General features: G+C 45.2%; 4 protein-coding genes across 7 annotated transcripts; 3 read left to right on the top strand and 1 right to left on the bottom strand.

The window, feature by feature from the left end:
- The first annotated feature begins 53,689 nt into the window (after positions 1 to 53,689).
- Positions 53,690 to 65,430, top strand: stx3a (syntaxin 3a). The gene is made up of 10 exons (XM_075464627.1): positions 53,690 to 53,719; positions 54,468 to 54,542; positions 54,630 to 54,729; positions 54,818 to 54,892; positions 55,158 to 55,228; positions 56,086 to 56,194; positions 56,691 to 56,764; positions 57,722 to 57,856; positions 59,404 to 59,514; positions 65,353 to 65,430. The coding sequence occupies exons 1-10, from the start codon at positions 53,690 to 53,692 to the stop codon at positions 65,428 to 65,430; spliced, it is 858 nt and encodes a 285-aa protein (XP_075320742.1).
- A 2,169-nt stretch (positions 65,431 to 67,599) lies between these two features.
- Positions 67,600 to 93,218, top strand: kdm2aa (lysine (K)-specific demethylase 2Aa). 4 transcript variants are annotated; one of them, XM_075464243.1, is made up of 25 exons: positions 67,600 to 67,735; positions 69,883 to 70,021; positions 71,403 to 71,481; positions 71,591 to 71,637; positions 71,931 to 72,109; positions 72,209 to 72,315; positions 72,400 to 72,493; positions 72,601 to 72,754; positions 72,849 to 72,964; positions 73,046 to 73,172; positions 75,463 to 75,695; positions 75,805 to 75,882; positions 77,709 to 77,836; positions 79,408 to 79,531; positions 80,140 to 80,268; positions 80,435 to 80,518; positions 82,539 to 82,793; positions 84,729 to 84,834; positions 84,973 to 85,620; positions 86,331 to 86,490; positions 87,579 to 87,824; positions 87,895 to 88,058; positions 91,796 to 91,942; positions 92,016 to 92,234; positions 92,954 to 93,218. In XM_075464243.1, exons 1-25 carry the CDS (start codon positions 67,730 to 67,732, stop codon positions 93,133 to 93,135), a joined length of 3,951 nt encoding a protein of 1,316 aa, XP_075320358.1. In that variant the 5' UTR covers positions 67,600 to 67,729; the 3' UTR covers positions 93,136 to 93,218. The 4 variants fall into 4 exon arrangements, with proteins under 4 accessions (XP_075320358.1, XP_075320360.1, XP_075320357.1 ...); XM_075464242.1 differs by lacking the exon at positions 67,600 to 67,735 and adding an exon at positions 68,106 to 68,707; XM_075464244.1 differs by lacking the exons at positions 67,600 to 67,735; positions 82,539 to 82,793 and adding an exon at positions 68,109 to 68,707.
- A 2,204-nt stretch (positions 93,219 to 95,422) lies between these two features.
- spcs3 (signal peptidase complex subunit 3) lies at positions 95,423 to 106,610 on the bottom strand. Its single transcript, XM_075464246.1, has 5 exons — positions 106,400 to 106,610; positions 102,075 to 102,148; positions 101,329 to 101,405; positions 99,777 to 99,892; positions 95,423 to 95,628 (listed from the first exon to the last, which is right to left on the bottom strand). The coding sequence occupies exons 1-5, from the start codon at positions 106,540 to 106,542 to the stop codon at positions 95,496 to 95,498; spliced, it is 543 nt and encodes a 180-aa protein (XP_075320361.1). The 5' UTR covers positions 106,543 to 106,610; the 3' UTR covers positions 95,423 to 95,495.
- Positions 106,611 to 110,342: 3,732 nt separating this feature from the next.
- asb5b (ankyrin repeat and SOCS box containing 5b) lies at positions 110,343 to 140,745 on the top strand. Its single transcript, XM_075464241.1, has 7 exons — positions 110,343 to 110,841; positions 118,658 to 118,737; positions 123,160 to 123,267; positions 127,823 to 127,976; positions 135,235 to 135,369; positions 139,747 to 139,938; positions 140,013 to 140,745. The coding sequence occupies exons 1-7, from the start codon at positions 110,727 to 110,729 to the stop codon at positions 140,138 to 140,140; spliced, it is 912 nt and encodes a 303-aa protein (XP_075320356.1). The 5' UTR covers positions 110,343 to 110,726; the 3' UTR covers positions 140,141 to 140,745.
- Positions 140,746 to 144,179: the final 3,434 nt, after the last annotated feature.

The following is a 144,179-nucleotide window of genomic DNA, read 5'->3' as shown; positions in this document are numbered from 1 at the left end:
TCTGGGACCTGTTACATAATACAGCGGAGGAGAACAGCATCTTCTATTTCTCAGTAGTGGATGAGCTCCCCGTGCATGCTACAGAGATAGCCCAGAGCACTCTCAAGGATCCAGTCCTATGCAAGGTACTGGAGCTGACTCGGTCCGGATGGCCAAGTCATATCCAGGATGAGAGACTGAAACCTTACTTCACCCGAAAGAATGAACTGTCTGTGGAACAAGGATGTGTTATGTGGGGAATTTGAGTCATCATTCCACCAGCACACAGAGAGCGACTACTGCGTGATCTACACCAAGGGCACCCTGGAGGGTGCAAGATGAAGGCCTTGGCCAGGAGCTACTTGTGGTGGCCCCAGCTAGACAGTGAAATAGAACATGCAGTACAGCAATGTGATGCGTGTCAGAGTGTGAGGAAATTACCAGCAGCAGCACCACTACACTGCTGGCAGTGGCCGACTAGGGTTTGGCAGAGGATACATATCGACTTTGCAGAGAAGGATCAACACCACTTCTTAGTATTAGTGGACAGTCATTCGAAATGGCTTGAGGTAATCGCTATGGCAACAACCACAGCCGCCAAAACAATTGAGGTGCTGCGGAACATCTTTTCATCTTACGGTCTCCCCGAGGAGATTGTTTCTGACAACGGCCCTCAATTTACCTCGCAGGAGTACAAGACATTCCTGCAAAGCAATGGCATAAAGCAGACTTTGGTACCCGCCTACCATCCAGCTTCTAATGGAGCTGCAGAGTGAGCAGTTCAGACAGTGAAAGCATCCCTGCTGAAACAAGTGGTGGATGAAAAGAAACAAAACGTTACTATAACAATGCAGCACAGGCTAGCCAACTTCCTGATGTCATACAGAAGTACACCACACAGCGTTACAGGATGTGCACCGGCTGAACTGTTCCTCAAACGTCAGATCAGGACCAGGTTCAGCTTACTGAAACCAGATCTTGCTCGAGTGGTGGAAGCCAAACAACAAAAACAAAAAGACTACCATGATCAAACCACCTCCAAGCTGAGACATCTGTTGGAGGGTGACTCAGTCCTGATCCGAAACTTCCGCGGAGGAAAGGAGAGGTGGACGAAAGGAACAGTGGAAAAGAGACTCGGACCAGTCACCTACCTGGTGTGGAATGGAGTGAGCCGACGCTCAGTCCACATCGACCATCTGCTGTACAACCAACCGTCCAGTCCAGAGACATTGGAGTTAACGGATGAGCAGTTGGATGTCACCAGAAATGACCCTGCAGTGGTTCATGTGGACTTGGGGGGGAAAGGCACACCTGGAGCAGTAGGTGGTAGCCCGTACCCACCTGAAGCGACACCACTGATACGTATGCAGGCTAATGAGACGCTTGCAACACCGTCAACAGACTCAGTGGCCTGTGATAAGGCAGTGACACCTGCCAACCGAGCAGCCAGTTCCCCAGAGGTGCTTGGACGCAGGTACCCTGTGAGAGAAAGAGCGCCTCCTAAACGACTGACTTTGTGATCAGTCAGTTCCTGAGGAACATTGTTCCTAGAGTAAAAGAGTTCCTGTTAATACACAAATGTGAAAAAGAGTTCCTGTTCATACACAATTGTGAAAAAGAGTTCCTGAGACTGTATTGTAAAACACTGAAATTCTGGGTCAAATGGGTTGTGTTAGCAGTAATAAGTTGCAATTCTTTAAGTAAGAAAATTACTGTAGCAATTGTATGTTAAGTTATGAGTCTATTCTTAATGGTAACTCCATAGTTTAGGGGGAAGGAGTGTAGTATATTGATACTATAACTGCTTAGCTTAGTTTATGTTTAACCACCGCCATCTAGTGGTCATTTGGTAATACCGTAATACCCTGAGGTTAACTGGTTGTGTGTTGTCTGAGAACGGCAATAAAGAAGGGCAGACGTGTGAAAGTTGGTCTCCATGTTCCGTATCTGTTATGGATATATTAACAGCAATATAATAGTCCAAAGCTATTACAATCACAACATGGGATATGTTAGGAAAGTTCAGTCCCATTCCCAGAGCTGTGGAGGCTACAACCACTCTGCATGCACCATTGCCACGTAATGAAGCCAGTACTGTGTTCTTGTGATGGGGAAGTGTTTGGCTATGAAACATGCCGATGAGTCGGTTTTCTGCCCTGTGTTCTGGATCCCGATAAACCCAGCAGTCCTCACCAAGTTCATACTGTAGGTGACAGAACACCTTTCCGCAAATCGTCAATGTACGGCAGTAGATGATTACTGGTGGCATTGTTGGCCCATTCTCTTTAAGTTTCCTCACAATCCAGTTCAGGCAGTCCATACTATCTGAAGACACTGTAGACAGTCCAAGTCGTATGTTTGTTCTGTTTGGGCTTATGATAACTACAGTGGCATTCTCCAAATGCAACTGCCTTTTGACGACTGCTCGCGAATCCAGGTTTGCTGTTGCTGTCAAGGCCAGAATAGGTGTACCTGAAGGATAAATGTAAGTGCATTAACATCTACAGTACAATACATTGTCATTATAGTGAGCCATTAAAAACATCCCAACCAAATATGTGAGGCGAGGTGAACTCACATAGGCTACATAGGACAAAGGGTTGTGGTGGGTCTGGCTGGCCAGGCTTAGATTAACAGCATTGAGAACAGTGTAAAACAACTATACATAGATAAGGCCTAGTGCTCTTTTCTTCAAGGTTTCTTGAACAGACTTTCAATGTTGCTTTTCATTAAATGCCGGTTGAAGGAGAAATTTTACAAATCTATTCTTTCTTAAAGCTCTTAATGTTTTTACTCTGGCATTGTGGATTCAAAGACATGGAAAATAATTAAAGTAACCTAAGGTTTTCTCATTTTTATGAATCAGAGCATAAGATACATGGCACAAAAAGACCAAACCTATACGTAGTTTAATAATGGGCATACAGTATTTAATTGTAATATAATGAAAGCAACAGGGTGATATGTGTGCACACATATCACCCTGTTGATCTGTTTCTTAAAATAAACTCTATAGAGAGTAAGGGAATTTTTTTCTACCTTATTTGTTGCAGCAGAAATTAATCTTGGCAAGTGCAATTATCTATACTGTAACCGGGGCCAATCTTGGCGCTTTAAGGTTGCTGTCATCATCATTTGCATTTGGTCAATCAGACATGTCTTAATTTTTATTCATTCCTCTTGATAACCTTGACATCTACCAGAGATCTTCAGACTAAACTCTCTCACAACTTCCATACTCGCCCTGTTTTACAATGGACCGCAGTTCGGCTAGCCTGGCAAAACTCTCTCTGAAGGCCTTATCTCCTCTAGCAGCCTTTCCCCTGGTACAAATAAAATTAAAACAAACATAACCAATGTGACAACAGCAATAGCACACTTAGCACAACAGCCTGTACATGTGTACATTAACTCGGGTAGGCTACATATAAAATGCACATCCCCAATCAAGACTCTCAGTCTACACTAATTGTAATATAATTCCGAAATGATTAGCTGCTTTTGTGGACGAGGATCAATCAATCAATCAATCTTTATTTATATAGCGCATTTCATACCACAGGCAACTCAATGTGCTAACGTTAAGATAACGTTAGAATAACGGATAACGTTAAGAGGTACTTAACATGTACAGCATTTTTTAAAGTTTACAGTTACAAAATGAATTGAAATGTCCACACAGCACAAATGTGGGCTAGTTTTAACATAACTTAATGTAACTTAACTTAAAGCATATTTACCATTTGTATGTGAGGTGAACTTCATCCACCACTAGTCCCAAAAGGTTGTCTTGGTAGACTTTGCTGGCTAGCAAGTCTCGCCATTCCCTGTTAAGCCAGGACTCCGGACTCCCGTACACCAACTGGCAACGGCCGCTTCGGATCTCCTCCGGGTCGCCTTTGCCAAGTTGTACTGCTCTAAGTCCAAGTTTTTCGGCCTCCTGTAGCTGGTCATCCATTAGTGCCAAAAGGGGTGACACCACAACCACCAGCGGGTTGTGGAGACCCATGCGTCATCCCACCAACGGAGCAAGCTGGTAAATTAAGCTTTTACTGTACCCAGTGGGCAAAACTCCGAAAACGTCCTTTTTTTAAAAAAAAAACTTAAGTGCAGTTATCTGTTCGTCTCGCAAAGAAAACTGTATATCTAAATTTTCTAGAGTCGCTGCCAAAGCCAACTCGAAAGACTGTTCGCTGGGCGTAGCCATTGTTTACCTCTCTCTAGAACTACACACTGAAACGTCGCACCTCTGTCACTCTGTAGCCCGGCCTCCGACCCCGCTCCTCACGATTTGATTGGCTCAATTAAGTTTTGATTTGGAACCTCACAAAACGACCACAAGTGACTAGACTAGCCCCGGAGCAAATTCCATTTGCGGCCGCTAGGGGCGTCTAGATTTCTAGGCTACCATATTTCACTTATTTGTGCTATTGTTTGCGTCATTGTAATTGCTCTCTTTTGTGATGTTCGTGAGGAAAGGAAAGGAAAGGAAAGTGAGGAAAGGTTGGAGAATAAAAAAGACCTTCGAAAGAGCAGCAGTGTGGTCTCCATCTATTAACCATTAAAAACACAACGCAGAGGTTTCATATCGGTTACACTGGTGCCGTGTCCCTTTGGATCCCCGATCAGCGTCATCTGGTCCCCCGGGGAACGACTACGCAGCTCTCTTTACCCTCTTCACGGTGTCGAAGAGGGTCCGCCAGCTAGTCCAAGCTCCGCCAGCTAGTCCAAGCTCCGCCAGCTAGCCCAAGCTCCGCCAGCATTGGCTGTAGGTGTGTATTTGCATTGACTTGATGCCGCCCGGTGAAATAAAGAAATAATAAGAAAAAAAATTAATCTGAAGACTCAATTTAGGAATAAGGCCAGTAAACTGAAGTTTTTATTATTATTATTATTATTTTTGCTGGTCACATGCATGTAAAAAGACAAGAAAAGGGGTAGAAAATTTTCAGTTGGTACATTGTGATGTGTGCACATTTTGATAAATTGCCAATGTACTTTTAACCACTGTTAGTTGTATTTCTTTTGTGTATATGTTTACATGGCAGTGACTATTTAGGTTTTCTTTTTGTCATTTCTCCATTAAGCTGGAATTTAAGGGGTTTAAAGAGACCGTAGTGGTGGTGTTAGGTTTGTATTGATTGCAGTCACCACTGTCTAACCTATACTGTTTCACTTTAGTCTTTGTTTTTATTTATTTATATATATATTTTTTCCCATTTATTATTTTTTTTTCTCTCTGTCACCTTGAGAATTGACTAGATTGAAATGGCAGACAGTGACACTTTTAGAGTTCATACTGGTGTTGGGCGTGGTCGTGGTGTCTCATTTGAAATGGGAAGGGGCCAACAGTTAACGTCACCGTGTTTTGGAAGGGGTAGATCGATGTCCCCCCATTCACTCAGCTACGCAGCTGATCAGTCACTTTTTGTCCCTCCATCAGCCCCCACTGCTAGCTCCACGCCGCTTACCCAGTCTGCTCCTCAGCCCACACAAGTAGTTCCTGTTGAGGCTCTTGGGTACATGTTCTCCGATTTCGCTAAAAAAATTGGAGACACCATTTCTGCTAACCTTAGCACTATGCACCAGCCGTGTGCAGTCCAGACTCAGTCCCCTATGTGCCAGTCGTCCAGTGATGCGGGCCTGTCACAAGTCAAGGTCGTTGTACAGTCTGACGCAAGGCGCCGCCTTATTTTAAAGGTGACAGTTCTTACTTGTTCTCTATTCATGAGTGGGAGGACATGATGCATTGTTACCTGAAAAGATTGAAATGTGTTGCACCTGCTGAAATGTACGATTTGATAATGTCGAGACTGACTGGCAGAGCTAGAGATATGGTGAAAGTGTCTTTGCGCAGTCGCAGTGGACTGAGTGAATCTGATCTTCCGCTGGCTGTGTTTGACATATTGAAGCGTAACTTCAGTGAGTTCTCATGTTCAAATTTACCAATGAGGGATTTCTACAGCACGGTCCCCCATGCTAATGAGAGTGCTATGGACTACTGGATTCGTCTCAATAAATCCATTGATGTTGCTGATGAGTGCCTCCATAGGAGAGGTAGGTCTGTTGAGGATTCCAGTGCTGAGGTGGTGATGATGTTTCTTAGCCATTGCCCCGACCCCAGTCTTGCCATGTCTTTTCAGCTGAAGGCTCCAGAGCAGTGGACCGCAGCCGAGATCCAGGAGCGTTTGGATAGCCACACTAGGCATGTAAGACGGCCTGTGGCCCAGACCCATCATGCATTCGGTCTATCAGCTTACAGTCAGAGTCCTGTGGCTGATTCTCTTCACCCGCTAGGTTCAGGGGTGTCTCCATGTGACTCATCAACATGTCAGCCATCAAACAAACTGTCTTCTCTGCCCCTTTCTCCTTTGGCCTCCGGTCACTCTGGGTCTGGTGAGTTTGCGTCCTCACACAAGCCTGCTTCCTTGAACCCGCTTCCCGTGGCTACCTCTGATTCACCTCCTGCTGCCGTTGCTCAGCCAGTCACAGAGTCTGGTGTGCAACAGGTGGTTGCCATGTTTGACAAGGTTTTGTCCTTGTGTAATGTTTCCCTGGCTAACAGCCAGTGGGTTAACAACTATCAGCCAGGTGGTCGTCAGCCAGCCCAGAGACAGTCCTACCGTCCCCACAATCAGCAGCACTCTGAACCTTCTTTGTGCAAAGTTTGCAGTTCTAGGGACCACTCGACCCATGCTCACTGCAGACTGTACAGGCTGTGCCTCCACTGCTTTAACCCTGGCCATATTAGACAAACATGTCCACAGCTCCCCAGTCCTTCGGCTGCAATGCGGCCTCATTCCCTTGCTGATTTAAACTAAAGCGCCCGTGTGATGAGAGGGGTAACATGGGCAGTGCGAGTGAAGCCCTCGTTAAGGATGATGATGTGCAGTCCGTGTATGTAAACTGCTGTAGCAATATTCCTAGTGATAGTACTGTGGTTGTTGTAGGTTCTCACAGAGTGGAAGTAGCTAGTGATTTGTTTTATGCTCCGGTTTGCATCGGTGATCGGACCACTTTGAGAGGTATGATTGATTCTGGGAGTATGTCGTGCACGCTCAGCATGGAAGCGGAGTCCAGACTTAAAGCTGCTGGTGTTCTCCCGTGCCCACAGCCGGTGCCTGAGAAGGTGGTCCTTGTTGGTTGTGATGGTCTCACTACACAACCCAGTTGCATCTATGACTTGACCATTGAGGTCTATGGATAGAAGTTTGTCGTCTCAACTTTTCTTGTTCCAGGGCAGAGGGATGAACTTATCATTGGGAGTAATGTAATCAGACCAATGATACAGAGGCTGAGATCTGATGAGAAGTACTGGGAGCTTGTTCGCTCCAACACCTCTGATCCTGAGTTTGAACGGTTCCTCCAGTTGCTCAGCTGTATTACCCGCTGGTCCGGTCCTGAACTGCCTGACATGGTTGGTACTGTTAGGCTGCAGCATGCTGTAACCTTCGCTCCCCAGCAGGAGTACTTAGTGTGGGGAAAATTACCTGCTGGTGCCCCTGTTTCACCTGGGAGTACCATCATGGTGGAGCCCACCTCTTCCCGTTCTGCCCCCAAAGGGATCATTGTTGGTCGGGTTGTGGCTCCCATGTGGGGTGACCGTTGGGTGCCAATGAAAATTCTCAACCCGACTCTAAGTCCTGTTACACTGCGCAGAAATGCAAAGGTGGCGGATGTTTTCCCATGTGTTGCTGTGGAGGATCTCCCTTTCTCCCAGGGTGTGAGTAGGCCCCAGTCCGGTCAGGCTTCTGAGTGCGCCTCCACCTCGACCGTGAATCCAACCTCCTCTCAGCGACTCGAAGCTTGTGGCTTGACTGACATTGACACTGACAGCTGTGATGTGTCGAATGAATGGAAAGAACGTCTGGCCGATCTTGTTATTTCATACCAGGATGTGTTCTCCAAAGACGAGTTTGTGCATCGTATTCACTTGACCGATGAACGCCCCTTCCGGCTACCATATCGCCGTATCCCTCCAGCACATTATCACAAACTGAGGGTGGTGCTGTCTGAGATGGAGTTAAAGGGTATCATTAGTAAGTCTATCAGTGAATATGCCTCTCCACTAGTCCTTGTTTGGAAAAAGTCTGGGGACTTGAGAATCTGCACCGACTTCCGCTGGCTCAATGCTAAGACTGTTAAAGACGCCCATCCGCTACCCCACCAGGCTGACTGTCTTGCCGCCCTTGGGGGAAATGCATTTTTCAGCACCATGGATCTCACATCAGGGTTTTACAACATCCCTCTCCATGAGTCTGATAGGCGGTACACAGCCTTCACTACACCCTTGGGCCTTTATGAGTATAACCGGCTCCCCTAAGGCCTGTGCAACAGTCCAGCAACCTTTATGCGGATGATGATCAGTGTCTTTGGCGATTTAAACTTCTCAAGTCTCCTCTGTTACTTGGATGATCTCCTTGTCTTTGCTCCTTCTGAGGAGGAAGCCTTGAAGCGGCTGGATGTGGTCTTCTCACGTCTCAGGGCTAATAACCTGAAGCTGGCTCAGAAGAAATGCCACTTTCTTTGTAGGTCGGTGAGGTTTCTTGGCCACGTGGTCAACAGCAGTGGTGTCTCAGTCGATCAGGAGAAAGTGAAGGTGATCTCTGCTTTTAAGAAGGAGGACCTCATGAATGAGGATGGATGCACTCCATCTCAGCGGAAGGTCAAATAATTTCTTGGCATGGTGCTTTATTACCAACACTTCATTCCTGGCTGCTCTTCCATTGCCAAGCCGCTCCACGCTTTAACGGCAGGTCAAAGGAGGAAGGCTAAGGGCTCTTTTGGCCGACGGAGAGCTGGCACCTTCCGTGAACTTTCTCCACAGGATTGGACCCCTGTTTGTGAGAAAGCTTTTGAGGCTCTGAAAGACGCACTCCTCAGCAGCGTAGTCCTTGCACACCCAGATTTCGACAGACCTTTCGTCCTTTCTACGACGCCTCTCTTGATGGTCTGGGTGCTGTGCTTTCGCAGGTGCAGGCTGGTGAAGAGAGGGCAAGACCTGTTGCTTTCGCAAGCAAATCCCTCACTCGGAACCAAGCTAACTATCCAGCACACAGGCTAGAATTCTTGGCTCTCAAATGGGCCGTTTGTGAAAAGTTCAGCCATTGGCTCAAGGGTCACAAGTTCACTGTCTGGTCGGATAACAACCCACTCACGTATATACTGACCAAACCAAAGCTTGATGCTTGTGAGCAGCGTTGGGTCTCCAAACTGGGCCCATACTCTTTTGACATTAAGCACATTCCTGGTCGGTTGAACATGGTGGCAGATGCCCTCAGCAGGGACCCTTTTGTGAAGCCCTTGAGGGAGCGGCTGCTATGTGAGCCCTACCCTGGGCTTGTGGAACAGGCCCAGGATGTGAACTGTGGGTGTGTGCAGGACACTTTTCGTCTTACTTGTCAACCTCAGTCCTTAGGAACTGCCCCTTCTTCAGCAGCTCTCCATGGCTCTTTGTCAGAGGATGATGTTGCGTTGCTTCTGTCCTCTTTGGATGACTGGGAATCTGGTCCCAGGCAGCGTGCAGCCTCCCTCGCTGACCACCTCACCACCTTGGCACTCTCTGGTCACGATGTGTTGCCCTCATTGTCTCTCAGTGACCTCCAGTCTCATCAGCAGCGAGATTCAGTCATCTCGAGGGTTGTTCACTATGTTGAGAGGAAACGCAGACCTTCCAGGCGTGAACGCTACAATGAGAGTCCATTAGTCCTGAGAGTTCTGAAGCAGTGGGATAAGTTGACGTTCCTGAATGGCATTCTTTATGGGGTCACAAAGGACCTCTTAAGCAGACACAAGAGGTTTCAGTTTGTCGTACCTGATTCACTGGAGGCAGATGCCTTATCTGGAGTTCATGACCATGCTGGTCACCAGGGTCAGCCCTGTACACTTTCCCTTGCTTGCTAGCGCTTTTTCTGGCATGACATGGAGAGAGACGTGCGCAATCACGTGAGGTGCTGTCAGAGGTGTGTCCTCAGTAAAACCCCTGAGCCATCTGCCAGAGCCCCATTAGAGAGCATTAAGACCTCTGCTCCCCTGGAACTGGTCTGTGTAGATTTTTGGTCAGCTGAGGGTTGTGACAACAGGTCAATTGATGTATTGATAATAACAGATCATTTTACCAAGCTTGCACACGCTTTCCCCTGTCAAGATCAGACTGCTAAGAAGGTAGCCAAGAAACTGTGGGACAATTTCTTTTGTGTCTATGGTTTCCCTCAGCGCTTACACTCTGACCAGGGTGCAAATTTTGAAAGTGAGCTGATTGCTGAACTCTTGCAGCTGTCGGGGGTAAGCAAATCCCACACATCTCCATATCACCCTATGGGAAACGGTGGAACAGAAAGGTTTAACCGCACCCTGGGTAACATGTTGAGGTCTCTGCCCCCTCGATCCAAACAGAAATGGCCACAGATGGTCCAGTCAATGACATATGTGTACAACTGCACTGTTCATGAGACCACGGGGTTTGCATTTGCTTTTTATTTGATGTTTGGAAGGGTCCCTAGGCTGCCAGTTGACCTCATGTTCAAAAAAGTATTTCGAGATGTGACTGTGTGTGACTATGACGCTTATGTGAAGTCGCTTTTGGAAGACCTGCTCTGTGCCATGGCTTTAGCTCAGACAAACTGCACAGCTGAGCAGAAACATCAGCGGGACCAATATAACAAGCGAGTCAAAGGTCAGCCTCTATCGGTTGGAGATCGGGTGCTTCTGGCGAACAAAGGCGTCATAGGGAAGCGTAAGCTCTCTGATAAATGGAAGCCCACTGTCTACACTGTGGTAGCTACAAAACCGGCTTTACATATTTGCCGGATTAGAGATCAGGAAGGACGTGAACGAGTTGTTCACAGAAATTTGTTGCTTCAGGTCAACTTCCTGCCCCTTAGTGACACCTCGGATGATGTGCCCCTGTCTGCAGTCGCCCCTAGTGTGACTAGAGCCCCCTCTCTGTCTGAATGGCATGGTACTGAAGTGACTGTTTTGGACACTGCAGCAGCTGATCCGTCCCTCGCAGGGTCCCTTTCGAGTGAGTGGGATGATGGTCGCATGGCCTCATGGGTGCATGAACAGTCCTCTGAGTCTTTTGGTCAGGACAGTCCTCTTCCTTCCCCTCCAGTCTCCTCTGTTCCTGCCGCCAGTGCCGGTGTCATAGACCCCCCACCTGCTACTGTCCTAGACCAATCACTGGTGCATCCTGCCCCTGTGCTATGCTCACAGCCTACCTACCCAGATTCTCTCAGACACCGGATGCAGAGGTTGGTCTCACCTCACGGTTCGGCAGTGTACTCAAGCCTGTGTGGCGTCTTATCGAGTCCATGACACAACTTGAAGCCTTGTTAGGGCTGGAACAAACCTCCCGTAATATTATTCATGTGTAATGTTGATCTTAATATGTATTGAGTGTTTTATGAAAATATACATACGTATTATTTCTTATTCCACATTGTCATGTGAACACATGTTTGGCCTGTTTGTGTGGTGTATAAGGCACTTCACTTTGGTTATGGAGTATTTTGAGTTTTGCTAGGTGCTGAGTAGATCTCTGAATCTCCTATCCCTTTTTTATGGGAAGCTTATGTTGCTTGTTGTGTACAATTTGTAATGTTGTATTTAGGCCAGTGATGCGAAATGTGTTTTGCTATACTGTCAAGAATTTTGTGTAATTCTAGGGGGGTGAGTGTAACAAGGGTTAATTTGACTTGTGTATAATTCCACAAAATTAGTGTTTTAATTATTTTTATGACATTTATAAGATTAGTCAGGTGGAACTTTCGTTTTCGTTTACTGTTTCTGTACGTTCTTTTATGAGGGAGCAACTTTTGTGACAAAAGATACGGTCCCGCCAAAACTCTTCCTCTCTTTTGTGATGTTCGTGAGGAAAGGTGAGCTCCTATTTTGTCACTTATATTTGTCATTTCATTTTGTCTATGTTGTTCCATATTTCACTTATTTGTGCTATTGTTTGCGTCATTGTAATTGCTCTCTTTTGTGATGTTCGAAAGGAAAGGAAAGGAAAGTGAGGAAAGGTTGGAGAATAAAAAAGACCTTCGAAAGAGCAGCAGTGTGGTCTCCATCTATTAACCATTAAAAACACAACGCAGAGGTTTCATACCGGTTACACTTAGACGAGATGGGAAAAGAAGTTTGGTTTTTAAGGAAATCTCAGTGCGCAAGGAGACACAAAATTATTGAATGCAATTGAAGAATGCCTTTCTGAAGTACGGTTTACCACAGATAAGTAGCTTTGTGACCAAGTACAGGGTAGATCACTGTACGGCCCAGTTATATAATTAAATCAAATCAAATCAAATTTATTTATATAGCACATTTCATGTACAAACAATTCAAGGTGCTTTACACAGAATAAAAGCATTGCAGCAGGGAGTGGAAGAAGCATTACAATACATAAAAGAATATAAAGAGAAACAAATAAAATCATTTAAATGAATTTAAAAACAAGCAACAGTCTAGATAAGTTAAAAGATATTTCATGCATAGACACATGAGAAAAGAAATGTCTTTAACCTGGATTTAAAAATGTCTCCATTGGGTGAAAGTTTAATCTCCACTGGCAGTTTGTTCCACTTGTTTGCAGCATAACAGCTAAATGCTGCTTCTCCATGTTTAGTCTGGACTCTGGACTGGACCAGCTGACCTGAGTCCTTGAATCTGAGAACTCTGATAGGTTATATTCTCTGAACATATCACAGATGTATTTTGACCCTAAACCGTTCTGGGATTTGTAAACCATCAGCAGGCTTTAAATGGATCCTGCTATCAGATAGGCAGTGAGTTGGTAGCCGGCTACGCGAGAGTAAAGCACATGGAACGGATTTTGTCGTTGAAGGGGCTAGACCAAGCTGACAAAATCACACTTAAAGATGTGAATTTAATGCAGGAAGCAGCTTGTGCGATGGACAAGCAGCGTTGGGCTGAGAGGGGTGCCAGTCAAGACCCTACGGGCCTTTGGAGAAACCATGAGGGTTTGATGGTGGCGCCCCCAGACTTGTTAGGTCTGCTCATTCAGGAAGCACACGGGCAAGCCCATGTTGCAAGGGGGGAAGTCAGGAGAAAGATCACACAAGAGTACAGTTTTTGGGCACCATACTTGCTCGAACAGGCGGATCACGTCATTGGAAGATGTGCCATTTGTTTGAAAATAATGTTAGGAGAGGTATGACGGTTCCTCCAGGGCACATTCCGACTCCAAAAGGCCCTATGCGGGAGTTAGTAATGGATTTTGTTGACATGATAAAACCAGTGGAAGGTAAAAGTGAGAGAAATGTCATGACATGGCCTAATTACATCGTGTGCTTTGTTGACTGGTTCATATGAATATTGTTGAAGGTTAGAATGAGCTTGTTTATGATTATGGCGGGAGCTAGGCGCCTCCAAAGAAGATTGGGGCCTGGTTACGTACGCTTGTTATGATCCAGGACCAGTATAAAGCCAGGTCGCACAATGAGGTCGGTGGAGATTTGTGAACATTCTGTGCGCACATTTGCTGTGACGGCTTGTTCAAATAAACTTCCCCAATGAAAGGCTGACCGACGCGTATTCGACTCCTTTTCTCCACAACATAATGGTGACCCCGAATTTGTGAGATTTTGCATCTGGAGCCCGGCGGAGCGTGTCCTCTGTGCCCCGACAACCGACATCAGCTGTGAAAGCCGGCAGGTGGGATTTTTTCCTAACCATTAAACAGCGGATTTCTGTTGGTGGTGCACAGCTGACGGCTCTTTCCGGTTTCCCCAAATTAAAAGAACACAGGAGAGAATATGGATACTGCATTCGGTAAGCATTTCATTGTTTTCCTCTGTGCAGGGGGGCTGTTGATATTGTTTGAGAAATTTTGGGCCAAGAGGAGCCGAATGTTTGAATTGAGATAAAAAATTGGGCGAACAGCAGCTTATGTGAGATGTGTTTAGCAGACGGCTGTGAACAGCTGGTCGGGCTATTGTGTTGATATATTTTTTTGTGGTGATTAAAGAAGGGCTAGTCGCTAATGCTCTGGCAGGTAATGAATCGGATGAGTTCGAACTGGATTGATGAATACGCTTTAAAGAAGCGAACAGGTTGTTGAGCAACCGTTCATGGTGTCTCTTGCAACCAACAGCCATCCTTCAATCCATTGGGGGGCAATACTGGCGGAGGTACGGGGCACATTAGTCATTAAATATATGTGGAAATTATTTTCACTAGTCAAGGAGTAGACGAATACTGATAATTGATTGACTTGCGAACAGAAAAAGTTTGAAGGTGGAATCAATAAGACTTTCAAGAAAACTCTGAAAAGTAAAATCCAGTTCTATAGGGGCACATTTTAAATATATGTTTATATCATTTTATATCTGCTTAGAACTCTTTGGAGTTATCCGAGACCTCAGTATAAAGACATTTTGAGAAGAAAATTCAAATTCGTTCATGAATTGGCCACAGGAGTTATTATAAAGAGGTCACAGGGAGGCTGATAAAGTAGCTACACGTCAGCGTCTGTTGCTTTGGTCCTTAGAGACCATATCACAAGGCTTGTAGAGAAAACACATTTTGTATTTCATATATTGCCTACACCAATGTCTCCTGAAAAATTAAAAGTCTAAATGAAAGAAATTGAGAATTTAAAACTGAAGATTTGAACGGTGACTGACACAAAACGCTGATCGACTGACTTGGGGTGTGTATGTGACCGGTCTTTGTCTGTCAATGTGTGTGAAATCCTGCTGTTTTATGTGAATCTAAGGGAAAAAGGAAAAGAAAAAAGTTATTTTGTGTGAGAAATCAAGGTTCCAACTCATCTCATCCCTTGACTTTTGAGTATTTTAGTCATTTTGAGTTAACACATAGAGTTAACACAACGTCTTACATATAATCTTAAGCTAAATAAAAGATTAAGTGAGTGCAGAGACACTCAGATTTGCTTCATTGCTATAATTGCCGCATTGATAGTTTGTTGAAATAAGGTGTTGTTACAGTGATGAGCTGTGATTTTTAAACGCTGTGTGCTGATTTCTTTAACATTGTGAATTTTGGTTGCGTGCATCTTATTATTATTGAATACCGCTGTGATTTGTTTTGGGTTTCTAAGTTCTGTGTTCAACAGGCTAGTTGGATGTGTTTGGATTTCAGGGAGGAGAGCGAGGTGCTGCGCGTGCACGCTGCTTGTGCGGATGCACGCCGTTTGTCCTTGACATTCTTGTGCTGTTTCTACACTCACAAATGTTCGTGTGTAATCACATTTTCTTTCCTTTTTGTTTTCCAGGGCACTTTATGGTTGAACTGTAATAATTATTAGTTTCTTTAGGTAATGTGCTAATTGCAGAGTTGTTATCAGTCGAGTAAATGAGGGTTTCGCAAACTTAGAGGAGAGGTTCTGCTTCTAAGCCATTTGTTTGTCACGCCATTTGACGTGATTTTTGACATTCCTGATAAAGAAAGTTCTTCGCTTATGCATCGTTTCTGTATCCTTTGGTTTGTATTTCTCCCTGTCCACAGCGTGTTAAAGTGTATTTCTTTCTCTTTCTTAAATTGTTACAGAAGTGTGACAAACGCCATTTTGAGTTGAAGAATAGTGCAATTGTTATTTCTGTATTGTTTGGTTTGTATTTTTCCCTGTCCACGGCAGGACAAATTGAATTCTTTCTCTTTCTTAAGTTGTTACAAAAGTGTGACAAACGCCATTTTGAGTTGGAGAATAGGGTGTGTTTCAATTGTTATGTCTTGTTCATAAGATTACAGATTGGGAGGAGTTAATAAGAGCCTGGGAGGCAGGCTTAGAGGTGTGTTCATATTTGATTGGTTAGAAGTCACGTGGTTCATTGGAGGCGGGCTTAGAGGTGTGTTCATATTTTATTGGTCAGCTGGATTGGTGGAGAGACATTGTGTATGGATCCGATCGGAAGCATCCGGATGTGAGCAAAGGTTGGGGCAACGCCTTTAGCCTGAGTCACTTCAAACAGAGTAAGCATTAACTGAGCTTTCGATTAGCAATAAATTAACATTGTTTAGCATTAGTAATACAGCCAGTATTGATTAGCAATAACTAGCATTGATTAGCATTGATTAGCGATAATTAATATTGAGTAGCATAATTAGCATTGATTAGCATTGGTTAACAAGGAAGCTAGTATTGATTATCAATAAGTAGCAATGATTAGCAATAGTTAGCATTGGTTAGCATTTTGTTAGCATTTCGTTAGCAATAATTAGCGTTGATCAGAAATACAATTGGCATTGGTTAGCAATAGCAATAAGGCAAATATTGGTTTAATTCTTAATTAGCAATAAGTTAGCATTTATTAGCAACAGCTAGGAAGCTAACATCAATTGGCATTGGTTAGCAAACGTTAGCATTAGCAAAAAGCTAATAATAACCTAACTCCAAACTAGAAATCAAAATAGCAACAAGCTAAATTAGCCTAACATTGAATTAACATTGGGTTAATTTTGAAACCAACCTTTTTGAAACCAAAGCATAAGCTTTCAAAGCGAACATAGGCTAACATTAACATTAGCATTGACAATATCCAAACCAAAAAGTAGCATAATTAGCAGCATCTAAGTTAAATTTAACCAAGCATTAAATTAGCATTGATAGAGTTTAATTTAAACTGACTTTCAAGAGTTGTTAAATAAAAAAAATAAAAAAGGAAAAATAATAATAATAATAATAAAATAAATAAGTAAATAAAAAAGTCAAAAGAAGGGAACTAATTAGGTGAAACAATGGACGTAACACCAACAATAACCATCAGCGCCAAGCATCCTGAACATTCCAAAGATATTAAAAAGATATCTCAAAAATGGGAAAAATGAACAAAAAATAACGTCTCACCCTGGCCAAAAGGTGGCACTTTCAATGTAGCTGCCTGTAAGATTATGGAACAAAGGATTAAAGCTTACAAACCAAAGGACAAAAGCAAAAAGAGACAGGAAAAGAGAGAGCTTGAATTAAAAGTTTTAGATTTCTTTGAAAATGCAGAGCTATATCCAACACTGCCAGGAGCAGTAAACATACAAGGAGATTCTGAAATAAAAGATCATAAAATATCTCATGAACTTCCAGAACCACAAATAGCTACATCAAGCAGTCATGGAACTCCTGAGCCAGACGCCGTCTGTAATTCAGATCAGGCAAGGGGGCAGCTCCCACAATACCAAAAATCACCAGAACTGGGACCTCCAGTTCAAAAGGCATCTTCTGAAGAACATAAGAGTCCAACAGCGTCAGCACTGAGTTTGATAGAAATGACGCAGGGACAGTATGTGCCGTGGCAGATGCTCGACCTAGGGGGGCTGGTTGCTCGATTGCCGGATGTTCACACAGGTGCAAGCAAATGGATAAGAGCTTTTGAACAAGAGACTGTGCATAAACTGTTGTCTGTGGGACACATTAAGGCAGTGTGGGCACTGTGTTTTGGAACTTCTACCATGGAGGGCATTTTGAGACACAGTGAGAATGACTGGATGTTAAGCCACCGAGCTGATGGAACTGACTTTAATGCATATCGAGCTGCACTCTGGAGAGCGTTACGAGCTGAGTTTTCTGTGGGAGTGGACCTCGAAGCATTAAAGGGGGAGCCACTGTCAGAAACAGAGAGTCCAGCTGTGTACATTGCACAACAATTGAAGAAATGGAGACAAGAGTCTGAGGAAGAAATTGAAAAGAGCCCAGCTTGGGTGACATTGTTCAGAGTTTCCATCAAAGAGGCTCTGCCTGCCCCAGTTCAGGGGAGGCTGGAGGATGTGGTGGGTTTGAATTCAATGTCATATGGGCAATTCCGAGACCACGTGGTGCATGCAGTAAACAAATACAGAAAAGAACTAAAACGGAAGGAGCAGGAGAAGGATATTCAAAGGGAACTTGCACGGTTGCAGTTAGAAGAACTGCAAGTGAAGCAAGAAGTACGAAATGAGGCCATGACAGCGTGGGCCGCTGAACAGCCATCACAGGGGCAAGTCCATCGTCGACCCTGTCAAGGGTCAAGAAGAGGTGCACCTGGAGGACGAAGGTCCTCGGGAGCATGTTGGGCCTGTGGCGAGAGGGGACACTTTGTTTACAGCTGTCCGAGAGCACCGAGAAACCCGAGTGTTCGGCAGGACCGTGGCCAGTCCCTGTGGGGCGGAGCAAGTGGCCCGGCAGGCCCATGGCGTTCCTCTGGCAGAGGAATCCCAGTATTTGTTTGCATTGACATATAGAGGTAAGAAGTACACTCACACCAGACGTACTCAAGGGTTTAAAAACCGCCCTCAGGTGTGTCATTATTACAAAACAAAACAAAGTTTCTAAATGTAAAATTAAATGTGCCACTATTACAATATTTCTAAAATTTAAACAAAACAAAGTTTCTAATTTAAATTTTAGCATTGATAGCCTAAATTAGAGTATCTATTTATCCCATAGGGAACTACTGATATCTCTCCATCCCACTTGGAGGGAGTAAGGAAAGCGCCATGTCCAAAATAAATAAATAAATAACTAAATGAATAAATAAATAAAATTAAAAATAAAACAATTATGATCTTTTTGGGGAAGATTTTGCAATAAAATTTGCTTCCTCTGAAAGGAATCATGGAAAATCCAAAGATCAAAGGTTGAAAGCACAACTGGAGAGGACAAACGAGGCTAAGTTAGCCTTTGAAATTTTGAAACAAAATTAGCAAAAGTAATCCAAAACGGGCAACACCAGACTATGAGAAGCCATTTTTCTTATATGTCTCCAATAGACACCATAAGATTTCAGAACTAATAAATCAGAGTAGGTATGTTGTGACTCAGGCAGGATGTTTGCAGGTTGTGCATCTTTTGACACGTCCAGATGTGAGAATACAGAAGTGTACTACATCGGGATCTGCGGATGTCATTCCACGGGAGTTTGAAGGAGAACCACATGAGCGTGTAGCAGAAGCAGTGAGATACATTAAACTGAGACCTGACTTAGGAGCAACTCCACTTGTGCAGGCTGACGTCACTTATGTTGTGCATGGTTCATGTTGTGAGATCATTTGGGTGATCATGAGGTTTTGCAGTTGTGAAACAGGAAGGTGGAAAACTTTGTAACGGTGAAAGCTGAGAAGTGTGAACAGCCATGTTCGGCACAGTTAGCTGAACTGAAGGCATTAACGGAAGCATGTCTACTGGTGAAAGGTAAGGTTACGAATGTGTACACAGATTCTGCATATGCTCATGATATTTGCTATTTGTTTGAAGCAGTTTTGAAGCAGAGAGGGTTCAGGAGGTCAGACGGAAGCCCAGTGCGACATGAGGTCCAAATGAAGGAGCTGATCCCCGCGAAACTGGCAGTGATACAGTGTCAAATAATCGTAAAGGTAACGAAATGGTCAGTAAAGGTAATATCGCGGCTGATGAAGCAGCGAAAGTAGCATCAAAGTGCCAGCTTGCTGTTGTGGCACCAATGGTGTTACTGGAGCCAGTGGTCGCGCCATAACAAGGGTATTGGTCATACATATTGGATAGACAGTCGTAAAGTTTTTGGTAAGAGAAGTGATTCCTCGGTTTGTCATTCCATCAGAGATTAGCTCAAATAATGGTTAAGTGTTTGTTTAGAGAGTTGCAAAAGGCATTCTGCAGCAGCTGCGAATCAAGCAGCGCTGTGGGGCCGTTTATCATCCACAGAGTCAAGGGATGGGTGAGAGGATCAATGGAACCTGGAAAGTGAAATTGAATTGAATCTATGCTTCAACTAAACTAACTAGATGCTTTGCCGCTTGCACTAATGAGCTATCGTATGCAGACTCATAGAGTCACGCACTAACACCGCATAAAATGCTAACGGGTCGACCCATGCCGGCACCTCAGTTGAGAGGTCCCTTTAAAGGGCCCCCACTTGAGCAGTTGCGAACAGAGTGGAAAGCTTACATGAAGCAATTAACTGCAATCCACAGAACAATCTATCTACAGGAGGAGTCCAGAGACTCAGGTCTCGAACAGCCGGTTGAGAGACCAGTGGTGCCAGGCGACCGGGTGCACATCAAAGTGTTCCGGAGGAAGTGGCACGAGCCAAGACGAGAAGGACCGCACACAATGGTGCGAGCAACGCCGACGGCAGTTCAAATGGAAGGTAGCAACACATGGTACCATTTGAATCACTGCACTAAGGTTCGGACTAAAGACACAGACGGAGTTAAGTCCGAGGGAAAGGATGAACAAAAGGAAGATGTTAAGATTTCTGACACTGATGAGCATCCAGGTGTGGGTGTTGGCCGACAGCATGGGCTCAGGAGAACGAAGCCTGGAGATGTTGGACGGGATCCCGCAAACAGGAGAGGCGGGAAGGGGTCCCGTGATGGAGCCACCCCGCAGGGGAAGTAGCCAGCCTGGGTCAGATGAGTATGATGCAACAATACACACCCACTCAGACCATGCCACGCCACGAACTTTGCCAGCAATGCACACGAGAGCTAGTCGTGAAAAGGCAGATGTTAAGCTTGAATTTAAGTACGTAGGAATAAAGGATGGTGAGGAAGTGTGGATCATGGGTCCGGAGGAGGAGACGACCAAATCACCGCCTCTGGACGCCACGACAAAGGGGTAATCTGGTAAGATCATGTTGTCCTCGGGTCAAAAGAAGTTGTTCACAATGGTTGTAACAATAGAAAGATTTCTCGTGAAAGTCTAGGGGGACTTGATACCATTAGCACTACAGGACAGAATAATCATGTTAATCCAAGAACAGACGGTGTGTACATGCACAGGTAGAGACAGGAAAACAGTGTAACTGTGGAAGATGGTTTAAGGCAGCACAGGATATGTGTATTGTTCCAGAACCACACACCTTACGGTGCGGTGGTCCAGCAGCGGGAATGCTGAGAAGGTAGGTTCACATCGGAAGAGGATAAATGGTTATTGTTTAAGCTTCCTATGTGTGGTATTGAGTGCAGATTGATGTTTGGGCCAAATAAATTACATAATTGTTTTCAAAATAGGGAAGGGCCACAAATTGGAGTCTTCTTGTGCTGAATTTAATCTGAGTACAACACAGGATGGGCCTCCCACTGATTATAGAGTAGACCACGATAGTGAGTTTGAATACTTTACAAGTGATGGATTTAATAATGTCAGTGGAACTCACATAGGTAACACTACTGTTAAATGCAATGTCACATGGGTTTTATCTTGGTTTCCACATGCAAATATGAAACCAATATTTATTAGGACACCTGTGTGGTTTGAAAATCCGGTTCCTTTGTATCAATAATGTGAAAATATAGAAATGACAATTCTAACTCTATATCTTTTTGGGGATCAGACACACCCAACAGCTGAGAGTTACTGGATGTGTGGAGATGATGTTTTGTTAAATGTGTTACCCAATAGGTGGATAGGTCTTTGTGCACTTGTGAGGATGAAAACATCAGTTGTGTTAATGTATGACAAGGTAAACGAGATGCTGGGGTTTGGATGTGGAAAAAGGGAGAGTTAAAACATATAGTGGTAACTACATCATGGATAAGCACATTTACTTGGATGCAATAGGGCAGCCGAGAGGGATTCCTTTTGAGTTCAAAGCACGCAGTGAGATTGCAGCTGGATTTGAGTCTATTTTGCCGTGGATCACAATTAACAAAATGTGGAGTGGATTAATTACATATACTACAACCAACAGAGAATTCTTAACTATACGAGTGAAGGGTTTGCAGGCTTTGGAGAACAACTACATGAGACAAGTAGGATGGCTTGGCAGAACAGACAAGTTTTAGAATGGATATTTGAAGGGAAAAGTGGTGTTTGCCAGTTGTAGTTGGTTGGGGAAAATGTTGTACATTTATACCCGGGAACACTGCAGCTGATGGGACGTTTACAACGGCCATGAAGAAGATCAGAGAACAGAAAGAGGAGCTGAAGGGTGATGCTGGGGGAGGTGAACGGTGGTGGACTGGTCTGTTTGGGATTCTGGGAGAAGGGGGAGCGAGGACAGTTAAAGCGGGAATAGCTATATTGTTGATGGTGATAATGGTCTCCCTATTGGTGTGTTGCATTATACCCATTCTGAGAAGGTGGTTGCTACAAGTGATGTTCAAACAAACAGTGGAAGGAATCAGTAGGCAGATGACCATGTGAGTCCGGGTCTGAGGACCAACGCATGGAAGAGCTGGTCAACGAATGAAGGTTACCAACGGACGGTTCACAAGATTCTTTCCTCGGGTGTGGAACCAAGTATAGTCTGACAGGGAGAAAAGATGCTGAAGATCTCTTTGATTGGGAGTGACGTACTGGGGACCTCTCCTCCCAGAGTTAGCTTAGCAGTTCCAGACCCAGCCGGACGGATGTTCGGCCAAAAGCAGACGACACCAGAGTACGGGAGATGGGACGGGACTGGAAGAGCTGCATTACATTGCATTTTATTACTATTGTTGTGTGATAATCCAGAATTTTATGTATTGTACTTGGTACAAAACTGTGATTAATTCATTTGATGGTGGTGTATTCATTCTATGTGTATTATCAATCAGAACTGATCACTAATGTCCATTGCCAGTTGTGTTAGTCAACTGTTCGGAGTGCGACCTTTGGTAAAGTGGTCGGTCGCCAAGTGGGGTGGGGCCGTAGGAGAGTTTTCCCAAAATAAGAACATGAGTTACGAAAGTAGCAGCCGGTGGGTTTTTCACTCCTATGCACTGCGAACAGTGGACAAGTGTGATGGCAATGTTAAAATTTGTATTGTTGTTGAATTCAGTATCGTTTAATTTAATAATTTAATGTGATTCGGGTACATATATATATTCCTTTTCATTTATTCAATATGTTCCCTTTGACTTAGAATGTAGAATTATTAGAATAATTTAGTGTTGATTATGGTAATTAATTCTTAATTAATTATGTGGGATGATTTTCTTTCATTTTAGATTATTTCTTTAGTAAATCACTGATAAGTGATTTCAGGGGAGACTATGTGGGAGAGAAATGTCATGACATGGCCTAATTACATCGTGTGCTTTGTTGTTCGGTTCATATGAATATTGTTGAAGGTTAGAATGAGCTTGTTTATGATGATGGCGGGAGCTAGGCGCCTCCAAAGAAGATTGGGGCCTGGTTACGTACGCTTGTTATGATCCAAGACAGTATAAAGCCAGGTCGCAAAATGAGGTCGGTGGAGATTTGTGAACATTCTGTGCGCACATTTGCTGTGACGGCTGTTCAAACTAACTTCCCCAATGAAAGGCTGACCGACGCATATTCGACTCCTTTTCTCCACAACAGTATATGTTGGTGGTAGTGGAAAGGTTCTCACGATGCCCAGAGGCCTGCCCAACTAGGCGAAAAGACGCTCAATCTGTCGCTAAGTTCCTGTGTCGTGAAGTCATACCCAGATGGGGGCTTCCAGATAGAATATCATCAGATAACGGGCGAGAATTTGTTGATAGAACTGTAAAACTGATCCTACAGAAACTAGGAATCAAGCAACGTCTTGGAGCGGTTTATCATCCACAGAGCCAAGGCATGTGTGAGAAAATGAACGGCGTGTTGAAAAACCGTCTTGTAAGAATCTGTCAACATACGGGACTGAATTGGGTGGCAGCGCTTCCACTTGCTCTAATGGCATGCCGTTCAGGCGCACTCCGCGATTTACAAATGACACCACATGAGTTGGTGAAGGGCAGACGAATGCCCACGTCCTTTTTGCGAACAAACGGGAAAGGTCCAAGTTTGTCTCTGTTGGAAGATGAAATGAAGACATACGTTAAGTATATGGTTACTTTACATAGGAACATATCCACGTATGTCATTGACAGGCAAAAACAGGACCACGAGCAGGAGAAGCTTGTGGAGCAAAAGAGAGACATTTTGCAGCCAGGGGACAAAGTGTTCGTGAAGGTCTTTAGGAGAAACTGGTTTAAAACACGCCGGGAAGGACCATTTGAAGTTGTGCGCAGCACAGGGACAGCGGTCCAAGTGAAAGGGTCTCCCAAGTGGTACTACCTGTCACACTGTGTCAAGGCAGCAAAAGAAGAAGAGACTCAAACTAAAGGTTCGCAAGACAAAGGACCGCAAGACAAAGGGTCCAACGGAGGGAGCACGGACAGATTCGAAACACCCGAGAATGCTCAACATTAAGGTCCGAGAGAGGAGACTGATAATGTTGCAAACAGCTATGATCCTGCTGTACCTGTTCCTGATGACACCGACCGGGGCCCACCAGTACAAAGATTTGGGGTCATTGATTTGCAACACATGCCAGAGACAACGGGGGCCTCCTCTCCAGAAAGCAATCCAACAAAGATCAAAGAGAGCAACAATGACTCTTCGAGAAGTAGCACAGAGTCATCCGTACCAAGGAGGCCAAAGTCCGGCCGCAGAAAGACCAAACCCGAGAGATACGGCGATTAAGGTGATAGTGGCCGAGGGTCAGTCGGCCCAGCTTCCATGCGAGTGCAAAGTGGTGGACGTAGGAGGACCCCATCGACCACAGTGGAAAGACAATTACGGAAAACTGATAACCTACTCAAACGCCACCATCACAGCACCACCAAAGTATGTACTGGTTAATGAGGCAAGGAGGGTGGAAAAAAGAAGGAGACTGTAGTCTTTTTGTGCGTCATGTTCAAAAAAGGGATCAAGGAATGTATACGTGCATATATTTTGTGCCCCCAACCCAGGGGAAAGAAGGGGGTAATAGAGCTGAACCTGAAGTCAAATATGTGAGGTTAATGTTAAGAAATGGAGGGGCGGACACAAAGACGATAATTCCTGAAGCAACACCCGTCTCAAACATCACAACACAACTCCCTCCACTAGTACACACATCCAAAGGGGAAACAATTGAAAAGATTAAGGCAACACCAACAGCTATTCTTTTCTAAATAAGTAGCTAATCTCTGTGCAACTAAACTAAAGAAAATCTTCCCCTCTACATTTAGGAGAGAGATCATCCGGAACTGACTCAGGTCCGAGGACTCTTTCTCCTTTGGAATAAGAACGCCTCCTGCCCTACGCCATGCTCTAGCAATAACCTGTTTCTCCCAAACTATTCTTAATTGCCTCCACAAAAACTTTAGGATATCAGGTGCACTTTTATAAACCCGGTAGGGGACTCCATTTGGCCCTGGGGCCGACGAAGCCTTTGCACGCCTGACTACCTCCTCAACCTCCTTCCACCTAGGTGGTCTAACATCCATCTTATGAGCTATCTCTCCTAATGGTGGCATGTCAGGTGGAAGGCCTACTACTCTACTCTGCTCAAGATCTGAATATGTATTTCTTAGATACTCTTCCACCTCTGACTTTGTTGCCTTAAGCTGCCCTCCCTTTTTCTGGTTAAACAATCCTTTAACAAACTTGAACGGGTCCCTATAAAATGCCGTCCTTACATATTCTTTCTTCTTTCTCTTTTTCCTAAGACATTCAGCCCTTCTAAGTATTGCTAGCCTGCCTCTCAATTCTTCCTGCAAAACATTAATTCCCTCTCTCTCTTCTTCTGTAGCTCTTTTCCACTGCTTTCTTAAATTTCTTCTTTCCTTAAAGGGGATAGAGAATCAAAATCGTCTTTTTCACGTTTTTGGTGTTAGTTCTGAGTCTCCCCGCTGTGGGGAGTACACACGAAGTGCCAGCAAGTGTCAGAACCTCTGTTTCAAGTACTCCCCTTTTTTGAATATCCCCCAGAAAAAGTGCCAATCCGTTTTTGTGAAAAAGTGATGTCACTTTTTCAGCAATCACCACCACCCCCCCCCCCCACCCCCCCCCCCCCCCCCCACCCCCCCCCCCCATAATCCACAGCCACCCCGTTTCAGACACCACGCCCCTTCGTCGAGAAACAGGAACTGGTGTGCCTTCCAAGGCTGTGAAAGCGGACTACGATCGTTACATATTCTTCCCCCGGAAAGCAATGTTCGCGATCAATGGCTTTTATTTATTTTTAACAGCATCCCCAGTAGCCTACATACAACCGCCGACTTTTCCTTTGCTCTGCGCATTTCACGGAGTACAGTTTCACAAACCTTGCACGATTCCGAGCAGGCTTCATGGTCAGTTCCGACAGGGACAGACAGACTGCAGCGAGTTGTGCGCTCCGCTGAGAAGGTGATCGGCTGCAGCCTCCCATCTATCCATGACCTGCATGTCTCCAGGACTACGGGGCGAGCAGGTCGGATCACAGCTGACCCTTCTCTATTTGCACCACTCCTCTCGGGCAGGAGGCTTCGGTCCATTCGGACCAGAACCTCCCATCACAAAAACAGTTTTTTCCCCTTGCAGTGGGACTTATGAACACTTCATAATCACCTCATAACCTGCCCCAGTCACTTTACCATCATCAAAATTGCACTAATGAAGCTGCACTGTTGTTGCTCTGTATATTGGATACTGTGTATTGTTGTACACACCTTGTACATTTTATATTCATATATTTTTATTCTTTATTTTTTATTATTATATCCTATGTTACATGTTTGCACTAGTTAGTGAACACTGTTCACTAACAATGGCAATAAAACGAATTCTGATTCTGATGAGCTTTCTTTTCAGTCAGTGTATTACTCTATAGCTCTGTTTTCAGTGAGAGCAAGGGCAGCCAATCAAGCAACGGCAACCGAATAGCGCCAACACCTACCTGCATTTCATAATGAGGTTGCCAGATAAGCTCTGAAACGACGCCAATAAGGGCAAACCACGCATTCTAAACCCAGCATAGTAACAGCTGTTTCAGAGAGCCTTTTAGGGAGGTTCTGAGCCATTACAGACCCAACCAATTTTTTTTGGGCTACATATCACATCACAGAACAAGGATTAATGCCCCATTCAACCATTCTCTATCACCTTTAACCAATTTCTCCATCTCTTTTTGCCGTCTAGACTTACCTAAATGTACTCTTTCAACCCTCTTTCTATCTTGCACCCCAAATCTCTCTACACCATAGGAATAAATTATATCTCCCATCTTCTCTAGCCTATCGCTTGCATTTCCTCCTAACCTACCCAATATTATTGACAAATCTTTATTGACTGCCTCCCATTCTTTGTAACTATTTGCCCTAGGCCACTTAACTCTAGCTGTCTGCTCCATATTTCTCTCTCTAACCGGCCTGTTCACCTCAGTATCAGCTGCATCCCTTCTTAGAACCTCCTCCTCCACCTCCGTAGCTGTGTTATTGATAACCTTCAGACTGTGGTTTTCTACCTGCCGCTGGACTTCATCCGACTTACTCGATTGACTTCTTAAAAAGTACTGATCGATGCGGCCACACTGCCCTTCCTTTACCACACATCTCTTTCTTCCCTGATGCATTTTAAGGTCTCTAACTGATGTTACTTTCTGCCAGCCACAAGGACAAACCTGGAGGTTACTTCCCTCCAGCCTACCACGTTTATTATGTCCAACTACGCTCTCTTTCCTCTGAGAACTATTCTGGTCAGTTCTAGCCCTAGAGAATAGGTCCGTGCCCCTATCCTTCACTGAGTCGCGTATCCACCTCTTAGTCATGTTCGTTCCAGTGTCAGTTGCCAAGTAGTCTGCCTGTGAGTCATCTTCCGCCCCCGCTCTCGCTGACTCTAGGGGTATTCTCCTTAATCTGTCTGTAGCTTATGCTGGTTGTAACAAAGCGGCTAGGCCTCGCTACCGCTACCATGGATTGCTAGCCCATGGCAGCACCTTTGGGGTCTTTGCCTCCTGTCAGCTGTCTTTCCAATCTGTCACATGGTCTTTCCCTTGTTGTCAGCTGCCCTATTCACAACAGTCACTAGCTAGGCTAGATTTGGATTCAAGGTAAACACAAGAAACTTGTGCTAAAGAAAATAAATAAATAAATAAAATAAAGGACCAGACTCAGTGAATAATTCCCTACACTCCCTATTATAAATATCAGTGAGCAGTGCTGACCAACATGTCATTGGGGTCATCAGGTGGGAACCTCCTTTCATCAGTGTTTCGTCTAGTTGGGCCCACGACACCTCCAGGAGGCTAGACAATGACCACTGGCGTCCCAGAGTCACCCCCCTAATGCCAGCCAACACTGCCCCTCACACCACAACCACCATAATCTACCTCAGCCTCTCACCAACTGCACACCAGTCACAGCGGGGTGGGGATGCAAACCCTGGTTCGGGTAGGGGGTAATGAAAATATAGAGGGTGCCAGAAGTGGAGGCAGGACAAGACACACTAGCAGATTCAGCAGACAAACTCACCTAAACAATCCTATAATCACTAAAAATGCCAGCAAAAACAAAGCCATACACCTCACTCCAAGCCAACTCACCCAAAATGGCCGCCTGGTTTCAAAAGGATCACATGTGCCAAACCCTCCACTTAAATAGCTTGAACTTCTTCTTTGCTTTTTCAAAAGTCTGTTTACCCTAAGTGCTGCCCCTGCTGGGCCCCCAGCTGCTATTGCATCTTCTAATCCAAATCCACTGGCTGGATTTTACTGCTTTATCTGACATTTCCTGCAATATTTTCCTCACACTCTGTCCACTTACACCCAGCTCCCTCAACAATGAGACAACAGACTTTGCAACAAATCCTCTACATCCTACTTCCACTGGACAGATTCTAACCTTCCATCCTCGCTGCTCTGCTTCTGCCCCCAACTCCACATATCTAAGCTTTTTCCTTTCATATGCTTCTGCTACAAATTCCTCCCAAGGAACAGTCAGCTCTATGAAATAGACTCTCATTCTACTCCTAGACCACAAGACTATATCAGGCCTTGTTCCTGGGGAACAACAAGCTTATTTCCTAAATCTACCTGCATCTCCCAATCACAAGCATCCTCCAAGCTGCCGTGCCTCCTTATCGTCTTTTTAACTTTTCCCCCCTCTTGAACAAACTGAATTGCAACTCTCTGTACCTTGGACCCTCCTAAGTTTACCTGCCTTCGTTTATCTTCAAGACCTGCAGCTAAGCTTCTTAATACTTGGTCATGTCGCCATGTATACCGGCCTTGTGACAGACTAACCTTACAACCTGACAAAATATGCCTTAGAGTTGCAGTACCTGAACATAACGAGCATAACGGGTCTCCATTTACCCAGAGTTTTAGGTTCTGGGGAGTTGGCAATACATCATATGTTGCCCCTATCAAAAATCTAATACTCCTTTCCTCCATACTCCACAGTTCTTTCCAACTAAGCTTTTTCTTCTCTACACCTTCCCAATTCAACCACCGTCCCTGCTTAGCCTGAGCCACTGCCTTTGCACCCCTTAACATTTCCTCCTGTCTACGAACCTGCTCAACAACTAGTTTTCTCTTCTCCTTGGGACCTGCTCTACTCCACACTGGTTTGCCTGACCCAAGCCCTGAGCCTCCCCGGCCTATTTGCACATTACCTACAATCTCTGTATGTCTAAGAGTTGCTTCTGCCTCCTGAGCTGCCATTCTTGGTTTCCACTTCCTCCCCTTGGTTGGGTTTGGAACCACCTTACTAACTACCACATCTTTACTCCTAGCTAACAGGAGCTCTGTCCTAACTTTAGTACATTTAAAATCCTCTACTAGACTAGATACTGGGAGTTGGAGTATGCCCTTCCCATACAGTGCCACAGTACTTAAGCATCTAGCCACTTCCTAATATAAAAGCTAACTAATCTTTCCATTTTTTCTACAACAGATAATGGAATCTCATACACAGACAGTGGCCACATCAACCTAGGAAACAATCCTAACTGCAGACACCACAGCTTCAACTTTCCTGGAAGCTCCGATTTATCTATTCTATCCAGTCCCTCAGCAACATCTTTCCTAAACTGCACTGCCCGCTCTCCATCATTCATGTCTGCCTGGTACCACCTGCCTAAACTCTTTACTGCCTTTTCCCTAATTGTTGGAATGCTTTCTTCATCTATTACAAACTTTCTATCACTTAATTTCCCTCTACTTATTGAGATACTTCTAGACTTAGTAGGTTTGATTATAGAAATTAGGGGAATTAGTAAATAACATATACAGGTATAGTAAGTTGGACTCTGGAAGCGGAGTTTGGACACATCGTGCGACAATTATGTAATCAGACAACATACTGTAGCATAAGTTAATTTTCCGGCAAGATACTGGTGGGTGTTTTCTTTTCTTTCTTCTCAGGATGACATTCTGGGAAATGGGAAACAAACTGAGAGACACTGGCTGTCCAGGGACCCCCACGGAATGGACTCAGAGACTCAGGACGGGGTGATGCAAATGGACTGTGGGACCCTGGACAGGAGAATACGATAAAGGAAAATGGACGTTGGATAACAAAAGATGGAAACTAAGCTGCACGGCTACTCCACTGCAAATGCATTGATATTTTTCAGTAGTATTAGTTTGCTAAAACTCTAGAATTGTTTGGATTGAGTTATAATCATGAAAATTGTAATCGTTGATGTTATAATCTTGGTTGCTGTTATGAACCATTTCAATCTGCATTGTATGCCATAATGGAGTGTGAACTTATATGTTACTTGTGATATTGTTGTCATTATGCTTTTGATATAGCCTATTCTCTGTAATACAGTAGGAGCCACGCTTTGTGGACATAATAGGATGAAATTGGACCAAATTGACCATAAAGGTCCTAAAATTAGACGTTAATGGTAAAGGCAATTGTTAATATGAAACAGGGATTGCTTGCTTAGATTGGCACAAGAGTGAGATTCCCTTAGGTCATCCAGTCTTTTTCCCCACCTTTTAGGAAGGGTGGTTTTTTATCGACTGGATGACAACTGACCTGCAGGTTCCCCACAGGGACACACAGATTGCATGGGAGAGCAGGACATGAATGTTTAGTCATGTCAGGAGACTGATGAGCTGTGTGACTGGAGGGAGACCGGTAGGCTGGTTTACTGTAGCCGAATTTGGACTAATTATATGATAGATTTAGCTTACCTAGTCTAAAATAGTTCAAATAATGTGCGCATAGACACGTAAATAGGAGTTTAACTAATCAGTTGACTCAGAAATTGAGGACTTATGATATATTAAGAGATTTAGCAACCAAAAATGTCGAACAGTGAAGTCTTTGTTGATGCAGGTTCATGGGGTTGACCATCTATCATGACCATTTTGTGTTTCGGGACTCTAAGTAGTCCCGAAGGGGGGAATGAAGTGTATGGACGCAGCAGACAAAATGGAGCACAAGGCGCATGAAGAAGGCCGAATCAGGTTCATTTGGGTTCACAGCTGCATAGGTTCACCAAGTGCATAATTGTTGCGCGCACCTCCGCGCACCTCCGTGTAAGGCACGGAGATAGACTGAGAAATAGACACTTAACACAACCAAATAAGGAAAGAGTTGAAGCAAAAGACTTCATCGGCTACTGGTACGAATGGCCTTGAGTATGCATACACCAACTCTTGGCTAGATGCCCAGACATGACAGAGGCTGGGGAGTGTAGCCTTTAAAAAGTTTGCTCTTCACTAAAAAGAGGAGAGAGGGTTTTTCATCTGGCTAATTGACACATACTCTCCCAGAGAGATGCATCTTTTCTGTAAATTTGAGACTGACCTGACGACAGACATAAAGATTTCTTTGTTCGACTAAAGCCCTATTTGGACGGGACTAGTTCAATGGGGGGACGTATGGTAATGTTGGTTAACCAGACGATGCCAGGGAGAAGAAATGACCAATTCGGACGGGACAAGAAATCCCTGTACTATTCATCTAACATGGGAGGAGTTTTCTTGAATATAAAGCATTCTGCTCCAAAATTATTGTATACAAACGCAGAAGACTTTTTTGTTTGTTTACCTGAATGATAATTATTACTAAAACGTATTGTACAGTATCACAGAACAGAAGATTTATTCATTTTTGACCTTAATGTAAAGTACTGTTCACCAAAAGTTTTGCTCAGGATACTTATTTTACCTGAATGTAAAGTATAGTTTAAGAAAAGGATTGCACAACGAAACTTAAGTGTCATTTTCTATTTTACACCTAATTGTTTCTCTCTTTAAAAGGATGTGACGACATATTCCGTACTTATTACCGAAGGTCGCATTCGCACGGGATTAGTATTACCTATGGTAGATACTCCGGACCGTTTCACAGGAGGTAGAATTCTCGGCAAAGTTTACCGACATACTCCGCTATCTTTACTGACATGGCGCGTTCGGACGGGACTAGATTTCTCGGATATTATTACTTTACCCCAGGTCCCCCCATTAAACTAGTCCCGTCCGAATAGGGCTTAAGTCCGTGTCAGCAGACTTCTTCACCACTCATTTCTACATCGGCTCGGCGACCTTCCCTCATATTTACTACACTATTTGCACACATCAATGTCGCAGGACAGACTGTGCGGGCTTGCTCTTCTGTCGATTGAAAATGAGGTTGCCTGCAAGTTGGATTATAAGGATTTAATCGCGGAGTTTGCGGCAAAGAAATCAAGAAGGATTGCTTTTTTTCTAAGCGAGGTAATTAACTCCGTAAATCCTTATATTGTAATTAAATGTGTACAGTTTTGTCAGTTTTATGTTAAATGTTCAGTTTGACAAGTAGGCCTATGCCCAAGTTATTGTCTTTATGAAATACTGAAATTAAACGGCATATGGCCAAAGATGTATATTGTGTCTGTCTGCTAATTGTCGTATATTATTTCCAATCTTAAAGGCTTATTCTTATTGTTATTATTATTAATGCTCCCTGGCTACGAAAGTACGTGAAAAATAGGTTATCCTGAAAAGGGCCTCGCATCTGTCAAGTTTGCCCAGGGCCCCGCTCCCCCCTTGGGACGGGGCTGTACGCATCCCCCTCTTTACATTAACAATCTGGCAAAGTGAGGCTACCCTTCAATAAAGTGGAGATGCATTTAGCTGCCTTTGAATACTCTGACCTGGGGGTGGTAGCCTGGATCCTTGTGTCTGCCCACACTGACTTGCCTGGTTGGGGGCTGCCAGAGCTGCTGGTTTCATGGCTGGGGTCTGACTGGGCCTGATCTGGGTATGACTTGTGCTTCTTTACAAAGAAGTCTGCAATATTTCCCGTTCTTTTCATTGTTATCTGTCCCTACACAAAATAAGGCAGCCTGGTTAAACCTCAATAGTGTGTTAATCTTAAACTATTTGTCTCCATTCTTGTGCTTTAACTTACTTTAAAACCAACTACCAACCGAGCTACTATAAAATTAAACCAGATCATGTAGGTTAGTCAGGTGAAGTAGCTTGGCTAAAGTTATACTTTTAGACCTTTATGATAACAAACAAGCTTCATGGACATTGATATAATCTTTGGGCATTTGTTACAGTTTCATCTAATGTTACAGTATGAAATCCTTACGAACTGTGTTGATTATACACTTACTGAAAACCAACAATGATATGGTTTCCCCCCACATTATCCCAACACAGTGGTACGTTGAGTTACGGGTTTAATTGGTTCCGTGACAGAGCTCATAAGTCAAATAGCTCGTACGTCAAATCAATATTCACCATTGAAATGAATGGAAATGCCATTAATCCGTTCCATGCCCCCCAAAAATTTGCAATGCCCCCGTGTATATATAAGTGTATATACTGTGTAGCAACCCTTGGATTCCAAAAGAGAGTCTCGACAGATGCTCAAGGTGTCTTTTATTTTTGTTGCAGCAGAATCATCAGGTTCACCTTAGCACTGTGAAAACTGTGTGTCGGGTATATAAACAATGCAAACAAAACACCAAATCATCATACAGTCTTCACAGTACAATTGTCATATTTTGTTCATCAATATTAAAAACATCAAAAACATTCATTTACTCAAAAGTAATTTAGGCCTAGTCAAATACATACACACTGATAAAAAGTTACATACAGATACAATGTTTCAATGAAAGCAAACAACAAACATACCTCACTGCGCTCACCAAGGATGCTTAATAATCTTTTCTTCTGTTGTTTAAAACAGGCGTCAAAAGTCCCTTTTTGTGTGTGCAAATGAAGCAAGTTAAGCTGGAGCCTGGGGATCAAACTTTGTGGCTCAGGCTCAAACAAAGCAAAGCAGCTCCCTCATTACCTACACCTGTTTGGCTACCTTTACAGATCTCCCTCTTGTGGAGCTACGGTGTCAGGCGAAGGACAAAATTCAATCTCCAAAATCCATTCAAGATTCACACACATACAAGATCACTCACAACTTCACACACCAGTCATTTTAAAGCACATACAAAAATAGAAATATTTTGATTAAGTGTTATATTTGTAGAAAAATATGGAATGTAAACAAACACATTTAGGTAGTTTTACTCAGACAAACAAACACATACAAGGACTAGTGTGGTCCTTTACATACTGTATATGTTCATCAATGAGTGGCATTAGAGACACCAGCGGCCATAGTCAAATGCATTCCAGGGGCCAGAGCGGGCGACGTAGAATCCTATTTAAAACTGCTGGCTAAGGATAAACGTAAATATGGTAAAATAGTTATTCCGCCAATCGGAGGTCACTAAAATTAATGTTGCATCCATGTGTAATTTTGCCAAAACAATGTGGGACTCCGTAGTTTTCTTTGGACCCCTGCCAAATCTGACAAGTGATGACATGTATAGCCGCATGTCGTCCTTCAATCGCTGGTTGTCTAGATCAGCGGTCCCCAACCCCCAGTACCGGTCTGTGGGTCGTTTGGTACTGGCCCGCACAGAAAGAATAAATAACTTACATTATACATTACATACGTACATACATACGTTTTATTTATTATCCGAGTCTGAACAATGTTTTATTTTGAAAAATAACCGAATTCTCAACGTTACATCTGTCACGTCCATGGGGTTTTCCCCATGTTTTTAGTTTTATGTTTTGTCATGTGTTAGGTTGTTTCATATCTTGGTTTTTGAGTTCATGTTTAGTTTTAGTTTTGCCATTGTTTTTCCCTCACTTCCCATGTTCAGTTCATTAGTTTCACTCACGTCACCTGCATTCATTGTCCCCAGCTGGACTCATTTGTCAATCACTCCCAGTTTAGTATTTAGTTCCCAGGCTCCCCTTTCAGTTTGTGATTTCCTTTCCCTGAATTCACCATCTCCCTTGTCTTGTCAAACCAACTTAAGTGGTTTTCCATGCCGTGCCGTGCCGCGTCACTGAGAAATCCTGTTGTGCTCTCGCCTTCAAGCAACACTTATCTCCAACTTTGTGTATTCACCCGCACTACCTCCTCGACCTAATCCCCAAGGATATCTGGCAACATTAAAAGACACTTATTACCAAATTTCTTTGTGTGTGTCCAGCCATTGAGTCCACTGATCTATCATCAAGTACAGCAGCTCTAGAAATATCCTTAGAATCTGATTTGTATTTAAATTGTTTTTGTTCAGTTGAGCTCTCTGAGCTAACAACAGCGATAGTCTCTTCTAAACCATCAACCAATGATCTCCTCTTAGCCTCTGAAAGCGGACTTGTGTCTGTGCTTGTCCTGTTGGATCTCAGTGCTGCATTTGATACGGTCGATCACAGTATCTTATTACACAGACTTGGGATTAAAGGAACTGCATTAGGCTGGTTTAAGTCATATTTATCTGATAGATTTCAGGACCGATTCTTTTCACTTTATACATGCTTCCATTAGGTAACATTATTAGACAGCATGGCATAAATTTCCATTGCTATGCTGATGATACTCAGCTGTACTTATCTATGAAACCAGATGAACCCAATAGGTTGGTCAGACTACAAGCATGTCTTAAAGACATAAAGACCTGGATGACTCAGAACTTTCTGCTTCTAAATTCAGACAAAACTGTATGAAAACCGCCAGATGGAAAAACCTTCTGGTGCTGTAGGAGACAGCTACCTCTAAAGTCTTTTAAGCCTCTTTCTCGTACCTTTTTCACTTTTTGTTCATTTATGAAGACGTATTGTGTTTTATAGCCAGGCAGCCACTGCCTTTAAGAAGATTCAGTCTGTCACCGCAGGTTGCACCACCAATTCCCACATCCCACCATTCCGACATCCCACCATTCCGAAATGCAAACATCCCAACATTCCGACATGCAAATGTCCCAACATTCCGACATGCAAAAGTCCCGACATCCCAACATTCCCACATCCCGCCATTCTGAAATGCAAACGTCCCAACATTCCGAAATGCAAACGTCCCGCCATTCCGACATCCCACCATTCCGACATCCCGCCATTCCGAAATGCAAACGTCCCAACATTCCGAAATGCAAACGTGCCGTCATTTCGACATGCAAATATCCCGCCATTCCGACATGCAAAAGTCCCGCCATTCCGACAAGAAAACGTCCCGCCATTCCGACATCCCACCATTCCCACATCCCACCATTCCAACATCCCGCCATTCCGAAATGCAAACATGCCGACATTTCTACATGCAAAAGTCCCCCCATTCCGACATGCAAAAGTCCCGCCATTCCGACAAGAAAACGTCCCACCATTTCGACATGCAAACATCCCGCCATTCCGACATGCAAAAGTCCCGCCATACCGACAAGAAAATGTCCTGCCATTCCGACATCCCAACATTCCCACATCCCACCATTCCGAAATGCAAACGTCCCAACATTCCGAAATCCAAACGTGCTGACATTTCTACATGCAAACATCCCGCCATTCCGACAAGAAAATGTCCCGCCATTCCGACATCCCAACATTCCCACATCCCACCATTCCGACATCCCGCCATTCCGAAATGCAAACGTCCCAACATTCCGAAATGCAAATGTGCCGACATTTCTACATGCAAACATCCCGCCATTCCGACATGCAAAAGTCCCGCCATTCCGACATGCAAAAGTCCCGCCATTCCGACAAGAAAATGTCCCGCCATTCCGACAAGAAAACGTCCCGCCATTCCGACATGCAAACATTCCAACATTCGGACATCCCGCCATTCCGACAAGAAAATGTCCCAACATTCGGACATCCCGCCATTCCGACCTGCAAACGTCCCGCCATTCCGACATGCAAACATTCCCACATCCCACCATTCCGAAATGCAAACGTCCCAACATTCCGAAATGCAAACGTGCTGACATTTCTACATGGAAACATCCCGCCATTCCGACAAGAAAATGTCCCGCCATTCCCACATCCCACCATTCCAACATCCCGCCATTCCGAAATGCAAACATGCCGACATTTCTACATGCAAAAGTCCCCCCATTCCGACATGCAAAAGTCCCGCCATTCCGACAAGAAAACGTCCCACCATTTCGACATGCAAACATCCCGCCATTCCGACATCCCGCCATTTCGACATGCAAACATCCCGCCATTCCGACATGCAAAAGTCCCGCCATTCCGACAAGAAAATGTCCCGCCATTCCGACATCCCAACATTCCCACATCCCACCATTCCGACAATCCGAAATGCAAACGTCCCAACATTCCGAAATGCAAACGTGCTGACATTTCGACATGCAAAAGTCCCGCCATTCCGACAAGAAAATGTCCCGCCATTCCGACATCCCAACATTCCGAAATGCAAACGTCCCAACATTCCGAAATGCAAATGTGCCGACATTTCTACATGCAAACATCCCGCCATTCCGACATGCAAAAGTCCCGCCATTCCGACAAGAAAATGTCCCGCCATTCCGACATGCAAACATCCCAACATTCGGACATCCCGCCATTCCGACAAGAAAATGTCCCAACATTCGGACATCCCGCCATTCCGACATGCAAACATTCCGACATGCAAACGTCCCGCCATTCCGACATGCAAACATCCCACCATTCAGACATCCCACCATTCCGACATGCAAACATCCCAACATTCCGACATGCAAAAGTCCCGCCATTCCGACATGCAAACGTACCGCCATTCCGACATGCAAACATCCCAACATTCGGACATCCCGCCATTCCGACATGCAAACATCCCAACATTCCGACATGCAAAAGTCCCGCCATTCCGACAAAATGTCCCGCCATTCCGACATGCAAACATCCCAACATTCCCACATCCCACCATTCCGACATCCCGCCATTCCGAAATGCAAACGTCTCGCCATTCCGAAATGCAAACGTCCCAACATTCCGACATGCAAACATTCCGACATGCAAACATCCCAATATTCCCAGATCCCACCATTCCGACATCCCGGCATTCCGACATGCAAACGTCCCAACATTCCGAAATGCAAACGTGCCGACATTTCTACATGCAAACATCCCGCCATTCCGACATGCAAAAGTCCCGCCATTCCGACAAGAAAACGTCCCGCCATTCCGACATGCAAACATCCCAACATTCGGACATCCCGCCATTCCGACAAGAAAATGTCCCGCCATTTCGACATGCAAACATCCCAACATTCGGACATCCCGCCATTCCGACATGCAAACATCCCAACATTCCGACATGCAAACGTCCCGCCATTCCGACATGCAAACATCCCAACATTCGGACATCCCGTCATTCCGACAAGCAAACATCCCAACATTCCGACATGCAAACGTCCCGCCTTTTCTACATGCAAACATCCCAACATTCGGACATCCCACCATTCCGACATGCAAACGTCCCGCCTTTTCTACATGCAAACATCCCAACATTCCCACATCCCACCATTCCCACATCCCACCATTCCGACATCCCGCCATTCCGAAATGCAAACGTCTCGCCATTCCGAAATGCAAACGTCCCAACATTCCGACATGCAAACATCCCACCATTCCGACATGCAAACATCCCAACATTCCCACATCCCACCATTCCAACATCCCGCCATTCCGAAATGCAAACGTCCCAACATTCCGAAATGCAAACGTGCCGACATTTCTACATGCAAACATCCCGCCATTCCGACATGCAAAAATCCCGCCATTCTGACAAGAAAACGTCCCACCATTTCGACATGCAAAAGTCCCGCCATTCCGACAAGAAAATGTCCCGCCATTCCGACATGCAAACATCCCAACATTCGGACATCCCGCCATTCCGACAAGAAAACGTCCCGCCATTCCGACATGCAAACATCCCAACATTCGGACATCCCGCCATTCCGACATGCAAACATCCCAACATTCCGACATGCAAACATCCCCACATTCGGACATCCCGCCATTCCGACATACAAACATCACACCATTCCGACATCCCACCATTCCGAAATGCAAACGTCCCGCCATTCCGACATGCAAACATCCCAACATTTGGACATCCCGCCATTCCGACAAGAAAATGTCCCGCCATTTCGACATGCAAACATCCCGCCATTCCGACATGCAAAAGTCCCGCCATACCGACAAGAAAATGTCCTGCCATTCCGACATCCCAACATTCCCACATCCCACCATTCCGAAATGCAAACGTCCCAACATTCCGAAATCCAAACGTGCTGACATTTCTACATGCAAACATCCCGCCATTCCGACAAGAAAATGTCCCGCCATTCCGACATCCCAACATTCCCACATCCCACCATTCCGACATTCCGAAATGCAAACGTCCCAACATTCCGAAATGCAAACGTGCTGACATTTCGACATGCAAAAGTCCCGCCATTCCGACAAGAAAATGTCCCGCCATTCCGACATCCCAACATTCCCACATCCCACCATTCCGACATCCCGCCATTCCGAAATGCAAACGTCCCAACATTCCGAAATGCAAATGTGCCGACATTTCTACATGCAAACATCCCGCCATTCCGACATGCAAAAGTCCCGCCATTCCGACATGCAAAAGTCCCGCCATTCCGACAAGAAAATGTCCCGCCAATCCGACAAGAAAATGTCCCGCCATTCCGACATGCAAACATCCCAACATTCGGACATCCCGCCATTCCGACAAGAAAATGTCCCAACATTCGGACATCCCGCCATTCCGACATGCAAACATTCCGACATGCAAACGTCCCGCCATTCCGACATGCAAACATCCCAACATTCGGACATCCCGCCATTCCGACAAGAAAATGTCCCGCCATTTCGACATGCAAACATCCCAACATTCCGACTTGCAAACGTCCCGCCATTCCGACATGCAAACATCCCACCATTCGGACATCCCGCCATTCCGACAAGAAAATGTCCCGCCATTTCGACATGCAAACATCCCAACATTCGGATATCCCGCCATTCCGACATGCAAACATCCCAACATTCCGACATGCAAAAGTCCCGCCATTCCGACAAGAAAATGTCCCGCCATTCCGACATGCAAACATCCCAACATTCCCACATCCCACCATTCCGACATCCCGCCATTCCGAAATGCAAACATCCCAACATTCCGACATGCAAACATTCCGACATGCAAACATCCCAATATTCCCAGATCCCACCATTCCGACATCCCGGCATTCCGAAATGCAAACGTCCCAACATTCCGAAATGCAAACGTGCCGACATTTCTACATGCAAACATCCCGCCATTCCGACATGCAAAAGTCCCGCCATTCCGACAAGAAAACGTCCTGCCATTCCGACATGCAAACATCCCAACATTCGGACATCCCGCCATTCCGACAAGAAAATGTCCCGCCATTTCGACATGCAAACATCCCAACATTCGGACATCCCGCCATTCCGACATGCAAACATCCCAACATTCCGACATGCAAACGTCCCGCCATTCCGACATGCAAACATCCCATCATTCGGACATCCCGCCATTCCGACAAGCAAACATCCCAACATTCCGACATGCAAACGTCCCGCCTTTTCTACATGCAAACATCACAACATTCGGACATCCCACCATTCCGACATGCAAACGTCCCAACATTCCGACTTGCAAACGTCCCGCCATTCCGACATGCAAACATCCCACCATTCGGACATCCCGCCATTCCGACAAGAAAATGTCCCGCCATTTCGACATGCAAACATCCCAACATTCGGACATCCCACCATTCCGACATGCAAACATCCCAACATTCCGACATGCAAACATCCCAACATTCCGACATGCAAAAGTCCCGCCATTTCGACAAGAAAATGTCCCGCCATTCCGACATGCAAACACCCCAACATTCCCACATCCCACGATTCCGACATCCCGCCATTCCGAAATGCAAACGTCTCGCCATTCCGAAATGCAAACGTCCCAACATTCCGACATGCAAACATTCCGACATGCAAACATCCCAATATTCCCAGATCCCACCATTCCGACATCCCGGCATTCCGAAATGCAAACGTGCCGACATTTCTACATGCAAACATCCCGCCATTCCGACATGCAAAAGTCCCGCCATTCCGACAAGAAAACGTCCCGCCATTCCGACATGCAAACACCCCAACATTCCCACATCCCACCATTCCGACATCCCGCCATTCCGAAATGCAAACGTCTCGCCATTCCGAAATGCAAACGTCCCAACATTCCGACATGCAAACATCCCACCATTCCGACATGCAAACATCCCAACATTCCCACATCCCACCATTCCGACATCCCGCCATTCCGAAATGCAAACGTCCCAACATTCCGAAATGCAAACGTGCCGACATTTCTACATGCAAACATCCCGCCAATCCGACAAGAAAACGTCCCACCATTTCGACATGCAAAAGTCCTGCCATTCCGACAAGAAAACGTCCCGCCATTCCGCCATGCAAACATCCCAACATTCGGACATCCCGCCATTCCGACAAGAAAACGTCCCGCCATTCCGACATGCAAACATCCCAACATTCGGACATCCCGCCATTCCGACATGCAAACATCCCAACATTCCGACATGCAAACATCCCAACATTCCGACATCCCGCCATTCCGACATACAAACATCACACCATTCCGACATCCCACCATTCCGAAATGCAAACGTCCCGCCATTCCGACATGCAAACATCCCACCATTTCGACATGCAAATGTCCCGCCATTCCGACAAGGCTTTCCATATAAGGAAATGTGTGTTACTCACCAGGTGAGTCCCTTCTTTCTGTTGCATTCTACATGTTTTAAGACATGTGTACAGGTGTGATTCAGTCTTTAAAAGCGTAATTAAAGCCTCTCCTCTCTCTGCCTCTTATTCTTCAAAACTTGTGATGTTTGAATGATATTAAATTGATACTGAATGATGAATTAAGGGTGAAATCTACAGTCAGAGGGGAGGATCAGGTGGATGTGGGCTTATTTCAGATTGTAAAAATAAAAATGAAAGATGATGGCCCTCAGGATCCATCCATAAGGGCTGTGTTGTTACTATTCCCTATAAATCTGGTGTGTGCGTGTAACAGCTGCCATGGAGCTTAACTAGCTTTCGCAGGGAAGCTCCTCTCTGGCTGTGACGCTTTGCTTTGCGGTAAGACGTATTGCATCACTTCCTGTTACCTTGCTTGTGCACTGTGGAATTTCTTGCTCCGCTTGGACTACTAATAATCACTTTATTTCTATCTATAACTTACACAATTTTGCATAGTTAAACTCTATAGCTTATCAACCGATAGCGAGCCAGGTCCCTTTAGCCAGTGTGGAGCCACCTAGCGTAGCTAGCTCAATTAGCCTCCCCCTAGCAGAACCTGAGCAGCCAGGATTACAAGGTGGCTGGGTGACTGTCAGGAAGAGGCATAGCTCTAAAGTCAAGCCCGTTGTTCACCATCGACCTGTCCACGCTTCAAACAGATTTTCCCCACTCAGCGACACACCCTCTGAGGACAAAACCCTGGTAATTGGCAGCTCTATAGTCAGAAACGTGGCATTAGAGACACCAGCGGCCATAGTCAAATGCATTCCAGGGGCCAGAGCGGGCGACATAGAATCCTATTTAAAACTGCTGGCTAAGGATAAACGTAAATATGGTAAAATAGTTATTCACGTCGGCGTTAATGACACCCGGTTACGCCAATCGGAGGTCACTAAAATTAATGTTGCATCGGTGTGTAATTTTGCCAAAACAATGTCGGACTCCGTAGTTTTCTCTGGACCCCTGCCAAATCTGACCAGCGATGACATGTTTAGCCGCATGTCGTCCTACAATCGCTGGTTGTCTAGATGCTGTCCAGCAAACAACGTGGGCTACAGAGATAATTGGCAATCTTTCTGGAGAAAACCTGGTCTGATGAGGAGAGACGGCATCCATCCCACTTTGGAAGGAGCAGCTCTCATTTCTAGAAATATGGATGAATTTATTTGCCACCCTAAAACATGACAACCCAGGGCTCAGAGCAGGATGCAGAGTTGTAGTCTTACACACTTCTCTGCAGCTTCCCACCTGCTGCTACCCACCCAATCAATTAACACAAAAGGAGCAAATCCTCTTGTGCAAAAAGAAATTATTAAAACAAAAACTTTAACTGAACAAAAACATCAAACTATTAAATGTGGTTTGCTGAATATCAGATCTCTCCTTTCGAAGTCTCTGTTAGTGAATGAGTTGATTTGTGATCATCATATTGATATATTTTGTCTTACAGAAACCTGGCTGCAGCAGGAGGATCATGTTAGCATCATGTTAGCATCATGTTAGCATTAATGAAGCAACTCCCTCTGACTGTTTAAATGTTCACGTTCCTGGAACCACAGGCAGAGGAGGAGGAGTGGCAGCTATCTTCAGATCAGGGTTACTCATCAGTCCCAGACCCAAGATTAGTTTGAGCTCTTTTGAATCTCTGATTCTCAGTTTTTCCCACGCAAAGTGGAAATCCCAGAAACCTCTTGTGTTTGTTGTTGTGTATCGTCCACCTGGCCCTTATTCTGAGTTTCTGTCTGAATTCTCAGAGTTTTTATCCCAGTTAGTGCTGAGTACAGATAAAGTCATTGTAGTGGGTGACTTTAATATTCATGTAGATGTTGAAAATGACAGCCTGAATATGAACTTTAATTCTATATTAGACTCTATTGGATTTTCTCAGGGTGTTCACAGACCGACTCACTGCCTTAATCACTCCCTTGATCTTGTGCTGACTTATGGCATTGAGAGTGAACAGTTAACAGTGTTTCCTCATAACCCTGTCTTATCTGACCATTTTTTGATAACCTTTGAGTTTACATTACTTGACTATACAGTTTCTGAGAAGAAATGTACGTATAGAAGGTGTCTATCAGAGGATGCTGTAACCAGATTTAAAGAATTAATTCTATCATCCTTTTCTTCACTGCCATGTGCAGATATGACAGAGGACGACTTCCTAAACTTTACTCCAGCAACACTTGACTCTCTTGTTGACAGCACTATAGTTTCAATGCGTACAGCACTGGACAATGTTGCCCCTCTGAAAAGGAAGGTAATCAGTCAGAAGAGGCTGGCTCCTTGGTATAATTCACAGCTGCGTGCTTTAAAGCAGAGTGCAAGAAAGCTGGAGAGACAGTGGCGTTCCTCTAATTTAGAAGAGTCTCAATTAGTCTGGAAAGATAGTTTAATAACGTATAAGAAAGCCCTTCGTAAAGCTAGAACTGCTTATTATTCATCATTGATAGAAGAGAATAAGAACAATCCCAGGTTTCTCTTCAGCACTGTAGCCAGTCTGAGTAAGAGTCCGAGCTCTGTTCAATTCAATTCATTTTATTTATATAGCGCCAAATACAACAAATGTCATCTCAAGGCACTTAGTAAGTCCAATTCAAGCCAATTGGAATTCAATTAATTAATAATAATCATAATTCATAAAATAATCCAATTCGTTCATATAGAGCCAATTCAAAAACAATTTCCTAGCTAAGAAAACCAACAGATTGCACTGAAAACTTTTTGTTTTTCGGTCCAATCTCCCGGCCTGAGCGTGCCTGAGGCGACTGTGGAGAGAAACGACTCCCTTTTAACAGGAAGAAACCTCTGGCAGAACCAGACTCAGGAAGGGTGGCCATCCGCCTCGACCAGCTGGGGTTTGAGAAGACAGAAAGGGGGGGAGGGCCGCAGCGGCGGCGGCGGCACTGTAACACCATTCAAAGGATATCTGTTGGAACAGGGAAACACGAGTTAATGACCACAATAATATCACATATACATAAAGAGAGTAAAGTGAGGAAAGGTGTGACAGATGAGGCCCCCCAGCAGTCTAGGCCTATAGCAGCTTAACTATGGGATGTTTCAGGATTACCTGAGCCATCCCTATTCAAGGTAAACACAAGAAACTTGTGCTAATGAAAAAATAAATAATAAAATAAAGGACCAGACTCAGTGAGTAATTCCCTATACTCCCTATATAGATCTGCTCCTCACACCACAACAACCATCTTTTTACAGCCACAAGCTACCTCAGCCTCTCACCAACTGCACACCAGTCACAGCGGGGTGGGGATGCAAACCCTGGTTCGGGTAGGGGGTAATGAAAGTATAGAGGGTGCCAGAGGTGGAGGCAGAACAAGACACACTAGCAGATACACTATCAGATTCAACAGACCTAACTATAAGCTTTATAAAAAAGGAAAGTTTTAAGCCTGGTCTTAAAAGTGGAAAGGGTGTCTGCTTCCTGGACATTTACTGGCAGCTTATTCCACAAGAGAGGGGCCTGATAACTGAAGGCTCTGCCTCCCATTCTACTTTTAGAAACTCTGGGAACCTCAAGTAAACCTGCAGTTTGGGAACGAAGTGCTCTGTTAGGAAAATATCTTACAATGAGATCTTTAAGATATGATGGAGCTCGGTCATTAAGAGGTTTATATGTAAGGAGAAGAATCTTAAATTCTATTCTGAATTTAACAGGGAGCCAATGAAGAGAAGCTAAAACTGGAGAAATATGATCTCTGCTGTTAGTTCTCATCAGAACTCTGGCTGCAGCATTTTGGATCAACTGAAGGCTTTTCAGAGAATATGTGGGACAGCCCAATAATAAAGAATTACAGTAGTCCAATCTTGAAGTAACAAATGCATGAATTAGTTTTTCTGCATCACTCTGAGACAAGATGTTCCTGATTTTAACAATATTACGAAGGTAATATTACTGTTGAGCCAGTTATTCCTTTAACTCTCAGCAGTGATGATTTCATGAGCTTCTTTATTAATAAAATTGTTTCTATCAGAGAGAAGATTGATGGAGTCCTTCCCACTATTATCAGTGATGTATCATCAAGTACAGCAGCTTTAGAAGTATCTTTAGAACCTGATTTGTATTCAGACGGCTTCTGCCCAGTTGATCTCTCTGATCTAACAACAGCAATAGTCTCTTCTAAACCATCAACTTGTGTTTTAGACCCAATCCCAACCAGACTGTTCAAGGAGGTTTTCCCATTAATTGACACTTCCATATTGGGTTTGATCAATCTGTCTTTGTTGACAGGATATGTACCTCAGACTTTTAAGGTTGCTGTAATTAAACCTTTACTTAAAAAACCTACTCTTGATCCAGAAGTGTTGGCTCATTATAGACCTATATCCAATCTCCCTTTTATGTCTAAAGTTCTTGAAAAAATAGTTGCAGCTCAGCTTTGTGATCACTTACACAGAAATAATCTGTTTGAAGAGTTTCAGTCAGGATTCAGAGTGCATCATAGCACAGAAACTGCACTGCTGAAAGTTACCAATGATCTCATCTTAGCCTCTGATAGCGGACTTGTGTCTGTGCTTGTCCTGTTGGATCTCAGTGCTGCATTTGATACGGTCGATCACAGTATCTTATTACACAGACTTGAACATGTTATTGGGATTAAAGCTGCTGTCTGCAACTCTTTTTCAAGCATAATGCCTGGAACTGTCCGGGAATTCTGAAAGTAGTACATTAAATACCCCAATACAAAAAAAAAATGAGTTCTCTAGGTTCCCTATATGTCCCGCTAGGTCCCTCCAAAGCCAGCAGGTTTGTTTACAAAATTGCAGACCGGACCGGTAAAAGGTAACCAATCAGGTTTACGAGCTGGGCTCTGTTGCCTGTCAATCACCGATTGTGCACGCGCGATACAAGGTAGGCTCGTCCCCACGCTTATTTATCTGGACTATTGAACTTCATTACGGGCTAGTCTACTTACTGTGTCTTCCATGATCGCAAATGACAGGTGAGTTGATGAATGAGGAGTCGTGTAAGCGCATCTGGCGTGCACGTCTACGTGCACGAGTTCTCATGTGTTTTGAAGGGGCGGGACAGGAAGTTGAATAACTTTTTATTTTTCGGTTAAAAAATAAGCATTTCTTGCATTTTGCGACTACGGAGGTCACCGTTTCCAACTTCAAGCGTTCTGATAGATCATGTAAACTCTTAAAATGCCAAAAATTAGGACTTTACGTATGACAACAACAAATCCTGCAGACTGCAGCTTTAAAGGAACTGCATTAGGCTGGTTTAAGTCATATTTATCTGATAGATTTCAGTTTGTTCTTGTAAATGAAGAATCTTCCTCACACACCAGAGTAAGTCATGGAGTTCCTCAGGGTTCTGTGCTTGGACCGATTCTTTTCACTTTATACATGCTTCCATTAGGTAACATTATTAGACAGCATGGCATAAATTTCCATTGCTATGCTGATGATCCTCAGCTGTACTTATCTATAAAACCAGATGAACCCAATAGGTTGGTCAGACTACAAGCATGTCTTAAAGACATAAAGACCTGGATGACTCAGAACTGTCTGCTTCTAAATTCAGACAAAACTGAAGTCGTTATCTTTGGACCTGAGCGCTTCAGGGAGAAATTGTCTAGCTATATAGTTACTCTAGATGGTATTTCCTTGGCTTCTAGTTCTACAATGAGGAACCTTGGAGTTACTTTTGACCAGAATTTATCATTTGACTCGCATATAAAACAGGTTTCTAGGACTGCCTTCTTTCACCTTCGTAATATTGTTAAAATCAGGAACATCTTGTCTCAGAGTGATGCAGAAAAACTGCTCCATGCATTTGTTACTTCAGGATTGGACTGCTGTAATTCTTTATTATTGGGCTGTCCCACATATTCTCTGAAAAGCCTTCAGTTGATCCAAAATGCTGCAGCCAGAGTTTTGACGAGAACTAACAGCAGAGATCATATTTCTCCAGTTTTAGCTTCTCTTCATTGGCTCCCTGTTAAATTCAGAATAGAATTTAAGATTCTTCTCCTTACATATAAACCTCTTAATGACCGAGCTCCATCATATCTTAAAGATCTCATTGTAAGATATTTTCCTAACAGAGCACTTCGTTCCCAAACTGCAGGTTTACTTGAGGTTCCCAGAGTTTCTAAAAGTAGAATGGGAGGCAGAGCCTTCAGTTATCAGGCCCCTCTCTGTGGAACCAGCTGCCAGTTTGGGAGGCAGAGCCTTCAGTTATCAGGCCCCTCTCTTGTGGAATAAGCTGCCAGTAAATGTCCGGGAAGCAGACACCCTTTCCACTTTTAAGACCAGGCTTAAAACTTTCCTTTCTGATAAAGCTTATAGTTAGGGATGTCTCAGGTGATCCTGAAACATCCCATAGTTAAGCTGCTATAGGCCCAGCCTGCTGGGGGGCCTCATCGGTCACACCTTTCCTCACTTTACTCTCTTTATGTATATGTGATATTATTGTGGTCATTAACTCGTGTTTCCCTGTTCCAACAGATATCCTTTGAATGGTGTTACAGTGCCCCCCTCCCCCCCTTTCTGTCTTCTCAAACCCCAGCTGGTCGAGGCGGATGGCCACCCTTCCTGAGGCCCCACCCACACGTAGCCGGGTATCTGCTAAAACGAATATATTTTTCTACGTTTGGACCTGTCATCCACATGAAAACGCATAAAAACGTATCGTAAACGAATGTTTTTAAAAACTCCGGGCAAAGTGAAGATTTTTGAAAACTCCGTTTATGCAGCTGCGTGTAGACAGAGATAACCGGAGTTTTGCGTTTTCGAACGTCACAATATGCGCCAAAACAACAACAAATCTGCTTTAAAGTCTAAAGTGCGACCTTTGCTAACTGAAGAAGCATGGATGCCTTGAGAACTGTGGTGGTTATTATTGTGCAGGCGCTGTTTACTGCCTTGATTTTACACGCCCAAGTCGTACTCCCAGAGGAATGGCGTGACAATTTCGCATGTCCCGGTCCTCAGTCCTCTCGCTGTCGGAATTATTACGTCCTCATATCGAGGGGCAGTCCACTGTCATGCGATCACCTGTCAGTGTGCTCAAAAAAGTTGCGTGCACACTTTATTATTTAGCTGACAAGGGCAGATTGCGCAAAACAGCATTTGGGTTGTCAAGACAGGTGAAAACGCAGATGTTCGGTTATGTGTGTAAGGTGTTTTTTTCGAAAACGAGGTAATGTGGATACAGATTATTTTATAAACGGAGGGGGGGAAACATTCGGTTTTAAAAATACCCGGCTACGTGTGTACATAGCCTGAGTGTGGTTCTGCCAGAGGTTTCTTCCTGTTCAAAGGGAGTCGTTTCTCTCCACAGTCGCCTCAGGCACGCTCAGGACGGGAGATTGGACTGAAGACAAGTTTCAGTGCAATCTGTTGGTTTCCTTAGCTAGGAAATAGTTTTTGAATTGGCTCTATATGAACGAATTGGATTATTTTATGAATAATTATGATTACAATGAATTGAATTCCAATTGGCTTGAATTGGACTTTATTATCTAAGTGCCTTGAGATGACATTTGTTGTATTTGGCGCTATATAAATAAAACTGAATTGAATTGAATTGAATGTATGTGTGTTGGATACCGTCAGATCCTGATAATGTCATGAGTCCGTGGTCATTTTCAAAACGCACTCCAAAAGCAAATTAATGATATTCAAATAGTTTATTACACAAAAAGGAGCCACAAACACTGTTCACTTATTGATTTAAAACTAATAATAATAACAATAGGTTTTGGGTAGCCTAATATATGAAATTGGTTTTATTTGCAGCACCGGGGCGGCCGACACAGGTGAGCTGTCATTGCTGTCTGTAACTGTAATTATTAATGTTGCATATGATGCCAGCGTGCAAAAGACGCTCTGTGGAGAGCTGCTCCAGCTGGCTGCTGTGACAGGTCACTGACGCTGTGTTTCTGCTTCATCCAACAGGTTTCACACTCGCACCATTTACATTCATACATGTATTTTCATATGTGAAATTTCAGGGGATTTTGATTATTTATTAAAGTGTGTAGGCTTTAATAGGCTATTAAAGGAATTGTCGGAAAGGTGAGATGTTTATAAAAAATAAAACTTACCGCCATTCCGACAATGGGAGGAAAAAAGTGTCGGAATGACGGGATATTTGATGGAAAATTAAGTGTCGCCATTCCGCCAATTGGAGGTCCATGTCGGACTGGCGGCAAGGCTACAGACACAGCACCCTGAGGCATTTATGATCATTTCTGGGGACTTGTTAACAGTGATGCCGGTAATGCGTTACTAAGTAAGTTACTAAGTCGGACTACTTTTTTCAGTAACGAGTAGTCTAACGCAACTACTATTTCAAAACTAGTACTCATATTGAAGTTAATTATCTAAAACATTGTGCGTTACTATTTCTGCATTTCGGGGGAACGTATACCTCATAGCAGCTGTCGACGGCCGTCCTTTATTCTCCTGTAACGGCCGCCGGCGGCCGGCATGTTATAGTGACCACACAAAAGCTAACATGTTTTTTCTGAATGTTACTTACAAGCCCAATACATATATTTGACTTGTCAACATATATTCATGATTATAACCATACATTTGTATTGAAATAATTTGGAATAATTTCGTTTTCTTATGAGTTATATCAGTGACCGCAACGGGAGCGGGGTTCGCCTGAAGTCACTCGTTATTTTACATCTACCTACCCAGTAAAAGTGATCTGTCCCACTAAAATGTTAAACACCAGCGATATCATTTGTTACATTTAACTCACTTTCCCTAATCATTTTAAATAAATACACCAATCTAAACTACAGTTTTCATCAGTGCCTGTCACAGACGATAGTTGATGGGTTTAGCTATTCGTGCTAACTTTATAACATATAGCCTACGTTTCAGGCATTGCTATGGAGAGGGCTAGCTGGCTGTTTATCTTACCTGGTCGCAATTGATGACTCAAAGATGACTTTTTAACGTCTTTGTACTGTATTACATCTTCTGGTACCTATATACGATATCTGAATGAGTGTACGGGTGTTTATCTATACTTCGTCAGTTGTAGCTTTGGGTAATCCAGTAACAGCTGCAGTTGTAGGCGACTAGCATACAAACATTTCTGCAAAGCGACGGGTCTGACGATCAATCAGGTTTGTTTAAACTTTTATTGGTCAACGGGTGGATGCAGCAAGATAAAAGTGACATTTTTCGGTCAAAAACTTGACTGTCATACTGGCTTGGGCCCATAATTATCAGCAGGTTACGTGATATGACTGTGATATGACCGTCCGTTTGTCTGCATCGCTGCGAGTGAATGACTGATGGCGCAAGTCAAAGTGTCTAACCTCTGTAGGCCTATCATATGCCGTGCTATGCTAACTGAACAAATTCTTTGAAATGTTTCTCAAATTGCCCATTTCTTTCGTAAAGTGCCGTTAGATTCCGAGTATGTTATTCTATTGTTACATAAGTATTTATGTTAAATGAAGTGAATTTTATTTCTGTTTTTTTGTTTGTTTGTTTTTTTTTGGGGGGGGGGGGTTGTTATGTATTACTTTTTTACGTAAGAGGGTTTTTTTTATATTTTAAGTAAAGTCAAGAAAGACTGTCTTATTTATTTTTTATTTTTTATTTAAAAAACATGTAAGCCTATTTCAAGAAAAAGTTTGCAAATGTCAGTGTCATTTTTGATGTTCCGGTTAAAATAATCAATAAAGTGAGTATTGGCAGAACTGGTAGTCATTTTCATGTTATAGGGGCGGGGGATCAGCCTCTGCTGAAAGTAACTAAAAGTAATCTAACTTAGTTACTTTTAAAAGCAAGTAGTCAGTAACTTAACTAAGTTACTTTTTAAAGAAGTAATCAGTAGTCAGTAGTCGGATTACTGTTTCAAAGTAACTATGGCAACACTGCTTGTTAATTTGTTAATGTGCAGGAGGCATACAGAGTGAAAAGTGATGAAAGCAGCACAGCAGGAGGAGGAACGCTGTGAGTGGAAAGCTAAGGACAGCTATAGGAGGAAGGTGGAGCAGAAGCTGAGGGAGAACAACATGAAGAAGGTCTGGGATGGTGTGAAAACCATCACAGGCCACAACACAGACCAGAGTCGTGGGGGGGCAGTGGAGAAGGCCAACGATTATAAATACAATAAATTGGACTCTAATTGGCTTGAATTGGACGGTATCATTGAAGTGCCTTGAGATGACATTTGTTGTGATTTGGTGCAATATAAATAAAACTGAATTGAATTAAACAAGATAATGATCCCAAACATCCTGCTGGGGCAGCATTAGTGTTTCTCAAAGTATAAAATATGGCCGAACCAGTCACCTGATTTAACCCTCTGGAGTCTAAGGCTTTTCAGAGACTTTGAGGCAGTTGTCACCACCTTGACATTTTCAAGTATTTCAACTAACTGTAAACATCTATGCAAAAGTGACATATATGGTTATATTCGGAAAAGCCTAACAAAAAACAATATGAGAGTAAAGTGAATGTAATACAAACAAGTTTTAATTAAATTGAGGGGAAACACAACTGTACAAAAAAATAAGTTTTAGAGGTCTTCAAACAGTGCAAGAAAACACACTATAAATATATCTAGCCAAGACTTTTGAAGGTTGAACCTTGTAAACAAAAGTGTTGGCTGCATAAAAGTAAAAAGTGCAGTCAGAAATGTTTTTTTGTTTTCACACAAACTGTAAAAAAGTTTTTGTAACTCCAGTCAGTGTCTCTGAGAGTTGAATACTAATTAGATGGGTGTGTAACACCCCTGATTCCCCCCACCCCCCTGTCACTCTCCATGTGATAATTGTCTGTCACTGGCAGGACATTGCTGCCTTCCCCCACATGCTGGCTGAATGGGGCGTGTTCTCACCTGTGAATAGCCACTCAATCACCTGGTACTTTACATGTGAATAGCGATAGGTGTGGCCGAGGAAGCTGCTGCAGTCTGAGAGTACAGAAAATCCAAAGATTTCTGTTCACTCTCTTTAAAAAGGGCCAGCTATATAATTTATTTTAATATATATATATTTGAAAACTAGAAGTTTCAAGGTTTTTAATGGTGTCACTTATATGTTTCAATGACAAAAACTCACAGAGTTACAGATGTGTCTTTGGAGATGTGTCAAAAATCCCGCCGGCGGGATTTAGACTCCAGAGTGTTAAATCCAGCTGAGCATGCCTTCTATATGCTGAAGAAGAAACTTAGCGGGCAAGCCCCCGGAACAAGCAGGAGCTGAAGGTGCCTGCAGTAGAGGCTTGGAGAGCATCACCTGAGGAGATACTCAGCACCTGGTGATGTCATTGTGTGTAAGGGATATGCAACAAAGTACTAAACATGGCTGCTTTAATGTACCCAACATCACTTTGTCCCAAACATTATGGAGCCCTGAAATGAGGGGGGGTATGGATCAAAAGTGTGGAGCTGAAATGCATGAAAACGACTTTAAATTCAAATTTGGAATGTACACTTTAATAACAATAGTTTGATTTAGGATTTTACAGTGAGGGGGGGGTAAGGGGGTTGGGGGGGGTAAAACCTGCTGTGTACAGGCAGTGTTTACTGGTGGAGGTGGGAGGGAGGACGGGGGAGAGGTTTATCTTCCTGAACACTGCTGTCCTAATCCGTTCTTAGAGGATAGAGGCTTAGTTGGTAGTCAGGGTAGGTTGACCACAGTTTGTTCTCAGAGGAGGCCATCTAAACGACCTGTTCTGTTCAGAGGGTTGAATTATTCCACATGAACTGTATGTATTTCCAGCTCTTTGTCTGGCTTTAACGACTATCCTATGCTCCACTCTCCAGGATTATTAGAAGAAGCTAATCATCTCTACAGAGCGAATTTGGAGGCCATTTTGAAAGCTGTGGAAAAGTATCGTTTACTGAGACCTGTACTGCTGTCTATTACTGTAACTCTCTGTTTTTTGTTCATACTTTTTTGAAAACTTTGAAAATGAAAGACCGATTGGCGCAGCTGAAGGAGGTAGGTAAATGGTGTTAGCCTCAGCGAGTTCTTTGTCAGATTTAGGCTGTGGTCCTGTGGTGCACCTGTTTGCTGCATGGGCCCTGACCAGCCTCAGATTCTAATCTAAAGCTAGTTCCATGCTATAGCTACTGTACTTTGCTGTAAACTTTCTAATCACTTTAAGTCTACATGCTTGCTTGTACATTGCAGTAAATATGAAAACTGCAATAAACTAATGTTAATTAATAGTTTGATGTAAATTTAGATCACACATAATATTTGAAGATAATGTAAAGCTGTTTATCTGAATATTTTTAAGATAAACGGCTTTAAAGTGTTACTGTCATCATGTAAGTCTTAAGTTGTCCAATGCAGTACATTGTTTGCCTTGAGGTTTTCAGATGGTGATGGTGTTTGCATTCATTTAACTTGCAGAGGGTCTCACAGTGCTCAACACACACACCTTCAAAGATAGCTGTAGAAATTAGCATCTTTCTGACAAGGATTTGTTGTGGAGTGGTGACCGTTCCCTGATTCATCACAAATATCCCAGACATTTTTACTTTGGAATATGAGCTCTGGGGGACACTTTTAGGGCCTATTTTTCAGTAAAATGGTAACTTTTCCTCTGTTATGATAGTATAGTACTTGAGTGTACTAAATGTCCTTTATTTATTCTGGATGATTTGTTGCATCTGATTGGGAGGTTTACTTATTTCATGTTCGCTTTCACTCTTGTCCTCCTTTTCAAACGTGTTTTTAACAGAAGAGTGATTCTGGTGGAGATGACATTGAGGTTCCTGTGGAGAATGAGGCTTTCATGGACGACTTCTTTGCTCAGGTCTCCTTCTGTCTGTGTCCCTGCACATTTCAGAGGGAGAATATATTTGTTTCTGACTGTTTCTGGGTATGCGTGCGTGTGTTTCAGATTGAAGATATACGTACCAGCATTGACAAGATCGATGAGAGTGTCACAGAAATCAAGAAACTCTACTCCACCATCTTGTCAGCCCCCACATCCGACCAGAGTAATGCCTCAGACACTCACAAACACACAGATCCATCGTTCCTTTCAGTGAGCGCCTCCTGTTTGCATGTCTCTACTTTCTGTTTCAGAAACACAGGATGACGTTGAAGCACTCACCAATGAAATAAAAAAGTCAGCCAACAATGCCAGAAACAAACTCAAGAGTCAGTATTAGTTCTTTATGGTTGTTACTTTTGGTTTGACTGTTGAAGGCAGGTACTGGATACCCAGTGGATAGAAATGTTTCGCACACATGTCAGCTGAAACAAGTGTAAACGTGTCATGTATACATGTAAATTTGACCAGAAAAAGATGATCATAATGTGATGTTCTGGCATGATTCGTGCTGTGTTTCCAGGTGCGCTGTTGTGATGCACCTGATGGTCGACTTGTACTTTATCTTGCTCTGCGTGTGTGTGTGATCATCAGGTATTGAGCGGCAGCTGGAGTCAAACACAGATGAACGGTCCTCGGCTGACCTCAGGATACGCAAGTCACAGGTCAGACGGTACAACCTCAGATTCAAACTGTTGCTCAAACTTTTACAGCACAGACACATGGAGCGCTTACAGTCCGCCAAGTCATTGATTTATTTACTCTCACACAGTCACATGAGAAGCTCAGAGTGTGGTCCAGCACTGCCTACAGTCAACAGTGGAATACGTCCCTCCCTGCTGGGGAAGCAGAGGGTCTGACCCGGTTCTCTGTTTGGATGCATGTTAAAGGGGAAGTTGGTTTTTAAACCTGGACCTTATTTCTGCCATAAATACCTTCATCTACTCCCCGATAACAGTTTGGTGAAAGTCGGCGTCCTTCAGAAGATATTTAGATCCCTGGAGATCGGCATATCTCCATGTAACAGGAGAGAACAGGGCAGAGACAATACAGCCTCTGAATAAGTCTTTATTTCACCAACACTTTAAGACCAATGAATGAATGAACGCGTACTATTGCACTGTTAGCTCAGAGCTGCTGTGCTGTTGTTATCGGGGGCTATCGGGAGGCTTATGGGGGGCTTTCTACACACGCTTCTACTGGGATGACGTCATCGCCGCACACCGCTGCAGCACAGCTCATTCACTCCGGTAAGGACGTCCATCGTACTCAAAGTGGTCGTCCACGTCAGCAGAATCTGATAAATCTCCTGCCATGTTGCACAGAACCAGCAGCAGCAAACTGTGTGAAGTTAGCGACCGTCACAGAGCACGGAGTGAAACTATGCGGTGTTTTAACATCAGCAACTTCCCAAACCAAAACAGAAGCCCTGTCTCAATGGAATCTGAAAGTGATGAATGACATTTATTAAATGCTGTTAAAACACCCTGTAAGTGAGCATCTGTATTTTCGTCTCCCACAGCATGCAATTCTGGCTAAGAAGTTTGTGGAGGTTATGACAAAATACAACGAGGCGCAAGTTGACTTCAGAGATAAGAGCAAAGGACGAATCGCCCGCCAGCTGGAGATCAGTGAGTGCTGCTGAGTACATGAAGCGCCAGGCAGATGAAGGATCACGTGATCACAGTCAAACTGCTCAAACTCGTTTTCAGATCATTTTTAAGCATCTGTGGCGCTCCTCCATCACCTGGTAGATTAGTTCATTTTATCTCTATCATTTTATCATCACCATTCTATCGATGTTTGAAGTGGAACAGTAGCACGATCAGTAGAAAAGAACCTTACATATGGTTTCACTTTTTTAATAATCATTTAGAGAACCATTCTGACCTCTTTTACTAGCTTAAATAAAAATCTCCAGAGGGCCAAGTGGATCTACCATCCCAATGCTGAATAAACCATCCCATCTCACATCAGAGTAAATGTTAGGAAACAGAAAAGAATCAGACGTTTGTTCAGACTGACTGTCGGGAGCTTAGCACATGTACCCTGTAACCTGTCACTGCAGCACGTCAGGACGGCTGATGGTAAAACACTTTGTGTGTGTGTTGTGTGCATCCTCTACAGCGGGAAAAACAACAACTGATGAGGAGCTGGACGAGATGCTGGAAGGGGGAAATTCTGCTGTGTTCAGTGCTGGGGTAAGACTGACTGTGTTCCTCTCCTCTCATAAAGAGTGATGACCAAACACAAGCAGACATGCACAGATTAATGCTCTCACGTATGGAAAATGTATGAGTGGCTGTTTTTAGGATTGTTATTCAACTTAAATTCCATCCCTTGGTGATATGAGGGAGGATAAGATCATCTCTGAGAGCAAGAACACCAAACTGGATCACCCTTGCCAACCTGTTGGTGTTGTGAGAAACTTTCAAAAATGATGATAAACACCAACTTTTGAAAAAGAGTTGATCAGCAGTTTCTGCAGGAAACATCAAATGTCAGTGTTCATGTTTCATGTTCCTGAAAGCAACCCAGCAGGTCAGAGTGCAGAATTCAGATCAGGTGACTCAACATGGCCAATAACTAATGTAGCTCGTTGTGTTCTTCGCTAACACACTGAGTAAGTTTCATTGTTTTTTGGATTTATTTTGTGAATCTCTGCTCCAACACTAAAGTTCCATGGTGCTGACCCAATCAAGACGAAGACATTGGCAGCAGCTCATGCCCAGTAGTGATTATTGTGCTGTGAGAAAACTCATTTCAGTCCGGCTTTGGCTCAAAGTCCTCTTTGAGGAAGAGGTTGTGACAAACTGTGGATTTTATTCACCATGGTTATGTTTAACTTTGGCCAAAGGTTTCACTGAAAAAGTGTTAAATAAAAAAAAAAAACAATGACATTCAATATAAAAAATGAACAAAGGAAACATTGTAGTATCTATACTGAGGGAAGTGATGGCAGGAAAACAAACTCAGGCAAATACACGAGGACACAGGCTGTAGTGTTCAGCAGGTAATATACATGATATGTTTGATTGATTTGGACTTTTAGCTTTTTCCAGAAGTCGTAAGACTTGTCAGTTTTTTTTCCACTCAATGGATGGGTTCTGTTCTGCCCTGTTCTCTTCATTTGTGTCTGTCTCCTTTCCCTTCATTAGATCGTGGAGTCGAAGATCAACCAGCAGGCCCTCAATGAGATTGAGGCTCGTCATAAGGACATCATGAGGCTGGAAAGCAGCATCAAAGAGCTCCATGACATGTTTGTGGATATTGCCATGCTGGTTGAGAACCAGGTAAACAGAACGATGACACATGATCAACATGTAGAACCGAGAGTCAAAACACTTCCTGTAAAGAGAGTATCCAGCTGTCATATGGAACATTTCCACCTGTTTTGTAGTCTGATGGGTTTCCAGATTCGAGAAAGAGATGAATTATGGGATGTCCAAAGTCGGTCCTGCAGGTTTTAGATGTTGCCCTGCTTCAATACACCTGATTCAGATTAAATGGATTTCTTCAACAGATTGTTAAGTTCTGCACTTGCCTGTCTTGATCTGAATCAGGTGTGTTGAAGCAGGGCAGCATCTAAAACCTGCAGGACCGACTTTGGACATCCCTGAATTATGGTGTCTTTGTTGCATGTTTTCTTGTTCCAAAACAAATCCTATCATTCCCTTGTCATTGTCATTCTACCTACTTTCTTTAATAGATGAATGCATTTGTAAAGGCAGAGCTCGTGAAAATGAACAATGTGAGAAATATTGTCCTCTGCTGCATACAATTTGTGGTCACTGATGATTTTCATGGATGGTCTGTAGCTGCTACCTCCCACCTGCTGCCAGTCGTGCAGACCATTGGTGGCATTATGAAATGAGCTTAAAGGAGTTAAAGGGATAGTTCGCCTCTTTTGACATGAAGCTGTATGACATCCCATATTAGCAACATCATTTATGAACATTGACTTACCCCCTGCTGCGTCCTGTGAGCAGAGTTCCAGCTGAGTTTTGGAGTCCACGAAGGTAGTCCGGCTAGTTGGCTGGGGCTTGAAAAATAAAGCATCTTGCTTCTCAAAACAATATGCGTTCAAAAGAGTAATACATTTGCATCACAAAAATCGTTCTGATAAAAAAGTCATACCTCACATCGCTTGGCACTATTTTTGCCTCCCTTGATATCAATGCGTCCAATGTAAACTGTGCAGACCGAAGAGCAGACCAAGCGGTCCCTAGCCACCTAGCGATAGCTGCACCTGTTACGGTGTTTGCTGCTCGGAAGCAGGGGAGTGCTCGGTACAGCTTCATGTCAAAAGAGGCGAACTATCCCTTTAAAGCACCTCTGTGCGTATATGTCCTGGGTTCCAGCAGCAGCCACTGGAACTACAGCTCCCATGGTCTCGATTAGCTCCCACGGCCTGGGATGGGCTACTTTTTAAACAGGTCAGGTGACCTGATGCCAGCACGCACACTGCTGATATCAGATTAAAAACCAGACAAACAAACAAAGCATTATCTAGCTTACAACTAGCTCAACTAGTGGGATGTGTTGCAGTTTCATCTCGGTGAGCACAGTCAACTCATGTTATAGCATCATCATTATGTGTCATTATGTGCCATAAACAGATAAAAATATATATATATCGGCACTTTTTGAGCAGTCAGCAGCTGCAGCAGAAAGCTTTGTCCCTTTCAGTGACAGCAGAGAAACACACTCTCTGTTCCACCTCCCCTCTGAGCACCAACAGGAAGCTGCAGACCAGATAACAGCCAGTCATAAACATGTGTCCCTCCTGTGATCCAGCTGTCTGTCTCCCTGTCTTCTCTTCTCCTCTCCATCCTCTTAGGGTGGCATGATTGACAGAATTGAGAGCAACATGGACCAGTCGGTGGGTTTTGTGGAGAGAGCAGTGGCCGACACCAAGAAGGCCGCCAAATACCAGCAGGAGGCTCGAAGGGTGAGTAGGACTGTGGGGAGCTCAGAGGGGGTGAGGAGGACTGTGGGGAGGTCAGAGGGGGTGAGGAGGACTGTGGGGAGGTCAGAGGGGGTGAGGAGGACTGTGGGGAGGTCAGAGGGGGTGAGTAGGACTGTGGGGAGCTCAGAGGGGGTGAGGAGGACTGTGGGGAGCTCAGAGGGGGTGAGGAGGACTGTGGGGAGGTCAGAGGGGGTGAGGAGGACTGTGGGGAGGTCAGAGGGGGTGAGGATGGTGGGAGAGTAGGAGCAGGAAGGTGAGGAGGACTGTGGGGAGGTCAGAGGGGGTGAGGAGGACTGTGGGGAGCTCAGAGGGGGTGAGGAGGACTGTGGGGAGGTCAGAGGGGGTGAGGATGGTGGGAGAGTAGGAGCAGGAAGGTGAGGAGGACTGACTGAAGGCCAGAGGAGGGAGACACGCTCTTTGGATTCTTACATGTGATCTCCTTGCTGAGGTTTTTTAACAAAGGCATCACCTCTGTGGTCCAAACAGGATTTTTCAGTTTTGACTGTGACCCTGGTTCAGGGTTATCTCCTTCTCTCAGAGACTGTGACAAAAGCCGCATTCGCACTGTAGGAACCTTTGGCAGTTCCTATAACCTTTTAATCCACGGGGCCGTTTTCTCCCGTGTTCGCACATGTAGAAGTACGGCCTGCGCTCCATCCTTCGTCTCCTGACTCTCTGTGAGCTCTTCCAGCCTCCATGTTAGACGCCTGATGTGATCGTCCATGATTAATATCACCATCATGCAGACCATGAACACGGGGGCCTCCCCGCTCTCCATGTTAGCTTCTTGGTGGTGTTTTTTCTTCTCTCCTTACTTTTACCGGCTTTTGTTCTGTTTTGTTGTTGAATGTGGCGCTAAAGTAACACGTCGCTGTCGCAGATGGTTGCGCCGCATCAGTCCCGACCTGGTCCGACTCATGTGGGAATGAGTGGAACGGCTCTGTCTGAAAGCGGCTATAGTAATTGTGCTCCTCTGATGGGAAGAAGAAAGCATCTTCATGTAACACCAGTAGCGACCTCCCTAAACCAGCTTCCTGTGTGTTTCAGGGTGGTTTGTAAGTTCTGTCTAACTGTGCTCCATCACACTCCACTGAACTAGGATGGCTGAGGATGGCTCGTTTTGATGAAAGTTAGGTTGTAGCTCCTTGTCTGTCTTACTACGGTTGAAAATATTCTTGTTTTGTGTTTTAACAACGTCTCACTTCTGAGTTATTGATCCCGGAAGTCCGAATCTGCCAATATCTTTCCAACTTTACCGAACTGGCGCTAAATTTGTCGCTGTTCAAATTCTGCACTCTTTACTTCCGCCTTCCGGTGAAAGTGAGATACCTTCCGTATGCTAGTGAGATTTCATTCATACATACTACTGAAACGCTCTTACATACACTATTGAAACACTCTCACGGTCACTACTGAAATTACTTGTATGAATACATGTGAAACGCTTGCACATCCTCATGTAAGAGCGTACACACTTATAATTGAAAAACGTATACATACACATTTGAAACATTTTACAAATATATGTGAAACACTTGCACATGTATCTAAACTTTTTATGTCTTTGTAATCATATGCAAGAGATTCACTTATGAAGGTATAAGTGTTCAACAATATATGTATATATAACATTTTCATATGTGAATGCATGAGTGTTTCAGATAGATACGTATAAATGTTTCACTTGTATGCATGCAAGCATTTCATATGTATGTGTATATGACACGGAAGTATTTATGTATGCGTGTGTGTTTCTCATATGTATGTGTAAGTGTTTCAGACGAGTGTGTATAATGTTTTATATATGAGCGTGCATAGGTTTACAGAGTATGTATGTATGTGAGAGTGTCTCAGTAGTTAAGTCCTAAACGGCCCCTCATAGACCTTCCTGCTTCTTTAAGGTCAGCATTTTATCCAACATTGGTCACAGTATGAAGATGGCAAAGCATAATGTCAACTCCTAAGTCCTTAGAACCCAAAATCCAACAACCTTTATTCAGAACTGAGTGTTTGGTCTGGAGCATACACCAAAAGGGTCAAGTTACACAGTAACCAAAAGTTACATTAAAAAAAACATTCCTAACATGTTACTTCAAAAGAAATCAAACACTCAGATTACAAAAAAAATATTCTCCACTTGGTTTTACCCAGTGATGACATCATGAGTTGCTGGGCTGGCCCCTCCCACACACTAAACCTGCATGGTGGGTCTGAACAAAGGAACAAACTATGTAAAGTATGAACATTACAACATAATGTTTAAACCTGAAACTCATGAAGGTAACTGAATGAAGTCATGACTGTATTTGTATCCCACTTAAAGGTGGGGTAGGGGATCTTTTTCTGGAGCATTTTTTTACATATTGCTTGAAATACTCTTCACACCCCCATTGCAACCAATTAATTAAAAGTTTTGACACAAATATGAAAAGTTTTAGTGGCCTCTAGAATCAATCTAGGAAAAACACTATCCAATCATACTGAACGGACCGTTAACAATGATTGGATTCTGATGCCGTCTATCAAAGTGCAATCTGCTCCTCCCTCCCCCTCCTTCTCCCTGTGCGCGTACCCTGCTCCGTGAACGAAGCTTGGCAGGAAGCTAAACTAGAGCCAGCTTGGCTAGCACCTAGCATTATTAAACGTATAGTTAGCATAAACTAAATACTAAATACTAAATACGGCAACGATCGATGCTTGCTGTCAGAACAGCGCTCGTGCACCTTCGTGCTCGTGCACGTTCATGTACTCTAGAGGCGTGCCTTCGGGGGGAAAGTGAAGAAAAGGGTTGGGACTTTTTACCTGTGTATTTTCAAAATGCAGCTTCGCTGGACTCAAAATCCATAATCTCCTACCCTACCTTTAAATGCATTGATGATAACTGTAACGTTATGACAACACAAACAAAGGCAGGATAGTAAGTGTGTTAACGAAGATTGATGGATAAGAGAAATATGTGAGGGACAGGTGGTGAGTAGATGATATCGCATCTACTTTGTCACAATCTATTATTGTCATTCTTTTTTGTTTGACCATGCTTGTATGGAATTATATCTTTTAATTGATAACCTGACTTTGTCACAGTTTTCAGTTTTCTATTCTGAATTTAACAGGGAGCCAATGAAGAGAAGCTAAAACTGGAGAAATATGATCTCTGCTGTTAGTTCTCATCAGAACTCTGGCTGCAGCATTTTGGATCAACTGAAGGCTTTTCAGAGAATATGTGGGACAGCCCAATAATAAAGAATTACAGCAGTCCAATCCTGAAGTAACAAATGCATGGACTAGTTTTTCTGCATCACTCTGAGACAAGATGTTCCTGATTTTAACAATATTACGAAGATGAAAGAAGGCAGTCCTAGAAACCTGTTTTATATGCGAGTCAAATAATAAATTCTGGTCAAAAGTAACTCTTTTGAAGGTTCCACACTGTAGGACCAGAAGCCAAAGTAATTTTTTTTAGGGGGGCTTTTATGCCTTTAATGGACAGGAGAGAAGGGGAATGCAGCAAAGGGCGGCATGTCTGATGTGGGACTCGAACCGACTGCCTGCTCGCCTGCTTAACCCACTACGCCACCAACCACCCCAGAAGCAGACAGTTCTGAGTCATCCAGGTCTTTATGTCTTTAAGACATGCTTCTAGCAAAACCAAAAACTCTCAGAAAGAGAAACCAACAGAGCACACAGGTTGCTTTGATCGAGGCTGTGACAAGACTTGGACTGGCTAGAGTGAACGCACGTTTGACCAACAAATACGACACACTGGCACAAGCTAAGGGGAGACGCAGACTCTTATACACAGGGTTAACAGGGAACAGGTGCAGTCAGTCATTCGACAATCAGACCGAGACACAAGAGGAAGGGCAAGTGACCTGAAAATGGAGGAGAGTTAATCTTTCAAAATAAAACAGGAAATGACGAGACACAACACGGAGACAGGACAAAAAAAACCTTGACCTCACCGCGGTGTGACAGATCAAGGGTGTGATTAAGGCAGTGAGTCGGTCTGTGTACACTCTGAGAAAATCCAATAGAGTCTAATATAGAATTAAAGTTCATATTCAGGCTGTCATTTTCAACATCTACATGAATATTAAAGTCACCCACTACAATGACTTTATCTGTACTCAGCACTAACTGGGATAAAAACTCTGAGAATTCAGACAGAAACTCAGAATAAGGGCCAGGTGGACGATACACAACAACAAACACAAGAGGTTTCTGGGATTTCCACTTTGCGTGGGAAAAACTGAGAATCACAGATTCAAAAGAGCTCAAACTAATCTTGGGTCTGGGACTGATTATTAACCCTAATCTGAAAATAGCTGCCACTAGAGTGAGTCAATTTCCATCCATCCATTTTCTATACCCGCTTAATCCAATTTAGGGTTGTGGGGGGGCTGGAGCCTATCCCAGCGGTCATTGAGCGAGAGGCGGGGTACACCCTGGACAGGTTGCCAGTCCATCACAGGGACACACAGAGACAAACCACTATACACCCTCAAACTCACTCCTAGAGACAATCTAGAGTCACCAATTAACCTGACACGCATGTTCACAACCACATGTGAACATGATCCAAAAACACTGCCGTCTTCACTGGACCAAAGCTCATTTAGAATGGACTGAGACAAAGTAGAAACCTGTTCTGTGCTCAGATGGCTCAAAATCTTTAATTCTTCCTGGAAATCATGGACACTGTGTCCTTCAAACTGAGACTTCAGACTTAGATAAATATCAATCTTTCTGGAGAAAACCTGGTCTGATGAGGAGAGACGGCATCCATCCCACTTTGGAAGGAGCAGCTCTCATTTCTAGAAATATGGACGAATTCATTAGCCACCCTAAAACATGACAACCCAGGGCTCAGACCAGGATGCAGAGTTGTAGTCTGACACACTTCTCTGCAGCTTCCCACCTGGCTGAGGGCCTGAAGATCACAGACATCTTGTACTGGTTTCCAGCTGTGTCCCTGCTCAGAGAGATGTTCCCAGATTCTCTGATTCTTCTGATGATATTATTTTCTGTAGATGGTGGAATCTAGTTTTACATCGAGGAACATTTTTCTGAAAATGCTCCACAATTTGTAGACAGTTTTTAACAGATTGCTGAACCTCTGCCCGCCTTTACTTCTGAGAGACTCTACCTCTCTAAGGTGCTCTTTTTTACACCCAGTCATGTTACTGACCTGTTGTTGATTAACCTGGTTAGATGCAACATGTTCCTCCGGCTGTTTTAATCACCACATAACAAATAGGAAATTTCTCACTTTCGACATTTCATGTTTTTTTTTCTATATTCTGTTGTAATAAAATATTAATAGTTAGTGGACTGGATGGTGGAGTGGTAAGATTGCCACCTTTCATGTGGGTGACCTGGATTCAAATCCCCTGCATGAAAGGTACTACCTCCAGTAGGGGTCCTTGGGCAAGACCCCCGTTACCCTACCTGCCTACCTGTTCTTAAGTCGCTTTGGATAAAAGCGTCTGTCAAATGCATAAACATAAAGATAATAGATGAGATTTAAAAATCCTTGCTTTCAGTTTTTATTTGCATTAAACAGCGTCCAAATATTTCTGGAATTGTGTTTGTAAAATGATGGAAGATCTGGATAATAAACGGTGATGAAAGTCCCCAGAAAACAGCCGCGACTCTGAAAGAAACACCTGTTGCAGTTTAAGGTTACGATTGATGCTCACCTGCTGTGGGTCAGCCTGCATTTGACTAAAATGATATTGTACTCAGTTTTCGATAGAATTGGGAAAGTAACAGCTGTTGTCTTCCTGTCTCTGTTTCTCCACCCCTCCTCCTGTTCTCCAGAAACAAATGATGATCTTCTGCTGTTTAGCGATTTTGGCCCTCATCTTTGGATCATTTATCTACAGCTTCTTCAAATAGAGAAGGTGGATGAGCTCCCCATCAGCTGGCTCTACAGATGGGACAGAACAGAACTGCTCTCACCTGCTCGAGGAATCAGTTTCACGTCATTTCAGTTCATAGAAATAAAGACTACACATATCTGCATTCATCCTCCGCTTGTTTGGATTAGGTTATGACAATTTTCTAAACCTTGCCATCATTTCCAGATTTCAGGTCAGTTTCAGTGATTATTTTCAATTGATCCAAATTAACTGTACTCTGAAGAATATTTACCCTTTCATTTGATTTGTTTTGGTTGAAGTCAGCATCCATGACCAGCAGCAGAGTTCAGGGGTGCTTAGGGTTATTTATGGCATTAGGTCCAGAGTATATTGATGTGATGTTGGTGTATTTATGTAGGAATGATACTTTAGAGAGCTGAATCTGCAGCACAGTGAATAGTCACCAAAATACTCACAATTCACTGTCCAGTTTCTGTGAACAACCAGAGTAAATCTGACCACTAACCTGCCCACAGTCACTCTTACATTTGTCTTCAGTTACAACCTTGTTCGTGTTTCCATTTGAACAAAACCTTTATTTCTGTTGGGGTTCATTAGCTGGTGTCCCAGATTATTCAGACAGTGATAAACACAGACTGTTAAGTTAGGGTCTTCTTTCACACAGAAGCCAGGAAAAGAACAGCTGAAAAGGGAAACAGCTGACTGATTTATTCAGTGGAGGGATGTGATAATGGTGGCAGTTACAGTGAAGTGAAAGCATGGCTGTATGACTACTAAACTGCACATCCTGGAGTTTGTATCCTAAGTATTGAGTCAGCAGTTGTTATTTTGTACATTTGTCCACTATTTGTGCTATGATGTGGAAACATACTGTGCCAATACTTCTGCTATTAACTGCATCTAATGAGACCCTTCAAACATTGGTGAAACGGCATCTGCTATGAGTCCAGAATGGGCCTTTATTCAAACAAGTTTTCAATTCTGTGAGGAAGAAAAGTCTGTTTAAATTCATAATGTCTTTAAAGGACAATGATGTTCTTCTACTTTAATCTTAAAATCATTTAGTTTTATTGGTGAAGCTGTGAAAAGAAATACTGGTAACAAACAGGTTATTTCCCAAGAATAGATTTGAAGTTTGAATGTGAGACATGAAAATAAACCCAGCCTGACTTATTTGATTTCAGTGACTCTGCCTTGAAGCTCTTTTACTGCTTGCTTTAGGTGTTGAGTTTTATTTTTATTACAAAGATTACTCGATTTTTTAAGAATATTTTTCTTTGTGTGTTTCAAACCTTTTTTTACAGGACAGCTGTATTTCCAAAGAGGGGGATCTTGTTGTGTACCCTGGTTTAATTCTGGCTAGTCCCTCACATTCACTTGTTTTCTTTCTAGTTTACATCCACTAATGGAGTCTGCTGCACAGCAAGCTTGAGTTACCTTTATGTTGTGACAGCTAACTAATCCTTTTTCAGATGTGCTACTTTGAGCCAGGTTGACACTAAACTTTGTAAATGGATGCTGTGTGAAAGAGAGAATAAGAAAAACTGAAATTTATGGGAAGCAGATCATGCTCGACTTTCTGCTGTATACAAGGTTTGAAATAAGACTTGATACAGTATTAAACAAAGTTTCCTGTAGAAGACAAACAGCAAACAACTGTAGCAGCTACTCACTGCTGAACCACACAGTAGAGGGCCGTTCCTTATAGAGGGCAACAAAACACATGGCTCAACATTTAATGGTTCAATCTTAAAATCATTTCAAATGAAATATTTGATGTTAAGTGTGGACTCAAACGAAGCAGGCTGGAAATGAGGAAGACTCAGAGACCTTAGCTCATGGATGTCATTAGGTAGTATGACCAAGACATTGTGTGACTGTATGTCTGCTCATGAACCTGTTTAAGATTAGGAGGGAGCAGGTTGGTCTTTGTACGTATCTTGTAGCTTTGTCCAGTTGTTGACAAAATAAAATGAATCTCTTATGTATTTTGCTTTAGCGTGTTTATTCATTTCAGTTGTAAAGCAAGAGTATAGCTCAATGGTGATTTTTGGTCCTCCCACTCGCCGTAGTCTAGCTGTACGTGTTTGACTGACAAGCCCTTTTGACCAATCCGAAGACTCACAGAAGATTTTCCAGCCAATCGACGTCAGCTGGGCCAAGGTGCGCTTGTGGAGCTGCGGACACTTCCTTGTTGAGGTGAATGGTACAAAGCGTGCATGTGCGATGTGAGCGTTTGGAGCGGTGACATCGCACACACATTGTTATCTGTCGGGTTACTTCAAGTGAACTGAAGCGGTTGGATCTCTGAAGCTATGGGGGTAAGAACCACCAAAGGCTGAAATATGTGATTATAATTTGTGTTATTTTTCTGAAAAACACGACTTATATTTAGTAACGGGGTGGTGGCTATGGCGTCAAATCGTAATGCGATTGGCTACTATTCGTGACCGAGTGTGTGTTCGTCCACTTATTAATCTGGTGTAACAGATCAACCAATATGGTGTGAGCGCTTTCTGTAACTGTGCTGTTATTGGTTGCTTTTCAGCTCTTTTACGTGTCTATTGGATGTTCTTGTCCAATCCCAGGCTACACTTGTTTCGCGTTGAGCGACAACGCTGTAGTTCAATGAGCGGCCTGCAGCGCTGTCTGTGATTGGCCTAGACTACGTTTGTGGGCGGGATGTAGAGTAATTTTTGGTGAGACAGAAAATGGCGGCTGTTCGGAGTTGTTATGCTGTCCCGTAACAAAGCAGTCCTTTTCTTGTAGTTGGACTTCTCTGGGTGCAGCTAAGTGTTGTAGTCTGACCTGACTTTATGTTGAGGTTACTGTTGGCATAAACAGGAAGTCCTCCAGTGTGTCAACATTAGCAAGGCTCGACTTTAATAAGTGATGGTGTTGAACAAAGCTGGAGCGTTCCGTCGGTCTTGCTTTGATGAGAATGATGATCTGATGTAAAAGTTAATCCACGGTTACTGTAGTTGTGTTGTGGACTTATTAAACTAATAACGTAGCTGTGAGTCCGAGCTGGATCGGATAACGCGTCTGCAGAGCTCTGTTAGCTTAGCAGAGGATCGGTCGGTGACTTTTTAAAAAGTTTAGTATGGCAGCTCAGCTCAGCCCCCGATGCTGAGCCCCGGACCCACGCCACCTCCCAGTTTCGTGTTGACCAACAAACAGCCATGTGCCGCCACGGGGCGGGTTAATGTGGTTCTATTTAAATGTTCCGTTTCTGCGTCTCGTTTCTTCCTCTGAAAATGGATGTTTCAAAGCCACGACAGAGCAAAAGACTGGTAAGTTTGGATTGGGACCAAAACAAGAAGCTAATTCCGACTAAGATAGATAGATACTTTATTGATCCCGAAGGAAATTCAAGCATCCAGTAGCAGACATAATAAAGCAATAAAAATGTTTATATAATAATAAACACTTTAAAAAGAATCTAAGAATTTAAAAAACTGTTTAAAAATATAAAGTGAGCAGTGAAGTGACACGAAAGTGAAATATAAAGTGATCAGTGAAATTCAGAAGTGTCATCACTGAGAGCTGTTGTACAGCCTGATGGCCAGAGGAACCAAAGAGGTACGTCCCACTGAGTGCTTTCCTGGTCGCTACCCTCGTGTGTAGAGTGAGTGAGACTGGAGATGTGTTGGTACAGACCTGAGAGGAAGCTTTGAATCAAACACACCTGCAGGGGCCTCCATACAGGCGATGAAGCACCCGGTCAAGCTTACAAACACGCAGCATTGTCTCAAGCTAGTTTTTAATGATCTATAATATATCCATACACAGTATAATGTCTATTAGCGCATGCCACCATTCTTCCTAATAAAGGGACAGCCCCTTTAACACCAGAGCCATGGCCAGCCTGTCTCTCAGGTAGGACCCCCTCAGGACTCTGCTTATGTTGGGGAACCCCTGCTGGGTGGATCTGATTGGACGGTAGCTGAAGCAGCCGCTGACATGATGTGTACAATGCAGGGGACTTTCTCTCTCCGTTTCTTCTTCCAACATTCATCACAGCAGAACAAACTGAAACGGTGGAAATCCGGCTGGTCCATTGTGTGGTTCTGAATATTTATGCACCTATAAATGTCTTTGCTGCTTATCTGCATCCAGGAAGTAATGATGTGCCTGACCCACATAATGACTCTTTAATACCTCTGTCAGCTGCTTTAAACTGGTGCTGCAGCTGAAATGCTGGCTGATAAATTGTGTGTAACATCTGTGTTGGGTATCGTTTGATGTGGTTGGTTTTAAAAAGTATAAAGTTCAGAGGTGGTGCTCAACAGAACTGAAATGGTCCCTCGGCTGGGGGACGGGTGGCAGAGGAAGATGTGACCCTGTGAAATGAGTTTGATCATGTCCTTGTGTCTCTTGTATTCAGTTCTCCTCTTTTATGAGCACTTCTTTGTTTTGTAGTTTTAATTGTCTTCTTCATGTCTCTTATTCTGCCCCCACACCACAGAGGGCTGGTACTAGACGGCGTTACCATGACGATGGCATCTCGGATGAGGAGATTGAGGGAAGGAGGACGTTTGACCTGGAGGAGAAAGTCAGTAGTGCGAGGTTCAGTTCTGACCGAGTTGTCCGCATGGAGGGAAGAGGTAATAAAGAAGCTGCTTCTCATGTTGGAAATGCTTCAGGGATGTCAAATACACCGAGGGCCAAAAAAACAAATTTGTTACAAGCCAAGGGCCGGACAAAAAACAAAATATGTTTCTTAATATCAAGATGAATGCATAAATAAAAGTGCATGCATTATAAACTGAAAATGCATTATTGTGCCGCTCTATGATCCTACCGATCACTGCTTTCAAATAGTAAAATAAATCAAATCAGTTGTATTCTTTCTCATGGCTCTTATCTGCAATTTTCCCTGAGTCCATTCAATTGAAAAATAAATAAAATAAAATACAAAAATCTATGGCACAGGGACAAAACAATCCTTCCTTCAAAGAAAAATCACGTAGAAACAAATGTAAGAATTTAACTGAATTAAAAACTGAAAATACGTTACTGCTCTGTGATGCTCACTTGTCTGAGGCTGAGCCTGATTACCTCCATGAACATGTACTCTGCCTCCCACCCGGCTTGAAACCCCCTGTTCTCAGCGTCCACCTTGCGTTTAGCCATTTTTGAGGAGGGGGGTAGCTGAGAGTTGATCTCTGCTCTGACTGCTGATGAATAATGAAGCCGCTTGTGCGCGCTGCAGCGACTTCGCAGGCTACCGTTGCATTGTGGGGAATGTAGTGTTGGTGCGTGCAAAACACCAGCGGGCGGCTGTGGCCTGCGGGCCGGTTCTAATAGTAATTAAATATTATCCAGGGGGCCATAGATAAATAATTCGCGGGCCTTGACTTTAACATATGTGCTTTAAGCAAACTTTAATACCAAAATATAAATCAAGTATCAACATTCTCAGTTCAGTGTGTCAAACCCAGTGGGGCAGAAGTGTGACCAGCTGTTTTCACACATGCACTGCATTCATCCAGTTTGGGTGAGACTGGCAGAGCAGTAAGTGAGTGCTGCTTCCACTCCTCTCTGCTCCGCTGGGTGTTGCTTTAACAGTACTGTGGGTACACTCGGACACACTCGGGTACACACGGGTACTTTATCAATATAAACCAGTCATTGCAGAGCCCCCTCTGCCAGGATTGTTCTGCACAAAGCAGTGATGTCACAGCGTATGTTTTGCATGGTATCCTGTGACATCATCAGCTGCCGAAACCGTTTGGACTGAACGGTTTGTAGCGTTCTTCTGAACATCTCAAGTGGTTTTTCAGGCACATATGCAGCATTTAACGTCAGTTTTTCCCAAATGTTCTCTGCTGTCGGGGTGTCAAACATCCGTCTTTCTTTGAATGGGCGGCTGGATGTTTGAAATGTTCTGCCACATCTGGATGTTGCAGTGTCACTCAGGAGACGCTGATGAAAAATAATGTTTGATGTGAGATGACACGGTGTTCAAACTTTTGAATTTCTCAGCTTTCTCCTATGAGTACATCCAGAAAAGTGGCCTGAGGGACCCAGTCGTCTTTGAGAAGCCTGAGGGACTTGGAATGAAGTAGGAGCACTCTTTATTTCCCTCACTTACTGGTTCAAACATCTGTGTAGAGACCTCCACTGCCATGAAATGATGCATAAAGCTCTAACACCAGCCTGTGCTCCTGTAGGATGCCTGATCCTGACTTCAGTGTCAACGATGTGAAGATGTTCGTGGGTAAGCTTCAGATTCTTGTCATCATGAGGTGGATGCTACAGTACAGTGTATCTGTTAGCAGCTGAGTACATTTATTTCAAATTCAAGACTGTAAACAAAATCAAATTTCACTTGTGGGATCTGGAGCTGGCTCTTTGTATGAAGGTCCAAGAAGCAGTTAAAGTACAGAAGTCTTGGGAAAGTCCCATTAAATGTAAAAATAGTTTGTGCCGTCGGCAGGAGTTGGTGCCGTCAGAGCAGGACCTTCTGCTGTCCTGTGACTAACAGCCCCCCCCCCCCCCCCCTCCCGACAGGAAGCAGACGTATGATCGATGTGATGGATGTGAGCACTCAGAAGGGGACAGAGATGTCCATGGCCCAGTGGACACGTTACTTTGAGACCCCTCCATCTCAGAGAGATAAGCTCTATAACGTCATCAGCCTGGAGTTCAGCCACACCAAGCTGGAGAACTTGGTCAGGAGGCCTGCCACAGTATGTGCACTCCAGATCTCACTGAGCATGTCTGTCACTCTGACACCCACCCAGCCATGAGTGTGATTTAGCTTTCTCCCCTCATATCTCTGAGTGCAGGTGGATCTCATAGACTGGGTGGACAACATGTGGCCTCGTCATCTGAAAGAGAGACAGAGAGACTCGACCAACTGTATCAATGACATGCAGTACCCCAAAGTCCAGAAGTATGGCCTCGCATGTTGTGTCTGCACATGGCTGGTTCAGGCTGAGGAGACAGAGTTGGACTGAATGCTGCTGTTTCCCCACAGATACTGTCTGATGAGTGTCCAGGGCTGCTACACAGACTTTCACATCGACTTCGGAGGCACCTCGGTGTGGTATCACATACTCAGAGGGAGCAAGGTGAGCCTGCCTCATAGATCAGATCACCACGCAAACCCTCTCTGTGCTTTCTATGGACAGCTGGATGTTGGCTGGAGCTTGTGGTGATGGTGATGGTGTGTTTTCAGGTGTTCTGGCTGATCCCTCCAACCCACCCGAACCTGGAGCTGTATGAGAACTGGGTGCTGTCGGGGAAACAAGGAGATGTATTCCTGGGAGATCGAGCATCTGACTGCCAGAGGATTGAGCTGAAGCAGGGCTGCACCTTCTTCATACCATCAGGTACTGGTTGGACTGGACACACATACACACACACACACACACACACGTTGTGATGTGATGTGACAGAGTGCTGATGTGTGTGGTGAACACTCAGGGTGGATTCATGCCGTCTACACCCCCGTGGACTCCATGGTGTTTGGAGGAAACTTCCTGCACAGCTTCAACATCCCTATGCAGCTGAACATCTGTAACATCGAGGACCGAACGCGGGTAGGTGCACACACGCTGCCCTGTGGGGAGGAAGTCCCACCCATGATGGATCTCAGAGTTGTCCTCTCACCCCCACCTCAGGTTCCAGTCAAGTTCCGTTACCCCTTCTTTTATGAGATGTGCTGGTACGTGTTGGAGCGCTACATCTTCAGCCTAACTCGGACGTCCTACCTCACTCCTGAGTTTCAGAAACACACCCTGGGGATAGGTACGTATGCGTCTCCTGTGAAGGCAGAAGCTGCTCTGATTGGCTGGCTCCCCAGGCTAAGACCTGGGGGACGAACGGTAAATCTGGTTCTGTTTTTGTCATTGTTGGACCACATGTTGGTGTCGGTGCTGTAATACTACTCACCCCACAGGCCGCATGCTAAGATGACTGTAGAAAACATGTAGGAATAATGTGGTTTGGGATTGAATCTCTCCTTCATGTGAAAACTCAGCTGCACTCAGATGGTCGTGGCTATCTGTCCGTGCTCCAGAGTTCTGTCTGTGCTCCAGAGTTCTGTCTGTGCTCCAGAGTTCTGTCTGTGCTCCAGAGTTCTGTCTATGCTCCAGAGTTCTGTCCGTGCTCCAGAGTTCTGTCTGTGCTCCAGAGTTCTGTCTATGCTCCAGAGTTCTGTCTGTGCTCCAGAGTTCTGTCTATGCTCCAGAGTTCTGTCTGTGCTCCAGAGTTCTGTCTATGCTCCAGAGTTCTGTCTATGCTCCAGAGTTCTGTCTGTGCTCCAGAGTTCTGTCTGTGCTCCAGAGTTCTGTCTGTGCTCCAGAGTTCTGTCTATGCTCCAGAGTTCTGTCCGTGCTCCAGAGTTCTGTCTATGCTCCAGAGTTCTGTCTATGCTCCAGAGTTCTGTCTGTGCTCCAGAGTTCTGTCTGTGCTCCAGAGTTCTGTCTGTGCTCCAGAGTTCTGTCTGTGCTCCAGAGTTCTGTCCGTGCTCCAGAGTTCTGTCTATGCTCCAGAGTTCTGTCTGTGCTCCAGAGTTCTGTCTATGCTCCAGAGTTCTGTCTGTGCTCCAGAGTTCTGTCTGTGCTCCAGAGTTCTGTCTGTGCTCCAGAGTTCTGTCTGTGCTCCAGAGTTCTGTCTGTGCTCCAGAGTTCTGTCTGTGCTCCAGAGTTCTGTCTGTGCTCCAGAGTTCTGTCTATGCTCCAGAGTTCTGTCTGTGCTCCAGAGTTCTGTCTGTGCTCCAGAGTTCTGTCTGTGCTCCAGAGTTCTGTCTGTGCTCCAGAGTTCTGTCTGTGCTCCAGAGTTCTGTCTGTGCTCCAGAGTTCTGTCCGTGCTCCAGAGTTCTGTCTATGCTCCAGAGTTCTGTCTGTGCTCCAGAGTTCTGTCTATGCTCCAGAGTTCTGTCTGTGCTCCAGAGTTCTGTCTGTGCTCCAGAGTTCTGTCTGTGCTCCAGAGTTCTGTCCGTGCTCCAGAGTTCTGTCCGTGCTCCAGAGTTCTGTCTGTGCTCCAGAGTTCTGTCTGTGCTCCAGAGTTCTGTCTGTGCTCCAGAGTTCTGTCTATGCTCCAGAGTTCTGTCTGTGCTCCAGAGTTCTGTCTGTGCTCCAGAGTTCTGTCTGTGCTCCAGAGTTCTGTCTGTGCTCCAGAGTTCTGTCTGTGCTCCAGAGTTCTGTCTGTGCTCCAGAGTTCTGTCTGTGCTCCAGAGTTCTGTCCGTGCTCCAGAGTTCTGTCCGTTTTCTCTTCCCCTTGCATTCATTTACTTCCATGTGGCTGAGTGTGGGGACAGAAGGACTCGTAAGAAGGACACGGTGGCTGTGAGAGCTGCTGCTGGCATCATGTTTGACTTTCCACACACAGCATGTTCAGGGGGAGGAGATGTGGCGTGTGTGAGGAGATGTGGCGTGTGTGTGATCATCATCTCGAGCATGAACACTCCTCCTGGGACAAAGGACCATCTGGAGACATCCTGAATAAGTATACATTGAAGTTGTGTGTCTGAGAGTCGGGGGATTTGTAAGATATATATATATATATATATATATATATATATGGAACATGTTTTTAATGCTCCACAGACCTCGACACTTCCATCATTGGCACGGCTATACAACTATTTCTTCCTCTCAGTTCCACGTGCCTCTGATGGTTCACTCCGGATGTGTTGGCTTTAGTTCCTGACTGAACCTGAATCCCCCGACTCTCTGACCCATTTGGAAATGTATGGGATGTCCTCGGGTGTTTCTTAGTCTGATGAAAAGCCATCGCATTTGAAACATCACTGAACTTAGAATTGAATACAGCATTGTAGTGTACAGAATGAGTTTTTTATTAACACCTGGAGTTGCCTCCACAGATGTGTTTTTCCCATTATTCTGCTTATGCATCATGTTTTACAGACTGCCTGTCCACTGTGGGAGACTGAGCATGTTGATGGAAATTTCTGTTAATGCTTGGACCTCAGTGTTGCTCTAACTGTTGCATTTCAAACGATGAAGCATGAATATGTGTTGAGGTACAGAATGACAGTGAGTTGTAGATGAATGGATCTCTGTCCTTGTGGCAGGTCTGAAGTGCCCCTCTGGCTCAGATGCAGTCAGTGAGCAGGGGATGGAGCAGCATGAGGAGGGGGGGGGTAGGAATGAAGAGTCTGACAAACCTGCCCTTCAAGTCCACCTGACTCCTCTGGAACTGGATGGACTCTGGAACCTGCTGGGTAAACTTGAGGCGCTGCCATCCAACAAGAAGTGTGTCCCAGCAGGGATCCAGAACGGCTCTGTGCTCATTACACACGTCAAGGTATTTTTCTACGACACGTGACTGTGCTGGTGATGTTGCTTTTTGATGCGTCATGACGTCCTTCCCTGCATTTCCCCCTTCACCCTCCTTGGTTTTTGTTGTCCCGCAGGCACTCCTGAAAGAACATGCTAATGACAATCCCAAACTGTCCTACACAGGAAGACCCATTGTCAAGTGGCCAAAGAGGGTAAGCAGTCTTTGCTTTTAAGCTCTGTGTCCAACACAGGAACTTTGCTACAGACAGGAAACCTACGAAAGATTACAGGGAACCTGTGATCAGGCCCGGCGCCTCCCTCCCAGACGCCTGGTGCAGTCCCATTTTACTCAATATGCAACCATCTTTGTAGAGGTAATGGCTGCCATCTCCTCTGGTCCCGACATTGAATCAAATTCAATTAAGTTTATTTATATAGCACCAAATCACAACAAATATCATCTTAAGGCACTTCAATGATAGTCCAATTCATTGTAATCAAATCCAATTAATTAAATTCAAACTAATCCAATTCATTCATATAGAGCCAATTCAAAAAATATTTCTCCAGTTACCGTAGTAACAGACTCTATGAACCTAACCTGGTCGGGACCAGGTTTTACTTGAGAAACCTGGAGTTTCTCTCTGTCTCCGCCCTCTTTCAGCCATCTGATTTCCTCATTTATTCAGTCAGCAGAGCGAGTTCTTCTACTTCTAGAAGTCCATCAGGCACAGCAGGAGGCGACTGTTTCCACCAACATGTCCTTTAGACAACGATCCCGTGGATGAAGGAGCAGCATTACTGCGCAGAGAATTAAATATTCATCAGGAGATGGTTATCAGACTGCGCATAGTTGTTTTAGCATTTACAGATAATTATCTTTTTGAGCGGCACCATCAGAAAAAAAGACATAAAAGACAAATAAATATTTGTATGAATAGGCTTGAAAAAGATATATATAGGCCTATTATATTTTATAAAGGCACTTGTGTGTTGGGGGTGGACTCCCTCCAGGGACTCCCTCAGCCACTGCCCTCCAATATTCTGCTTAGGGCCAGCTCCTCCGCCTCCGTCAGAGGTGGCGGTGCTGGGCACCACCTGTTTTACGGGCATCTGCCTTCTTTCTGTTGGCTCAGTAGAAGTCTGTGTTAGTGTAAATAAGCTTAATTATTTAACAGAACATGATATAGATGAGAAGACATTTATGTGTGTGAAAACAGCATTATGTTGGGGATAAAATAACTGCACAGTGAAATAGCCACTTAATATTTACTTTACAGTGTAAAACATGATCAGAATGAGGTACCTCCATGCCGAGGTCTCACCTGTTTGAACAATGTTTTTATATTTCATCTTAAGCTGCTGCCAAGAGCGCTCCTCCCCTGCGGGATTGCACCTAAATGAAATAAATGAATAGGTTACCATTCAAGCAGTTTCCCTGTAATATTATTGTGATTGCAAAGGACTACATTTAAACTTACACTTTTGCTGCTGCAACGGTGTTGCACTTATTTCTAAAAACGTGTTGAAACTTCCCGTATGAGCGCATTAAGATTTCCAATTCGAAGTTGGTGAAAAACGTAGCCCCTCCTCTTCCCCGTTGCCATGGTGACCCGTCGAATCGGGGCTACATTGATGCTGGCTTTTTAAAGTTGTGGCGCACACGCAAAACTCAAGGTGAAAACGGACCCAGAGCTCACAAAGATTTGTTGTTCTCACGGTGCTGTTGCATCCCTAAACTGTAGGGGGGAGCCAAGCAGCAAAAAAGTCCAAATTCTCTCTTTTTTTTTTTTTTTTTTTTTTTTTGAGATGTGGGAAGATTATGGACAAGATGACTGAGACATAAAGTGAAAATAAAACTGTGGGAATACTGCCCCAATCTGTAACGTTAGCCCCGCCCCTAAGCTTCAGAGTTATCCCTGAAGTACCAGCTCCTTCCCAGTTTTCAGGCTTAAAATATTTCCTCCACAACTTCATCTAGCCCCTGGATCCAGCTAGAGATCCCATGTATTGATTCATTTCTGCTCCCCTCCACCAGCCCTCTTGGTATCAGCCTCCTCCTCCTCCGCCACCACCTGCTCGTCCTAAGTTGGCCTCTACGCCCATCATCCCACGACCTCAGAAACCAGCTTCCTCCATGTCTGTGCTGAGGCGGCGCAGGGTCAGGTAATGGAGATATATATATATATATATATATATGTATGTATATATATATATATATATATATATGTATGTATGTGTATATATATATATATATATATGTGTGTGTGTTTTCTAATCACCAATACTGTGAATTTGAATGTTTTTACCAATGTGAGACCAGGCTCAGTGAGGAGGTGCGTTTGTACAGACAGCTGTACGAAACTGCAGTGAAACCGCACAGGGAGCACGTAAACTCCCCAAACTGGTGGGCAGGGATGGGCAGAACTTTGGGGAAAGAGGGAGAGTTCTGTAACAATGTGTGGAAGAAGCTACGGGACAGATACGTGAAGGCCAAGAAGAGGGCAGAGACTCCAAGTGGTGATGCTGGGGGCTTCAGACCTTCACCTCTATTAAAGGATAAGACCGGTTTTTTGACATTGGGCCCTTGATTTCACATTATAACATGATGTTCTACTCACCCCTGCTTGTTGTTGAACATTTGGAGCTGTTCCGAAGATATTCGCGAGGCGTCTGGCTGCTCTCTTGCGATATTCGGCCATGAAATGGTTTCCTATGGGCAAGCTTATACAGGCACAAACTATGCTGTTTATAATTTATTAATTACTGTACATTAGCACTGATAACGTGGAGGTGCGTCGCTTACTTAAAAAAATCCGGGTTATTGTAATTTTGATTTTTTTGTCGTAAAGTGGGTGTTACTGACGTCCTCGTCGTGCTACTGCCACAGACAGCCCACAGACCTGCTGCCTATTTATTCATTCGGCTAAAATTCAAAATTAGTAACCCGGATTTTTTTAAGTAAGCGACGCACCTCCACGTTATCAGTGCTAATGTACAGTAATTAATAAATTATAAACAGCATAGTTTGTGCCTGTATAAGCTTGCCCATAGGAAACCGTTTCATGGCCGAATATCGCAAGAGAGCAGCCAGACGCCTCGCGAATATCTTCGGAACAGCTCCAAATGACCAACAACAAGCAGGGGTGAGTAGAACATCATGTTATAATGTGAAATCAAGGGCCCAAAGTCAAAAAACCGGTCTTATCCTTTAACTAAATTAAAATGATCAGAATACTGCAGCAGTATCATTAATGACAGTATTCCTGCTCTTCATTGTTTTCTTCTCCACTTTCGTGGTTGTAGAGTAGCGGTAACCTTCACGTAGCAGCGCCACCTCTGTGACGGAGAAAATTGCAACTACTGGCACATCGACTTGCGCCACCGTATATAGCCGGCACGAAATCGTGACGTCATCAACACCGCTCGCGCTAGCAGACGCGGCAACCATGCTAGAGGCTTTAGTGGCCCCTTGGCCGTGCTCAAAGCATTGCTGTTGGGCTTTCATATGCATGTCTATGGGCCTTTCATTCATCAAGAGGTCATATTCAATCTTTCCTTCCATAAATGATTTTAACCAGCTGTTTAAATCGCACACACTCATTATGAACAGAAAGACCAGTTTAACCAACGACACCCATGGGTTTGCTGTGTGAGGAATGTTTGTTCAGAGGTGAGCAGGAGTGTGAGTAGGTGTGTGCATCACTGACCCTGCTGCCCTGTGCTCCCTCCTGCAGATGTAAGCGCTGTGAGGCCTGCATGAGACCAGAGTGTGGAGACTGTAACTTCTGCAGGGACATGAAGAAGTTTGGGGGGCCAGGGAAGCTCAAGCAGACCTGTGTGCTGCGACAGTGCCTCTCTGTAAGGAATCCTCTTTGGAATGGCTCCTTCATCTACACTACAGAGAAATGTGAACTAAAAGCGTTGATAGAAGCTGTTTTTCAGGGAACTTTCGGAACGGCTTCTTTTGCTGTGAAACTGAGCAAACAAGGTGAAGTGCTAAAAGTTGCACTTAACAAGCACAATCCGCCAGGCTGTGTAAAGCTGTAGTTTCCTGCACACCTCGGTGCAACCTGAGGGATGTGAGAGCTTTCTTTAGTATCTGTGGACCCCAGAGAGGGTCAGAGTGTAGCACCGTGCAGGCTGCATGTAGGATTCTGATTTTTCCACTTCCATTTAAGAGGGTTCCGTGTGTTTAACAGAAAGATCTCTATCATATCATCCTGATATGTTGATGTGCACAAACGCCTGCAGCAGAATGAGTGTGTGTAGCAGACAGGTCCAAACTGTAGCGTCAAAAGGTTTGCTTAGGGAACTTTAAAAAGAAGCCGTGCTCTGTAGCTCCATCCACTTCCTGTCCTACTTCCTGTTCCACCTCCTGTTCCACTTCCTGCCCCCCCCCCAGCAGCCTGTGATGATAACTCTAATGACCTGTGTGTGAAGGGTGTTCCTCCTTCTCTCCTTTCCAGCCGGGCCTTCCTCTCTCAGCAGTGTGTGAGATCTGTAAGGAACCCAACCAGGAGGAGACTGGAGACCCTTCCCTGACTCTGATGGAATGCTCCAACTGCGCTCAGATCGTCCACCCTGCCTGCCTCACGGTGCAGCTTCCACACATTCCAACACATGAACTTTATTCTTTAAACACTCTTTGGTGCTTATGGGCTCCTTGTTTTTCAACTGGAGCCCCTTCCTGTGATAACAGAATAGATGTACCAGCTTCCTCCTGTAGAATTCACTGGTGGCTGTGTTGCTGCTGCTCTGCAGGTTCAGGGTGAAGGAGTGGTGAACAAAGACCTGCCCAGCTGCTGGGAGTGCCCAAAGTGTGTGCAGGGGATCACTGAGCGAGAGGTCAGAGTGGTCTTCAACACACTCACGCTCACACACACTAGGGGTGGAACGGTACAAAAAACTCACGGTTCGGTACGTACCTCGGTACGGAGCCTACGGTTCGGTACATTTTCGGTACAGTGCCGAAGGAGGCGTGTAGCGAGGTTCGAGCACATGTAATAGATATCTGAATCCTGCCTCTTCTACAGTGGAATATGGGCGCATAGCAGATGCGATGTAAATTCCAATTGCTTCGGTAATTTTTTTTGCTCTGCATGTATTCGTATCCAGGGGTTGTTGTAATACATTTGGGAGACGTAATTGGTCGGGTCTTTTCATGGTTCTATAGAACACATCTGACGGAGGTGTGTGGTGGTCGGTAGCTACGCCCCATGTCATGCTATCACGGCTGAAATGTTCATCATACCACACAGACAGAACCGGCGCGTGTTTAATAAGTTAAACTTACACGTTGTCTCCTTTGTCTGCGGCGCGCTGCTCTCCTTTCTTCCTTCATGAAATGAAAAAGTATCTCCTGACTCTCTCTGTGAGCTCTTCCAGCCTCGATATTAGACGCCTGATGTGATCGTCCATGATTAATATCACCATCATGCAGACCATGAACACGGTGGCCTCCCCGCTCTCCATATTAGCTTCTTTGTGGTGCTTTTTCTTCTCTCGGGTTTTGTTTTGTTCCGTTTTGGTGTTGAATGTGGCGCTAAACGGCTAACGGCTAACACGTCACTGACGCAGACGGCTGTGCGCGGCGCATCAGTCCCGACTCATGTGGGAATGCAGACTGAAACAGCTCCGCTGGGGAAGGACAGTTATCAGAACGAAATTCGAGTAAGACAGTTCTGATAACTGCGTTCTTATAACTACTCTGTCCGAAAGCGTATACAGTGAACCCTCGCTATAACGCGGTTCACCTTTCACGGTCTCGCTGCTTCACGGATTTGCATCGTGCATTGTGTTCTGCATTCTGATTGGCTAAACAGTCTCTCCGCTTCTTCTCTACCTGTGTGTCAATAACGTTGCGGTTTAATATGTACACGTACACGTTCATTGCAGTTCTCAAACATAATCGATGGTGGCATGTCGGTAAATAAGAATCTTTTTGCCCAGAAGAAAAAAAGAGCGACAACAACTACCGATATGTTCTTCTCTCGTAAAAACACACCTGCACCGCGGGCTTTAGAAGAAAAAAGCACTACAGAGCGTCAGGATGCAGCAGCTCAGTCAGAAGAGCAGTGAAATACATGTGAGTCACTATTGGTCCTACTGTACTTTGTATTTCTTTTCATAATCATTTTTCATTGTCTCCCGTTCTAATCCAATGACTCGGGTCGCGGTGGGGCGGTGCTGATCTCCGCAATTTGAAGCCTTCAGTTCGTATTGATGATTAAAATTATTATTTTACAGTAGGCCTACAGTTTGTAAAAAAAAACAACAAAAAAAAAACGTTTATACAGTACTTTTATTTGTTAAACAAATGCTTGGGCCTGTAAAAAGGTTTTGTTCTTTGGTTTCAATGCATTATGGAGTATTTCATTGTATAATAATTGTAAAAAAAATAAAGGTTTCTACTTCACGGATTTCGCCTATCACGGGTTCTTTTTGGAACGTAACCCCCGCGAAAAACGAGGGTTCACTGTATCTCTACGGACCAATCAGAGCTTGCATGTGGCAGTGTTTAAATGGGTCCAGAAGGAAACTCTTGCAAAATAACAGTTCCGCGTTCAGATCAATATTAAACTTCCGTACCGTGTGTATTCTGCGTGGCAATGCGCGTACCGAACCGTGACCCCCGTACGGTTCGGCACGAATACATATACTGTGCCGGCCCTCGCACGCACGCACGCTCACACACACTCGCACACACTCTCACACACGCTCACACACACACACCTGGCTGCAGTGTGTCACAGCTAACGTGTGTGTGTGTGTGTGTGTGTGTGTGTGTCTCCTGTTTGTTTTCCATGATTTCTGTTCTTCCTGAGCTTCTTGATTGTGATTTAATTTTCTTTCATTGAACTGTCAGTCATCAGGCAGTGATGAATCGATGGCTGCTGCTCACCAACAGCACATCCTTCCCCACAGACCCCTGGGGGGTCTCCTCAGGCTGGCTCCAGGGCCCTCTGGTACATTAGGGGGTCCTGTGGGATCCCAGCAGGATGGGGAGCTTGTCTGCTGTGGTTTTCTCCCTCCTCCTTCTCCTCCCTGCTCTTCCTCTTCGTCCACATCCCTACTATTGGTGGCAGCCCCTCTACCTTCTCAGCCAATCAGCTGCAGACTGGTGAGAGGCGCTGCCTTCTCTGCGTACACCCACTTGTCTGTCGTGTGCACCCACCCGTTGATCCTGTCCATCTGTTTCAGAGGAAGCTGTAGATGAAGACAGAAGTACTTCCTGTCAGTTACACCGGAGCAGGGCTGGTTCTGTTGGATCTTTCTAGTTCTGAAGCTGCGCTCAGCTCACTCTGGTGTGCGGGCCCCTGTTCCCCTCCTCCACCCTTTCTGAATCCTTTCTTTGAGGCTGTTAATCAGTACTGTGTGGATCTGTTCCTGTCGCTGCTGCCTGATGACACAACCCAAAAACTAAGGCCTTTGGTGTGCACATCCTGATTAGTGAGCAGAGCTTTTAATGGCTGTGTCTGCAGCATCCGTGCTGTACAGCCTCACTTTGTCTCTAACCTGTTGGAGAAGCTGGTGCTGTCCTGTGGACCTTCTGCCTGGACTGTCAGCACCCCTGCTGCTCTTCTGTTGGCTTCAGGGGGCTCTTCTTGTCCTGTGCTGCGTGCTCGGGTCCTTCAGCCAGCAGCACTTTGTGTTGGAGCACATGAAGAAAGCTTCGGACTGAAAGGGAAAGTTGCTGCTTTTTCACAGCCATGTTTGACTGTGAAAGCCCCCCATGGATATAGGGTTGCTATATGAAGTCGTAATGATACATTAATATGTTCTAAAGCAGATGTAGACTGAGATGATTAAACTCCAACCCTCTGGAAGTCTTTTTGAATGCTTTGGTGATGGATCTGGCAGCTTTCTGCTCGCTGCTTCTGAGTCTCCTGTTGGCCAGATGTTCATTTCCCCCACAAGCACACTTCTTTTCATTTGATTCTATTTAGTTCCAACTTTGTTATAGAATCTATTGCATAAGATGAAGATGAAAACAAAAACGCCTTGAAAATGGGCCTTCCACATTGGGCTGAGCAATTTGATCCATACTGTGATATATCGATATTTAGTTTCCCGATAAAGTATCGATATTTTTATCTTTTTTATTAAATACATTTTTTTTAAAGCAAACTTTATTGAAAAGTCAGACGTTCCAATTAGTGAAAACACAGAACATTAAGGTAATACAATACAATGCCAGGGGGTCACATTATAGAAAACAGTGATAAATTAGTTGATAAAAATGTTGTATAAAGTGCACAGCTCTCACGTTTGTGACATGTTTGTCTGGCTGTGTTGTCCTTCCGGTTCAAAGGTCGGACTACCAGTCCAATGAGCGACCATTCATGTCAAATCACAATGTCCCTTTTTTTTTTTTCCCCAGAAAATGATGTAAGTGTATCGAATCATATCGTATGGTGAGATTAGTGTATCGCTCCAGCCCTACTTCCACACTAACACGGCTTCACTAATGTGCTGCTGATGCTGTGTAGTAGTGTCTGGTACCCAAAGTTCTATAGTCCCGAGATGATTGAGACGCTACACATGAGATAAAGACCTGCCTTTTCTTCTGTCTTCTCTCATCAGAATGTCCCGCTGCCCTCAGCAGGAAAGCTGCATGCCATTTCTTCATGTTCTTCATTGTTTGTTTCTTCATTCCTCATGAACGTCATGGCAACCAGTGCTTTCAGACTTGTGGTTTTTGTGGGAATGAGGAACAGCTTGTAGAGCCAAAGTGTGGATCATTGGCCTGTCACGTCCACTGTTCAGGAAGCTCCAGATAATGATTAGTTTGGAACGCTGCATGTTGTTTGGTGGCTCTGAAAGCGTTGCTGTGTGCTCCTGCTGATAATGGAGCACATCATGGAACCACTGGGACTGCTGGCAGAGACACCCCCCCCCCCCCCCCCCCCCCCCACACACACACACACACACACACACACACACACACACACACACACAGTCTAAAGGTGAGAGTCCTCCCCCGGGGAGTGTTTGTGAGCTTTTAGAGATGAGATCTTTTCGTCTCTTTACTCCTCTTCTTCCCCTCCTGTTCCAGAAAAGGAAATCTTCTTCTCTGTTGGACGCTCGTATGGCAAAGATTTACCGCCGACAGCTGCACAGCCGCGATGGAGACGACTCCGCCAGTGATGACGAAGATGAAGGTCAGTCTCTTTAAAAGATCACCCTGAATAACCGTCTCCTTTCCTCCGGGCTGCGGGGCTTCTCACTCGTTCCAAAAAGCAGCCTAAATAAATGAATGCTTGAGGATGAATTGTTGCATTTGGTTGTGATCTCTGCAGCATCTCAGAGGAGGAAGATGATGCTCCCTGCACGGGGAGGGGGGCACTCCTCCAGGAGGCCTTTTGGTGCCAACAGGAGAGGCCTGCTGAGGGGGGGCTCGTCCCACAGAGGGAGCAGAGGAGGGCTGGTGACCCCCAGCTCCACCTCCATCCTCAAGCTGAAGAGGGGGATAAGCGTGAGGGAGGCCGGGCGGAGGGGGCGAGGCGTCAGGCTGCGGGGGGGCTCCAGGATGCAACGGAGAGGAGATGACTCTGAGGAGTCGGATGATGATGATGATGACGACGACGATGACGAAGATGATGACGACGACGATGAAGATGAAGAAGAAGAAGAGGGGGACAGTGAAGGAGAAAAAGAGCGGGTGCATCGTCGACACAGGAGGAGACGCAGGACTGACTATGATGAAGACGACGATGACGATGATGATGACAGCGAGGGGCAGGAGTTCGACCCCGAAGACGAGGAGATGGACACAGTGGAAGACGAAGAGGACAAACAGGATGAGGACGAGGTGGAGGACGAGGGCCGCTGGGATTCTGACCCGGAGCCCCCCGTGCTGCTGGTGTCCGACCTGAGCGACGAGCTGCTGAGCGGCTCCTACCTGACGGTGACGCTGCAGCAGCCCCACAAGGCCCACCGGCACGCTGGTAAGCAGGGTCCGAGCTGCATGCTGCCCCACAGTAAAGGCCACCATGCACTCATGGCTTAAACATTTCCTCTGATTAACAACCAATGAATCTCAGTATGAGGAGCCATTGATCTGCAGGCTCTTCTCCATTCATGAAAAGCTTTTCATTGAGCCTTTCTGGTTAAATGTGGGTCCTTATTCACACTTTACACCTTCTAAGAGTTTTACAGGATCGATCCTGTGAGCTGAAGCTGTTACTGCTGAGCTTCAGACCAGTGGCTTTATGCTCCAGTTAGTTTGTCCCATCGCAGGTCAGCCAGAGCAAGGAACCGCTTCTCCAGTGAGCCGACACGTTCCATGTGAGCCGACACGTTGGCCTCGAGTGATGCTGACCTGTTGCTAACTAGCTTGTCAATAGGAAGCAGCGTGTTCATTTCAACCAATAAGAAGTTTTTAGGGGCGGGACGCCGCCGCAAAATGTCGTCCAGATAGACAGAGCGGGCGATTTATTTTATTTTTTTCTTAAGGGGTCATCGCTGGACGGAGCGGCATCGCTCGCGGCCTGTCAGGATGAGGTGTGACTCGGTTACCTTGCTGCATGTATCTGACACTGGAAATGTTCCAAATGTGGCGAAGTGTGACTCTGATGCTTGTTCTTTTTAACTGAGGTCATGCAGAGGTTTGTATCTCATCTCCCGCTCCATGAGTAAGTCTGTTTTCCCTGTTCAGGTTCCATAGTTCCTAAGCTTGAAGCAGCCATGGGCCCCAGGCCAGGTGGGGGTGGTGCTCAGCAGGGCTTCGTCCAGAGGAAGGCGGCTCTGTCCAAACCGTCCCGACTCAGAAGTGGCGACTTCACAGCGGATGCTCTCACTCCCAGAGGTCCTGGCAGGTACAGCTCACTTCTAATCTCACTGTTCATTCTGTGTTTGAAGAGCAAAGTGGATGTGCTCCAGGTTCTTCACCCCCCCACCCCCCACCCCACCCCACCCCCGGTAGTGATCAGCTGATCTGTCCACGTTATCTCCTGCTGTACTGCTGGAGTTGGTATCAGCCCACCATCCTAATAATTTATCTCCATCAGACTGAAAAGTGACCCAGCTGCTGCGGTCAGGGCAACACAGCCCAGTCTTCCCTCCAGAAACACAACGGGGATGCAGGTTTGTTTCAAACCCGTCATCATCCCATACGGCTGGATACGGCTGGATACGGCTGGATACGGCTGGATACGGCTGGATACGTGTGTTCCTAAATGTTCACCATCATGACTTTCTTTGTTACCGTTTTAGATGCATTTTTAATTTATTTCTTCACCTCTGGTGCTGACATCTGCGGTCCAGTCAACAGTAGGAAACCCCCCTGTTGGATGCAGTGTGACGCCATCCTTTCTGTTCTGTTGTCTGGAGGGGAAACTGGACCAGTACCTGGAACCTTTGGAGCACTGAGGATCAATTCAATGGGAGAGGCTGGGAACATCATGGGAGTTGCCATGGTGATGCATCTCATTGAGAAAGCTTGCGGCTGATCTTCAGTTGCTCTTCCTAACACGATGATTCTTCATTTCTTAAATCATCCACAAATAAATATCAACTCTCACTTTTGCTTTATTCTTTGCAAATGAAATGGTGAAAAGGAACAAACTTTGAGCTCGACTTTGGGGATGCAGGAGACGGAGTCTGAACACATTTACAGGAAGTGGAAGACCCTCAGCAGCTACGGCTGAGGGTCTCACACTAAATGCTAACGAGTAGATTTTTTTTTTTTTTTTTTAAAGGATTGCACACATGAAGAACACAAAGCTAACCAAAGTATCCTTTGGGAACTCTGCAAAGGAGATGTGGATCTGAGACTCCCTTTGGAGAAACTGTCAGTGCTAACATGGATTCCCCCTTTCTGTGTTTAACTGGCTCCCTCCGGTTCTGACCACCTGCATGTAGCAGGAACACAATCTGACGGTTGTGGGCTTGTCTTGTTTTGCAGGCCTCGTCTGCGAGGTATCCATGGTGACAGAGGTACCAGAGCTCACTCTGCGTCTTCATCAGAGGAAGAAGAGGCTGCTGCTCCTGCGTCCTCCGCCCTGTCTCCGTCCTTACTGTCCCTGCCGTCCTTCAAAGATGTGGGCGGGGACAGAGGGGGGGAGAAGGAGGTGTGGGTGTCTGTGTTCAGATACCTGAACAGGGCTGAGCTGCTGGCCTGCATGAGCGTCTGTAAGGCGTGGTACAAATGGTAGGTCCCCCCGCTCGCTCCATCTGTGTGGGCTGCATGCTGCCTCTAACCGCCGCCTCCATGTCTGCAGGAGCTGTGACAAACGTCTGTGGAGTCGCATCGATGTGAGTCGCTGCAGCCCGCTCAGTAACCAGGCGCTGGCAGGCATCATTAAACGCCAGCCCACCTCTCTGGACCTGTCCTGGACCCCCCTGGCCAGGAGACAGCTCAACTGCCTGCTCACCAGACTCCCAGGTACTCGCCCTGAAGCTGACACCCGGGAGAATACTTAATATTAATAAAATGTTGTTTTTTTTAAGGTGGAGCTGGGTGGCAGCTCTTCTTTTGTGTGGTTGGATGAACTGAATGTTCTTCACTTCAGTCTCTTGTGTTTAAAAGGCTGTAAAATGCTGTCTCTGTTTCCAGAAATGCTTTTTATTCCAGCTGCAGACTGCAAACGCATTTAATTAGGGCTGGGCAATGATTAAAATGTTTAATCTAATTAATCTCATGATTTCCCTGATTAATCTCATTTGTACGCAGAATCCAAAAATGAATCCAAAAGTAGTGTATAGCTGTTAGCATTTAGTTTCATTCATATGGCAGCACATTTAAAATAAAAGTGCCATAACATTTGTTGTGCAAACACACTTTTAACATCAGCATCTTTCTGTAGTTTTTATGTAGAAGCCTCGCTCCACTGTCTGTTTCCTTGAATGACTTGCTGCTATCAGTTGTGTGTTTTGCCTTTAAGTGATATTTTAGACTGGAACTACTACGCTGAGAAGACAATTCAACTAACATGATCCTCCTGCTGCAGCCAGGTTTCTGTAAGACTAAACATATCAATATGATATATTTTTTTCTTAAATTATAAATAAATAAAATAAAACCTGTGTTAATGCGCGATAGAATATTTATTGGCGTTAAATAATTAACGCGATAACAGGAGACGGTGCAGGTGGTGCTGATGTTGCACCACCTGAGTGTCACTAGACATTCTTAAGGAAACCTGGACAAAATACCAGAGAACTGTCAAATCCGAAAAGAACAAGTATTTCTCGGACATTGTCCAGCGAAATAGGGATAAACCGCATATTCTGTTTAGCACTATAAATAGTGCTCTCAACCCTAGCCAGCATGTGGAGCTAGACACCACCTCAGTAACTGCTGACGATTTTTTTTGAATCAGAGCTATGATAACCCCTCCCCCCTCTGACCCCTCTATCCCCATCACATCCACAGTAACTTTTGATCAGTTTGAATCTGTATCTCTGGCAAACTTAACCAAAACAATTGGCCAATTAAAATCTCCCTCTGGTCAATCAGATGTAGTGCCCCCATCTATTATCAAGCAAACACTTGAGTCCACAGGCTCCAGCATATTAAACATTATGAACTGTAGCCTTGCCTCAGGTTGTGTACCACAGTCTTTTAAGAATGCAGTAGTACAGCCACTCATCAAAAAACCTAATTTGGACAACACAATTCTCTCTAACTACCGACCCATCTCAAAGCTCCCCTTTTTATCCAAGGTCCTAGAGAAATTAGTACTACAGCAATTGCAATCTTTTCTTGACTCTCATGGCATCCTGGAACCCCTCCAGTCTGGCTTTAAAGCACTCCACAGCACAGAATCAGCACTCCTCAAGGTTTTTAATGATCTTTTATTAGCCACTGACTCTGGTGACTCTGCAATTTTAATTTTACTTGACCTCACTGCTGCTTTTGATACTGTTGACCACAACATTTTAATTTCACGCCTAGAGCACTGTGTTGGCATCAGAGGCACTGCCCTTCAATGGTTCAAATCCTTCCTGGCAAACAGAAGCTTTTCTGTCTGTCTGAGGGATTCACTGTCCTCCTCTGCACCTCTCTCTTGTGGCGTGCCGCAAGGATCCATTCTTGCCCCTCTACTCTTTTCCCTGTATATGCTCCCCCTTGGGTCTATTCTTAGAAAGTACCATGTATCTTTCCACTGCTATGCCGATGATACTCAAATTTATATGCCTTTTAAAGAAAATGACCCCCAGTCCCTCAAACACCTACTCAACTGCTTGGAGGATATCAAAGCTTGGATGGCCCTTAATTTTCTAAATTTTAATGAAAAAAAACCTGAAGTTTTAGTGTTTCGTCCCAATACTTCCCCTGCCCCACCTATTGACCTAGGCCTTCTTGGACCCTATGTCAAAGACACGGCAAAAAACCTTGGTGTGACCTTAAATCCAATTTTTAAAATGGAGAAACAAATCAGTATGGTCGTAAAATCCAGTTTTTATCAACTAAGGCTTTTATCCAAGGTTAAACCTTTTTTATCTTTTAAAAACTTTGAAAATGTCATCCATACCTTTGTCCCCTCCCACTTAGACTACTGCAACGCCCTATATGCCGGCATAAGTTCCACCTCTCTCACGCGGCTACAACTTGTCCAAAACGCAGCAGCCCGTCTTCTCACCAAGACACGAAGGCGTGAGCATATCACTCCTGTTCTTGCTGCCCTCCACTGGCTCCCCATACGATACAGGATAAATTTTAACATTCTTTTATTTGTTTTTAAAGCCCTACATGGTTTGGCACCCCCTTACCTAGCTGATCTTTTAAAAATCCAGAGCCACTCCAGGGCCGTCAGGTCAGCAGACAAACTGCGTTTAGTGGTGCCCCGCTCCAGATTAAAAAGTAGAGGGGACCGGGCCTTTGCAGTTGTTGGCCCAAAACTGTAGCCTAGCAAGCCAGACCCGTACAGCAAAAAGCTGTACAGGGGTCTAGTGACGCTGGATAGCAGTGTGGGCGGGATAAACGGCTGTCTGTCAAGTTCAACGCCACGCAATAGGATGGCGCAACAACCAATCAGAGCGATCAAGAAGTTTTACGTAGTCAACGCGACGGAATGGTTTGTAGTCTATGGCCTGAAAAGCTGATTTCTCTTAAGCTCTAAACTCTGTAAATATATAACTTTAGCAACATTTGAAACATTTTCAGGCGAGAAAGTAGTCGTTTAGATCCCCAAGGTGTTAAACCTGACAAAATACCGGCTATTTACAATTTTGTTCCCACGAATTCGGCGCTGCTAAAGCTAGCCGCAGTGAGCAACGCACTTCCGGTTTTGCCGTTTTGACTGCTCTCGTCCCGTTAACGGAATTTGACCGTTCAAATGCCTTACCGGAGAGTTTTGTCAGCTCTGAGACGAAGATCGGCCCGCCGTCTTCGGTACATCATGCTCGCAATCGACTGGGGAAAGCCTGTTCGCCGGGCGCAGCCATTGTTTACCTCTCTCTGGAACTTTTATTTTTAACCTCTCTCTGGAACTACACACTGAAACGTAGCACCTCTGTCGTCACTAGGTAGCCCGGCCTCCGACCCCGCTCCTCACGATTTGATTGGCTCGATTAAGTTTTGATTTGGAACGTTGCAAAACGACCACAAGTGACTAGACTAACCCCGGAGCAAATTCCATGTGCGGCCGCTAGGGGCGTCTAGATTTCTAGGCTACCAAAACTGTGGAATGAGCTCCCTCTTCATATCCGCCTGGCTCCCACCTTAGCTGTTTTTAAAACAGATCTTAAAACCCATCTTTATGCCCAGGCTTTTATTTCTTTATGATCCTAGTCTTTTAATCTCATCTGAGTCTTATCTATTTATTTTTTAACCCCTTCTCTTTTATGCTTCTTATGTTTTGACATTCTTGTTGCCTTCTGTTCTTCCATTAGTTTAGCTTTACTTTATTGTAACTAAAGCATATCCATGCTTGTGCTTTTTGTGTTTTATGGGTGTCTTCAAGTCTTATTGTCTGTGTTGTTCATGTTCCTCAAGTCGTTTTTTTTTTTTTTTTTTTTTTTTTTACTTTTTATTTTAGGCCTTCCTGTTAGCACTTTGGTCAGCTGCTATTGTTGTTTTAAAAGTGCATTATAAATAAACTTTGACTTGACTTGCTCTCATACAGCAGTACAACCCTGATGAAAACACAGATCCTCTTGTCCCGTCTGTGTCCCCAGGTCTGAGGGAGCTGCGGGTCACTGGCCTGCCCTGGTGCAGTCTGGCAGCTCTGGTCTCGCCCACGCTGCCCCAGCTGAGGCTACTGGACCTGCGCTGGTGTGAAGGCGTTAAAGATGCCCAGATTAAGGAGCTCATCAGCCCGCCTGGTGAGTGGCAGCACACTCTGCACCCTGGTGATGGTGGCGTGGGAATGAGCAGTGTCTGAACGTGTGTGGGCAGGTCTGGAGTCGTCCCGCAGCAGGCTGAGGAACATGGTGACTCTGCATCTGTCTGGCCTGGATGTCAGTGAGTCCACTGTGAGGCTGCTGCAGCGCCACATGCCCCAGCTGGAGAGGCTGGACCTGGCCCACTGCAAGGACCTGACGGATTCTTGTGTTGCCCTGCTGGCAGCCACTGGAACCCACACCCGCAACAACCTGACGGAGCTCACACTGGCAGGTGGGTGCAGAACACCTTTAGTTCCACGCCTGTGGGAGAAATGAGCAGTTTCTGCTTCTCTTTGTCCGTCTTTCAGTCCTGTGAGGGACGAGTGATTTCTAATCAACGCGTCATTTATCAGGACGTAATAACAACTTATAGGAACTCCTCGTCATGGAGACGGGTAGGAAAACAGGAAGTTCCAAAGAGACGGCATGAGAGCAGCCCCTGCTGGGATCTGGGATAGCACAGGTATCAGGTTTAACCAGAGCTGGGCTCCTCCTCTCAGGGACTGGACCTCCAGAGCAAATCCCCTCAATACTGTTCCATTCAGATGTTTAGGGTCCTGGGATCTGTGAGGACGCCCATTAGCTCCGCCTCTCTGCCCTGCCCAGCCAATAGGGTGCTGCTAATGTTGGATGGGACTGGTTTCTTTGGTTTGGGAATCTGTGTATAAGACGGTAATGATTGTGGTGGTCCTCAGTGAGCATCTGTACCCCATGGGACCCTGCCTTCAGACTCAGGGGACTTTTGATTCAGTCCTTCATCTTACTGCCAGCTGTCTATGAAAAGTTACTTCTTGCTGCAGAAGTGAAGAGTATTTTATGTTTTTAAAAAGAAAAGTTTCAGCTCGTATGAAGGTTTAAGATTCCTTTAGAATCAGGAGGCGCTGCATCAGCAGCAGGCGGGGGAAAAGTGATCTAATCTCTGTGTGTGTGTGTGTGTGTGTGTGTGCGCAGGCTGCAGCGAGCTGACGGACGGCTGTCTGGCCTACCTGAAGCGGCTCTCCTCTCTGGTTCTGTTGGACCTCAGAGGCTGTAAGGGCATCGGGCGCCGGGCCTGTGATGCCTTCATCTCGGACCTGTCCCACGTGGCCCTCTTCTGCATGATGGAGGAGAAACTCATCCAACGCCTGGATTAGCTCCAGCCTTTGGTTCAAGTTCATGCCGAGAGACGAGGAGTGTTTACCTGCTGCAGCCCCCAGGAGGGATCCCCCCCCCCCCCCCCCCCCCCTCAGAAGATGTGTTAAAGACAAGGCCACGTCACCAGAGTGGTACAGCAGCCCGGCTCTGAGTCCTGCCTGTGAAGGCTTTGTGTGTTCTGTTGGGCCGCAGCACACAGCGAGCTGCTTTAAATGCTCTGTAGTTACTGCAAACATGTTTGTCTTGTTGTGTTGGACGGGTTGGACTCATCAGGTGGAATATATGCTGATGCTCTCAGAAACATGGACACACAGCAGAAAGGACCCTCCACGTCTCCGCCTGTCAGAGCCCACACCTGGGGGGCTCTGACAGCCATGTGTCCACAGCCATGTGTCCACAGCCATGTGTCCACAGGGCGAGCAGCAGCAGGATGCGGCGCTGCTTTCAGATGTTGTTCTGTTGCTCTTTGATGTAGGACCCTCTGAATTGACAACTCCTCAATAAAGGTGTTTCTGATCTGTTGTTGGCCCGGCCTGGATGTGCTTCTTTTCCTTTAACCATTGTGTCACCAACACCCAAACATCTCCATTTTTCCATGGAGAGAATACTCTCCTTTAATTGGAAGAAGTTATCTGAAGGGTCTCCACCTGACAGGAGGGTGGGCACACAGCGTGGGACTCCATCTGCTCAGGACTTTCTGTTCCTATTAAATGACAGGATGTCTAAACGCTGAGTTCAGACTGAATTATTAATGAAGCATTCTGTGTTCCTCCACCATGTCCTAAAGCTGACAGAAGCGGGCCTCTGGGATGGCCTGACAGCACTCAGACGTGTTGCTCTCCACAATGCTGGGAGAGGAATCTGAGCGTCTGCCGCGTGTCCCACAGCCGCAGCGTGTCCCACAGCCGCAGCGTGTCCCACAGCCGCAGCGTGTCCCACAGCCGCAGCGTGTCCCTCAGCCGCAGCGTGTCCCACAGCAGCAGCGTGTCCCACAGCAGAAGCGTGTCCCACAGCCGCAGCGTGTTCACAGCCGCAGCGTGTCCCTCAGCAGCAGGTCCCTCAGCCGCAGCGTGTCCCGCAGCAGCGTGTCCCGCAGCAGCGTGTCCACAGCCGCAGCGTGTCCCGCAGCAGCGTTTCCACAGCCGCAGCGTGTCCCGCAGCAGCGTGTCCGCAGCCGCAGCGTGTCCCGCAGCCGCAGCGTGTCCCGCAGCCGCAGCGTGTCCCGCAGCCGCAGCGTGTCCCACAGCAGCAGCGTGTTCACAGCAGCAGCGTGTCCCACAGCAGAAGCGTGTTCACAGCAGCAGCGTGTCCCACAGCCGCAGCGTGTCCCTCAGCAGCAGGTCCCTCAGCCGCAGCGTGTCCCGCAGCAGCGTGTCCCGCAGCAGCGTGTCCACAGCCGCAGCGTGTCCCGCAGCAGCGTTTCCGCAGCCGCAGCGTGTCCCGCAGCCGCAGCGTGTCCCACAGCCGCAGCGTGTCCCACAGCCGCAGCGTGTCCCACAGCAGCAGCGTGTCCCACAGCAGAAGCGTGTTCACAGCAGCAGCAGCGTGTCCCACATATTCTCTGAAAAGCCTCCAGCTGATCCAAAATGCTGCAAATGCTGCAGAATTTAAGATTCTTCTCCTCACATATAAAGCTCTTAATGACCGAGCTCCATCACATCTTAAAGATCTCATTGTAAGATATTTTCCTAACAGAGCACTTCGTTCCCAAACTGCAGGTTTACTTGAGGTTCCCAGAGTTTCTAAAAGTAGAATGGGAGGCAGAGCCTTCAGTTATCAGGCCCCTCTCTGTGGAACCAGCTGCCAGTTTGGGAGGCAGAGCCTTCAGTTATCAGGCCCCTCTCTGTGGAACCAGCTGCCAGTTTGGGAGGCAGAGCCTTCAGTTATCAGGCCCCTCTCTGTGGAACCAGCTGCCAGTTTGGGAGGCAGAGCCTTCGGTTATCAGGCCCCTCTCTTGTGGAATAAACTGCCAGTAAATGTCCGGGAAGCAGACACCCTTTCCACTTTTAAGACAAGGCTTAAAACTTTCCTTTCTGATAAAGCTTATAGTTAGGGATGGTTCAGGTAATCCTGAAACATCCCATAGTTAAGCTGCTATAGGCCCAGACTGCTGGGGGAGAGAAGTTGAAATGCAATCTGTTGGTTTTCTTAGCTTGGCTACTTTTGTAACTGGCTCCGTGTGAATTGGACTGTATCTTTGAGGTGTCTTGAGTGTAATTTGTTGTATTTTGTGCTATAGAAATAAAACTGAATTGAATTAAATTTCCCAATGATTCCACAAACATATATGTTCCAGTTTCCATTTTTATTACAAACCAACATTTACATCCATGAAAGTGTTTCAGCAGGCTGCATGTATCTAATAGCTCCTGGTCATCTCGTATGACTCTGGGAAAGGCAGGCTGACATGTCCACTTCCTGCCACCAGCGGGAGAATTCCAGCGTTGGGAACAACATTCCAAGATAGTGTCAGAGTGATGTTCTTATTGGCCCTGAAGACAAAGTGCAACAATCAGCCAATGACGTTCAGTGGCACAACTCCACATGCACACATTTTAGAAAGATATTCACAAGTTTTATGTTTAAAAAATATGGGCAGGAAGCATCTGAGAAAAGATGCTAAAGAATTGTATTATGGGAAATATCAGATCCTGTCATTTTCGAGAGCGCTTTAACGCAGTGGACCATACCAGCGACCAGTTGCCTGTGCTGTATGACAATGTTTTCAGCCTGCGTGGGATCTTCACCCGCAGCTTCAACATGATCAGAAATGATCTGCAATCAGTCCCCATAAGAAGCTCAGAGCTGATCACAGCTGGAACACAGGAAAAATCATCTAAACCATTTCTAATAATGAGCTCAAACGATGTTTGTCAGGAGATGGGACCACTTTCTGGGCTCCAGTGCAAACGGAAACTAAATGTTAGCTTCCATCTGACTTCTGCTTGGGACTAGTGCTGGTGCTGGGCGGTATGACCAAAAATACATATCACGGTATATCACGGTATTTTTTTCATGCATAATTAGGTGTTCACAGCATTTTCTACAGATTTAAAAATTAAAATAAAAATTCTTCAAAATAATTCCTTCGTTAATAATTGGTCACACAGAACTTTATTGTATTAATATTGACATCTTCATTGTAAACAAATGAATAACATAGCTAATTACACTGGTCGTACTGTTCAGCTGTTTCAGACTGATACCTCCGGTTCAGGCTGGTCCTCATCCTCAACACGTCTCTTTTCGCGGAAAATATTTTTCAATACTCATCTGGATTGAAGCAGCAAACATTCAGTGTAAGAGTTTAAAAAACCTAATTTATTTGATTCACAGCTGCTAGTGTTTTGACCTCGACAACCCAACTACATTTTTTTATTTTTTTTTTTTTAACGGCAAACTTGCGACAAGTTAACTTTATAAAGAAGGCGTAATCGCTTGGGTTAGGGTTTGCTATGGGTCGTAGTGTTTCCCACAGGAAATTGCTTAGTCAAGGTGGTGAGTCGTTGGGGGGGGGGGGTGTACTTGGAATGGGACGGGGCTGTTAGAGCAATAACGAAGCTGTAACACTTTTTTATTTACATTATTAACTATTTACATTAACAACCAGTAGGTGTCGCAATTCAATGTTATCAATGCTGTCTTTTAATGTCTGAGCCTGGCAAAGCATTATTACTTCGGTTTAAAAAAAAAAAAATTTTTTTTTTTTTTGGGAACGTTGGCAAGGCGGCCGCCTTAACTATAATGCACTGCGGGAAACACTGGGTCGGGTCGGGTCGGAACGGGACAACATTGTATCAAAAATATAAAATATTTTTACAGGACTTTTTAATGGGAGCTAATCTAACGCGACGCTGAAGCTAGCAAGCTTCCACGCTTCCAGGGATGATCTCGCTGATGGAGACACATGCGGTGTGCACGGAGGGGAGGGGCTGTGTGTGAGTGAGTGTGTAGGCTATGTGAGAGAGACGCATGACTGACAGAGACGGAGGGAGAGCAGGGAAATGAAATACAGCTTAACAAATACCAGTATTTTTTAAATAGCGTTAAAAATAGACAGTAAACATGCGTGTTTAGAAGCGCAACACTGAAAAGGGTCCCGTCTCAAACAATGTCGCGCGACGCAGCGTTCCCCCCGTTGTGTAATCAAATACACCGGTATATTAAAAATTCATTTCATAACGAAATTATAAACCGGTATTCGGTGTGAACCGGTATACCGCCCAGCACTACTTGGGACCCTGAGAGGATAAGGGTGCTGTTGGGGAGCTGGATCTTTATTCATTGTTAGCGCTTGTTGTTTTTCTTTGAGAGGTTCCACATTTTAGTTCCAGAACATAAAGATCCCCCTACATGCGGGAATCAAATATCCTCGTTCCTGCAAAGACACACCAGGTCACCTGTCATCACTGTCCTACACAGCAGCTGGTTCAAGTGTTCAGAGCAAAGTCAGTCTGCAGAGGGCTTAGGGTTAGGGTTAGGAAACACTGAGCACATAGCTGTGGGTTAGGGTTTGGAAACACTGAGCACATAGCTGTGTGTTAGGGTTAGGAAACACTGAGCACATAGCTGTGGGTTAGGGTTAGGAAACACTGAGCACATAGCTGTGTGTTAGGGTTAGGAAACACTGAGCACATAGCTGTGGGTTAGGAAACACTGAGCACATAGCTGTGGGTTAGGAAACACTGAGCACATAGCTGTGTGTTAGGGTTAGGAAACACTGACCACATAGCTGTGGGTTAGGGTTAGGGTTAGGAAACACTGAGCACATAGCTGTGGGTTAGGGTTAGGGTTAGGAAACACTGAGCACATAGCTGTGGGTTAGGGTTAGGGTTAGGAAACACTGAGCACATAGCTGTGTGTTAGGGTTAGGAAACACTGAGCACATAGCTGTGTATGACATCATCCAAGCGAGAACCTGCTGGTTCGGTGCACGTTTGACCCTGACAGCTCGTCTTCCAGTCACTACTGTGCAAACTTAGCTTGCCAATAACAAGTTAGCTGCACCCATTTCATCTGCCTCTCACGGGTGGAGGTGTCCACCTGCACATGGGGTCAGAACAAGTGAAGGCTGGAGCAGACGGCTGCACACAGCACAGAGCTGCAGGAGGTGGAGGCTGCTCTGCTGTCCACACTGGTACCAGCAGGCATTGTTCAGAAGCCCCGCCCACAACGAGCAGGGGAACTGAACATGAACAGGGTTCCTACAGGTTTCTTCAAATCAAATTTAAGTCTTTTTAAGACCTTTTTAAGACCATTTATAAAAAAAATAAAAAAAAACCTATTTCACAGACCTACCGGCAAAGAAAAACTTTTTTTTTTTTTTTAATTTGTTCATTTATTTCTCAAACAAATGAAAGTGTGGACTGTGTAAAGCATTGATGAAACATTGCAGCATAGTAGTAGTAAACGCTACAACACCACAGCACAGACACAGACAACAAGCCAAACAGAGGTGTGAAAAATCAAAGAAAATTTCAGCAGACCACAAAAAAGTTTAACTGACACAGTTAAGTTGTTTTTTGGTTATGTTAGCTAGCTACTTATTCCATGCTGGGAATATGGGGAGTAGAGAGAACTATAAATAATGAAAATCAACAAAAAAAATGAGAACATAGAATATCTCATCGAACATAAGAACGAACGGTGATTTGTTTACCTTGGACACCAGTTCCTGTTTAATATACACAGCTAAACCAAACTTGGCAATGTACGCCGTTTTGTTGGGACCACAAGTAATTGTGGCAGCGATGTCGGAATCGGGGAACATGCATTTAAACAACTCTGAAATACCCTCGTTTCCATTATATGAATGGTGTTTGGTGATTGTGTTAAGAGTCCACAACACCTCTGCTTTCATGGTTGGTGTGGACCCAAAAGCTGTTCGCAGATCTACTCTAGTTGCGGTGACGGTCGTAACTGGAGGGGCTGAACTAGCAGTTGGCTGGTTAACGTTATCTGCTAGCTCAGATACATTAATAGCTAACTGGCTAGCGTTGGCCGGTTGAAACACCCCGGCGATGGAAGGAGTTTGATCCTTCGCTTTGATATTTTTCATGTGCTTGAAGGACTTGGCGTGAGACTCTACGACATTTCCCCATAATCCCAGCAAGAAATGGGAAGCAAGGAAAAGCAAACAAATGTTAAAAAACAACATAACAGCGTAAGTTAAACTTTCTTGTTTTCTGCGCAGATTTGCCTTGATTTTTCACGCTTCTGCTTGGCTTGTTGCTGTGGTCTGTGTCAGTGCTGCAGCAATGTGACGTTCTTGGACCCGGGGCGGAGCTGTAGGGGCAGCATTGCGTTCTCAATGATTGGTTCCGCCACTCTTCATTTAGGCTACGTTATTTAGGCTTTTCAAAATAATAGTAGCCTAGTTGACAAATGAAACGTTTGAGGAGAATGTGATACGGAGAACTTACTGCACAAATTTTAAGACCCAGATATCAAAATTCAAGACTTTTTCAAGTCTTTTTAAGGTATTATTTCCAAATTCATAAATTCAATGCTTTTAAGACATTTTAAGACCCCGCGGGAACCCTGATGAAGATGAGCCTGCTGCAAATCTGACAGGATGGTCAAGTTTGAGTCTGAGGTGGGTAACGGTGGGAATTATGAGCGAGTCTCCAGAGAGTCTTACCTGAGTCCATTCCCATCGTCGAAGAAGAAGTATTTGGACTTCATGTCTCTGAGGTTCAGTTTGGTGTTTTCCCCACGAAGAACAATCTTATCCCATAGCACCACCTGGTTCAGAGACTGACACACCCACAATTTAATGTTACTTTCTGTCCTCTGGACAAATATCAAAGCTTTAAAAGCTACATTTAATACACACTCTGGGGTCAGAGTGTCTTAAAAGTCTTAAAAAAAAACACACACACACAGCAGTTCTGAGTCATACAGCTGTGCTGGTGTTCACCGTGTTTCTGGCATTTTACTGACACACACACACACACACAGTGATGCTCCGTTCAATGGCAGCTGGGAAAGCACAGCCTTGAGTTGGATTTCCTCGTCTGAGTGTCAGCTTCTCTATGCTGAGACAAACAATGATGCCTGACGTTTGGCATGCTGCAGCATTCCTCAGCAGTGACGTGGACGAGGGCTCGTGTGTTCAGAAAATATGAGAAAATATTTAACCCTTTAGCTGAACTACGTATACCCTCCAATAGCGATGGTCCGATCGATCGGCTGCCGATCATGATCGGCTGATAATGCCCAAAAATAGCCTGATCGGCGATCGGAAAAATATGCCGATCAAAAAACCGATCACGTGACGTAAATTACTAGCTTTTTTTTTTTTTTTTGACTTAAATTACTAGCGACCACTTTCTAATGTGGTACGTGACGTGTGTACAGAACCGAACAGGCAAAACCTCTACAGTGCATCTCGACAACATGACCTCTCCTGTCTGGAATTTCTTCAAAGTGTGTCAGAAAGATGTGAAACTTACTGCGGTCGCGCTAGCTACACTTGAAAATCGAGTGCCCGTTTACATCGCGTCGTACGGTAAAGCGTGTGAGCGGATTTATGGTGCATTCAAGTGCACCCCGTAAACTCAGAAATCTATATCGAAGTTGATTTTTCATTTGTTGGAATACATACACCTGTCATTACTTGGTTGTTTCTTTTTACTACATTCTTTTTAATGATTAAAACAAAATGATAGAACAAAATTATTGAAGCATATTCAGAATCAAACTCATTTCTGCATAGTCAGATTTGAAAACTTCATTTAGAACCAAATCAAAATGTTCTCTGCCGACTCCACCAGATTCTTGTTCTACATGTCCCCAGCTACCTCTGTGGTGATTTTCAAGTCATTCCACTGCATCATTGTTTAATAATTTGATGCTGAAATCCTACCCAATGAATGGTGTATATGGGCAGATTAAAATATTAATAGAAAATAAAAAAAACAATTGTTTTCTGCAAACTCCACCAGATTCTTGTTCTACATGTCCCCAGCTACCTCTGGCGGTTTAATTTCTATAAATGGTGCACTCTCTGCTAGATGAAAGGCATGGAAATGTCCGATTCCTTCCGTGATCGGCAATCGGGCAGATCATGATTTTGGTGATCGGTCCAAAAAATGCTGATCGGAGCATCACTACCCTCCAACATCACTGAGAATACACACCTTCTCTGACAGACACACACATGACATGCTGCGCTCAGCACAGGGACTTACGTTGCTCTTTGTGGCATACTCAGCTGACAGGTAGAGAAACAGCTGTTTAACGTTCCAGTCAAATATTGGCTGCAGATGTGGGAGCGTTAAGACAAATAGGACAACAGTTTACAGCAGAAGAGCTAAAAGATAGTCATCACACTGCTCTGTGTGTGAGCTAAACTCAGAAAACATTACTATAAAGAAAAATGTCTGCAGTTAGCGTTCAAACAAAACCTCAGTAGAGTTTATGGCTGGGAGTCACTTTGAAATACCATGACTTACACTGACTCTATGCAATGGATGTTTGTGTGAAAACATACAAGATTATACCCTCATGGAGATTAGAACTAGACTCACTGCTACAGATATTTACACTGGGTTCCAGTTCTGAAGCTCATGTAGTGTAGTGGAGGGTGCTGGTAACAGTGGAGATTAAACAAGTGAATGAATACTGAAGCAACACAGCAGCAGCAGCAGCAGCTGTCTGCGCTCCATCCCACTGACCAACATGTGATATTACTCAGTCCCCTGCCACCGGGTGATACCAACCCTACACCTGTCCTCACTCATGACTTCTAACAGTCCCACATGTGATTAAATAGAAAGGTCTTAAAAAGACTCTCTCTCCCACCAGCAACAGTGTAGAGGATTCCAGAGAACTGTTTCATCAGCATTGGTTCTTCCAGTTCCCTGACTGCTGAGCTCCCCCTAAACTAAATACAGGTGGTATCTTCCTTCAGTAACACAATGACTGTGAAGGATATCAGCCGAGACGTCAAAGGTGATGAAACCCAGATCGCTTCGTTCTCTGGGTCCTGTGAAGTCATCCACGTTCTTCCTGTTGGAGACAGAGAAACACCAAGGATGAGACACACAGGAAGGTGAGAGAGCAGCAGCAGCAGAGCAGCAGCAGCAGCAGAGCAGCAGAGCAGCAGAGCAGCAGAGCAGCAGCAGCAGAGCAGCAGCAGCAGCAGAGCAGCAGCAGCAGAGCAGCAGAGCAGCAGAGCAGCAGCAGCAGAGCAGCAGAGCAGCAGAGCAGCAGACCTCATCAACTCTCACTGCTCAGGGTGCATGTGCTCATGCTTAGTGAGCTTCAGAAAGAATCTGAAACAAACAGCACGTCTGAGTTTGGGTGGAGCCTGTACTCTGTTCCACACACTGAAGTGAAGTGATGCTTCAGCGAGCACACAGACCCCTGACAAGCTGCTGCTGGAAACACTTTGGAAAAGATCTGCCCCTCACCAGCAAATATCAATCCATCAGCCTTCTGATGGGCACCTGTCTGAGTTCTCTGGTGCAGGCAGAGGTGGTGTACTGGACAGCAGGGGGAAATAGGTGGGACAGCAGGGGGAAAGAGGTGGGACAGCAGGGGGACAGAGGTGGGACAGCAGGGGGACAGAGGTGGGACAGCAGGGGGACAGAGGTGGGACAGCAGGGGGACAGAAGTGGGACAGCAGTGTTCTGCCATGTCCACTCTCCCTTAGAGCAGTGGGACCACCTCTTCAACAGGGTCACACATGCAAACATGTGGACCTGTGTGGACAGACCTGTCCACTGCGGTGTCTGGGAGAAAATGCCTCACAGGGTCATCACCCACCAGCCGCGGCAGCTACACATTCTAAGCATCAGGCTTGTTTCAATGTGTTGAGAGCTGACAGCCAGCTAACGTTTGGATGGCCTCTGACAACAGGTCATATGATCATATGCATGGCTGTTCATGTGGAGGGCTCACACCGACTTGGTTTGAACCCCAGTGGTGTTCCATCCCACAGCAGTAGAGGGAGCCAAAGTCTCCAGTGTTTCCTTCAGACTTTAAACACATCCTGCTCAGCTGTCTGAAGGCTGATTTATGCTTCAGACGCAAAGCCTCTGACGCTCGGACGCAGAGCCTCTGCGAGCGTCAAAATCTTGACCACTCCCCCACGCAGAGGCTCTGCGCGCGTTCTCGTGCACCTCAAAAAAATCCTGACTACGCAGACCACCAACGGAAGTGCGCAGACAAAAGCGGCTGTGATTGGTCCTCTGTGTGCCTTTCCGGTTGTCTGTGTGGCTTCCTCCTTTGCATTTTCGCCAACTCCAATAAAAGAAGCTGTTCTTCTTCGATGTCGAGCAACTCCAGATCCATATCTTGCATACACTTTTTTTTTTTTTGAAAGATAAACACTTCCGCCGGCGCCGCCGAAGTTCTCGTCACCGCCCACCGAAATTCTCGCGAGGGGAAACTGCTGTGCGTCCCGAGAAATTCCAGACCGAGGTTGCAGAACCATAACATGAAAAGTGGTTCGCGACCAGAGCAAAGCAACACGTCAAGACGATAGACGCAGAACTATAATCTGCCCTTGACACAACCCGTGCTCTGCGCACATTGGGTCCCAGTTAGTCTCGCTGGAATGATGTCTGAATATCGCGAGTGCACGTTGTGTCTCTCCATCACTTCAACAGAGCACTGAAGCACAGCCCTTTTACAGACAGCCCTTCCACTTCCTATTCGCCCCATTATAAAAAATTTGGCTGCAGTTCAGTTGATTTTCTCTGGGGGCGCTGGCGAGCGAGTGCAGAATGACCATTGGCCATAGGGCTGGCGCTAATAACTCAAAAAATGTCCCCGCTAGCGACTGAAACCTGAAAATATTACTGTGATTTCTGACAGAGGGATGTAGATTTATATCAAAAGTACAATAACCTGGGAGTTATATCTTTCTGTTTTCTTACAGGTCTGGCATTTGCGAGTCAGTCTCCGCTAGCATTTAGCTAACGGAATCTGAAGAACGCACGGCAGATTACGACCGGCTGCTTTACGGCACTCGTCCACTGTGCCAGAGTGCTAACCTGGTGCTGCTAACAACAACCAAAGCTAAACCAGAGGCTAGTCAGAGAGTATGTAAAAGGGCTGTGCTGAAATCTGTAACTATTTGAGCTAACACCTCTCTGCTAGCTCAGCGCTAGGACTGACCATGCCGTAAAGTGATGCCACATGCGTGACGTCACTCGTGAGGCAATGCTGACAATAAATGTGTATTTTAAACAAATCTAGTGAGTCTAAAAAAATCAAACCAAGTGCCGTTTGAAAGGATAATTTATCCTGCCTTTAGGAAAATTAAAATGAAAAAATATAAAAAATTCTATCAAAAGCAATGGCTGCATCTAAGGTGGATTTCATAGTACCACCCAAGAGTTCGGCGTGCTCTGCACTGCTTCGTTGGCGCCCCTAGAGTGCAGTACCACCCGGAAAAAGCCACCAGTTTTCCCTCTCCTCATAATAGAGACTCTCTGACTGAAGTGACTGTTGTGTGAACAAATGCCTCTTTATCGGGCAGTACTGTTCCAGGTCTCCTGTATGAACAGGCCTTTACCACAGATTCTATAATAGGACAGATTCGCCACTCACGGTGCATTTCCGGTTTCCAACGAGGCGATTTTGGTTGCAGTTCCACCCTCTTTCCACGTGGGGCGCCCAATTTTGGAGACCAGAATGAATGGAGTCCTATGGAGCTATACGCCCTTTCGTGCCCTTATCTCAAGATATAATTTTTTCTCTAGTAATTCGAATGTTGTTTTCGAAAGAGGGTGTTTAGAAAATACCCATGGCTGAGTTTTAGATTTTTAGAGCCACTCATTTGCTTAAAAAAAGGATTTGAAGTGTATATGACGTCATACATAGCTGGTCGACCAGCTGTCATTAGCACAATGCTAGCGCGTTGTGGACAACAAGAAGCCAACCTGTAAGAAATCAAAGGGATATATGTACTCGTTCAGTAGATTTTTGACTTGAAACCCATGTTGAGCTCTCAGAAACTACATTCAAATCTGAGCGCTCTTGAGGAGACTTAGGTGAAACTGACCATTTGTAGCATCTAGCTCCATTGGGCCCCATTCATTCTGGTCTCCACCGACGCGCCCAGTGGAATTCTGGTGGAACTGCAGCCAAAAAGCCGGTACAATGGGGCTTAATACAGAGTGGCAAGGCTGTTCGTTATAATGGCTGTGCCTTTACGACCACTTAGCCCCCCCAGGTCGGGACGGAGGTCACTTCCGGTTCCGGGTCAGCTCTGTCTGACCTGAAGCACAGCCCTTTTACAGACAGCCGTTCCACTTCCTATTCGCCCCATTATAAAAAATTTGGCTGCAGTTCAGTTGATTTTCTCTGGGGGCGCTGGCGAGCGAGTGCAGAATGACCATTTTCCATAGGGCTGGCGCTAATAACTCAAAAAATGTCCCCGCTAGCGACTGAAACCTGAAAATATTACTGTGATTTCTGACAGCGGGATGTAGATTTATATCAAAAGTACAATAACCTGGGAGTTATATCTTTCTGTTTTCTTACAGGTCTGGCATTTGCGAGTCAGTCTCCGCTAGCATTTTGCTAACGGAATCTGATGAACGCACGGCTGATTACGACCGGCTGCTTTACGGCACTCGTCCACTGTGCCAGAGTGCTAACCTGGTGCTGCTAACAACAACCAAAGCTAAACCAGAGGCTAGTCAGAGAGTATGTAAAAGGGATGTGCTGAAATCTGTAACTATTTGAGCTAACACCTCTCTGCTAGCTCAGCGCTAGGACTGACCATGCCGTAAAGTGATGCCACATGCCTGACGTCACTCGTGAGGCAATACTGACAATAAATGTGTATTTTAAAAAGATCTAGCGAGTCTAAAAAATCAAACCAAGTGCCGTTTGAAAGGATAATTTATCCTTCCTTTAGGAAAATGAAAATAAAAAAATATAAAAAATTCTATCGAAAGCAATGGCTGGATCTAATGTGGATTTCATAGTACCACCATAGAGTTCGGCGTGCTCTGCACTGCTTCGTTGGCGCCCCTAGAGTGCAGTACCACCCGGAAATAGCCGCCAGTTTTCCCTCTCCTCATAATAGAGACTCTCTGCCTGAAGCTGCGGTTTATTTAGACTGAAGGCGATTTTAAAACGTAGTCAGGGGTCTCATAGTCCTGCGCGGCTTCCGTCTGCGTCGTAGCATGGATTAAAAAGGTTAAAAACCTTTTTATAAAAAAAAAAGGTTAAAAACCTTTTGGTTAAACGCAGCACATATGTAAAGCCGCGCGCACAGCTAACGCTACAGAGGGTTCTTACAGCATCACTTTGGAGACGTGGATGTCCACAGGAACTCTCCTGTCTTTGAAGGCGGTGGTGATGAAGCAGCCGAACGTCAGCGCCGCCATGACGCTCAGAGAGAAGGCGAACAGCGAGTTGGCTCGGGATAGGACCGTGTTCATCTTTAAATCAGGCTAACAAACCGTCATCCACACTGATGCGCGTGTTCACGGAAATGACAGAGGTGGTTTGGACTCGAACTTCCTGTCGGAGCTTTTCAAAGTAAAACTACTATAAAGCGCCTGTTTTCTTTAGTAGAAAGAAACCCTAAAATTATGCAATGAGTCAGCGAAGAAGAGCCGGGGCCACCAGTGTCACTCCTGCTGTTCCAAACCGTCTTGTCGTCTCCAAAGAGACAGCATTTTTATTTATTTATCTATTTCTTTATTTTATTTATTTTTATTTAAACATGTTGCATTGACAGAACAAAACTCAAAAGTAAACAGTTTTTTTTAACTTCACATATCCACACCTCCTCATATAGTACAAATAGAAAGAATAATAAATGATTGTAGACATGTCGCATATGTCTATGTTTTCGTGTACTTGACGAAGTTGAACAAACAGGAAATAACGGCAGTGATGAATAAGCGGTAGTAGTTGCGGAAGTAGTAAAGTTGAACAACTTTATTCAAACACTTTCATGGACATAGATCGTAGTGCAGTGAGCAGTAAGAAATGTAGTAAAACACAGTGTGCATGTTCAGTCTGACAGAGTTTCATCAAAGCAACTCTTACTGATGTACCTGTACCTTACTTCAACTGTGGAAGGACACGTCCTGGAACAACTATTAAAGCAGTTGGGACTGAGAATAAAAACCGTTTTGGACCACATAATTAACCAGACTTCATGAGAAACAGACATATCTCCAACAATATCAGATTAGTACTTGATTTCATTGATTGTTCAGATGTATGCTTTGATGAAAGTTTCATCCTTTTTGTTTAGATTTTCACAAAGCGTTCGACACAGTTGAACATAAATTCATATTCCATGCCTTAGAGAGCTTTGTATTTGGACACCATATTTTAGAAGTGCTATCAGAACAATGTATACAAATGGAAAATGCTCAATCAGATTGCATGCTGGTACTTCTCCTCGTGCCTTCCTTAAACGCGGGTGAGGCAGGGATGCCCCATATGCCTTAGCTTTCCTCTTTCCTCTCTTAGTCCATTAAACGTTACTATCAGCCAACTGGCTGATGATACCTTTACATTATCTTTACCTTTATCTCCCACTTTTCTGTTTCTAGAAGTCAGGTGAAGAGGCAGTTGGAGAGACTGAACCGGAACAAGGCTGCAGGTCCAGATGGTGTCAGCCCCCGAGTCCTGAAGGCCTGTGCAGAGCAGCTCTGTGGGATTCTGCAACACCTTTTCAACCTTAGCTTGACCCAAGAGAGGGTACCACTGTTGTGGAAGACATCCTGTCTGGTTCCGGTACCAAAGAAAACTCACCCTTCAGACATCAATGACTACAGACCTGTTGCCCTGACATCCCACATCATGAAGGTCCTGGAGAGACTCCTGTTGACCCACCTGTGTAAGCAAACCAGCACATATCAGGACCCCCTGCAGTTTGCTTATCGCCATGGAGTTGGAGTTGAAGACGCTATCATACACCTGCTTCAACAAACCCACTGTCATCTGGACAAAGCAGGCAGCACTGTGAGGATCATGTTCTTTGATTTCTCCAGTGCATTTAACACAATCCAGCCTGATCTGCTTCGTCTGAAACTCCAGAAGACTCAGGTGGAGGCCTCAACAATCACCTGGATTAATGACTACCTGACAAACAGACCACAGTTTGTCAGACTGAAGAATTGTATGTCTAACCAGGTGATCAGCAGCACAGGAGCACCACAGGGGACTGTACTCTCACCATTCCTTTTCACTCTGTACACTTCAGACTTCCAGTACAAGTCAGACTCCTGTCATCTACAGAAATATTCAGATGACTCTGCAGTTGTCGGGTGTATCAGAGATGGACAAGAAGCTGAGTACAGAGAGCTGGTGGACCGCTTTGTGGCATGGTGTGCAGTGTTTCCCGCAGGAAATTGCTTAGTCAAGGTGGTGAGTCGTTGGCTGGGGGGGGGGGGTGTACTTGGAATGGGACGGGGGCTGTTAGAGCAATAACGAAGCTGTTTAAGAGCTGTAACACTTTTTTATTTACATTATTAACTATTTACATTAACAACCAGTAGGTGTCGCAATTCAATGTTATCAATGCTGTCTTTTAATGTCTGAGCCTGGCAAAGCATTATTACTTCGGTTTAAAAAAAAAAAAAAAAAAAATTTTTTTTTTTTTTTTTTTTATGGAACGTTGGCAAGGCGGCAGTGCGAGTTTGCCAAGGCGGCCGCCTTGACTATAATGCACTGCGGGAAACACTGGTGTGGGAACAATCATCTCATCTTGAATGTTAACAAAACAAAGGAGATGATTGTAGATTTCAGGAGAAACAGGGTCAGATCAAACCCTGTTTCCATCATGGGAGAAGAAGTGGAGGTGGTTGAGGAATATAAATACCTTGGTGTTCATGTGGACAACAGACTGGACTGGAGACACAACAGTGAAGCCATCTACAAGAAAGGACAGAGCAGACTGTACTTCTTGAGGAAGCTAAGGTCCTTCAAGGTTTGCAGCAAGATGTTGCAGATCTTCTACAAGTCTGTTGTTGAGAGCGTCATTTCCTCTTGCGTCATCTGTTGGGGCAGCAGCATCAGAACCAGGGACCTAAAAAGACTCAACAACCTGATAAGGAAGGCTGGTTCTGTTCTGGGGACGACTGTGGAACCTCTGGAGACAATAATGCAAAGAAGGATTTTCCTCTCCATGAGACTGTTATCAGAAAACAGAGTCTCTTCAGTCAAAGGCTTCTTCAGTTTGGATGCAAAACGGACCGCTACAGGAAATCTTTCCTGCCCACAGCCATCAGCATCTATAATAACTCTTTGATTTAATTGAGCTACATCAACATTTAATTTCCCTCTGGGATAAATAAAGTATTTTTGAATTTGAATTGAATTGAATCTACTGATCTAATAAACACTTTCTCTGCTGCATCTGGACTTTGCTTGAATGTAAAGAAATGTGAATTGCTTGCTCTTAAATATTGTGACATCCCTTCTATTTGTAATATACCTGTTAAAGACACTGTTACTTACTTAGGAATCCTCATTACTAAAGATAGAGAAGCCAGATGTAATCTGAATTTTGACTTGATTATTGACAAATCCCAAAGAGATTTGTATTGAATTTATTAAAGATTTATAATTAATAAAAAAAACAGTGGAGACTGATGAAAATAATGTAAAACACTGTCTGTACAGTCAGGTGCAGAGCTACAGAGTGATGGGGTATTACTCTGTAGCTCTGGCTCTGGTCAGGTGGTCTCTAACAGCTCTGATCTGGGGGGGGGCTGTTTGGTATTAATGCGCCGGCAGCAGAGCTGTACAGTAAATACACCACACACACACACACACACACACACAGTAAATACACCACATACACACACACACACACACACACAGTAAATACACCACATACACACACACACACACACACACACACACACACACACACACAGTAAATACACCACATACACACACACACACACACACACAGTAAATACACCACATACACACACACACACACACACACAGTAAATACACCACATACACACACACACACACACACACACACACAGAGTAAATACACCACACACACACACACAGTAAATACACCACACACACACACACACACACACACACACACACACACACACAGTAAATACACCACACACACACAGTAAACACACACACACACACACACACACACACACAGTAAATACTCTGGCCGGCAGCAAAGGGAGCTCCACCTGCTTCGTATAGCTGAACTGCTCACGTGACCTGACAGACACGTGATTGACCGTCACTTAGGGCTGTATCTGCGTTTGATATGAAGGCAGTAACCTATGACGCAGTATGAAGGCAGTATGAAGGCAGTGCTCTGGCAACATTTATGAGCAGGAAGTTATGGATGAATCCATCCGCTGTGGTGCTTATTCCCGCCTTCTGCGGAATGAGTGGCAGCACGGTGAGATGAAGCGAGCTGGACAGAACAGCGGGTTCTCCTCTGCGGGACGGCTCCGTATCACGCCCCGCTGTGTCGCATTAGCTGGTCACGTGCCGAGGATACCATAACAACAACAAAGCCTCTCAGCCAATCTGAATCCGTCCAGATCTGACTCCTCTCTTACAGCGTCTCGTGCCCTTTGGACTGCTGCGCGTGAGCCTCGGGTGTGGGAACATGGTCCTGTCAGGAGCTGTGAAGATGTCCAGGAAAAGATCAGCAGAGTCGGCCTCGCTTCTCAAACACGTCCCGGACGCGAAGAGGGCCTGCTGGGGCATTCTGACCAGCCAAGGTGGGTACACTGTGTGCCGGGGTGGTGCGCGGGGTGGTGCTCAGGTGGTGCTGGGGGGCAGCAGTTCTGATCAACATGCTGGGAGTGACCAGTGTGTGGTATGTGGGCTGTTTGTGTGTGAAAGGTTTGGTGTGATAAGGGTGAGACTTTTAATTCTGAGGCCTCTGACGGTGCAGAAGTGTGAACAGTTGTGAACAGCTCTTATGCTGTTACTGAGGCAGAGGCGGGCTTAGAAGGGGGCAGGGGTTGTTTTGGTGTGGGGGACTTACATCAGAAGACAGAATGAAATTAAATGAAAAAACAACAGCTAAATAAACACGTTCCTCTGATATCTCCTGCAGGTGCCCGTTGACCTTTGAATCATCTTATCATGTATAAAGATTTAGTGGAACAATAAAAGATTGAAAAACAAAGTGAACGCATGCAGAGGGCGTTAAAGTGGAACACAGCTTTCAAACACCCACAGCTGATGAAAGAACAGTTTAGTTTAGTTTGAACAGTGTAGCATGGGCTGCTAAACATTCATTTACTAAAGATGTAGCTTAAAGCTTACAAATAAAAAATATGATCTCATATTCCTCACATTTAAGATGAAAATAACAGCGTCAATGTATCAGGGTGCTTGCGCAAGTCTTGAAAGTCTTAATAAGTATGGAATTTTGAAGCACTGTTTTCCAGACCTTGAAAAGTCTTGGATTTTGTGTGAAAGTCTTAATAAAGTATGGAAAATAAATGTATGGTAGAATTTTACAGTATGCTCAAAGGCATTGTGAAATGAGAAATAGGAAGGTAGGCTATAAAACTATAAGTTTACTAACTGGTCACGTACTGTGTTAGCCTAATGGGATGAGATGTGAGTGAAGAGACTGAATTCTACATACATTCATCCATCCATTCATTTTTTTTTATAGATAGTTTTTGTGACACTGGTTTGATGTGAAATTCATGTACTTGTGATTTTCATGTTTTGAAACGTTTTCATCAGTAAAAGCATAATTTACTGAATAATGCATTTGTTCATTGAAAACTAGCCTATAAAAATGAACATTTCTAATAAACACAGTTGGTACAATCTCAACCAATGAAGTAGGCAGTAGGAACACAAGTTACAAGTACATAAAGTTAAGGTCTTGGGGAAAAAAAGTATCAGTTTTAAAAAAGTCTGGAAAAAGTCTGGAATTTTAATTTGGAAAAAGAGCAAGCACCCTGATGTATGTAAAGAGGGGACAACAAGCACCCTAACACCAGGACAGGGATACCTGCTGAGAAGGTTAAAGGGATAGTTCGCCTCTTTTGACATGAAGCTGTATGACATCCCATATCAGCAACATCATTTATGAACTGCGTCCTGTGAGCAGAGTTCCAGCCTCGTTTTGGTGTTGATGAAGGTAGTCCGGCTTGTTGGCTGGGGACACAAAAATAAAGCGTTTTGCTTCTCAAAACAATATGCGTTCAACAGAGTAATACATTTGCATCACAAAATCGTCCATCCAGAAAAAGTCAGACCTCACATCGCTTGGCGCTATTTTTGCCTCCCTTGATATCAATGCGTTCAGCCACCTAGCGATAGCTGCACCTGTTACGGTGTTTACTGCTCGGAAGCAGGGGACCGCTTGGTCTGCTCTTCGGTCTGCACAGTTTACATTGGACGCATTGATATCAAGGGAGGCAAAAATAGCGCCAAGCGATGTGAGGTCTGACTTTTTCTGGATGGACGATTTTGTGATGCAAATGTATTACTCTGTTGAACGCATATTGTTTTGAGAAGCAAAACGCTTTATTTTTTAAACCCCAGCCAACTAGCCGGACTACCTTCATCAACACCAAAACGAGGCTGGAACTCTGCTCACAGGACGCAGCAGGGGGTAAGAAGATGTTCATAAATGATGTTGCTGATATGGGATGTTACACAGCTTCATGTCAAAAGAGGCGAACTATCCCTTTAATGACAACAATGATGTCACATGTACATGGAGAGGAAAGGGAGCAGAGGGATGAGAGGTGCATCATGGGAGCTCCCCCAGCAGGCTGGGCCTACAGCAGCAGAACTATGGGATGTTTCAGGCTCACCTCAGCCATCCCTAACTATAAGCTTTATCAGAGAGGAAAGTTTTAAGCCTGGTCTGAAAGGCAGAGAGGGTGTCTGATCACAACTTCAGTTTGTCTGAATTTAGAAGCAGACAGTTCTGAGTCATCCAGGTCTTTATGTCTTTAAGACATGCTTGTAGTCTGACCAACCTATTGGGTTCATCTGGTTTTATAGATAAGTACAGCTGAGTATCATCAGCATAGCAATGGAAATGTATGCCATGCTGTCTGATAATGTTACCTAATGGAAGCATGTATAAAGTGAAAAGAACAGCATTTCTGAACTTGCATATAAATATATGTTTCTCATAGTGATAGTAAAGCAGCTGTACATGTCATCCATACACAGCACATAACAAGGTTACAGTTATAGAAGAATAGAAATGTCAGTTGTTTCCATTGTTTGTGTGGTTCTGTGTGCTGTTGATGGAAAATGCCTGCTGGACTGAACCATCCAGAGGAGGAGTGGGACAGACGTGAGCTTCTTCCACTCTGACACCATCTGCTGCTGACAGGTTAGATGGGAAGAAGAGGAGTACTGTTCTGCTGGTAGTTCGGAGCAGCTTCAGTGGTTGACTTTCACCCTGACACAGTTAGTTTGTTGCTGTGGTAAAAGCAGCCTGACAGGTATCCAGCTAGGTTTTCAGTTTGCCAGTAAGCTAGTTAGTGGCTATTTTTAGCAGCTGCTGTGTGCCGGGAGTGTACGGCGATCGCCACTCCCACACGGTGAGGACGAGCAGAAAGTGTGGAGGTCCGCTGCATGCTCTGCATTCAGAATGTTCTATGTATACCAGTGGCTGGATGTGCCATGGGGAGACGGAGATATGGGTATGTAGAACACAAGACTAAGTATCTCAGCAGCTGCATGCTGACACACAGCAGCAGCTGCTGCTCAGAGAGAGCTCACTATCACAACAAGGAACTGCTCAGTTCTCAATACACACACACACATATATATACTGTATATGTGTGTATATGTATAAATAAAAAATAAGAAAAAGAATGGAAGATGAGACCCTTTCACAGTTTTCTGATCTTGGTTCATAAGATGAAACACAGATGTACTGCTTTCAGGAGATCAGTTTTTGAATGAAACTTATAGTAAGCAGGTTGGTGAAATTATTGAATTCTATCCAAATATAGAAGGTTTCATTAGCTCTTCTCTGAAAATCATGAAGCAGCTAAGTGTGGAGCAGTTGTGTAAAGGCTTAAAAAACTTCTGACGGGGTAAAGGTCCACTGAAATCTAAAAACCTTCATTTCTGATGGTTGAAATGCACGAGGTGTTTCCCTACGGTTTCAGTTTGAGGTTCACAGTTCTATGTTTCCCTCTCTCTCCCCCTTCTCCTGGAAAGCATCTTTAAATGGGAATGGTATAGGATAGGAGTAAGCGGGCAGCTCTTGCTGAGGTAATTGTCAGTAAAAACATTGATGTGTTCTTCCTTCAGGAAACGCATGGCTCAGATGATGCTGAGGCTGACTGGGAGGAACTGTAAAGGACACATCTTTTTTGATTGCTGCTGTGTTTTCACACCATCTTCATGCTAGTTATATATCCACATCTGAATTGGTTCAGCGTAGAATTGTAGTTGTAGCAGCGACTATTAGTTTTGCACATTTTATTTTTATTGATAAGTATAGAAACAATAATCCCTCTGAGAGATTAAACTTCTTAAAAACAATGCAGATCAGTCATAGATTTAGGAGGTGACTGGAACTGTACTGCAGATACTGCAGTTTATAGAAACAGCTGAACCTCATCTTCCATCACTTTCCCACATGACTGCATTAGTAGCAGAAAATGATTTAATAGATGATTGGAGAAAATTCCATCATACAATCAGGCAGTACACCTGGATGAAGGTTTCTGATGATACTGTGAAGGCTGCTCACTTAGATTGCTTTCATAACAATCAAAACCATGACAATAGGTTAGTCACAGCAAACATCTCCAGTTGGTTTCTTAGATCATCATTTAGTCACCATAGACATCTCTTTAATCGTCCCATCGCAACTCTCTCTCTATTGGCATTTCAACACCCAACTCCTTCAAAATTAAGATTTTTGTAGGTCTCTGACTTCAGCACTCGTTGGAAGCTTAGGAAGAAAGACTTCATTAACTTTGCCGAGTGGTTTATCAGATTTATCAGTGATGTATCATCAAGTACAGCAGCTTTAGAGGTATCTTTAGAACCTGATTTGTATTCAGACGGCTTCTGCCCAGTTGATCTCTCTGAACTAACAACAGCAATAGTCTCTTCTAAACCATCAACTTGTGTTTTAGACCCAATCCCAACCAGACTGTTCAAGGAGGTTTTCCCCTTCATCAACACTTCCATATTGGATTTGATCAATCTGTCTGTGTTGACAGGATATGTACCTCAGCCTTTTAAGGTTGCTGTAATTAAACCTTTACTTAAAAAACCTACTCTTGATGCGCCTACAGTTTGTGTCTGTAGTGCAACTCCCCCAGCAGACAGCAGCATAGAACAGTGCACTCTCAATGATAGTGTGATAAAACATGCACATCATATCACTGCAGACACTGAAGGACCTGAGCCGTCTCTTCTTCCTGAGACCCATCTCTGATTAAAGAACAGTATAACACCCCCTCCTTTCCGCTTACTGCCGCTCGTACTCAGGTCTCGATCCGCTCGTACGGCTGTGAAGCCGGGTATGTCCACACATGAGTCTGGTGTGTTGTGGTTCAGCCAGGACTCAGACAGACAGATCAAACTGCTCTCCTTATACAGCCGTTGGTTCCGCCTCTAACTCATCACACTTGTTTGGCAGTGAGTTAGCGTTTCCCATGATCACCGAGGGCAGAAAAGGTTTGTACCTCCACCTCCTGTTGTGCCTCTTTGCCTTTAGTTTTGCTCCAGCTCTGCATCCACGGTACAGCTTTTTAAGCTCGGTTGGAATTGGATGTTTAATTCCGCGTCCAATCCTTGACAGTGCCAACAGTTCTCCTCTTGTGTTCACTGTAGCCAACAGCTCGGTCGCCTCGATGCTCTGGCACCAGGTCAGTGTGGTTGAACCTCCAGGCTTTCTAATATACGGAATCCAAGAGAAACTGGTGGACTTCTGGAAAGGCCACCAGTGGACCAGACCGGCTTTGCTTTTCCTACCTGTTTCTGAAGGTGGGCAAGGTTTGATTGACATCCACAGTTGGATTAAATATTTTCGTTTACAGACTGTGGAGAGATTTTTGTACAGTAGAAAGCAGTTATGGATGGACACTGCCTCTGTACTGCTTCGGAGGATCAAGAACTTCCATTATGACACATATCTTTTCCTCATGGATCATCCAGGTTTTTATCAGTCTGTCCTTTGTACTTGGAGGACTGTGCTAAAGGCAAAGAGAGACGGTTCTTACTTTTACAGTGATGTTAATGAGGAACTGCTTTTCCATAACCCATATACAGGTCCTTCTCAAAAAATTAGCATATTGTGATAAAGTTCATTATTTTCCATAATGTAATGATAAAAATTGAACTTTCATATATTTTAGATTCATTGCATACCAACTGAAATATTTCAGGTCTTTTATTGTTTTAATACTGATGATTTTGGCATACAGCTCATGAAAACTCAAAATTCCTATCTCAAAAAATTAGCATATCATGAAAAGGTACTCTAAACGAGCTATTAACCTAATCATCTGAATCAACGAATTAACTCTAAACACCTGCAAAAGATTCCTGAAGCTTTTAAAACTCCCAGCCTGGTTCATTACTCAAAACCGCAATCATGGGTAAGACTGCCGACCTGACTGCTGTCCAGAAGGCCATCATTGACACCCTCAAGCAAGAGGGTAAGACACAGAAAGAAATTTCTGAGCGAATAGGCTGTTCCCAGAGTGCTGTATCAAGGCACCTCAGTGGGAAGTCTGTGGGAAGGAAAAAGTGTGGCAGAAAACGCTGCACAACCATAAGAGGGGACCGGACCCTGAGGAGGATTGTGGAGAAGGGCCGATTCCAGACCTTGGGGGACCTGCGGAAGCAGTGGACTGAGTCTGGAGTAGAAACATCCACCGTGCACAGGCGTGTGCAGGAAATGGGCCACAGGTGCCGCATTCCCCAGGTCAAGCCACTTTTGAAGCAGAAACAGCGGCAGAAGCGCCTGACCTGGGCTACAGAGAAGCAGCACTGGACTGTTGCTCAGTGGTCCAAAGTACTTTTTTTGGATGAAAGCAAATTTTGCATGACATTCGGAAAGCAAGATGCCAGAGTCTGGAGGAAGAATGGGGAGAAGGAAATGCCTGAAGTCCAGTGTCAAGTACCCACAGTCAGTGATGGTCTGGGGTGCCATGTCAGCTGCTGGTGTTGGTCCACTGTGTTTTATCAAGGGCAGGGTCAATGCAGCTAGCTATCAGGAGATTTTGGAGCACTTCATGCTTCCATCTGCTGAAAAGCTTTATGGAGATGAAGATTTCATTTTTCAGCACGACCTGGCACCTGCTCACAGTGCCAAAACCACTGGTAAATGGTTTACTGACCATGGTATTACTGTGCTCAATTGGCCTGCCAACTCTCCTGACCTGAGCCCCATAGAGAATCTGTGGGATATTGTGAAGAGGAAGTTGAGAGACAGCAGACCCAACACTGTGGATGAGCTTAAGGCCGCTATCGAAGCATCCTGGGCCTCCATAACACCTCAGCAGTGCCACAGGCTGATTGCCTCCATGCCACGCCGCATTGAAGCAGTCATTTCTGCAAAAGGATTCCCGACCAAGTATTGAGTGCATAACTGAACACAATTATTTGAAGGTTGACTATTTTTGTATTAAAAACACTTTTCTTTTATTGGTCGGATGAAATATGCTAATTTTTTGAGATAGGGATTTTTGGTTTTTCTTTACTTTTTTGCCAAAATCATCAATATTAAAACAATAAAAGACCTGAAATATTTCAGTTGGTATGCAATGAATCTTTATCATTACATTGTGGAAAATAATGAACTTTATCACAATATGCTAATTTTTTGAGAAGGACCTGTATACAGGATGCTTCGCTCTGCTGCTCTTCAGAGAGTCTTCTCATCAGCTGGGCTGACTACGTTGGCCCATTTGAAGTATATGGGATGAGGTTTTGTTGTTTCTGACTATATGAGATTATATTGAATGTGTACAAGGCTGAGGCAGGTGTGTGATTGGATGAGGAAGGAAAGGGGGCGGGACAAGTGTGTGAATTGCTTGTGTTTTTTGTGTGTGAGCGATGCGGTGCTTAAAGGAGATCACAGAAGGAGCCTTCTTTGGCGTTGTTGCAGCCAAAACTAACTTTTTCTATTCCCTGATGAAACGACAGTTCCTGAGTACCTTCTCCTCCGTCCTTTTATTACATCCAGCTGGACTTTACAATATGTTTAGATGGAAAAAAGTGTGGGGGGGCATGTCTCTCCCACAATAAATGGTTGCGACGCCTATGGACACAGTGGTCTGTAAATGTAAGATAATCTTGGTAGGTCTTTAAAACTGAAGCAGTCTGACCGTGCAAAAAACTACAGACAGATAAATATGAAATGAATGTAAAAGTGGGATAATCAGTAAAGAAATACAAGGTTACTCCAGCTGATTCAGAAATGGTCAAACTAAAATCACACCATCCTTTCGTGTTTTTACTTCCATATAATATTTGTGTGTGTGTGTGTGTGTGTGTGTGTGTGTGTGTGTGTGTGTGTGTGTGTGTGTGTGTGTGTGTGTGTGTGCGTGTGTGTGTGTGTGCGTCCAGGGTCCTGGGCAGATCGCTCTCCTCTCCATGAGGCAGCCTCTCAGGGTCGGCTGCTCGCTCTGCGCACTCTGCTGGCTCAGGTAGCACCATCATGCACACACTATGGTCACAAAAATGTTTGCCAGTACTCCACTCACTGTCATTTACCCAAAATTCTTTCAAATCAGACTTAGAGAAACTACACCAACAGTGAAACTGATTTAGACGGGGGTGTCACTACATTTAGCATCAACCAGTGAATGTGGTGAACTCAGGCTCATCATTCGACCACACGGGATTGCTGAGATATGTGTCAACACATTTTTTTAACAATTTAGAAGAGTAAAGGTCTGCTATCTGCACTTCTCTGGATCAAACTGTGGAAGCATGAGGAACAGGTCCTGCAAATGAACCAAGTTCACTTTTCTATGTTTCTGCAATTACTCATACTGTCATACAAACCATACGATTTCTATTGAATTCACTATAAGATGCATCAGCAATACAGTACTGAAGATGTATGACATGGTGGATATCATAGTGTTATCAGACAAGTAAATACCTTTGATTTCATCACATTTATCAGAGATTACAGGATATAGATCAGATTCTGGGTTTATGTTCATGTTGGAACATCTTTCAGTGAATCTCTGCAGCTGTTACCATGGAAACATCTGCAGATATTCACTTTAAAGCTGCTCAGAACTGAACTAACTCTGGTTCTGACTCAGATTCTGGGTTTATGTTCATGTTGCAACATGTTTCAGTGAATCTCTGCAGCTGTTACCATGGAAACTGCAGATACACACTTTAAAGCTGCTCAGAACTGAACTAACTCTGGTTCTGACTCAGATTCTGGGTTTATGTTCATGTTGGAACATGTTTCAGTGAATCAGCTGCTTCCTGTTTCCATGGAAATGTGTGAAGAAATAAGAGCCAATCCAAGACTTCTGCACAGACTTGCTGTGACGCAGTTTATGTAGAGTGGGCTTAGAAGACATGAAGAACTGAAAACAGAGATGCTTTGGTTTCTATTTAGATGGTGCTCACTGTGTTCTGGGTCAGTACATCTCAGCTATAACTGGAGGGCACATGGAGTACCTGTTCAAGCTCATAAGGACTAACACGATACACCTGGGCAGGTTACACAGGCTGGTGAAAAGCTTGAAGACAATTCCAATAGTTGATGATTCAGGCCCCAGTTTCTAGTTCTCTGAGCTGAGCACCGCACAGCAGGGAGATGTGAGAGCGTGGAGGAGCCAAATACAGGCAGGAACACAAGGAAGATATTTACCTTTGTTCAAAACAGGGAGTTTATATACTGAGAGCGGGGCTGAGATGGAAGAGAGCAACGAGTGCAAGAGGCAAGAGGAGGCATCTGAGGGCATCAAGGAATAGTGACAGCTAACCAGACAAGAACCAAGAACAAGACTGAACTGAGTCCACAAGAAATAAGGCTCTGCAAAATAAAACAAACAAACTAAATGTGCAAGATCAGGGGGGTATTCCTAGAAGCTGGCTTAGCGGAAAGCCTGGCTTATTTCGCTACTTCTGGCTAAATTTAGCGAGAGTTCCGTTCCATAAAGGTGGCTTATTTGAACGCCCGCTGAGTAACCATGGTAACTTATGCTGCTGAACTAGCCTGCTCCCGGGCAGGCTAAAGTTGAAGCTTAGCTTAGCTGCAATTCAAAAAATGTCCGACCGGCTGAAACGGACTCCGGAAAGAAATGTTCACCTAGAATTCTGCGCTCCCGCAACTCATGTCTTGTCTAAAAAACGAAGCAAAAACTGTGGTTATCATATCACCACTTTCACTGTCTCGAAAAATCAATCAGTCGGTGCCAGTGCAACTAAAGAAACGCAACTATACACACGTATTGAGCATGAAATTAATTCATTAAAACTAATCAATACCTAACAAACATCCGATCTACACCCACGTAGGACCAGACTCAGAAAAATCGGGGACAGGTAATAATGTTAATGATACAAATTATTGAAAGCTCCTTTCAAAACAGTCAAGGACACTGTACAAACAAGATATTAGATAAAACGCAGGAATTAAAACATCTTACCATATTAAAAATACACAGAACGGAGCAATCACTGTAGGTAAGCACAGTTAAACGGATGGGTTTTGAGTTAAGACTTGAACAGAGGGAGAGTGTCAGTATTGCGAATGTCGGGGGGGGGGGGGGGGTCTCTGTCCTTTCAGGCTGCTGCTCCACATTTACAGTAGCCGATAATGTAAAACAACCTACTGGCTGAAGTATTTGCATTAAGTTCATCATCTCCCTCAGGCTTCCCTAATGTTATCAGTGCACTACACTGTACCCATGTACGCATCCAAGGCAATGCAATTTGTAGAGCACAATTCGTACACAAGACAATTCAAAGTGCTTTACAGCTACATAAAATCACCAGAAGGCAATAAAATAATTCCAAAAAAATCATTAATTAATTAATTTAAAAGTGAAGAGTGCAGATAAAATACTTTCAGGTGTCATATGCACATCTAAATAGAACTGTTTTCAGTCTGGATTTAAACATTGTCACATTGTCCAGGCCCCTGCTGGACCCGTGGAGGCTGACTATGTAAACCGAATATTTTTCCATATCCTAAATGTTCAGGTACACTTGGGGATAATTGTCCATAGACTCTGAACTGGATTTCTCATTTTGAAAAATACCACATCAACCCCTTTGAGTAACGCTGAGCAATGTTACATTTATGCCCTGTGAAAGCTCATCATTGACTCCTATCCTCCGTGCATACAGATGATCTGTGATGGAGGTCATTTCATTTCCAACATTGAGGCTAAATGGCCGGGATCAGTTCATGATTCTAGGATCTTACGAGCATCCTCACTGGCACAGAGGTTTGCACAAGGTGCAAGAATTTTAATAACCCGAAGGAGTGTACTTTTGAAGTAAGGTGTAGCATAGGCAGAATTTTGGTAATGTAATGAGAGGTCAAGTGTAGAGGTCATCTCAAGGAATTTAAAGTGCTCGTCATACTTTATTATAGATAGCCATATAAGGCACATATTGCATCAAATTGCCAAGTCTTAACACATGTATATCCATCCAACATTTCTCTTATTCTGCAGGAGAGTTCAATGGTGTCCTGCTTGGGGACAGAGGCTATGCATGCTGGCCGTACCTCCTCACGCCATGTCCTGATCCAGGAACAAGGGCATGCACATGCACATGCACATGCTACAACAAGGGCATGGATAGAAATGACCTTTGGCCAAATTAAATCCAGGTTCATTGCTTAAAGTTCTCAGGCACCATGGCTGACTTCTGACAGAGCCATCTTAAATTAATAGTATACTTCATATTTTATACATTTTGTCTTGTGGACAACTTTTCAGGCTCAAGTCTTGTTGAGTCCCTGCAGGTTCTAGCGCCTGAAAGGACTCAGTTTCTCCTGACACAGTGAGGGACCTATACAGGGACACATATTTCCATTGATTCTTATTGTTGTGACCTTTGAGTTAGAACTTCTTTTCATAATTTAGCATTGACACAGTAGCAGTTTAAGTCAGAGCAAGTGTAAGAAGGCTAAATGGACAGAGATGATTTATAACTTTCCACACGTTAGGTGATGGCACCCCACTGTGAATATAAATGTAAAAACACATTTCTAACACGTTGCATGAACCGTACAATAATGACAAGTTTGAGTTCAAGTTGTGTTGAATTGTTTAATTATTATTAATTAAGCTGTGGAGAGAAAACAGAATTAAATACAGTTCACAACACGAAATTCTCCTTTATCTGAATTTATACTAACATCCCTCTCCAGTTTCATAATCTCTAGCTTGATCTTTTTTATTTTCAGTTTCTTCCATATCTAGTTTGGTGCTCTCTTTATTGGACAAACACATTTCTTCAAAGGCTACTTACCACTCTGAAATATTTTCCTGTACTTTACCTTCACTTGCTGCCAGGTACGCTTTTGGCTGTTAAGATTGCTCCTGTTGAGATGTAACAGTGAAAAATTAATATGTGGGTCACACACTCACGATAATATAGTCACTACAGTATGATGATGCGTGTCGATTATTGGGTTATTAATTAACTGAGCAGGGCCAGTATGTGTGCTGTACATCTCATACAGAGACAATTCATCATGCTTTATGTAAACACATTATAACACAAAGAGGAGAGCATAAATACATGAGGACAGTGAAATAAATGTCTAACAATTGACAATGGTATGAAACTTTCATAACTTACGCATTTAGTCTGTCTGCAGTTGTTAGCCATGCCGTTTCTTTGCTTTATTGATCGCAGCTGTATTACCATTTCTGGTGATGACACTTTTAAAATCCTCATACAGCTCCATCAGCATTATTTCCATCAGCTGGAACTCCCAGCTGTCACAACTGGAGCAGGCTTTCAGCTGCTGAGGACTCAGTCGTCCTCAGCAGCAGCAGACTGTAGTTTTAGCCTTCACAGCAGGTTCTACCACCATGATGTAAAGCAGATATTCACTCAGTGCTTTTATCCTGCAGGGATATCACGCCAACATTGTCACCATTGATCATGTGACGCCTCTCCATGAAGCCTGCCTGTCAGGACACGTAGCATGTGTCAGAGCATTGATAAATGCTGGAGCTAATGTAAGTGTTCTTCTCTTCCACTCCAGTCTCTGTGTGTTTCCATTCTTCTGCCCATCAGCATGTTGTGAGTCAGGCTGTGGTCACGGCTCCCGTGGTCACGGTTCCTGTGGTCACGGCTCCTGTGGTCATGGCTCCTGTGGTCATGGCTCCTGTGGTCCTGTGGTCACGGCTCCTGTGGTCACGGCTCCTGTGGTCCTGTGGTCACAGTTCCTGTGGTCACGGTTCCTGTGGTCCTGTGGTCACGGCTCCTGTGGTCACGGCTCCTGTGGTCACGGCTCCTGTGGTCACGGCTCCTGTGGTCACGGTTCCTGTGGTCCTGTGGTCATGGCTCCTGTGGTCCTGTGGTCACGGCTCCTGTGGTCCTGTGGTCACGGTTCCTGTGGTCCTGTGGTCACGGTTCCTGTGGTCCTGTGATCACGGCTCCTGTGGTCCTGTGGTCACGGCTCCTGTGGTCACGGTTCCTGTGGTCCTGTGGTCACGGTTCCTGTGGTCCTGTGGTCACGGCTCCTGTGGTCACGGCTCCTGTGGTCAAGGCTCCTGTGGTCACGGTTCCTGTGGTCCTGTGGTCACGGTTCCTGTGGTCCTGTGGTCACGGCTCCTGTGGTCCTGTGGTCACGGCTCCTGTGGTCACGGCTCCTGTGGTCCTGTGGTCACGGCTCCTGTGGTCACGGTTCCTGTGGTCATGGCTCCTGTGGTCCTGTGGTCACGGTTCCTGTGGTCCTGTGGTCACGGTTCCTGTGGCCCTGTGGTCACGGCTCCTGTGGTCCTGTGGTCACGGTTCCTGTGGTCACGGCTCCTTTGGTCACGGCTCCTGTGGTCACGGCTCCTGTGGTCACGGCTCCTTTGGTCACGGCTCCTTTGGTCACGGCTCCTGTGGTCACGGTTCCTGTGGTCACGGTTCCTGTGGTCCTGTGGTCACGGTTCCTGTGGTCCTGTGGTCATGGCTCCTGTGGTCCTGTGGTCACGGTTCCTGTGGTCAAGGCTCCTGTGGTCACGGTTCCTGTGGTCCTGTGGTCACGGCTCCTGTGGTCAAGGCTCCTGTGGTCACGGTTCCTGTGGTCCTGTGGTCACGGTTCCTGTGGTCCTGTGGTCACGGTTCCTGTGGTCACGGCTCCTGTGGTCACGGCTCCTGTGGTCACGGCTCCTTTGGTCACGGCTCCTGTGGTCACGGTTCCTGTGGTCATGGCTCCTGTGGTCCTGTGGTCACGGTTCCTGTGGTCCTGTGGTCACGGTTCCTGTGGTCCTGTGGTCACGGCTCCTGTGGTCCTGTGGTCACGGCTCATGTGGTCAAGGCTCCTGTGGTCACGGCTCCTGTGGTCACGGCTCCTTTGGTCACGGCTCCTGTGGTCACGGTTCCTGTGGTCACGGCTCCTGTGGTCCTGTGGTCACGGCTCCTGTGGTCACGGTTCCTGTGGTCACGGCTCCTGTGGTCCTGTGGTCACGGTTCCTGTGGTCCTGTGATCACGGCTCCTGTGGTCCTGTGGTCCTGTGGTCACGGTTCCTGTGGTCCTGTGGTCACGGTTCCTGTGGTCCTGTGGTCCTGTGGTCACGGCTCCTGTGGTCAAGGCTCCTGTGGTCACGGCTCCTGTGGTCACGGCTCCTGTGGTCCTGTGGTCACGGTTCCTGTGGTCCTGTGGTCACGGCTCCTGTGGTCACGGCTCCTGTGGTACTGTGGTCACGGTTCCTGTGGTCACGGCTCCTGTGGTACTGTGGTCACGGTTCCTGTGGTCACGGCTCCTGTGGTCACGGCTCCTTTGGTCACGGTTCCTGTGGTCACGGCTCCTGTGGTACTGTGGTCACGGTTCCTGTGGTCACGGCTCCTGTGGTCACGGCTCCTGTGGTCACGGCTCCTTTGGTCACGGTTCCTGTGGTCACGGTTCCTGTGGTCCTGTGGTCACGGTTCCTGTGGTCCTGTGGTCACGGTTCCTGTGGTCCTGTGGTCACGGCTCCTGTGGTCCTGTGGTCACGGCTCCTGTGGTCCTGTGGTCACGGCTCCTGTGGTCCTGTGGTCACGGCTCCTGTGGTCAAGGCTCCTGTGGTCACGGTTCCTGTGGTCCTGTGGTCACGGTTCCTGTGGTCCTGTGGTCACGGCTCCTGTGGTCCTGTGGTCACGGCTCCTGTGGTCACGGCTCCTGTGGTCCTGTGGTCACGGCTCCTGTGGTCACGGTTCCTGTGGTCCTGTGGTCACGGTTCCTGTGGTCCTGTGGTCACGGCTCCTGTGGTCAAGGCTCCTGTGGTCACGGTTCCTGTGGTCCTGTGGTCACGGTTCCTGTGGTCCTGTGGTCACGGCTCCTGTGGTCCTGTGGTCACGGTTCCTGTGGTCACGGCTCCTGTGGTCACGGCTCCTGTGGTCACGGCTCCTTTGGTCATGGCTCCTGTGGTCCTGTGGTCACGGTTCCTGTGGTCCTGTGGTCACGGCTCCTGTGGTCACGGTTCCTGTGGTCATGGCTCCTGTGGTCCTGTGGTCACGGTTCCTGTGGTCCTGTGGTCACGGTTCCTGTGGTCCTGTGGTCACGGTTCCTGTGGCCCTGTGGTCACGGCTCCTGTGGTCCTGTGGTCACGGTTCCTGTGGTCACGGCTCCTTTGGTCACGGCTCCTGTGGTCACGGCTCCTTTGGTCACGGCTCCTTTGGTCACGGCTCCTGTGGTCACGGTTCCTGTGGTCACGGTTCCTGTGGTCCTGTGGTCACGGTTCCTGTGGTCCTGTGGTCACGGCTCCTGTGGTCCTGTGGTCACGGTTCCTGTGGTCCTGTGGTCACGGTTCCTGTGGTCCTGTGGTCACGGCTCCTGTGGTCCTGTGGTCACGGCTCCTGTGGTCCTGTGGTCACGGCTCCTGTGGTCAAGGCTCCTGTGGTCACGGTTCCTGTGGTCCTGTGGTCACGGTTCCTGTGGTCCTGTGGTCACGGCTCCTGTGGTCCTGTGGTCACGGCTCCTGTGGTCACGGCTCCTGTGGTCCTGTGGTCACGGCTCCTGTGGTCACGGTTCCTGTGGTCATGGCTCCTGTGGTCCTGTGGTCACGGTTCCTGTGGTCCTGTGGTCACGGTTCCTGTGGTCCTGTGGTCACGGTTCCTGTGGCCCTGTGGTCACGGCTCCTGTGGTCCTGTGGTCACGGTTCCTGTGGTCACGGCTCCTTTGGTCACGGCTCCTGTGGTCACGGCTCCTTTGGTCACGGCTCCTTTGGTCACGGCTCCTGTGGTCACGGTTCCTGTGGTCACGGTTCCTGTGGTCCTGTGGTCACGGTTCCTGTGGTCCTGTGGTCATGGCTCCTGTGGTCCTGTGGTCACGGTTCCTGTGGTCCTGTGGTCACGGCTCCTGTGGTCAAGGCTCCTGTGGTCACGGTTCCTGTGGTCCTGTGGTCACGGCTCCTGTGGTCCTGTGGTCACGGTTCCTGTGGTCACGGCTCCTGTGGTCACGGCTCCTGTGGTCACGGCTCCTTTGGTCACGGCTCCTGTGGTCACGGTTCCTGTGGTCATGGCTCCTGTGGTCCTGTGGTCACGGTTCCTGTGGTCCTGTGGTCACGGCTCCTGTGGTCCTGTGGTCCTGTGGTCACGGTTCCTGTGGTCCTGTGGTCACGGCTCCTGTGGTCCTGTGGTCACGGCTCCTGTGGTCCTGTGGTCACGGCTCATGTGGTCAAGGCTCCTGTGGTCACGGCTCCTGTGGTCACGGCTCCTTTGGTCACGGCTCCTGTGGTCACGGTTCCTGTGGTCCTGTGGTCACGGCTCCTGTGGTCCTGTGGTCACGGCTCCTGTGGTCCAGTGGTCCTGTGGTCACGGCTCCTGTGGTCACGGTTCCTGTGGTCACGGCTCCTGTGGTCCTGTGGTCACGGTTCCTGTGGTCCTGTGATCACGGCTCCTGTGGTCCTGTGGTCCTGTGGTCACGGTTCCTGTGGTCCTGTGGTCACGGTTCCTGTGGTCCTGTGGTCACGGTTCCTGTGGTCCTGTGGTCCTGTGGTCACGGCTCCTGTGGTCAAGGCTCCTGTGGTCACGGCTCCTGTGGTCCTGTGGTCACGGTTCCTGTGGTCCTGTGGTCACGGCTCCTGTGGTCACGGCTCCTGTGGTACTGTGGTCACGGTTCCTGTGGTCACGGCTCCTGTGGTACTGTGGTCACGGTTCCTGTGGTCACGGTTCCTGTGGTCACGGTTCCTGTGGTCACGGCTCCTTTGGTCACGGTTCCTGTGGTCACGGCTCCTGTGGTACTGTGGTCACGGTTCCTGTGGTCACGGCTCCTGTGGTCACGGCTCCTTTGGTCACGGTTCCTGTGGTCACGGTTCCTGTGGTCCTGTGGTCACGGTTCCTGTGGTCCTGTGGTCACGGCTCCTGTGGTCCTGTGGTCACGGCTCCTGTGGTCCTGTGGTCACGGCTCCTGTGGTCCTGTGGTCACGGCTCCTGTGGTCACGGTTCCTGTGGTCCTGTGGTCACGGCTCCTGTGGTCCTGTGGTCACGGTTCCTGTGGTCAAGGCTCCTATGGTCCTGTGGTCACGGTTCCTGTGGTCCTGTGGTCACGGCTCCTGTGGTCCTGTGGTCACGGTTCCTGTGCTCCCGTCTGCCTGTCCACAGGTGAATGCTGCGACCATCGACGGCGTCACTCCTTTGTACAACTGCTGTGCCTCCGGGAGTGTTGGCTGTATGGAGCTGCTGCTGCAGAACGGAGCACACACACATACACACCACGCACACTTCCCTTCAGCCTTACACGAAGCCTGCAAGAGAGGTAAGTACGGCAGCGGCAGCTGCATGCTATGACATCCTGTGTGACATCCTAACAGCACCTTTTCAATCAGAGCTCACTATCATCTGTCCAAGCTCCTCTGTGTCAGGATTCATTGAACAAGTGGACTCATTGCAGGCAGCAGGCAGGAGCAAAGCAGATTTAGAACTTAAGGAGTAAACTTCTAATAAACTTCCAGAGCTGGCATTGCAGAGCAGAGACTCCAAAAAGTCCAAACAGAAAAACTAAAGACTGGTGAAAATGTAAGTCCAAATACCGGATAACAAGAACAAACCAGGAGGGAGTGACAGGGACAAAGAAACAACACACAAGGTCCGATAAATATGCAGAGGGAGGGATGAGGAGATGGACAGCAGCTGAGAGCTAATCAGCAACAGAAAGCAGGTGTAACACAGGAAGGAAAGGAAGCAACCAAAACTCTTCCAAATAAAGCAGCATGCCAGCTAACTAAGGAGCAAGAAGTAAAGTGATGGCAAAAAGGAAAACCAGAACACAGGGAAAGCCAAAAAGCCATGGATCATGACAACTGTGCATGTGCTGGTCAGACCCTTCGGCCCTGCTCAGGTGGGCTCAGGTAACTGAGGGGGCCGCCACAGCACTGACAGCATAACATGGTCTCCTTTGGTCTCCAGGTAGGCGTGCCGGGGTCACACTTTACTGCACAGTAGGGTTCAGACCTGTGAGACAGAGTGGATGTTAGTATCATTTCTACAAGATGAAAGAGTGAATGGGAACCATGAGACAGGTCTGCAGAGCAGAGTGGGAAGCAGCAGCAGCACCTTAACCCATTTAGGCCGGGAAAGCATTGCCGCATTTCTACCTTTAAAGCCGGGGGCGCTGTTGCGTTATTCTACCTTTAAGGCCGGGAAAGCGTACACGTCTTTTTCAGACGGCAGCGATTGGGAGGAGTTTCTTGGCTTTGATGATGCTGATGAACGTGCTGACCCAATTGATGGAGATTTATGGCTAACACATATGTTTGAAGATGACGATAACGACGAGGATGATTTTGAAGGGTTTGAATGTGAGTGGCAGACTGACAATTACCACCGTAATCGAAGGAGAGATTTCAACCGCACACCAGGGGTGAAAGTGGATTTACCTGCAGATGCCACACCGTTGCAGGCATTTAATCATATTTTTACTGAGGAGCTTTGGGCGCATCTCGTTTCCGAGACGAATAGATACAGTGAGCAGGTACTTCAGACTCCAGCTCGAGCAAAGATGGCAATGAAAACGTTTATTGGAATGTGTATGCGCATGGGACTCCTTGTGCTGCCAGTACGAAGAGATTACTGGCGATAAAATAAATAGATAAATAAATCATTTAAATATAAAATTAAATTTTATTTTATTTTATTACTGTTTTCTAATTGAAAATAGTGCTGTTGCTGCACTTTACTTTTTACATTTTCTATTTTCGTGAAGGTGTATGTAAATAAACTCAATTTCCAAAGAAAGCCACAGGTGTAAGCTCTCAAATACTTTTTGAATTTTGTTTCTATCTGCTACAGAGGCTGAGAAATCAATCATTTAGTAGGCGTTGACACAATTGCTGAATTTCCAGAAAAACTTCAGGTTTTAGGGGGTCTTTCTGAAATTACGGAAGAGTATTAGGGCCAGGCATAATAAAAAAATATTTATATTTTGCCTGTCGAGAATATTCAATTCAATTCAATTCAATTCAAAAATACTTTATTTATCCCAGAGGGAAATTAAATGTTGATGTAACTCAATTAAATCAAGGAGTTATTATAGATGCTGATGGCTGTGGGCAGGAATGATTTCCTGTAGCGGTCCGTTTTGCATCCAAACTGAAGAAGCCTTTGACTGAAGAGACTCTGTTTTCCGATAACAGTCTCATGGAGAGGAAAATCCTTCTTTGCATTATTGTCTCCAGAGGTTCCACAGTCGTCCCCAGAACAGAACCAGCCTTCCTTATCAGGTTGTTGAGTCTTTTTAGGTCCCTGGTTCTGATGCTGCTGCCCCAACAGATGACGCAAGAGGAAATGACGCTCTCGACAACAGACTTGTAGAAGATCTGCAACATCTTGTTGCAAACCTTGAAGGACCTTAGCTTCCTCAAGAAGTACAGTCTGCTCTGTCCTTTCTTGTAGATTGCTTCACTGTTGTGTCTCCAGTCCAGTCTGTTGTCCAGATGAACACCAAGGTATTTATATTCCTCAACCACCTCTTGTACTGGAAGTCTGAAGTGTACAGAGTGAAAAGGAATGGTGAGAGTACAGTCCCCTGTGGTGCTCCTGTGCTGCTGATCACCTGGTTAGACACACAATTCTTCAGTCTGACAAACTGTGGTCTGTTTGTCAGGTAGTCATTAATCCAGGTGATTGTTGAGGCCTCCACCTGAGTCTTCTGGAGTTTCAGACGAAGCAGATCAGGCTGAATTGTGTTAAATGCATTGGAGAAATCAAAGAACATGATCCTCACAGTGCTGCCTGCTTTGTCCAGATGACAGTGGGTTTGTTGAAGCAGGTGTATGATAGCGTCTTCAACTCCAACTCCATGGCGATAAGCAAACTGCAGGGGGTCCTGATATGTGCTGGTTTGCTTACACAGGTGGGTCAACAGGAGTCTCTCCAGGACCTTCATGATGTGGGATGTCAGGGTCTGTAGTCATTGATGTCTGAAGGATGAGTTTTCTTTGGTACCGGAACCAGACAGGATGTCTTCCACAACAGTGGTACCCTCTCTTGGGTCAAGCTAAGGTTGAAAAGGTGTTGCAGAATCTCACAGAGCTGCTCTGCACAGGCCTTCAGGACTCGGGGGCTGACACCATCTGGACCTGCAGCCTTGTTCAGTCTCTCCAACTGCCTCTTCACCTGATTTCTAGAAACAGAAAAGTGGGAGGGGGAGACAAAGGGGACAGCAGCATCTCCTGATTGGGTTGAAGACAAACTAGTGGAAGCAGAAGAATCCATGACTGAGGTGGAGGTGGAGATGTTACAGGAAAGCTGTGGGTCAGAGGAGGGTGGGATGTCTCTTTGGCTGGGAACAGGAGGGGAGGATGGTGAGCTTGTTCCTGAACTAAACCTGTTGAAGAATGTGTTCAGCTCATTTGCTCTGTCCAGACTTCCATCCATCCGATCCTCCCTCTGCCTGTGATCTTCTTCATTCCTGACCACACATCTCTGATATTGTTCCTCTGCAGTTTACTCTCAAGCTTCTTTCTATACACCTCCTTGCTCTCTCTGATCTTGACTTTGAGCTGGTTCTGTATACTCCTCAGTAACTCCCTGTCTCGCTCCCTAAAGGCTCTTTTTTTTTGTTCAATAGTTCCTTTAGCTCACTGGTGATCCAGGGTTTGTTATTAGGGAAGCATCTCACTGTTCTGGTGGGGATGGTGTTGTCCACACAGAAGTTTATATAGTCAGTCACATACTCAGTCATGGCATTAATGTCCTGTCCATGTGGCTTACAAAGAGAAATCCAATCGGTTGCATCAAAACAACCCTGTAAGGCTTCTTCAGCTTCCTGTGACCACTTTCTAACAGTCCTTTTTGTGACAGGTAGTCTCTGGACAAGGGGTTTATATGCTGAACAGAGAAAAACAAGGTTGTGATCTGATTTACCCAGGGGAGGTCTTGATTTGGAAATGTATGAATCCTTGACATTTGTGTAAAACAAATCCAATGTCTTGTTTTCTCTGGTAGAGCAGCTGACAAACTGTTGAAAAGTTGGCAGTGTAGCAGAGAGTGAGGCATGATTAAAATCACCAGATATTGCCACAAAAGAATTGGGGTGTTGTGTCTGTATCTTAGCAACAACGGAACTGATGACATCACATGCAGTGTCGGCAACAGCTAAGGGTGGAATGTAAACAGCCACCAAAACAATACTGGTGAACTCTCTTGGCAAATAGTATGGACGAAAACTTACTGCCAATAGTTCAATGTCAGGACTGCAGAGACGACTCTTCACAGTAACATGTCCTGTGTGACACCATCTGTTGTTGACAAGCACTGCCAATCCACCCCCTTTCCTTTTCCTGCTACTCTTTAAATCTCGATCTGCTCGTACAGTCAGGAAGCCCGGCAGAGAGACGCTGGAGTTGGGGATATGATCCTGCAGCCATGTCTCAGTAAAACACATAATGCTACATTCCCGATATTCTTGCTGAGTCCTTGTCAAGGCTAGAAGTTCATCCAACTTGTTAGCTAACGATCTTACATTGCCCATGATGACGGATGGCAGAGATGGTTTGAACTTCTTCTTTCTTTCTCTCCTCTTTGCTCCTGCTCTGCATCCACGACGCCTCCTTTTCAATTCCAGTGGGATTTCTGGCTTCAGTTGTCGAATTATTTCTGCTTTTCCAATGTTAATCAGCTGCTCCCTGTTGTAAACCACCCTGTTGCTATGGTTATGCATCATAACAAAAGAGCAAAATATACAAAAGTATTGGGAAAAATCAATCCAGCTGCACAGCATCCAAGGCAGGAAGGAACAGTTGTCCAAAAAATGCAATTTCTTCCAAGAAAAAACAGGAATGAAATTTAGAAAAAAAAGAAAATCTCAATGTGAGGTACAGAGCTACTCCAACGTGCTGCCACCCTCAGCAGCGCAATCTAGAAGAATAAAGTCGACATGTCGAGAATAAAGTCGAAATGTCGAGAATAAAGTCGAAATGTCGAGAATAAAGTCGACATGTTGAGAACAAAGTCGACATGTCGTTCGACTTTATTCTCGACATTTCAACTTTATTGTCGACATTTCGACTTTATTCTCGACATGTTGACTTTAATCTCGACAGGCAAAATATATATATTTTTTCTTATGCCTGGCCCTAATACTCTTCTGTACTGAAATCGCCCATAGGTTTTACAGGCATTCTTTTCCAGGCGTTTTAGGCCTAAATGGGTTAAATGATCAGGAAGCTTAGCTCCCACGTTCACATCATTACAAAAGCAGGATTAAAAAGTATTCTGGACGCGTGTTCTCACATGCAGCTCCTCCAGATTTCCAGACTTTACTCCATGTGTGGAGAAGGGGGGCTTCCTGTGGTCTTCCCACTGTGCAGCGGGGCAGATGAGCTCCTCTACATGGACATTTTGGGCTTTTGGGGACTGTTCTGCAGGGTTACCTCTCTGTCTGTACGCTGGAACAGTCTGTCTAGTTTTGTTCAGGGAAATTTCTTTTGTTGAAAGATCTGGCATGAAACTCAATGTTTTAAAATATTTGTGTTTCAAGCAACTTTTACAGAATGTCAGAGGATGGGAGCAGTGCTGTCTGACGACCCCATTTAAGCCTCTGTGAACAGTAATGCTGCGTGTACACCAAGAGCGACCTACGCTACCTGAGCGCCGGAAATCATTATTTCACTATGGAGGGTGAGCTACCTGGGCTACCAGAGCGGATTCTCCAGTGGCGAAGAGAACTGAGCTACCAGAGCGGATTCCAGCGATTAAACTCAATGGCCCTGTCACACTGTTGCGTATGAGAGAAGCGTATGAGTTGCGTATGAAAATTAATAATATAATTTTCATACGCACGAAAAGTCCTTGAAAATAAAGAATGACTAGCGTATGAGTAGCATATGAACTGCGCATGCCCAGTGTACGTTTCAACGCGCCTATATCAGCAGCCTTTCCACATTGCTCCATTATTGCAGTAGACGACGCGCTATCAACATCTCTCGAGACATTCATCTCGATCATGCCTCCCAAGAAGCAATTGTCGTTTGCCCGGGCCCTGGGCCGAGGAAAAGGCAAAAAAACACAAGAATCATTCTCACCCAAACCTGCTGAAATGCCTGATGCACCTGCGGCTGATGAGTTACATGCTTCTGAGCGATCAAGATCCCCAACTCCTCCTCCTGACCGCTCCCGTGAATCGTCGGTTGCCTGCTGCCTCCATCTCCGCCCGTCTTGCGGAGATGGAGGCGGCAGACGGGCGGAGGCTATAAATACGCTAGCTGTACGGTACACCTTCATGGCAACATATGGCAATTTATGTCCAGCGTTCTCGACCTATCAGTGACGTACCTATATCGTACCTCTAGCGTATTCAGCGTATGCCTAGCGTATGCTTAGCGTATTAACCATACGCACAAAAGTTTTGAGCATGTTCAAAAATGTATTTCTGCCTCAGCGTATGTCAACGTATGCCAGCGTGCTTGAAACGTATACAACCTATGCCTAACGTTCCCCTGGTGTATGTCAGCGTACATCAGCGTATGAGTGATAATTTTCATACGCAACTCATATGCTTCTCTCATACGCAACAGTGTGACAGGGCCTTAACATTATGGTAATGAGCTATGACGCGTTTCGGTGAAAACCAATGACAATCCACAGATTGTAGGGCTCCGACAATCCGCGGGGTTCGCGGAAACAGACGTGTAAACTTTAGTTCCAATAGTCGTTTAATCCTGAGACTGTTGCAATTGCCGTGTCGAGTGCTTCAATACAATAGTGTAGTAACCCCACACATACCTTTCTCACTGCAATTAAGTTTTATTTCGGATTTATTTCGGATTTTATTTCGAATTTAGTTTCTTTTTCACAGCTGCCTCTGCTATTCCTGCTCTTCTCAGGTGTACCTAATGTAGTTTTACATAATTTGTAACGTGATGTATATCTTGTATAACAAATTGTAAATAACAACACGTTTATTCGTGTCCCTGCCCTCTCTTTCCTCATGTTTTTTTTCCGCGGGGGTGCTGCACAGCCGCGGGGCCTTTAAAAATTGAACATTCTAAATGTGACGTCACGAGCTACCAAAGCTACCAAAGCAAATTCTCAAGCGAAGCTTCTCCAGCGACCTCCGCTACCAGGTAGCGGAGGTCGCTCTTGGTGTACACGCAGCATTAGGGCAGCAGTATGGGACCTTTCCCCGAGACCAGTCCACCCTGCAGACCCTACCAGGGTGGACTGGTCATAGGGCTCTCAGGATCCTAGGGGTACCCATAGGTGTTTCATCAGTGTGTGACTGCTGCCTAAAGTGAATATAGTGTGAGTCACTGCTCTTCTCTTTGTGTTAGAAATGAGAAATAAACACACGAGCAGTTCTGCTGTTCCATTGCTGCCACACATAATTCATGATGCTGGGTTATAGATTCATGAAGTTTCATTTTAATGTTTAAAATGACTGAAGTTTAACCACAGTAAAACAGCTGGTCCGAAGCTGAGCTCAAAGAACTGTTTAGTGAGGGTAAAAATGAAAGAAGTGGGATTTAAAGTTCTGCTGGCTTTGAATGTTTAATACTGTCTGTGCATGTGTGCAGGTAACAGCCAGTGTGTGGAGTCTCTTCTCTCTCATGGAGCAGACCCAGACCACCAGGTGCCCCACCTGGGCTCTCCTCTCTACATGAGCTGTCTCCACCGACACACGGACTGCTCAAAGATTCTGCTGCACAGAGGTCTGGATCACTCTTTAAACCTTGTTCTCCTTCAGTTTGGAGCATTCCTTTCTTTAAAATACTTTGTTAGTGTTGCCTGCAGTACTGAATTCAGGAGTGCATAGGTTCATATGATCAACCACTGTTTGGGTCTCTTGGTGTGGCTTTACCCCTTTTGACTTGTGGCTGCAGAGTGGAGATCTGGAGGTGATCCTCACTGCCTTACCAGATCAGCTCCTCCATGAATGTCATCAGACTTCAGCTTCACGACATTTGATTCTTTTGTTTCTCTTCTGGTTCAGAATCAGACAGAACGCATGAGTGAGGAACAGTCACTGAAGCTCGACAGTGAGCATGTGATGCATCGTTGTGTCATCACCATTTGCTAACATTGTGCAGTCAAGTGAAAAAGGAAAGTCCCCCCTCTTTCTATTCCAAAGTGTTACATCTGGTCCTCACAAAAGTCTTACAACTCAGTAACTCCCACCTCAGATGACACATGACATATTACACTGTGTCATTATTTATGAACAAAAATTCAGATTAAATACATGATAACTTTGGTATCCAGAGGAGTTCATGGTGGACTCAATGGCTGCAAGGTGCCCAGGTCCTGTGGCAGCAGAACCAGCCCAGATCATCAGCCCTCCACCACCGTGCTTGACAGCTGGTGTGAGGTGTTTGTGCTGATGTGCTGTGTTTGGTTTCCTCCAAACGTGCTGCTGTGCATTATGAGCAAACATCTCCACTTTGGTCTGGTCTGTCCAAAGGACATTGTTCCAGAAGTCTTGTGCTTTGTACAGATGCAGCTTTGCAAACCTAAGCTGTGCTGCCATGTTCTTTTTAGAGAGAAGAGGCTTTCTCCTGCAGCCCTTCCAAACAAGCCACACTTGTTCAGTCTGTTTCTGACTGTGCTGTCATGACCTTTAACCTGTAACATGCTAACTGAGGCCTGCAGACTCTGAGATGTAGCTCTTGGGTTTCTGACCTTGGGGTGACCTTTAACATGCTAACTGAGGCCTGCAGAGTCTTGTAATGATATGATGTTTAGCCACTAGATGTCAGTATAACTCGTGGTCACATGATGGAGTAAAAATGTATATAAGTGAAGAAGACTTGATTTTAAACAGGTGTCACACGGCAGAATAAAATGGGATTTAAACTACATGCTGGACTTCGCTTCATGGTCTTAATACGGAACACAACATGGTGTCAGGAGTAAAGTAACCGGATTGAATCACTACGAAGTAAGGAATATGGATACTTTGAAGCCACCAGAGAATTTGAAGCTCATCGGCAATGTGGACAGCAGTTGGCGGAACTTTAAGCAACAGTTTCTGCTGTATGTGACGGCCATGGGACTTAATGAGGAGCCAGACAGCAGAAAGGTAGCGTTACTGCTGACGATAGCAGGCCCACAAGCCATTGAAGTGTACAACACATTTGTTTTTGATAACGAAGAGGACAAAGACAAGTTGGACAATGTGCTTGATCATTTTGATAGACACTGCTCGCCAAAGAAAAATGAAACATACGAGAGATATGTGTTCCGATCTCGTGTGCAGCATCAACATGAACCGTTTGATGGCTTTCTGACTGATCTAAAGCTGAAAGCTCAGACATGTAACTTTGGCACACTGAAAGACTCCATGATTCGGGATCAGATGGTGTTCGGCGTGGAAGATAAGCGGATCCGAGAACGGCTGTTGGGGGAAGCAGAGCTTACCTTGGAAGGAGCTATAAAGATTTGCCAAGCCAGTGAACTCTCCCGGATGCACCTGAGGACTTTCTACAAAGCAGATGACAACCCAGCCAGCGTCAGTGAAACTGTAGTGGTTGGTGCAGTTTCTGGTAGAGGAAAACATTGCAGAGGGAAACGACCTGTGCAACGCATGGATGATAAGATGTTCGCCTGTAAGAGATGTGGTTCTCGACATAATCTGAAACAATGTCCTGCGTATGGCAAGCAATGTTCTCAGTGTGGAGAAAAAAACCATTTTGCCAAGCAGTGCTTTTCGAGAAAAAAAGGAAGGTCTGTTAATTTGGTTGAAGATACTGATCTGAGTGACACATTTTTTGTTGGTGTGGTGAACTGTGAAAATGAACCACAAGAAACAGTTCATGTTATCCGAGAAGATAAATGGATAGCACCATTGCAAATTAATGGCACCATTATTCCCATGAAATTGGACACTGGTGCTAAAGCAAACCTGATCAGTATGTCTGATATTAAAACAATGAAAGTCAAGCCAAAAATGGAGAACAAAGTAGTCACGCTCAGAGATTATAATGGACAAAGTATTAGATGTTTGGGAACGTGTCGACTGAAAGTGACAGTCAAAGGAAAAATACATAATTTATTATTCTCTGTTGTTAGTGATGGTCTGGATTCTCTGTTAGGTGACAAAGCCTGTGAAGATTTGCAGTTGGTGAAAAGAGTGAATCGCATTAATATGACTGTGAGTACACCAAATGACTCTGACTATAGTGCAACACTATGCAGATGTGTTTAAAAGATTTGGTGTGTTACCATTTACATATAATATCCAGTTGAAAGAAAATCCAAAACCAGTAATACATCCAGCTCGAAGAATTCCCGCACCATTAAGAGATGAAGTAAAGAAAGAGCTTGAACGCATGACTATGTTGGGGGTGATTAAAAAAATTGAAGAACCAACAGATTGGGTCAGCTCGATGGTGTGTGTGAAGAAAAAGAATAGAGAACTGAGATTGTGCATGGATCCAAAGGATTTGAATGAAAACATTAAGCGTGAGCATTACCAGATACCTAAACGGGAAGAAATTACTAGTGAAATGACGGGTGCCAAATATTTCACAAAATTAGATGCTTCACAAGGTTTTTGGCAGCTGAAACTTGATGAAAATAGCAGCAAGTATTGTACTTTCAATACTCCTTTTGGCAGATACTGTTTTTTGAGACTACCATTTGGCATAATCTCAGCGTCTGAAATCTTTAACAGAGCAATGGAACAGATTATTGAAGGACTTGAAGGAGTTCGAGTGTATGTTGATGACATCGTAATCTGGGGTTCCACTTGTCAAGAGCACAATGAAAGGCTTGTCAGAGTGTTAGATCGAATAAGAAGTCATGGACTAAAACTCAACAAAAGTAAATGTCTTTTTGGAGTTGAAGAAATTGTGTTTTTAGGAGATAAGTTATCGGCACAAGGCATTCAACCAAGTCAGGAAAAAATAAATGCCATACTTAACACATTGAATACCGGCGTTTTTTACAGAATTATGTCGTAGAATCCCAGTGTTCTAAACCATTTTTTTTTACGTTTTTTGTACAGTCACAGCATATTATGTGATAGGGCCACTGAAACATGTTATGGCTCGTTTGAAAGCTGAGACTTTAAACTCTTTGTGGGTCAAAACTGCGTGTCTCTAGGTGCCGCCATTAGCGAGCTATCCTTAGCTAAACCAAGGCGGGTATCCACCAAAATCAACAACAAACTGAGATATCGGGGCTTTTGTGAAACGTGCGCTCTTTCAGCCTGTCGCACTTTAGATACTTACATACTGAGGCCTGCAGAGTCTGATATGTAGCTCTTGGGTTTCTGACCTTGGGCTGACCTTTAACCTTTAACATGCTAACTGAGGCCTGCAGAGTCTGAGATGTAGCTCTTGGGTTTCTGACCTTGGGCTGACCTTTAACCTTTAACATGCTAACTGAGGCCTGCAGAGTCTGAGATGTAGCTCTTGGGTTTCTGACCTTGGGGTGACCTTGCTGGGACGTCCACTCCTGGGCAGACTGACAGCTGTCCTGAATGTTTTCCACCTGTGAATAATCTTTCTCTCTGTAGAACGATGGACTCCAGATAGTTTGGAAATGGCCTTCTAACCCTTCCCAGGTTGATGGGCAGCAGCAGCTGCTTCTCTGAGATCATTGCTGTTGTCTTTCCTCCTTGGCATGGTGTTAACACACACCTGAATGCTCCTCGCTGGCTCGCCCCTCCCGGGTTAACAGCTGTGGTGTCACTGATGCTGCTGACAGCTTCTGAATTACTTCTTTGTTTTCCTTTGCCTTGAAAAAGGTTTGGATATCCATTTGATGCTTTTTCCAAAACAGCGCGGCAGCGCGGTTGGAAAAGCCAGATGTTTGCAATGCCAGCCCATTACCCGTATCACTTTGGGCCAGGTGGGTGACGACACTGTTGTATTATCACCTAACCTGACTGTCACCAGGGGGCTGCAGCAACAACGCCCACACACACTATAATAGCCTATATAACCTGCGCACATGTATTATATATCATTTGCAAAACATTTGGGAAGGCCCAGCGTCCCCCGGCCTCCATCACCGGCCGCCCATGTCGGTGTGGCACATTTGGACTGTGACACCCTCCTCTGCTCTCTGTCCCCCGTGGGCTCCAGGTGCCAGTGTTAATGTGGGCAGAGCAGACGACAGCCCTCTGCACGCTGCTGTGAGGCAGGACAGTGCAGATCAGGTGGCCGTGCTGCTGGACTTCGGTGCTGATGTCAACTCCAGAGACGGTGATGGTCAGCGTCCAGTGGAACTGGCACACGCTGACGGACAGACAAAATGTCTGCTGGCGGCATTTGAAGGTACTGCTGTGTTCATTGGTACTTCGCTGTATGGAAGCGGAGATGTCAGAAGAACCCTTTGTGTTTGTCTCCAGGTTCTCCCAGGACTCTCTGCCAGCTGTGCCGTCTGAAGATCAGGAATGTGATTGGCCGATCCAGACTGAAGCTGCTGCCTCTCCTTCCACTCCCTCCTGTTCTCACTCACTACTTGGAGCACATGTAGAGGGATGGGCAGAGTGAGATGATGCTGGTGCCTGAGCCTGAGTGTGGATGAGCATCTCATCACCATGATTCATCTGACTAATGAAGCTTCATCAGCCCAGAAGTCTGCCCTCTCACACACTGCTTTGTGTTGGCACAACCTCTCTGTGGCGTTCTCACAGCCACTGCGGGTTCTTTCAGCTGGAAAGTATGACTGAAATCTGGTTACGGTATAATGCTTTATTATTTTCTTTCACTCTTTCACTGATCGCTCTTTCAGTGATCGCTCTTCCAGCACGGCCTCCGTCCTGCGCTTTGTGCCAGCTTGTTCTCCTTCTCCTCCTCTGGTTCCAGCACGCTACTGTGTTTATAAAGGAGAGTGATTAGACAAGTGGATGCTGGCGTACTAATCACTCACCTGGTGCTGCTCCCCTGAGCTCTCTCCTGCAGCTGATGCGCCACGCCCCCTCCACACTCTCCGTGTTGGATAGAAAGTTCCCTGTGAGATGATTACCTGACTAAAGGGGACACTTTGTCTCCAAATGTTCGTCAGCTTCCAGTGGGAAGTCCATTCTTTCACATATGTCTGTGTATATGTAAATACTAATAAAATATCTATGTCAGTGAGCTGCAGTGTGTCTGAACGTCATTCAGAAGGAGAGCTACAGGAGCCATCTCACTCTTCTTTTAATAATACTGTCCCTTTATTGAACCACTGTGGTTTTTTGTTCCATCTGAGGGGTGCGTCTGTGATGACTGAGGCTCTATCCAGAACACCCCTGCTGTCCCGGTCCAAAGCATCGGTATCCCTGAATTTGAACCCAAAATCTTGAGGGTCTTCTGTTGTGGATGATGGAGATTGCGGACCCAAAGGTGAGTAAGATGAGACTCTGGAACTGGCTGATATCCTTGAGGGTTTCATTTACAGATACATGACAGAACACAAGAGGTCACAGGTGACATGGACATGAGTGACGAGCAAGAAGCAATGATCCGACAGAAAACCAGGAGACTATGTACCGAGGGAGGGACGAGGGAATCAAAGACGGGTGAATGCTAATTAGTAAGGATCAGGTGAGACCAGCTGTGACATGGAAAGGAAGTTAAAGTCAACAGAATACACAGGGAAGAAGACCCGACAAAATAAAACAGGACACAAGGAGACCAAAGATTACAAATGAAACTAAATATAAACCCAAAAACACAGACCACGACATCTTCAGAACACAAGGTAATCAACTATGCTCACAATACTGTTAAAATGCCATTCAACCACAGGACAATCACAAACAAGCCATAGCTTTTTTTCTCCATTAATCTAAAGTACACTGCTCAACACACACACACACACACACACGTGTTTCACCAGACTCACCTCCGTTTTACTTTCAGTGTTCATGTTATCGGACTTCACCTATAGTTGATGGCTACATTGCATCAGAATGAGCTCATCGTGTCCTGTTTCTTTCCCTTAAAGGCCTACAGAAAGCTGACACTACACCCAATACATAATGATAAAACATACACAGAGGAACAATAATGATCATTGGACTCTACACCAAAACATTTCATAAACGCATGAAATTTGCGATTTTGAATTTGCCGCTTGGAAATCCTTCCTGGAATTCCAGACTGGGGGCGGGGCTTCCGTGCGACGTCACAGGTGCCATGGGTTTCCTGGCTGCCGCTATAGTATGCTTGTTGAGTGGTGAAGGCAATAAAACGTTGGGTTCAGTGCAGTTTTTATTGCGAGTAGATGTACGAAGTGCTGTGGGTGCGTGTGTTGCCCTCAGCAGCAGCAGCTCACACCACCGGGGACAGAGGAAGCAGAGAGACCCGTGGTCGGAACTTGTGTCTGTGTCTCGTCGTGTTCAGCTCCCTGTGGTGCGGACGCTCAGGGGGAATCCACCTGGCGGAGAGCGGACACACCTCGGGATGGTTGCCCTGAAATCAGCCGGCAGAGCGATCATCAAGCGTCAACACGTCGGGGCTCTTGATGATCGCTCTGCCGGCTGATTTCCACTCTCCACCTGGCGGAGAGTGTGTCCGCTCTCCGCCAGGTGGATTCCCCCTGAGCGTCCGCACCGCAGGGAGCTGAACACGACGGGATGGCTCCGGCTGCTTTCACCAGAGAGGAGGCAGGCGGACAGGGAGACACAGAGTTCCGACCGCAGGTCTCTCTGCTTCCTCTGTCCCCGGTGGTGTGAGCTGCTGGTGCTGAGGGCAACACACGCACCCACAGCACTTCGTACATCTACTCGCCATAAAAAATCACCATGATCACCATCATCGTCCCCACTGCTCTCGGACTCCGACTCCGACCCACTTTCACTGGCAATGGCTGGCTCGAACCTGTATGGTTCTAGCCCCAATCCCTCCTCGGTTTCTTCCTCAGGCTCTTCATTGTCTTCTTCATTGTCATCAACAATATTAGGCTCGAAATTTGCCGTGAAGAAGCTGTCCAGGTCTGGCAAACTGCTGGCTTCGCTACTAGAACTACTAGTATCAGACATGGTGATTGTTCCAGCAGTTGGCACGCGTGACGTCACGCACCTGTCGTCGGTTTGCCAAAATTCGAGTCAAATGTGGTGATAGTTTATTGGGCCTAATCAGGACTAGCCAGTGGCCTAAAATTATTTTAAAATCATAAAAAAATTCCATGGTATATAAGGAATCGATCTGCTATTTCAGTTTTGTGCAAAAAATCACCTTTCTGTAGGCCTTTAAAGCAATACTATGTAACATTTCTACCTTAAAATAACAGCTTGAAAAAAATTGTGCGGCTAGAATGAGTTTTAATATTACGATTGGCCTGTCTCCTATGCCCTTCGGGGGTCTGAGTTGGAAAAACTGCGCCATGTAACTTTGCTGGACCGGCCGGGAGCTGAGCGGAAGTACTTCGACTTGCTTTCTGGCACACCTACCGCAAAAACAAATAGAGCCCTCTCACGCTCCCAGGTACATTTGATTACTCTTACCTTCTCGGTCGACATAGCTTGCACCTTCTGACTACTCGCCGGTTCGTCAACAAACGTGAAACGTGAAAGCGAAAGGGTGTTGTATTTACGACAGTGTAACCATACATTACCTCCAAGCCTGTAGGGGGAGCTCCATAGTGGGCTTTTTGAGAAGTTACATTGTATTGCTTTAAAGACAAAGACGGTTATTTCTGAGCACCAGCAATGCTGTCCGTCAAATACAATCAATTCAAAATACTGCAGCAGTATTTAACCTTGTAGCACCCACAGTTGCAGATATGCAACAAGCTTTTTATTTACATTACATTATTTGATTTTTTAAATTTACATACATTATTTACATTCATGTGTAATATTTTTTTACATTACATTTTATGTGCCGACAGTTGTCACAGCATCATTTTCTTGGCTCAGTGAATTACACTCTGCTTTGCGGTGGTCTGTTCTAGTTCCTTCTGCTCTCGTTTGGTGTGGTCTGCTTTGTCCACCTTTCACAGCGCTAATGGGAGGTCAGCTCTCCAAATTGTATTATTACAAAATTAATCAGGAAAGCCCACAGTTGCAAATATGCAACATTGCCTAAAATGATCAAAAATAGCCCAATTCCAAAAACATTGGTTTATTCCCACCCAAAAAGATGCAAGAAGAGCCAAAATGATTTTTTTCAATGATTATTCATATGCTTGGGAGCTATAAGGTTAAAGGGACAGTTCGCCTCTTCTGACATGAAGCTGTGTAACATCCCATTTCAGCAACATCATTTCTGAACATCTTCTTACCCCCTGCTGCGTCCTGTGAGCAGAGTTCCAGCCTCGTTTTGGTGTTGATGAAGGTAGTCCGGCTAGTTGGCTGGGGTTTAAAAAATAAAGCGTTTTGCTTCTCAAAACAATATGCGTTCAACAGAGTAATACATTTGCATCACAAAATTGTTCTCCAGGAAAAAGTTGAAGTTTGTTATCGGTAAGGGTCAGTGGGAACAATAAAATCCAAAATGGCCTCAAAAAGTTTCTACACTCACATCTGCAAAAGAGATTCTGACATAAGATGTTTCTTACATGACAGATCATGTGCAGAGTCAGCTGA

This window comes from Odontesthes bonariensis, chromosome 4, assembly GCF_027942865.1.
Source record: "Odontesthes bonariensis isolate fOdoBon6 chromosome 4, fOdoBon6.hap1, whole genome shotgun sequence".
In the NCBI taxonomy this organism is placed as follows: domain Eukaryota; kingdom Metazoa; phylum Chordata; class Actinopteri; order Atheriniformes; family Atherinopsidae; genus Odontesthes; species Odontesthes bonariensis.
This window is presented reverse-complemented; position numbering and strand designations above follow the sequence as displayed.

Excerpts from the sequence above, each read along its gene's own strand:
- asb5b (XM_075464241.1), top strand. The coding sequence starts at position 110,727 with ATGGTCCTGTCAGGAGCTGTGAAGATGTCCAGGAAAAGATCAGCAGAG. Across the intron at positions 127,977-135,234 it reads ACACGAAGCCTGCAAGAGAG|GTAACAGCCAGTGTGTGGAG; the intron begins GTAAGTACGGCA and ends GCATGTGTGCAG. Across the intron at positions 135,370-139,746 it reads AAAGATTCTGCTGCACAGAG|GTGCCAGTGTTAATGTGGGC; the intron begins GTCTGGATCACT and ends CGTGGGCTCCAG.
- stx3a (XM_075464627.1), top strand. The coding sequence starts at position 53,690 with ATGAAAGACCGATTGGCGCAGCTGAAGGAG. Across the intron at positions 54,893-55,157 it reads TGCCAGAAACAAACTCAAGA|GTATTGAGCGGCAGCTGGAG; the intron begins GTCAGTATTAGT and ends TGTGATCATCAG. Across the intron at positions 56,195-56,690 it reads CGCCCGCCAGCTGGAGATCA|CGGGAAAAACAACAACTGAT; the intron begins GTGAGTGCTGCT and ends CATCCTCTACAG.
- spcs3 (XM_075464246.1), bottom strand. The coding sequence starts at position 106,542 with ATGAACACGGTCCTATCCCGAGCCAACTCGCTGTTCGCCTTCTCTCTG. Across the intron at positions 101,406-102,074 it reads CACCTTTGACGTCTCGGCTG|ATCTGCAGCCAATATTTGAC; the intron begins ATATCCTTCACA and ends TAACGCTCCCAC. Across the intron at positions 99,893-101,328 it reads AGTATGCCACAAAGAGCAAC|TCTCTGAACCAGGTGGTGCT; the intron begins GTAAGTCCCTGT and ends TGGGTGTGTCAG.
- kdm2aa (XM_075464242.1), top strand. The coding sequence starts at position 68,636 with ATGTTCCGTTTCTGCGTCTCGTTTCTTCCTCTGAAAATGGATGTTTCA. Across the intron at positions 68,708-69,882 it reads CACGACAGAGCAAAAGACTG|AGGGCTGGTACTAGACGGCG; the intron begins GTAAGTTTGGAT and ends CCCACACCACAG. Across the intron at positions 87,825-87,894 it reads TGTAAGGCGTGGTACAAATG|GAGCTGTGACAAACGTCTGT; the intron begins GTAGGTCCCCCC and ends CCATGTCTGCAG.